This window comes from Oryctolagus cuniculus, chromosome 7 (assembly GCF_051225735.1).
Source record: "Oryctolagus cuniculus isolate XC-2025 breed Fujian yellow rabbit chromosome 7, ASM5122573v1, whole genome shotgun sequence".
NCBI lineage: Eukaryota > Metazoa > Chordata > Mammalia > Lagomorpha > Leporidae > Oryctolagus > Oryctolagus cuniculus.
Genome location: NC_142873.1, coordinates 55,562,943 through 55,706,327, shown reverse-complemented (window position 1 = coordinate 55,706,327; position 143,385 = coordinate 55,562,943). Strand labels below are relative to the sequence as shown.

The window sequence follows — 143,385 nt, the reverse complement described above, 5'->3', positions numbered from 1 at the left end:
TCCTGCTCTGCTTCCTGGCCATCATTCGCTGTCTTTTGCACACAGCCTCTCTTTGGGAGACCAACCTGCTCAGACCACCTGTTTGCTGCTTTGTGGATTTCATCATTGGACTCCTGCTTGGCAATGCTTTGAGCACCTGCTGAGATGCTGCGATCCTCCCAGGGACTTTGGCTCCTGTGCATCTCTTCATCCTCACGCAGTTCCTTGATAGAGTTAGCACCAGTGACCTGTCTCTCTCCAGCTCTCATCCGGTCACATCTGGGGACTGATGACTAGGTCATGGCCAAGCTCATGCTGCTGATCTGTGAGATTCCAAAATCTCTGAGCACAGCCTCCTATATCTTGAGTCTTGTCACTCAGCTGCCTTCATGAAGTGTTCTTTCCCTCTCGGATCTCCTTACTCGGTCCCCTGGCTGAGGACTTTCACCGCTGCCCCCCTGGGAGCTTGCTGCCCTGCTGTTCTTTGGGACAGAAGGACGCACTTCTGAAAGGCCGCTTAATGTCGACAAAACAACACATCAAGAGGATTTTTAAAACGACAGCCCAGGAAAGAATCTGAATTAAGAAAAACAGGGTGGATATTGTGGAAGAGTGGGTTAAGCCACCACTTCGGATGCTGGTTCGAGTCCCGGCTCCTCTGCTTCTGACCCAGTTTCCTGCTAATCCACGTGATATGAGGCAGCAGATGATGGCTCAAGTGCTTGGGTCCCTGTCACTCACGTGGTAGACTTAGATGGAGTTCTGGGCTCCTGGCTTTGGCATGGTCCAACTCTGGTTGTTGTAGGCATTTGGGGAGCAAAGCAGTGGATAGAAGATTTCTCTCTCTCTCTTTTTTTTTCTCTCTCTCTCTGCCTCATGAAAACAAGTAAACATTACACATTTTTAAAAATAAAACCTCTCTCGGATGCCTGGAAATTTGTCTCCATGATGTTTAGCATCTTGATTTTTAAAAACACGTTTTCCGGTTTTCGCCAGATGTTTAAAGTCACGAAGATGCACTCAGTACTGTGTAGTCACAGAGCTGCTCACCATCTAAGTGTCAGGAGGCAGACAATGGGAAGGTGGTCCAGCCTGGGAAAGTAGCCCACGGCAGATGAAGGCCATCATAGAGCCCTAAGGGCTTGGCCTTCAGGCTTTTGGTCTACGTGACCAGCCCTGAAGGAGAATGAAATGATGTGAATGTGGGAAGCAGAGAACCATGTGATGCTGTCCAGGAACTACCAAAGGAACGAACTCTTGCAAGGCAGACTGAACATCCTGACACAACACTCTCCAACCCAACTGCGCGGCATCTGTTAACACAGGAGGCAGGGCCATTTCCTGCAAAGGCTCTTGGTGTTTGCAAGGGTGAGACGCTCCTGGTGTTTTCACAACTTTAATTAAAGCACTGAGGGGTGGATTTTCATCCCTAGTGTTTCCAGGAGGAACACGCAGGTTGATTGTACAGAATGCTGTACATGAGATGAAAAGAGAAAAAATCAATTACCCAGATGCTTTTGAATTTTACATCGTTATAGCCGCAGGAAAGGATGATGATGATGCACTATTCTTTTGCAAAATAATGAAACAATGAAGAGGGTGTTATCTTTTTTTTAAAAAGAGATTGATTTATCTGAAAGGCAGACCTACAGAGAGAGAGAGAGAGAGAATCTCTCATCCATTGGGTGACTCCTCAAATGGCTGCAATGGCCAGGTCTGGGCCAGGAGCCAGGAGCTTTATCCGGGTCTCCCACCTGGATGCAGGGGGTCAACTTCCTCTGCTTTCCCAGGAACATCAGCAAGGAGCTGGGTCAGAAGTGGAGCAGCTGGGGCATGAACCGGCGCCCATATGAGATGCTGGTGTCACTGGTGGCAGCTTGACTCGCTATGCCACAATGGCAGCCCCAGGGGTGTTTTCTTAATGCCCTTTTATACTTTCTTTTCCTTATAAAGTTTACATCAAGCGAAACAGAACATGGAGACTGAGAACAGAAAACAGAAAGCAAAGGACATGACCCCCTACTCCAAACTTGGGGTGGGTGCTCCTGGCTGGGCAGAAACAGCCTTTTGGGGAGACAGAGCGGGAGAGCAGTGAACACAATACTTAGGTAGAGCCTGGATGCTCCAGGGTAGGTGAGCAGACACATAGCAAGGTGAATACTAAGAAGTATTAATGGCCTTGACCTTGAGAGTTTCTATTTTTTGAATAGTACTTTAATCTTTCTTTTTTGAAGTCTGAAATTTTACCATTAGAAATCTAGTCCTTGGACTAAAGGGAAAGGTTCCCAGAAGTTGGTGTGCACATGAATCGTTCTGTGTTGAATTGCAGGTTCTGGGCCCTTCTGTCAGAGATTCAGATTCCATAGGTCTGCGTGTGAGAAGTTGGGAATGTACACTATGAACTAATATCCCAATAGTGCTAGCATGTCTTCTCAGTGAACCAAGTAAGGCACTGCCTGCTCCAGCCATTCTCTTTCCAAAGGAGACAGACAAGGCATTTCATGGAGACAAGGTTCCAGAAAACTGGTTCCCCATCCTTCAGGCACTGTGATTCAGATCCAGACAATTAAACTTGTAAACCTCAGTTTCCTTATGCAGCAAGAAGAGAAGAGTTTGATACGATGGTCAGTTTTCCTGTTGGGATGCCTGGATCCCACTTTGGAGTGGCTTCAGTCTTGGCTCCTCTACTTCTTTTTTATTTTTTTATTTTATTTATTATTATTTTTTTGACAGGCAGATTGGACAGTGAGAGAGAGAGAAAGGTCTTCCTTTTCCATTGGTTCACCCCGTAATGGCCGCTGTGGTCAGCGAGCTGCAGCCGGCGCACTGCACTGATCCAAAGCCAGGAGCCAGGTGCTTCCTCCTGGTCTCTCATGCGGGTGCAGGGTCCAAGCACTTGGGCCATCCTCCACTGCACTCCCAGGCCACAGCAGAGAGCTGGACAGGAAGAAGAGCAACCAGGACAGAATCTCGTGCCCCTACCGGGACTAGAACCCGGGGTGCCGGCGCCGCAGGTGGAGGATTAGCCTATTAAGCTGCAGCGCCGACTTCTTTTTTTTTTTTTAAAAAGATTTATTTTTATTTATTTGAAAGACAGAGTTACAGAGAGAGGTAGAAACAGAGAGAGAGGTCTTCTATCTGCTGGTTCACTCCCCAGATGGCCGCAACGGCTGGAGCTGTCCTGATCCGAAGCCAGGAGCCAGGAATTTCTTCCAGGTCTCCCACATGGGTGCAGGGGCCCAAGGACTTGGGCCATCTTCTACTGCTATCCCAGGCCATAGCAGAGAGCTGGATCAGAAGTGGAGCAGCCAGGACTCGAACCCATGCCCATGTGGGATGCCGGTGCTTCAGGCCAGGGCGTTAACCCACTGCGCCACAGCGCCGGCCCCAAGCTCCTCTGCTTCTGATACAGCCTCTTGATGATATGAGTACCAGGGGCCCAGCCACCCCCTGAGAGACTTGAGTTGAATTCCAGGCTCCCGGCTTTTGCCTGGCTCAGTTCTGGCTGCTGAAGGCATCTGAAAAACTGAACCAGTGGAAGGAAGATCTCCTTCTTTCTCTCTGTCTTGGTCTTTCTGCCTTTCAAATGAAAATGAAAAGAAATAATTGAAAATTTTAAGAGACCAAAACATAGAGAAGGAAAATTTAGCATAGTTAATTAACCAATGGGACAATACAAATGCATAATTGAGTGAATTAATCCATGAAAAAGTCTTGACAACTGTCCAGAGTTTGGAAAGTATTATATTGGGCACGCGTAGACGTAGTTATTACCATTTCCCATGACCGTCCATCCACACACCTGTGCGAAGCAGTTTAGGAGATTGTTAAAGTAAGAGGTACATTTAGAGCTCCAAGGACAACTCAGGAAAGGGGTGGAGTGGTGCCACTGTGTCCTCCCCAAGACCGACAGGAAGGGGAGCAAGACAGGCAAAGAGGAGGGAGGGGATTGCGGTGGGGGAGGGGGCGAGTAGTGCTGCAGAAAATCTGCACTTACTTTGTTTTGCTTCAGGTTATTGGGCACTAATAATGTGTTTGGGGTGAGCTCTGTGTTCTTTTATCCTCAAGATATTTTAATAAGACTTGAGAGTCACAAACAGTAGAGTAAAGCAGGATAGCTTTTCATGGAAAAATAAATAAAGAGAAGAAACATTATGGAAATCGTATGGGAAAGGGATCAACTTCAACATAAAATATGTGTTCAAACCAGCCTCAGACATCCTCTCGCACCTTCTGGATAGTCTCACTCTCTTGGCGGACAACAAGAATGGTCAGCTATCTCCATATCCCCCCAGCTGGCTTCAAAATAGCTACTTCCTTTGGGAATTCGAACCAAGAAAGAGCCCTGCCTTCCAAGGAGAGGGGATGGGGCTGTGCGTGCACAGACCTGGGGGGCGAGCTCTTGTCTCCCTCGCTGTTGGTGATAGGCAAGTCTAGGAGCAGGGGACTGTGGGTTTCCCTTCCTTGGTGCAGAACACCAGGGCTGGGAAGATGCGATTCTCAAGGGAAGGGGAGGAAGCATCAGAGAGATGGGAGACAGGAGCGGCTGCACCAGGAGCCCCCAGCCTGAGCGGTCAGAGCGAGCTGGCACCTGGGCAGATGGCTCTGGGTCAGACAGACCCCAAAGCATCCAGCCAGTGCCATCAGTTGAGTGCACCCAACGGACCTCATGTAGCCACTTGGCACAGGTTGAAAAAGTCCCTGGCGAGGGTGAGACAGGAAATGCAGAGCACATCGCTCAGCGCAGATTTTGTGGAGAAGGAAAACAAAGTTGGGATTATCAACTTGGAATTTGGCCTGGAACAGCGGAGTCCGGAATGCTGAAGGGATGTGGTCCAACCTGCCTGTGGCAGGCCAGGGAGGCCTTCTGTGGTCAGGGGGAGACAGGCGTGGGGCTCTGCTTCCTGTGCGGGGTACCCAGTGAGATGCCTTTTGTGCATCCTGAACTTGGGAAAAAGAAGGCAATATGCGGCTGCAGAGCTGTTTTCCTGTCCCTAACATCCCCATATCTGTGCCACTGAAAGCTGGGTCCACTCTGTGAAATTCCGGCTGTTTCCCCCTCTCCTACCAGAACCCCATGGCTCAGTGGCAGGTCTGCTTCCTTAAGCAAGATGATTGTGTAGATGACGGAGGAGCAGGAAGGTGGATGATCCCCAGTCCTGGAAAAAGCCCCGAACCATGGGGAATTAGCTTTGCTATGCACGTATGCGTGGGTGCATGCCCGTGTGTGTGTGTGTGTGTGTGTGTGCAGAGAGGGTGGTGGTAGGGAGGGGAGGAGGTTTATGCATATAATGCTTGCTTTGACCAATATTAAAACGCATAAGCATTTCCTGTATCCTCAAGGACCAGTGATGGGTGCTGGGTGCCACCCTTCTGTGCGTGGGGGCATGGAAGGGTAAGGGGCCGTTCTCCCTGTGATGGTAAATTGGGTGGAAAATTTGTTAAATAATGAAGTCATACATGTGTAAGGCACTGTTTACTGCACTTGAGGATTCGTTTCAACTGAACATGATGTAAGCCCTTGGTTATGCTTCTATCTCTCTTCTTCCTTCTCTCAACCATCTGCGAGTGGGAAACCTTTCCCCCATATGCTCAGCAGGTTCTAAAGCTCTCTGCAGAGCAAGCCATGGCCTCCAAGGTGGCTGGTGACTCAGGCGCACCCAGGGGAGCTAAGGAACTTATGGTCATAGTCCTGGGGAGGAAACTGCCAGGCCCAAAACCTCAGATGCACTTCCAAAACTCACGGTTGACGTCCTGCGAGAAGCCTGTTTTATGACGCCCTACCAGAGGACCAGGCATCGATGTGCCCAGAGCTGCAGGCTTGCTATTGCTACCTACAAGAAGAAACCTTTTGAGTTGCTGCAATGTTTCTAGACTCCTAAGGGGGAAAACCCTCTTATGTCTACCTTTCTTCTGGTGTTAACTTAACCCTAATGGGTTGAGAGTGGGATTGAATTCTCTTATCTTAGAGCTTGTTTTCTTGGGCTACTTTTAAACACTGTTACATGTATCCACCTTATTTTTTTTAAGTTTTATTTTACTTATTTGGAAGGCAGAGTCAGACACACACACACACACACGCAGAGAGAGAGAGAGAGAGAGAGAGAGAGAGAGATCTGCTCCGTCTACTGGTTCATTCCCCCAAGTGGCTGCAATGGCCAGGGCTGGGACAGACCAAAGCCAGGAGCTTCTTCCGAGTCTCCCACATGGGTGCACGGACCTAAGGATCTGGACCATCTTTGGCCACCCTCCCAGGACATAATCAGAGAGCTAGATTGGAAGTGGGGCAGCCAGGACTTGAACCAGCACTCATATGGGATGCTGGGGTTGCAGGCAGCAGCCTCACCCTGTATGCCACAGCACCGGCCTCACCTTCTCATGTTTACACAGTTCTTTGGGAACTTCTGGAGAGGTAAGCTGGGGTCTTTGCTACATTTCCTGAAGCCCAGTCAATCAAGCAACCCATGAACCTGGGTGGGTGTCCCCTTCATGTTCTCTGGGGGGCACAGAAGACACAGAAGTATGACCGTGGGCTCTGCTCCCCCAAGGGATTTTAACCTCATTAAGAAGATGGTGTATTTAGTAGATGTAAAAAACAACTGATTTTTAAAATATGGCCATAATATGAGGGACTTCAAAATGTGAAAAATGAAAGTAAAAGATAAAAATAAAAATACAAAAAGTATTTCTCAACATAAGCTCCATCAAGTTCAAGACATCCTTCTAGGTGATGATGCCAACCATTGAACCCATCCTTGAAGAACCAAAGATTCTGAGAGTTTAACTGTGTCAGTGCAATCTTTCCTATATGATTGACTGAGGGAAAATGGATGCTCTTTTAAGATTTTTTTAAGATTAGGAAACAAAATGAGGTCAGAAAAGGTCAAGCCAGGACTGTGAATGGAATGCCTAATGATTTTCCACTGAAGCCTTTACAAAATTGCGCTTGTTTGATCAGAGGAATGAGCGGGGGCATTGCTCCGGTGGAAAAGGACTGTGGCTGCAGCTTTCCCAGGCCTTTTTCTGGTAAAGCTTTGACTTCTCCAAATTCTCTCCTAGAGGCTGGAGTTGTGGTACAGTGGGTTAAGCTGCACCACAGCTGCAATGCCAGCATGCTATCTATGTACCTGTTTGAGGCCCAGCTGCTCCACTTCTGATCCAGCTCACTGCTAATGTGCCTAGGAAGGCAGCAGAAGATGGTCAGAGTACATAGACCCCTGCCACCCACATGGGAGACCTGGATGGAATTCCAGGATCGTGGCTCTGTACTGCCCTAGCCCTGGCCATTGTAGCCATCTGAGGAGTAAACTAGTGGATGGAATATTTCTCTCTGTGTGTGTCTCTATCTCTCCCTCCGTGCCTTTCAAATAAATAATTTTTTTTTAGAAAATGTACAAGGAGCCTGAAAAAGCTCATGGAAATCATATTATGGAAAAAATAGGCATGAATTAAAAAAATTCTTCCAAGATAAACCCATACTAATTTGTTTTAAAGAGTGTTCTCCTAATAAGAAGATGTTATCATTGTTTAACCCTTCAGAAAGTCAACAAGAAACTTGCCCTGAGAATCCTCAAAAACTGTTATCATGGCCTTTCCTCTTGACTGGTTTATTTTTGCTTTGCCTGGACCACTTCCATCTCTTGATGGCTATCACTTAGACTGTGCTTTGTCTTCAGGATCATAGCAATAAAGCCTGCTCCATCTCTCACTACAGCTCTTTCACAAACGCTTTAGGATCTTGAACCCACCGTTTTCAAATAGCTTTTGAAACCTCTGCTCTTGCACGCCATTGATCTGGGTGCAAGAGTTTTGGCAGCCTTCGAGGACAAAGTTGCTCCACTTTATTTTTTCACTCAGAGTCAAATAAACTGAACCAGTTGAGATACCTATAGTTTTGCCTATTGCTTCTGCTGCTAATCACCAGTCCTGTTCAATTAGGACATGAAAATTGATGCAGATGGCCTGCTGCTGTGGGCTTCATCTTCCCCATTGTTTCATTCATTTCAATGACTGATCCACTTGTAAACTGCTGATTTCTTTGGGGCATTGTCCCCGTAAACTTTTTGTGAAGCATCAGTGATTTCGTCATTCTTCCACCCAAGCTTCCCCACAAATTTAACATTTATTCCTGCTTCAGTTTCAGCAGAGTTCCCGTTGCTCTAAGGGGCTTCATTTCAGATTGATGTCTTGTCCTTCTTAGTCCCACCAACTGGACCCTCTTCAGACATGTGATCACAGTCTGAATTTATTTTGGAGCAAAAGATACTTGAGTTGTATGCATAGTTTTTTTCATAATGCACGTTTTCCATGAACTTTTAAAGACCCCTTGCATGCTGTAGTCCGAGGTGGAAGGCTGGTAAGGTCTGGATTTCCACACTCACAGGAGACATTTTATGGAAGACTTTGATGCTGGTGTCGTATATTCTGGACGGCCCACAATCAACATCACACAGCTTTTGACTGACTTGCCCCAGGATCTCAGCCTTCTGAGTTGAGGATGCCTAAGGACATTTGGAAAGGTCATAAGATTTTCCAAGGGGTTCCCTGATGGAATTTTTTCTTCCTTAATTATGGAGAAGAAAGTGGCCCAGCATAGGCTTAAATCCCTGTTGCATACTTACTCATAGCTAAGTCATCCTAATCTTACTAATCTATAAAGTTAGGATAATATTACCTCCTTGCATGGTTGCTGCAAGGATTAAATTTAATGTATCCAACTGCTTAAACACATGAATGTTAGTAGAATCTCAATTGATAGCAACTTTTATCATTATTATTTGACCTTAAACTTTTGAGACAGACAATGTCTCTTCAGTTGATTACAGAATTCGATTAGCAAAGGGATCAGGGAATAGCCTCACTAGAAATAAATGAATGGTACCATTTTATCACATAAAATCTCTGGGACTGGGAAAATACAACCCACTCATCCATGTTGCCTACTTAGAGGTTTGTTGGAAGGATTGAAGTAGCAGCCATGAAAATGTAAAACCTCTAGGTAGGACTCCATGCCCATTGGGGCTGGTAGCAAAGTTCCTGTAGGGAAGAAGTTACAGGAATCTCAGGTGTGCCTTCGTAGTTCTTGAAGCAGTTCCTGGGTTAGGAAGGAAATGGTTGTTTGAAATTCTTATATAAATAGGGAAACAGATTTAGAAAAGTTGTGACAAGCCCAAGATTGTGACGAAGGCAAGTAGGAACTGGCAGTTTTTGTTGGACAACTTTGAAAGCAGGAGACAGACAGGTGTAAGTGAGGCCGCTGCCCACCCTTCCTGTTCCTTGTTTCCATGTGAGCCTCCCCTCATGCTCGCTCAGCAACAACATTGCTATGGCAAGAATTTGTCCAATGGCTGCCTGGTCTCGGTAAATGGAGTTCCAAGTAATTGCAGGCATTGATTTTAGTTTCATGTCCTGTAAAGAAAATGTGTTTAAGGCACTTCTAAAAATAAAGCTCCTCCAAGGATGTGTTTGGCCTGTGGCTAAAGTGTTTGGAAACATATATTTTTTTTTTTTGTAAAACTCAACCTCATTAATCTCCTTGCAATTCCAGAAAGACAGCTTTCACTGCACACATCAGGGCTTGTCCAAGATTTTCTCTGTTCACAGTGAGAGATGCAAGGGAATGAACCACAAGGTCAAGGTGCCTTGGCCTTGAGGTGCCTCCCAAGACAGTTCAGGAACTGAGGTTCTACATCTAATGCCTGGCCCGGTGGCAGCTCAGGATGCCACCAAAGAGCACCTACTTCCAGGGAGGTCACTTTTTTCTCCTTATCTAGGCCCTTCTGGGAGAAGGCTGTCACTGTCTCACAGATCAGAGTTCCCCCTCTCCCAGAGTGGCTGGTGTCTCCCCAGCTTTTCCGAGGCTCCTGCAGAATCAGCCTTGGAGGTTTCCAAAGTCAAAGCTTTCCTCGTCAAAGCTGCCAACTCCTGTGAAGCTCTTCTCCCTTCTTCTGGCTCACTCTGAAACTCAGCTTCAGTGAGTTTTGAAAGCACTGAAGAAAGGGAGAAATAGAAAGCATCGGTCTTAAATGACATTGTCCTTCACTGCTGTGTAACGGGCGAAAGGTCACCATTTAGTAAACGCCAAGCGGGTAGCTTTGCAAAAAGAACTCGAGGCCCAGGACTCAGGCACCCACGACCTCCCACGGCTCTTCCCTGTTTTGCAAGGAGGTTGCTGATCCAGGAAGACAGGGGTGTGGTGTTCACAGAGAGAAGTAAGCACTGCAGTTCTTCAGCAGAGTCTCACTTGTGTCCTTGGTGAACCCAGGCTTGAGTCTCACACTGGACAGACCGTGCCAGTCTTCGTAAACCTCGCTCCTGACACTTGCCTTCCACAGCACGCCTCCAATGGATGTAATTAATTCTTTTAGTAAAAGAGTTCAAGTCTGTCCTTCTCGACCCACACATCCAACATGCATATCCAGAGGACTGTCTTGGGAGCAAGAATTTTATATTGGGAAACTTGAGCATGGGCTGTGTGTTGGGGAAGCTTTATGAGGCATTCCACAAGGTCTAGGCTTTCATTTTGCTTTTATTTCAATGTGACAAGATGTGTTAGACTGAGATGCCTTGGGGCTGTAGGCCTGGAATTTACCAAGAGAGAATGCTGCAGGCCAGGGTGAGGCTAGAGGATGTCACCCACTCGTAGGCCTTCAGCATAGCGTGATCATTTAGAAGAGGAACATTGGAATAGCAAACACACACATACACACACACGCACATTCTGGCACATGTGGATGCATGTGCAAGACATACAGGAGATTCAAGTCAAATCCTGGACACGACTGCTACCCCTCCACGTTGGTCCTCATGCTGGGCCTTTTCTCTTAGTCTTGGGGGGTGGGTACCTCTCACATTCATACTCTCCTTTCTCTCCCTTTCTCTCTCATAAGAATCTATGGAGGAAAGTAGCAAGGAGCAAATTGTCTGGGCCTTTCTCAGCCATGTCTTTTTCTCCAGTTAGGACTGGAAATAATTCATCATGACCTCAATGCCCTCCTTTAATCTCTTATTTGATTCTTCCCCTGTGCTGCCTGGAAGGTGGCAGGTGGCAGGTTGGCTTGACCAGAAACAGATAGTTATCCCTGGCTGCCACCTGCCTCCCTGTTGGCACTTGCCCTATCTTGTTAGACTCTCTCTATGTCTAATTTATACTGCAAACTCTCTGGACAGAGGCTTGTGTCTAATGTTTAACTTTTCTACCCTTAGTCAACCTCAATCTTTAAAAAAAGCCAACAGAAAAATCTTTAAACGAGTAAGTTTTATTGCTATTAGACATGAAGAAAGGAAGGTAATTTGGGGCATGGGAAACCTTTGTGAGTCTTGACGGGGCCCAGGGAACAGTTGGTGATTATAGTGAGAAGAATGGAGTTAGCTGAGGAGAGTTCTCTGTTTCACTGAGCGTGGTGACCATCACAGACCTGGAACAGGATCTGAGTGCTTGGCCCAGAACAGAAAAGACTTTGTGGTTTGGACTCTGAGTTTGATCAGTTCAGTGGCCTATGGCCAGAGAAAGGTAGCTTTCTTGAATACTTAGCACCCTTATACCCATCCTAGGAAGTCAGCCCCAAGCTTGGTAGAAGTTAGTAACTATTTCTTTAGTCCATCCAGCCATCTACTCATCCATCCATCCATACATCCACCCATTTATCCACCCATCCACAACGATTAACCATAGGGGAGCATGAATTTTTAGAAGGCAAATGTCACAGGCAATATGCCCTCAGGTTTCATCTACCTACAAACAAGTAACTGCTGTTTCTGGAAATCTAGAAGCTTAAAGTGACAGGAGAAGGTCTATGAGCAAGGCTACCAGCCTTGGGAAACAGCCATGAAGACCCCCTTACTCCTGACAGAGCCCCCCACTGAAGTATCTGCATGAGGTTTCAACAGAATGAGTGTGTGACAGTAACAGACAATCCTAAAACCTGGCATTCAAGGAAATAACAACAACCAAAGCAAAGAGGTGAGGGGAAGTCCATTTAGGAAGGTTTCCTGGAGGAGGGCTTGAGGTAGTAGAGAAGGGATCAGGAGGAGATGGCAATGCCTTCCAGGTTGGGAGAAGGACCCACAGAATGCCTGAGGATGGGGCTGGGGGGACTGGTGAACACGTCCTGGGCCTGTTGTGGGCCATCCATAGGTAGGACGCCTGCCAACAAGAGTGGTGATGCCAACTGAGGGGGAGCTACCAGAATAGGTCAGGGCAGTGGGGTCCATCATGTGCCACTGAGAGTCCGAGAAGTCACGTGCTGTGGGCCTGTGAAGAGGTGGAACAAGCAGGGAAGTGGTGCTCAGGGCAAGCAAGGAGGAACATTCCGCATCCCGCTGCCCGCCCTTCAGCTGGGAGCCCACGCTGATGGCTCTGAGTCCGTGGTGGGGGTGGAAACGGTCTGGTTGAGATACTGACAGCGCATGATGTGTGCATGCCCACAGGGAGAGGGACTGCTCTTGGAGCACAATGGAGGTATTGAGAGTCCGTGGTCCTAGAGGTGCCCGTGGCCCTCACGAGATGCCAAGGCCTAGAGAAATGAGAGCTGAGAACTTGCCATGAAGGTGCAGAGAGCTGTGGCTCAACCCTTGGAAACAGCATCAAAAGGAGCTGTTCGGAGCAAAATGCATTCCATGTGTTGGCCCTGCCCATGTGTTTCTTGTCAACCAGGCTGGTCTTCCTGGGCTCACAAGGGTTTCTGTTTGAAATTTTATGAGCCTTGGCCGGGAAGCAGCACTTACCTCTGAGTTTGTGGGAGTTAATGGCCTTTTTTGGCGGCACAACGCTGGGGACCTTGGGGAGTTCCCAAATGCCAGGAAAGGCGAAACCCATAGCCTGTATTTCAACCAAAAATTGTGCTTTATTTCCAGGCAGCCGGAGACCAAGGACTCCCCAGAACACTTCTGCAGAAGCACCCCAGAATCTGATGTGCTGTGTCTGGGCTCACAGGACCTTCCTTCCAGCAGCCCTTACAGCTCACCAGCATTCTTGTGGAGAAGATGCTCAAGTTAAAGCCCTTCACTGCCCAGTGCCACCAAAGGGCACCAACTACACCCAGAACAGAAACTGTACTTGGTCTATATTTAGTCATCTGTTTTTAAGTTTAAATAGAGACTAGTCAACACTAGTCTTCAAAACACTGATGTCTACTTAATTTGCTCCAATCAATAGAGCATGGGAATTGAACATGATATTGGGTATCACAGTGATCACAAAGAGACAAAAATGGTCTTGGTTCAAGGTGGGCTCTTCCGTAATCCTCCAAGTTCTGCCACTGTGACAAATCATTTCCCTCCCCGGGCATCTGCCTCTTTATTCATAAAACTAGAAGCTTGGATCAACGAGTACGAATGGTGAAGAAAGTCAAAGTAAGGAAAAGACTCTTAAAGTATGCATCTTAAGAGGATGGTTGAAGGAGATCCATGGAATTTATGCAAATATTGGGGTTTCTTGCTGGTTCTGCTTAACCACTTATTGTCGATGGCAGATTATCCCCCTGGGATAGGCCGAGAAAGGCTCCTGCTGCGGCCTGGCATGGCCATTCTGGGACCCGCAGCCATTCTGCTTCTTCATGCTGGCTGGAATCTCACACCCTACAGATGATGGGCCCCCATTCCAGAGATTTTCTGTCTGGGCCCGACTGGGTCCCAGCTGCGCTTCCCCGTCTCCTACCCTTTGGACTTTCGGGATACTATTTGCTCTTTTTGGCTTGACTCTGGGGTTGGCCTCAAGGTCTTGGCTAGGACCCATCCGTGGACTAATTTCTTTTCAAATCCCTCAGAGAGGATTTGAGTGCCCCGTGTGATCCCCTGTGACTCAATCCCTGTTGCCACACAAGAAAGAACATCAAGGGAATTAAAAATGCTAACATTTCTAGCGGGGCAGCAGGGATTATTGCCAGCATTTTAGCCAAAAGGAATACGTATAAAAGAAACTGTGCAAGACACAGCTAAATTATGACTCACAGGGGATTCTCGCCATTGGTCTTAGTTTTATCCTGTGTATTCACACATGAACAAGTCCGGTTTCTTCCTCATATGATAGATGGCCACATATTTTATTGCATTGACCAAGCCCCTAATCTTTTGTGACCACCCCTGCTTTCAGCCAAGTCAGTTCTCCTCCAGGCAAAGTGTGTCGATTTCTCCAATATTCCTCAGATGTTACAATTTTGAAGACTTTTGCTAACCTGACCGGTCTTCTCAATCCTGTCTAGCAGATCTCCATTCCTCTCCCTGTGAGGCACAGAGAGCCACATGAGTCACTCTTGATGGGCGCTAATCAACTCAGGGAGCAGAATTCCTAAGCTTAAATGAGTGCTTCCCATAGTGTGTGTCATTCTCTGGGGGTCAGGGTTGGACATTCAATTGGTTTCATAGTCCAATATGTTTGGGAAATCCTGCAGACGAGCATCCTCCTTGGAGATGATACACTGAAGGATCTGAGAAGCCCCCTTTATCTCTACTGAATCTAGCGCTTCCCAAATGACTTGAGCACAGAGCTGTTGAAGTACCACTCACTAATCACCCCGGTGTGCCACACACTGGGTAGTACTCATTAGCTTCTGTTTGTATCACCTGAAGACATTATTTTTTCTCTATTCTCTCCCTTCCACTCTTTTTTTCTTCTCTCTTTTTTCTGTCGTTCTATTATGATGTATTGAGTTTAGTGTCAATCAAAACCCTTAGGTATTTTTCAGAGATGTACTGCTGATGAGTCATCAGTCAACCCTGCCACCCCTTTGCCCTTTATTTGGATGGTCCTTATTTGTTTTTCATCACTTGTATATTAAGCACATCCTATATTCCTCAATGTAAGCTGTTAATAAAAATGGAATTTAATAAATATTTATTCAATAATTCAAGTACAGGACCAAGGCCTATACTCTTTGGATATGGTCACTCAATCGGTTTTTTATTTACTGGTATGCCCTAATCATACTAGTACCGATCTCGTGTTTCTCTATGCTTTTCCATGAGGCTATCTTTAAGTGCCTTCGAAATGCAATCAGATTCACTACAAAATTGGATTTTCTACCCTAACCTAGTCTAGAATTATCTGGTCCACACAGAGGATGTGACATTGACATGGCCAGATTTGGTACCTCAGGATGATCCCATGCAGAAGTTTAGAAATAGAGGCAAGCTTTGCAGGGAGGGTAGAACATAAATAAGCAGAGGGCTGGGATAAGCATGATGAAAGGACAGTAGGCATGTGTGGACATGTTGGGAATGGTGAGGACAAATTCAACCAATATTTATCCAGAGTTAACCATTGTGAACCTCTGTGCAGGGAACCCACAGGAGGGAGGTTGAGTGAGATGGATAAGTAGCTAATGGTTTAGTTTATTTTTAAAAGAGTGGTTTACTTGTTTGAAAAGCAGAGTGATGAAGAAAAAGGGAGGAGGGAGGGAGAGCTGGAGGAGGTAGAGGGAGAGAGAGACAGACAGAGAGAGACAGAGAGACAGAGACATACAGAGACAGAGAGATAGGGAATTTTTCCATTCACTGTTTCATTACAGAAAGCTGTAACGGCTGGGGCTGGTCCAGGTGGAAACCAGGAGTTCAGACTCCTATCTGGGTCTCCCATGTGGATGGCAGGGACCCAAGCACTTGGGCCACCTTCCACTGCTTCCCCAGGCACATTAACAGGGGAATGGATCAGAAACAAAGCATCCAGGAATAAAGCAGCACTATGATATGGGATGCCAGCATTCTAAGCATCTACTTAACCCGATGAGCCACAATGCTGACCCCAATAATTTAGCCTGATAACTACCACTTGAATGATAAAATGTGGTGGGTGTTACCTGAAAGGAATGAGTAAAGCAAAAAAAAAAACCTTTAGTTCCTGTGGAGTCAGTGGAGGTTTCAAAACAGAGGTGGCCCCTAAGCTACAGAAAAAGACTGGGCAAGGTCTGCCAAGAAAGGGTTAGAGGGCATCAGAATTCAAACCTCTGGTGAGGGAACAGATCAAACAGTGACAAGTTCCAGGTGATGAAGGGACGCCAAGGCTTGGTAGGGACAGATATGACACGAGAAACCTGAGTTGAGGAAGCCTCATAAAATCACCTACGTGCAGATGGAGGGGAAAAATGCTTGGTAAGAGGGTAATAAAAGGGACTGAAGGCCTGGGCTTAGGTGACCACCATAGAGATGGAAAATAAAGCACAAATGTCAATGTTTTTCAAAAGAAGACATAGCAGGACATTGGTTATTGGAATTAGGAATAGTGGCCAGAAAAGACTCAACAATGCCAGCAAAGCTTCCAGATTAGGAGAGCACAAGAGACCACAATGGGGGTTGGTGCTGCTGGAGGGGGCAGGGCAATGGGTTCAGACACGAGGAGAGGGTTTCGGCTGGAAAATGCTCTTGCCACCCACGAGTGGGTGAAAATCTCGAGATTAAACAATCTGAGCCTTTAGAGTTGGTCTAGGGCCAGCTGCTATGAGTTTTAATTTTAGACATTTCTGGATGTGGTGAGATTAGCTCATGTCATTTTTATGAGCCAGTCTCACAGAACAAACACATTTTTGTGCTTGTTGGACATAGGGCGGTGCAGGAAGTCATTCTGGTATACATTACCCTGGAGCCCAGGGGCTCAACAGAATCTTTTCTTTGGGGGTTTTCCCATTGTGGGATTTTGTGTGTTCTGGGACTGGAGTGGGTCTTGGACAAGTCCACATAGAACCCCTAGACTGGCCCCACTGGCTGGCTCCCTTTTGTTTTCCCAACAGGCTTTGGTATTAACCTGTTGAAAAACTGACTGGCAGCCAGTCAGTTGGGGGGTGAACCAACGGAGGGAAGACCTTTGTCTCTCTCTCTCACTGTCCACTCTGTCTGTCAAAAAACAAACAAACAAACAAACAAACAAAAAAACAGAAAAAGTGATCAGAAGAATGGCAAGTGATGGATTTATTGCTCCTTTGGTTCATGGACATCCACTTGTTAGTTTCTTATTGGCTTTTGTGGCAAAGGCCCAGCTCCTGACTTCCTCCTGGAGTTTCTCTGCCCCCACCTCCCCCAGAGTCTCACACCCCGTCATTGGTCTGTCTTCTTACGTCACACCCTCCCCAACACAGGGCATTTGTTCATGTCCCCTAGACCCCTCGGCTGCCAGCAGTTGGTTGAAGAGTACCGGCTACAATTCTGGAAACTATGGGACTCCATGTCACTCATTTCTTTTACACAGCAGTACAGTTCCTTTCCAATATGCCCACCTTGCGGGCATACCTTTCTCTGTTGTAAATTGTAGGTGTCTCAAGATTTATTTAAGAAAATTGACATAAAGTTATCTGAATTTATCAAGCAAAATTTTATATAGGCTTTGTGTCAGGACTTGAACTTATGATCTCAAGAACAATAGTAGTTATACTCTAATATGTACTTGCTAAGTGGAAGGATCTTTAATTTAGTTTTTACAAAAACTCCATCTGACGAGTGACTAACCCCACTGTACAGGTCAGAACACTTAGGAAGAGGTTGAACCACCTCCTGAGGCCACACAGCCAGAGAGTGCAGTGGCCAGGATGGCAGTCGGGACTGTGGGGTCTCAGGTTGTACTTGAAGCTTCCACAGCATTGGACAACCCCTGTAAATCTACAACGTGATGCCCATCCTCCCAGAGACGTGTTCCTGGTGACTCCCTCCTTTCTCTCTCCCTTCCCCAAAGGCTGCTCTTGGTGCCAGAGTTAACACTGCCAGCTCGATTTGCCACAGTGATGTCTGAGAAGCTGGTGGAATGTTCCAATTAAAGTGTTAACAATGAGCTGTATGTGAAACTCCCTGGCACTTCTGACCCTTTACTCCTCCCAGTGAAGTTGAGACCCCAAGTTTTTGTGGTAGTTCAGGGCCACTTGGAGAACGCTAGAGACTATACTTGCTGTCTATGAGGGTATCCAGGCAGGTGTGGTTCTGGAGGAATCCCTTGGCTTTTTATGTGGCTGAGTAGGAAGGGTTGGGGATGGGGAATGGATGAGGGGAAGGGCTGTAGATACTTCTAGGCCAAATATCAATGCCTTTATTAACTCCAGAACACTTAAGGTATGGGGATTCCCTGTGCTTTAAGCTACGAACTGTTAATAACTAAATCTCAAAGGAAATAAATAGCAATTAACCAGGTTTAGTGTGACCTTGGGGACACTAGGAAATTCATCACTTTCCATTTGGGTGTTGTTGAATGCATGGCTTAGAGTAGAGGACATGGGCATTTGTCCCTGGTGGTGGGATGGTATGTTAGGGGTGGGCAGTGGGAAAAAGAAGAGAAGAGGCACACTTGTGTAGACAGAGTTAGGGAGCTGATGGGCTGGGACCAGGTGTTCCATGGCTGTGGGGTCCTCCGGGAGGGGATGATTTTCTCCCAGAGCACTAGGCCTGCAACCCCTGGATCAGACACTCCTGGGAGGCAGACCTGGTAGACCCTGACTGATCACTAAAGACACCGTCTTATTTTAAGATGAGGAATCTCGGGCTTCCAGAGGTAAGACACATGGCCCAAGGTTACCCTAACTAAGGGTGGAACAGCTCCTAGAGTTAGAATCCGACTTCCTAAACTTCCAGATTCATGAGCTCACTCTCCACTGCTAAGGTTTCAGAGTCACATGGCCTGAGTTTGATCAGTCACTGACAGGTGCTGTGACCCTGGGCTGTACCTCAATCTCACTTCCGCCATCTGTAAAATGAAGGAAGTGGCGTCAAAGCGGTGGTGGAGGCCGCGTAAATAATAGCAGTCAGTCTCCTACCTCCTGGCAGTGCTTGCTGAGCCTTCTTCCTCGCCTTGCTCCCATCCGTTCCCGAGGGATGAACCATCAGCACTCTGTTCTGTCGACACAAAGATCCAGCACCTAGCCTGCTTAAGTCTTTCCCTCCATTCGACTCTGATCAGTTCACTGGCATATTGAGTCCTTAATAGTGATTGGTGGGGCCAGTGCTGTGGCGTAGTGGGTAAAGCCACTGCCTGCAGTGCCGGCATCCCATATGGGTGCTGGTTCAAGTCCTGGCTGCTCCTCTTCTGATCCAGTTCTCTGCTATGGCCTGGGAAAGCAGTAGAAGATGGCCCAAGTCCTTGGGCCCCTGCACCTGTGTGGGAGACCTGGAAGAAGCTCCTGGCTTCGGATCGGCGCAGCTCTGGACGTTGCAGCCAACTGGGGAGTGAACCAGCAGATGGAAGACCTCTGTCTCTCTGCTTTTCCTTCTCTCTCTGTGTAACTCTGACTTTCAACTAAATTTTAAAAAAATAATAACTGGTAATCATCGTTATAGCAACAATGGCAACAGTTAATGGCAGTTCTTACAAGGTTCTCTCCTAAGTACCCACATGACCTCATTAAAACCTTACAGAAGCCAGCAGGACAAGGTAGGGATTAACAGAAGAGGAAACTGAGGCCTGGAGAAGTTGAGCAATCTGTCCACAACCTCACAGCCAGCTAGCGGCAGAGCTTGAACTTGAATTTAGATTTGGCTGGCTCCAGAACTCCCTCCCTTCATCACCGTGATCTGCGTGACATACTTGATACACAAGGTTCCGGGGAAAGTCCACCGTGAGCCTGACACCCTGAGGTTGGGCCCACATGGTCCACTGTCCCAGCCGCCCTGATCTCAGCTCTGAGGCAGGCTTGGTTGCCAAAAGCACTTGTCTTTGTCACTCCCATGGAGACTGTGACACATTAAGAGCACATAAAACCCGAAGAGAAGGCTCCCCAAAGCGCCCGGCCTCCTGATCACGCTGCTGTTTTCAATCTTTCAGCCACAGCATCAAGGTCATAAAATGGAAAGGCTGTAATTTCCTTTCCTCCACGCTGGCCACGGCAACATAAGGAACTGATGGAGGAAGGGGAGGCTGCTGCAGATTCGGATGCTGTGCACGGCAGGGCTGGGACGTGTCGCTGGCTGTGCGTTAGTCGGGACTGAAATGGTATTTCCATCTTTGGGTTCTGAAACTTGGCAACTAGCAGCCAACAGCAGTGCTTTGCAGAGTGTGTAATTCACAGAGCATTTGTGCTTTTATAGTTTGTACCTGGATCTCTCGACTGTTTCTCAGATTTTCTGAGCCAAAGTTTATGAGTCTTTTGGAAATCAAATGGTGAAGCTTTTAATTATGGTTGAGAGGGTTAATCCAGAAGGTCGCCAAGTTATTTTGGTTCTTGTGCCCTTGGAGGAGGCCTGGACGTGGATCAGGATTTGCTTGTGAGCATTAGTCTTCTTGCCTGGAAAAGCGGGATAACCTTGAACTTTCCTACAGCATGTGGATGTTGTGACTGTCAGACAAAATGCAATAGATAGGTACTGGAAGCACTAAGGTCCTAAACCCAGGTGAAATATAGAAGGTATTGGCTGTTACCTAAGTGCTTGCATGTGGTCACATTGTATCTGTGCTGTGAAAAGACTTCCCCATTCATCCCTGAAATCAAAAATCCTTTTTCTGATAACCTGTGGCCACTGTAATCTCGGACACTCCCTCACTGCTAGATCGTGTTTTGTTTCATGATGTCATGATGTTTCATGATGTCAGTTATTATCTTGAGCTCTTGTGATCATCTAGCATTTCATGTAATAATAATTGCTTATTTTCCAGTGTAAAGCCATCCTGGTGGAAACTGAGTCTTTAAAAGTTTTTATGTCCTGTCCAGTGTCACAGGCCGTGTGTCAAGGTTAGAAATTCCTTAAGGGTGGCAGATGTTCTGAGTCTCCCTTTCTCGGCCTCCAGCCTTCACAGCGACTGTCAGTCAGCAGAGTCCATTTCACATACTTCTTAACAGACATCCCCCGGGCTGTCTGATATTGAATTTCAATAAAGGACACAAGAAAATGAGTTAACAGAAGCTGAACCCATACCATAGAAAGAACTATGTAGAACTTATCATGTAGTTAGTCCAAGAACACGGTGAACATCTGGTGTGTGTGTGTGTGTGTGTGTGTGTCCCAAAATGATGCACACTCAATTCAATAAAAACCACAATAGAAAGATTTTGTTTTTGGTGTTTACTACAAAAAAAATAAATAAATAAAGCTCTGTAGTACTAATGTTCTGTGCCAGGAGTAATTAAAGAGCACTTTCTGATGAGTTCTAGCCATACATCTCAATCTCTGTCATCCTCTTTTGAGTGCCAAGTTGATTCAGAATATTACAAACACTCTCATTGACTACTTTCAGCGGTTTATCTCAGGAGAATGCTTGTTCTTTGCCTGTGTTTGGTTTAACGTGTTGAATTTCCATCGTCTTCATTACTGCTGGCTTGATCCGGATCCTGTCCTTATAGGGCACACATTCGTACAGTGTTGGACCTAGAGAAAGAAGGACTTCCCTCCTTGCTTTTTGCAGCCAATGATCCTCCTCTGGTGGGTTTATTCCTGAACCCATGCACGTTATAGCCGGTGGGAGTAGAAGAAGGCTTGTAAGTTTCCGTAAGGGGGAAGTGAACTCAGGACCGGATGGCGCCATCTTCATCTCCCCGCCCCCATCCCTGGGGATGACGCTCTGTGTACCCTCAGCCCCCTGCTCACCTGCTGGAGTAGGCTCAGCTCTTGTGATTTGGCAGTTTCACCTCCGCTGTTCACCTGGCACTCACATATTTTGCCCACGAGGCTCCTGTCTTGGTTTAAGGACTTCCGTTTTATTGTGTGTTCCACACAGGATCGACACTGGGAGAGCTAAGAAGAAAGGTAGCTTTGTCTTTGCGCACCCCCTGACGTGTTCTTGTCTTCCCAGGGTGAGGGACAAACAGCCAGGCGTCCTGCATTCTCCAAGAGAGAGGGCTTTTCTTGTAAAATCCACCCTCCACTAGCTGTCACAGAGAAGGGTGCTCCCCACCGCCGTGGGTCCTGAGTAAGCCAGGCCCTCTCAGGAGGAAAAGGCAAGGGGATCTGGGTACTGCACCACTGCATTGCAGCTTATTGGAAAAAATAAATGACCCCTGGACTCAGGATGGAATAAAGCAGGACAGAGGTCATCGGAAGGAAATGCTTTCTGAGAAAGGGTACAAAGGGGTACATGAGTACAAAGGAGCGCATGAGTGACAGGAAAACTGCACCATGGGAAAGCGGGGGGCGGGGCAGGGAGGAGCAGTGCCGTGGACATAGGAAGGTTCTTCAAAGTGCAGCTTAGGAAAAAATGCTGAGTGGATTTAATTTTTCTTTGCACCCAAATAATTGTCTCATCCCATGTTCCACAAACCTTTTGAAGTGTGCTTATCTACACAGTTGTCCCTCAGTGCATGTGGGGAGTTGGTTCTGGGCCCACCCCCACTGTCCCACCCTCTGCAGACGCTCAAGCCCCTCGTGTAGAACGATGCAGCGGTATTGGCTTCAAGCCCGTGCAGTCCTCCTGTATCCTTCACGGCCTCTCTGAGTTACTCGCAGTGCCCATGCAACGTAAGCCCTATGTAAATAGTTGCTATACTGTGTTGTTTAGGGAACAACGACAACAAAAACAATCTGCACATGTTTATCAAAGATTCCAACTTTGGGGCCTATTTTCTGTCTGCGGTTGGTTGGATCCAGGGCTGCTGAACACACAGATCCTAAGATATCCATATGGTGAGTGTCAAGGGTTTGCCCAAATGGTGAAACTGTCATGTCTGAAGAAGCAGAGTGTCTGATAAATGTTGGCAATACTTCACAAATCTCCCAGAAAGCCGAGGAGGAGCCAGCCTTGTGGGGTCGTGGGTTGAGCCGCTGTCTGTGACTCTGGCATCACTTATCAGAGCACTGGTTCAAAGCTCCAGTTCTGGCTGCTCCTCTTCTGATCCAGCTCCATAGTACTGGGCCTGGGGAAGCAGTGGTAGATGGCCAAGTGCTGGGACCCTGGTCACACACATGGGAGATTGAGATGGAGTTCCAGGCTTCTGGGTTTAGCTGGCCCAACTCTAGCCATTGCAGCCATTTGGGGAAGTGAACCAGCAGATGGGAGATCCTCTCTCTCTCTCTCTCTCACACTCACACACACACACACACACACCCCACTCTCTGTACTCTGTAACCCTGCCTTTCAAACAAATAAATACATCTTTTAAAAAGAAAGAAAACTGAAGGAGCTGTGAGGTGAACTACCTGAAAGCCAGGAGCCAGGAGCTTCCTCCTGGTCTCCCATGCAGGTGAAGGGGACAGGGACTTGGGCCATCTTCCATTGCTTTCCCAGGCCACAGCAGAGAGCTGGATCAGAAGTGGACTGCCAGGACTCGAACTGGTGCCAATATGGGACGTCAGCACTGCAGGTGGTGGCTTTACCTGCTACACAACAGTGCCAGCTCTAAATGTATTATTTTACATTGGAAACAAGAATGGAAAAATAATTGGCATAATCTAACAAAAATGAATGTATTATTAGCCCCCAGAATTAGCAAATGTTGAAGTTGGCATTGTGGTTTAGCTGGTCGAGCCACTGCCTGCAGTGATGGCATTCCTTATGAATGCCAGTTCAAGTCCTGGCTGCTCCACATCTGACTTAGCTCCCTGCTAATGGCCTGGGAGAAGCAGCGAAGATGGCCTAAAGTCTTATATCCAAGAAAGAAGCTCCTGGCCCCTCGATTGGCCTGGCCCAGTCCTAGCCATTGTGGTCATCTTGGGAGTGAACCTGCGAATGGAAGAGCTCTCTTTTTCTCTCTCTCTCTCTCTTCCCTTCCCTCCCCCCGCCCCGTAACTCTTTTAAGTAAATAAATCTTAAAAAAAAAAAAAGAATTAGCAAACGTTACTGCTTTGAGACATTTACTGAGGAAGTATAGCATGCAGGTGCAGTTAAAATTCCCTCGGCTCTGGGCAGGTTCCTCCCTCCCCGAGACTGCCGCTGTTTTGAATTTGGGAGTGGATCCTCCCGATCTGTAGACTTCCTACTTACCAGTAGGAAAGGCCTGAAACTGAGGATGAGAGAAACACCAGACTCTGGGAGAGACAGGCTTGGGGAGGGGTAGCCAATGGCACCTGCCTTGTATTAGGTGAAACGAGTGTCATGGACAATCAGGCATAGATCCAGGGCTCTCCGAAAGGAAAGCAGGTGTAAAAGCCTGGGAATGCCCAAGAATTCCGCTGGTAGCTATTGTCATCACAAATGGACCTTGTAAGCAAGAAAAGGGGGATAAGGAAGGCAAAGGGAAACTTCAGAAATAATATGGTGGCCTCAGGAGCGCTCTTGGCCAGCATATGAGACCTGGAGGGAAGCGACCTTCCAAGGTTAGCAGAGCTCTGTAGGCAGAGAATCAGAATTCCCAAATTCCAGAAGGAGACAAAGTTTTCAGGTAGTGCTGAGAACAAGAACAAAAAAGCTGTGTTTAGAACTAGGATCAGAGTGAGAGGAAGATCAAAGGCCCTCTTCATGGGACAGCTGGTGAAACGTTAATGGGCAACAGAGAAAAACCAGATCTACTCCATTTCTATCGTGGTATTCATTTCTCCTTTCTGGGGAACAGGTGGGTACCTCAAAACTTTTGTAGAAAGGCAAAATTAAAAGGTGTTTATTTTTGTTCAGAAATTTTTTGAAATCCTCACATAACAAGACTTTTCAGAGGGTTCATGAAAAAGATGTAGTAGGAAAAATTGGGAACCCATCCATAGTTTTTCATAATACGCATTGTCATGAACATGTTGAAGACCGCTAGTGTGCATGGACTTCCGAATCCTTTTTTCACCAAAACAAACACATTTCAATTCTATTTTCCATGGGGTTTTTGAAGCCCCCTGAATCTTCCATAAGGAAGAGGTATCTAATGGTCACAGCTGAAGAGGAGTGGGAGGCCTGAGGTGGCCAAGCCAGAAGGAACACGGATAGCAGCTTTCAACCAGTTGCAGCTCCCACTGCAAAGGAGTTATGTCCCAAGGGGTGGAAGAAAGCACAGAAGTGACTATGGGATCTTAAGTGCCTCAAAATTGGGGATGAGTAGATGTCTTGATTTTTCTTAAAAAAAGGGGGGTGGGGTGGGTGGGAATATGTGGCATAATAGAGTAAGCATCTCCTTGCAATACTGGCATCTCTTATGAGCATCAGGTCCAGTCCTGGCTGCTCCACTTCCAATCCAGCTCCCTGCTAATATGCCTGGGAAAGCAGTGGAAGATGGCCTGAGTGCTTGGGCCCCTGCACCCACATTGGAGACCCGGATGGAGTTCCTGGCTCCTGGCTTTGGCCTGGCCCAGCCTTAACTGTTGCAGCCATTTGGGGAATGAACCAGCAGTTGAAGATCTCTCTCTCTCTCTCTCTCTCTCTCTCTCTCTCTTTCTCTCTCTCTCTTTCAAATAAATAAATAAATAATAAAATTTTCAAAAAAAATTTGGGAAACATATGTTCAGGAATTTAGAAGCCAGAAGATTGGTTTTCATTCCAAAGCCTGACGTGGGGCTTCTGCCCGAGGCCCTCCCGTTCCTGGTAGCCAAGGGACTGGGGGGGGGGTGCGATCCTGAGCAGGCAGCCCCGCCTCCAGGGACAGAAGGACAGAGGACAGCGACCTTTCACACTGCTTTATACAAAGAGCTTTTCACACAGACCTTCTCTGCCTATCTGCGGGGAATCCCTCCCACCTCTGCACCTCTTTCTGGAACAGTCTTGACAGATCTCTTCAGTCTACAGACGCGGAAGCTCAGGTGCCCGGACCGGTTAGGTCCAGAGAGGAAAAGCACGCTGAGCAAGGTGCCCCAGCTGTTCAAGGCTGCGCTGGGGTGAGAGCCACCCGAGCTGAGTCACCACCTGGGGTTCTCCCACTCGTTCCCCGCTTGTTCCGCCTCACGTGGACTGTCAATTTGAGTGCACACATCTGTTATCTCCCCAATAAGCCTGCATCTATTTCACAGTGACTGACTGTTTAATGTGTTCCAGGCACTACAGTGGGTGCTCTGTGGGAGAAAGATGATTAAAATCTGGTCTTGGGTGTAATGAGTTTCTCCCGTCAGTGACCCGTTCAGGTGTGAGCTCCATGAGAACAGGCACAGTGACAGTGTCATGGGATCCTGGTGGAAGGGGCCACTGTGACCTGGAGGAGCCCCGGATGCTCTCCCGGGAGGCACAGGCTTCCTAACACAGGGAGAAGACGGTGTGCAACTTTGAACTCTGCCCAGAAGCCGGAAAATGGCACTGCCACAGGGACACACAACCACTGTAAGGCTTCGTGATTTCAGATTTAGTGAAGGAGCCCAACTTGTCCCAAGGAGGCCAGAGACCAAGACCAGTTCTTGCTTCCTCTTCTCTCCCTTTTTTCTCATGCCACTCAATTCTCCTGGGCTCCTCTTCAAAGATTTAATGAAGATTAGAAGTTTTTTTTTTTTTTGAGTCAGGATGTGTCACCTCTTCGGAAGCCAGAGGCCAGTGAATCACATCAGGAAGCCATGTCTGCCGCTTGCATGCACTCTGGGGCCAGCCTGCACCCCGGGCTGCCTGCAGGAGGGAGAGGAAGTGCGGGGTGCAAGCACTTCATCTTGATGCTTTCTCTCTGGGGCAGCATGGAAGCATCCACAGCCCGGTCAGGGAATTCAGAGAAAGAAACGGCATCCAGGACATGGATGTTAGCAGCACATTCTTTCCCACTGAGCCTGGCTCCCTGGGGTGCAGGCCTGTGGGGCGATTTGGAACAGAGACAGCTGCCTGGGTGTCTGGACTGGCAAGGACTGCGATTTGGCCTGGGGCCGCATCAGGCTGCAGAGTCCAATGGGGAGCATTGGGACACCAGGGCAGTCCGCTGTGGTCTCTGTCCCCAGGGCCAACAGCCAGGGAGCCGGCTGCAGCAGGAGCACAGACTAGATTAGGGGCAGGGAGGTAGAAAGGACAGAGTCATTGCGGGCATCAGGTATTAAAAGTGAACTTTGAATTCTCCCTTTATGAGGTTGACCTTTGGGCCAAGTGCACAAACCCAATTCTCAAAGGCTAAGGAAGACTTCACGGCTGACAGGTGGCTGGGCAGCTCTTTCCATCCCAGCCATGTGGAATTCCATGTGCTTCGAGAGAGCTCATTTATCCTCTCTTCTTTGTCACTACGTTGTCACCCTTGTGGACTAGCTGTGTGACCTTTAACTCTCACCTTCTCCAAGTGTCCTTCCGTCAACCTAGAAATGGGCATCACACTTTCTACTGCTCCAGCCTGTCTGGAGGACTAAACAAACCTGTATTTGCAAAGCGGAAAATTGGGAGCCGGCACCGCGGCTCACTAGGCTAATCCTCCACCTGCGATGCCGGCACACCGGGTTCTAGTCCTGGTTGGGGCGCCAGAGTCTGTCCCGGTTGCTCCTCTTCCAGTCCAGCTCTGCTGTGGCCCTGGAAGGCAGTGGAGGATGGCCCAGGTGCTTGGGCCCTGCACTCACATGGGAGACCAGGAGGAAGCACCTGGCTCCTGGCTTCGGATCAGCGTAACAACACTGAAGCTGCATTAGGAAGACCCTCTTACCCTACCTCAGATAAAAATGTTATCCCCCAAGCTTATCCCCCAAGCCCTGTGAGAATGCTTGTGACAACGTGGTTGTCATACAGCCTTGTTCTATACATGTTAGGCATTAAAATCTTGGTGTAAAATAACTTTCAAATCAGAGCTCCTCGATGTTGGAAGTCATTTTGTCTGATGCCTGCCCCCTAAAAAAGTTATTCTGATAACTCCCCTTAGAGTCATCCAGACTCCTCCTGAATGCTCCTCCAATACTGCAGAGCTCACTGCTTCTTGAGGCAGCCTGTTCCCCTGCGGAACAGCTGAAGTTGACTAGACGTTTGCTCTTTTTTAATTTGTAAAATTTAGTTGAGTGGGAGAAAGGTGGGGGGGGGGGAGCTCTTTCATCTTTTGCTTCACTCCCTAAATGCTTTAAGTAGCTGGGGCTGAGCCGGGTCAAAGCCAGGATCCGGGAACATAATCCAGGTCTCCCCCAGGAGAGGCAGGGAGCGAGTTCCTTGAGCTCCCACTGCTGCCTCTCAGGGTCTTCACCCGCAGGAGGCTGGCAACAGGAGACAGGCCGGGTGCTGAACACAGGCACGCCGATGCGGGATGTGAGTGTCTCAACCACCAGGCTAAATGCACGCTCCCCGGCCATTCTTTTTAAGTTGAAGTCAGTCAACCTTCTCAAAACTTCTTTTTATTGACGTCAGCTCTATGAAATAGAACAATGAGCTGAATTTGCTCCCTCATTCATGTGAAGGTATTTTAAATATTTGATGATGGGGGAACTCTTTTTCAGCCTTAATAACATGGCTCATTTGATGTTTTTCACATGAACAAGTTTCCAGATCATTCATGTCCTTTACAACGTCGGTTGTCAATCTATCTCCTATAAGTGGCCCCTCCCAGATTTGTGTCATCTGTAATTTGGAATAAGCAAGTCCAATGATAGAGTTCTTTAGCCCCAAACTAAAGACTTTCCTAAAACTGGCACATTCTATCACCCCGGAGTGAGCTTGCTGAACTGCAAAGATATTCAATAGTTCTCGCATCGAGGCTGCAATCTTGAGCACTCCCAAGCCTGGCTGTTTCCAGTCATCCAGTTAGTAAGTGAAAGTTCATTTTTAATGATCTGGGTGGAGTTCTTACAATGCATATGCTTGGCAGACAATGCTAATTGGGATGAGGTTTCTGGCTGCGTACGATGCCACCTACCCAGGTAGAGTGATGCATAAATTACTGTTCTGGCCCAGAAGCAAGCTACTCATTCACTGAGTATTATGAACATTGGGACATGCACACGTGAAGTTTTGGACTTGCCCTGATGTCTCAGAAGGTGGAGGAAGATCTGACAGCAACAGGATTTCGACGCATGTGGGGACCAGGGTATCCAATCTTTCAGGGTTTCTCTGTTTTCATGTTGTCTTACAGTCCAGGAACGATCGTCAGTTACATCAGTAGTTTCTGCTATTGTGAAAAAACTGCTGTGAAAATCAAGCACTTAGGAGCTGGTGCTGTGGCGCAGTAGGCTAAGCCTCCACCTGTGGTGCCAGTAGCCCATATGAGCACCAGTTTATGTCCTTGCTGCTCCTTTTCCGATCCAGCTGCCTGCTATGGCCCAAAAAAGCAATGGAAGATGGCCCAAGTGCTTGGGCTCCTATACCCATGTGGGAGACCCAGAGGAAGCTCCTGGCTCCTGGCTTTGTTGGATTGGCTTAGCTCTAGCCATTGTGGCCATTTGAGGATTGAACCAATGAATGGAAGATCTCTCCCTCACTGCCTCTGCCTCTCTCTCTCTCTCTCTCTCTCTCTCTGTCTGTCTATAACTCTACCTCTAAAATAAATAAATAAATAAATATCAAGAACTTGGTGACGGGGGAAGGAAAAAAATGTTGCCATTGGGAGGAAACTTACACCTTAGACAAACATAGTTGTGCACATCAGGCTCCATGTTGAGAGAAGTGGACCAGAGAGTGTGGCCTGGAATCAGTGAGAGACCAGAGGAGGAGCAAGTGGCGTGTGGGACAATTTTCCTGAGACAACAGACCATAGACAGCTGAGTTGATCCCCCCACCCCCATCAACTGGCAGGCATTTTTGTGGTTGATCATCATGGAGTAGTCATCGTGCTCAAGTTTGGTTCCAAATGTTTGGAATCCCTTGGTGTCCTGGGGAAGCCAGGTATGAACATTTTTTAACTTTTAAAGGATGTGAAAGATAGAAACTTGGGGTGAAAGTTTATTTTCATGTAATTTGCAAAGATCAAAGAAGAGACTTCTAGTTTAAAACTTGGCTCCTGATATGGCTGGTCAAAGATGCCAATATCATACATATCCCTGAAGGATGATAAAAATGGAAACCTGTACCACTAAAAGATAGAAATGATGGACAACCTAATTCTAGAATCTAAGAAGAACCTCTAAACTTGAGGGAGATTGAATTAAACAGGGGGAGAAAATCCTATGGAGGTTTCCCTTCTTGGCCCTGTGGTTTCATTTAACTCATGAAACCGAACACCTCGGGGGAAAGCCACTTCCTAATCCCTTGATGTCTGCTTCATTGATCAGAGGCTGAGGATTTGCACAAGGGAGAAAACGGGGGAACATTCCTTTAGGGCATGAACATGTTGAGGTTTCCTGAACACTGTTCTTCCTACACTCTGTCATCCTTATTCTTAGAAAGAACAATGTAGTCTTATCAGTTTTGAAAATGAGAATAGTGCATTCAGAAAAGCTACTGGATCCATGGAAAATAATCCCAATGGCAAAAATGATAGGAGCTGGGGAAGAGAAGGAGGGGAGAGTGAAGAGTGGAAGACACGGGTGGGAGAATATGGCTTTGTAATAGGCGTAGGTCTCACGAGCACAGGAGGTAGTCAGGGAGAGAACAACACTGATGACCGTGTATGTAGGAAAGCACAATGGATTTTCTTAAACTTTGTTCAAAGTATTAGAAACCCAAACAATGGCTTGATGGGAAATGCCACTGAAGCTAAACTAGATGAAAGCCAATCAGAAAAGAGAGCAACTTCTCTTCTGCATCTCAACCATCCCTTTCTCTGTAGAACTAGGCAGAGGAGTCACCCATTAGCCAAGGAGCTAGAGTAGAGCCAACCGTGACCATATTACAAACCTTATTGTTTGCAAGTGCTCAGAGAATATAGGAGAATGAATAAAGAAGAAAAGTCGTCCATGGAGAACACATGAAAAATCCCACAGAGCAAAGAAAAATTAACATCACTGTGAAAACTCAGAGAAAAGAGTTTCTATTTTTAAATGGCAAGGCAGAGACTGAAGAAACTCTCCAAGTTTAGAATACTTAAAGATGTTGAAAAATGTACTTAAATAGTTTGTATTTAAACACTTTACTGAGCTGACAGGAAAGTAAAAGAAGCCTTGAAAGCCTGAAATTATGATAAAAAGTTTTAGCTTGCATTTGCCATTGGGGCTTACCTGAAGTCCAAGTGACCTAGAGCTTAGGCATGAGACAAAGTCCGTGGAAGGTCAGAGGTCAGTCAGCTCTGACAGCCCTGTCTGAAGCTGGCTTCCCTGAAGGGTGACAGCCTCGGTGGGGAAGCAAGGGCACCCACGTCTCAGGCACAGATGGTGGAGAGCCTGGCCTATGCTGAATCTGACTCTGTGTGGAAACAACAAAGCAGTCTCCAGCAAGAATTCTCAACCCCAGGCACCAAGATTCATACCAACACTGAGACTAGAAAGCAACTTTCAAGCTATTTATTTTCAAGTTGTCCCAAAATTGGCAATCTACTCATGTCCCTAGAAGAATCAAATAAAACTCCTCTCTGTAGAAATAGTTTTAAAACATATAGATGCAGGCAGATGCACACAAACAGAAACCGGCCAGAAGCCCAATAAGCTTGAAAATCAGATGCACAACATATTACAAATATCAAAATACAATGTAAATAGGGCATTTAAAAATATTACAAAACTGAAGGACATTCTAAAGAGTGACTAAAATTAGATTTTGAAAGGAGACCAGAATTTGTTATTGAAATGAGAAGTTCCCTGTGTGGGCTAAAGAATGGTTTAGAATGACCTAACAAGAAAGATAGTGAATTGGAAGATAGAATGAAATATTGCCCAGAATACAGCACAAAAGGTACAAATCAGGCTGAAACACAGATGGATATTGGGACTCACAGAGCTGATCATGAGGACGTATGTCATTACCCGAATCAGATTCCCACAGGAATTATCAGAGATTGGTGGTGGTAATATTCAAAGAGATAATGGCTGATAATTTTCCATCATTGACAAATATACCAATTTTACATCAGGAAACCCTCACTGGACAAATAGAAGTCCAACACAGATGCATCACTACAAACTGCAGAATAACAAATAGAAGATCATAAAAGCAGCCAAAAGAGGAAAGATTTTTAACCTACAAAATGCCAGCTATATGTACAGTTGAGTTTTAAAGAGGAACAACGAAAATCAGAAGAATAATATCCTTACTTTTTAATATGTTATTTATTTGGGTATGAGACAGAGAGAGAGAGAGAGAGAGAGAGAGAGAGACCTTCCATCCACTGATTCACTTCCCAAATGCATGCAGCAGCCTGGATTAGGGCAGGCCGAAGCCAAGAGCCTGGAACTCCATCCAGGTCTCCCACATGAGTGGCAGGGACACAGGTACTCAGCCATCATCTGCTGCCTCCCAGGATACATGTTAGCAGGAAGCTGGATCAGAAGCAGAGCTGGGACTAAAACCCAGGGCATTGTGCTGTGTGCTTAAAGCCCAACATCTGACAAAATAATATAATTGTAAACCTAGAATTGCATATCTAACAACTATTTGGCAACAATGAGACTAACACAAAACTACTTCCACACAAATAACAACTGAGTTATTTTTATAAAAGGAAATTCTAAATTTTTCTTAAAGTAGACAGAAAACAGAAAAATAAGGATGAGATGCAAGAAAAAACAGTGAGCAAAGAAAATGATAGATATTGGGAAACAGAAAAGATCATCAGCTGAATAAAATAGTTGAAGTAGTGCCTAATTTTGAGAAAGAAAGCAGGATAAAACTAAAATCATGGAGAAAAATATATGTAAAAGTGGTGGGGCAGGGAGGTTATTGTGGTAGCAATAGCTTTGGGCTTTATGTAGAAGAAAATGGGTCAATGTTGGGTGCTTAACAGATTTTGTTAAGTTTTGTGGATGCATGTTAAAAATTCTAAGGTAACCAACAAAAGAATAAAAACTGTAAGAATTTTTTAAGTAGTTTATGATAAAAATAAGAAAACAAATACAAAATTCAGTTAATCTAAAAGGAGGTAAAAATTAAATGAGCATGTGAGAGACCAGAGTGCAGTTCCTAGCTCCTGGTTTCAGCCTGGCCCAGCCCCAGTGAACCAACAGATGGGAGATCTCTTTCTGTCTCTCCCTCTTTCTCTGTCCCTCTGCCTTTCAAATAAATAAAAATAAAATCTTAAAAATAAATGAGCATAGGAAATGTGGAACAAATGAAAGTGTAAAACATGAAATGTTAAATGACTAAGAATATATTGTAACTCATAATACAAGTAAATGGAGTAAATTCTCCCAGGGAAAAGTCAAAGGTTAGATTTCAGGAGATAATAAAGCAAAAATCTTCTAATATATTTTTTACAAGAACTATATCAGAGTTCAAGGGAGTGGATGGTAGCCTAGCAGTTAAGATGCTGGTTGAGGTGCCTGTGTCCTACATGGGAGTGCCTGCTTTTGATACCCAACTCCGGCTCTCGCCTCCTGATTCCTGCTGTTACAGACCATGGGAGGAAGCCAGGATGGCTCAAGTAACTGGGTTTCTGCTACCTACATGGGAGATTTGAATTGTATTCCTGGCTCCTACTTCAGCCTTGGCTGAGCTCTGGCCATTAATTGCAGGCAACTGGAGAATGAACCAGTGGATGAGAGCTCTCTCCTTCTCTCTGCTGTCTGTCTCTCTCTGTACATCTCTGTCACTCAAAAAGAAACCTAAGGACACAGAAAAGTTAAAAATAAAAGAGTGAAGAAACTATATAATGGGTAAATACCAAATAAAAGAAACAGAGTAATTATAATAGCACAGTTTTAAAGGAAGAAACATTGTTCAAGGTAAATATGGCTGCAGTAATATATAAAATGATTTTATTCTAAATTAACATTCATCTAGTAGCTATATATAACTTTCCTTTTCTTTATCTTTCTATCATAATGGAATAATTAATTAATTTATTTATTCAAGAGGTCAAGTTGGGGCAGAACGGGGAGCGAGGGAGAGACGGAGGGGGAATGCTGCCATCTCTGTCATCTGCTGACTCATACCCTACGTTTATGCAACAGCTGGGCTGGGCAAGTTGAAGCAGGGAGACAGTAGCCCAGTCTAAGTCTCCCATGTAGGTGTTCCAGACCCAACCACTTGAGGCACCACCTGCTACCTCCTAGAGTCTACACTGACAGGAGGCTGGAATCAGGAGCCGGAGCTGAGGATTGAACCCAGATCTATTCAGATGTGGGACATGGGTGCCTTAACCTACATCTTAACCGCTAGGCCAAATACCCTCCCTGATGGAAGAATATTTTAGTGCATATTCTTTCAGTTACTGTTAGTGAAGCCAATAAAAATAATCAAGAATATGGAGTATTTGAACAACACAATTAGCACTCAAGAAATGCATAATGTGTCTGTCGGGGGGAGTCTTCCAAAAGTTCAGAAAACATGAGTATTATGAAAAAAATCCATGAATTTCAAAAACTTTTTAAGCATTAACATTTTTCTGACATGAATCTTTTTTTTAAAAGATTTATTTTTTATTTATTTGAAAGGCAGAGTTACAAAGAGAGAGGGAATGACATAGAGAGAGAGGTCTTCCATCTACTGGTTCACTCCCCAAAAGCCACAATAGCTGGGTCTGGGCCAAGCAGAAGCCAGGAGCCAGGAGCCAGGAGCCAGGAGCTTCTTCTGGATCTCCCACGTGGGTCCAGGGGCTGAAGCACTGCGGTCAGCTTCGGCTGCTTTCCCTGGTGCGTTAGCAGGGAGCTGGATGGGAAATCGGAAGTTGAGCAGCTGGGAATCAAACTGGTGCCCATATGGGATGCTAGTGCTGCAGGCAGCAGCTTAACTCACTATACCACTGTGATGGCCCCAAATTCAAAAATGTTTTATTCAAAATCAACCTACCTTTAAACTTAAAATTTCTGGGGACTTTTTGAAGTATCCCTGAATATTCATTTTAAATATGTATAGACTATTTAAAAGCTTGATCACATATATCAGTTCCTAAATCAAGTCTTAGGAAAATTAAAAGGATTATTTTCTACAGAACATAATCTCTGACCTCAAAATTATTTAGAAATCAGTAACAAAAAGGCATTTTCCTTCATTTTGAAATTTAAAAGTAGACTCACAGAGAGAGAGAAAAAAAGCAGATGAAATTTATAGTTATTTAGAACTGATTAATAGTGAAATAACCTACCTGTGGGAAATGAAACTTGTGTGATAGAGGGAATTTGTGGGGAGAGAGTGGTGGTGTGGCAGCAGAGTTTTAGTATCTTCTTGAACATCCCCATAACCGATAAGAGAGACCAGAGAGTAAAACTAGACACTCACGGACAACAGCAGCAACCAGGCGAGATCATAAGCTCTCTTCTCGAGTCCTGAGTGCAATTGCCAATACAACCGGCACTGGTGGTAAGGTAGGCAAGGCCTCAGCAGCTGGCAAGTTCCGAAGTGGCTAGTGCAGAACTCTGAGCACGGGTCTTAGAGGACTTGGTTTCAAGACGTGTTCTCCTCTCGGTCTGAGAAGAAATTACTGGGAGTGTGATCAAAGCTGAGCTGGATGAAGATCTGAGAACAAATCAATAAAGTTTTTAGAACATGTGAAAATAATACAAGAGGAAGTTCTGTGAAGCTAAAATAATCTACCCTGAGTAACATCTCCTGAAACTGAGCAACGGAAATGGATTGAGGCTCAATTCTGTGAGGGATCTTTAAAACGTTCGGGGAGAACATGTACAATGAAAAACCATGCTTGGTTTTCAAAATTTTTTGCACCAAAATAAACTGATCTTTCAATTCCATTTATCTGTGAAATTTTTGAAATTCCCTTGTATCCCGTAAGAATGAGTAACAGGAAATGTATCAGCTCAAAATTCAATGAAAGTTATCATAGGAAAAAAATAAACATGGATGAGAATAAAACCCAGCGATATTTAATGCACATTAAGAAACTATTCCCATGAAAATAATACCTATTATTTCAAACTGAGCTAATGTAACAATATTCATTTCCAGATTATGATAGTTGTGTTACGGTTTTGTAGGAGAATAAAGGCATACAAATTAATGTGATCAACCACGATGGGATTATCAGGTTGCAACTTATTTCCAAATCATTCAGAAAAAAATGTTCTTTGTGCAGTATACACAGCTTCTCTGTAAGTTTGATATTGTTTAAGAATTAAAATCATTAAAAAGGAGGTCAAAGAATTTCTAATAAACTGACAAACATAAGGATACTTTAAAAAGTTTGTGAAATGTACTTAAATTTAATTTGGTCCACAAAAATTGAAATCCATTTATAGTTTTTTAATAAACACACATTTTCTCAGAGTTACACAGAGAAAGGAGAGGCAGAGAAAGAGAGAGAGAGAGGTCCTCCATCGGATGGTTCATTCCCCAATTGACCGCAATGGCCAGAGCTGCGCCGATCTGAAGCCAGGAGCTTCTTCCAGGTCTCCCAGGCAGGTGCAGGGGCCCAAGCACTTGGGCCATCTTCCACTGCTTTCCCAGGACATAACAGACAGCGGGATCAGAAGTGGAGCAGCCAGATCTTGAACCTGCGCCCATATGGGATGCCAGTGCTTCAGGCCAGGGCATTAACCCACTGCGCCACAGCACTGTCCCCCATGAACTTTTTCAAGATCCTTCACACTGAAGCTAGGCAAAGAAGATACAACAAATGAGTAACAGTAAACCCTCCCCCCAAAGAAGAAGCCCAAATCAAAGAAACAAACAAAAAAACCCTAAAAACTCTAAATTAATAAAACTTCCATGCAAAATATTAAAATACATGTAAGAAAAACATACCACACATTTGAGAACACTGACCTAACTTAACTAGCCCTAAGACATATACAAATACATATTATTAGATTTTAAGGAAAAAGATAAATTTTTTAGATAGACCCTGCTATTTATAAAGAAAACAAAATTAGAGTACTGTTAGACTTTTTGACGGCAAAGCTTTATACTAGAAGAAAACAAGAATATCGTTGTAGATAACTCTAGGAAGGAAAATATAAACAAAGTGTTTTATATCCAGGAAAAATGACTTCCAAACAAAAACAGCAAAAACTGTTATAAACATGTAAGAACTCAGGGAATATTGTTTTGATGAGTTCTTCCTGAGACATCTACTGGGGTGGAACCTAAATGAATAGAGAGATGGTAAGAGAGATGCTGCTACCTGCATCAGTTAGGCCAGAGTCCTGCTATCCTCCAGCGGTATCAGTGAGCTAGGTTATGAACAACCTCTTTGACCATCAGCCAGGGTCTGCAGCAGAGAGCCTCCACCAAGACCTGGAGGTATGCTGGTGCCTGTTTCACAAGTCCTATCCTCATGGCTTTGCAAAGAATGTGTCGATTATATTCATGTAGCATGTCTTCCAGTTGTGCATGGTGTGAACATATCCATTCCAGCATGTCAAATTCCTGGAGATGTTTAATTTCTCCATCAAGTATCTGTCTCACATTTCAGCTCTACTCAGCATGAGCCATTGTTTTCTCTCTGCATCTGTAGTCTCTACTAGTAGGGAGTTTGGACCACCTCCTGGGGGCCTTGCCAGTTTATTAAATCCTGTGTCTCAGGAGAATGCTTCCAAGTGAACAAACCCTTCTGTATCCAACTTTATCTTGTGGCTTCTGGATTGATCACTCTCAGAATCCAGTCCCAAGCAAATTTGGCTGGCTCTTCCTGTAATACGCAGGCTACATTCAAAAGTTCCTTTGGAATATAGATCCCTTCTCCCTTGGCAGGCAATGCACATGCTCTGCTGGGTTTTGCTGCAACTTGGCCCTAGTTACAGGGCTGGTGAGAGGCTAAGAGAGGAGGTGAAGTGGTTACTGAAAAGGATACATGTCACTGTCCAGAAAAAAGGACTCTGTGTCTTTCCAATAAGGGAGCAAGAGGGTGTAAATGAGACCAAGTTGGCTTTCAGTAAGGAGGGACGGGTACATATGCAAGCTCAGAAGCTTTAGACGGGTCTTGTTCACCAAAATCTTCAGGGTGCATATGTCCCTACCCCCTGACTCAAGGTCCCATATCTGTAAGCAAGGCCCTGATCTTGTCGTAACAGACCTACTGCATTGTGCCTTTAACTGTCATCAGTATCCAGCCACTCAACTATTAAGTGACAAGAAAAGGTGAAAACTTTAAGAGGCTTTCTGGTTTCACAGCAGTCATTCAATTGCACGTTACAGTATTCCTTGTCTTTCCGAGAGCATCAAGGATGCTCCCAAAAGCCACCGGTGCTGTGATCTTAAACATTGCATATATGTTCTCCATACATTTCAAACAACTGATCCATTATTCTCTTTATCCAGTGCATTTTTCCAACTCACCACTGTTGAAAATTTTGGTGTCTGCAATGCCATGTTAAATCGGGGACTGCTGGTACAATAGCCACCATCAGTGATGGGACCTTGTTGCTAGATTGGTATTGAGTGATCAGCTCCAACATGCCATCTTATGACGTGCTTTCTCAGATCATTTCTGGTACTCACTCTTGTAGGTTGCATTCCTCAGAAGTAGATATTGAGATGGTGCTGGTAACCAAAGAAGTCTCTTAGGGAATCAACCTATGAAGGAAAGGGAGAGAAAACAAGATGTGCAAAAGAAGTCTGAGTAGCACACAAGTCCAACAAAGGCTTGGCTGACTGGGCAGGGACCTCTGAGCAAGCTCTGACCAAAAGAGTATCTGCAACTTAAGCCAGAAGGCCACATCTTTATGATCTCACTTCAATTCACCACCAGGTGAAACCTGCACTAGGAAGGCATTATCTTAGGACAACAACTTCCGCAGTTCAGGTCCAATCTGAAGTAGTTCCAGCTATAGACTCTCTCTCTCTCTCTTTTTTTTTTTTTTTTTTTTTTTGACAGGCAGAGTGGACAGTGAGAGAGAGACAGAGAGAAAGGTCTTCCTTTTTGCCGTTGGTTCAACCTCCAATGGCCGCCGTGGCCGGCGCACTGCAGCCGGCGCACCGCACTGATCCAATGGCAGGAGCCAGGTACTTATCCTGACTCTCTACTGATTCAAGTCACTGACGCTGGGCAACAAGACCACCCTGGACAGGAGATCTCAGCCATGTGTCTCTGTAGCTGTACAAATCTGTATGCAGTGTTTGACAATAGGTTTTAGTGTGACCATAACAAATTGGGCTATGATAGGGAAAGTCTATATAAAGACATTTTTTTTTATTATTATTATTTTTTTTATTATTTTTTTTATTTTTTGACAGGCAGAGTGGACAGTGAGAGAGAGAGACAGAGAGAAAGGTCTTCCTTTGCCGTTGGTTCACCCTCCAATGGCCGCCGCGGCCGGCGCGCTGCAGCCGGCGCACCGCGCTGATCCGATGGCAGGAGCCAGGAGCCAGGTGCTTTTCCTGGTCTCCCATGGGGTGCAGGGCCCAAGCACCTGGGCCATCCTCCACTGCACTCCCTGGCCACAGCAGAGGGCTGGCCTGGAAGAGGGGCAACCGGGACAGAATCCGGCGCCCCGACCGGGACTAGAACCCGGTGTGCCGGCGCCGCTAGGCGGAGGATTAGCCTACTGAGCCGCGGCGCCGGCCTATATAAAGACATTTTAAAACCATAATTGGTGAAGGGTAAAAGATTGATATGATCTAGGCCGGCGCCGTGGCTCACTAGGCTAATCCTCCGCCTTGCGGCGCCGGCACACCGGGTTCTAGTCCCGGTCGGGGCGCCGGATTCTGTCCCGGTTGCCCCTCTTCCAGGCCAGCCCTCTGCTGTGGCCAGGGAGTGCAGTGGAGGATGGCCCAGGTGCTTGGGCCCTGCACCCCATGGGGAGACCAGGAAAAGCACCTGGCTCCTGGCTCCTGCCATCGGATCAGCGCGGTGCGCCGGCTGCAGCGCGCCGGCCGCGGCGGCCATTGGAGGGTGAACCAACGGCAAAAGGAAGACCTTTCTCTCTGTCTCTCTCTCTCTCTCACTATCCACTCTGCCTGTCAAAAAAAAAAAAAAAAAAAAAAAGATTGATATGATCTGAAGAGAAAACAGCTTACATTAGAAAGAGAAGTTAGATGCTAATTAGTTGATGAAGTTAGAAGGAAAAGTAAAACCAAGTTAAAGAAAGTAGAGTGAGAGAGAACTCATGAACAGAGGGACTGAAATTAATGCAATAAAAAAACTAAGATAGGAGGCCAATAAAGTCTAAATGAATTCATTGATACAAATTATAAAGTTGTGAAATCCCACAAGATTGATCAAGAAGAAAGTCGTATATAAATAACAACATAGCTACAGATACAGGAAATACTTAAAAGATAAGGAGATACAATAAAAGTCTTTATGTCAATAAAATTTGAAAACATAGATGCCAGGGAGATTTTTCTAGATTCAACTCTATAAAAAATTTTCACAGTTGACTCAAGGAAACACAAAAGTTTCTTTTTTTTTAAAGATTTATTTATTCATTTGAAAGGCAGAGTTATACAGAGAGAGAAGGAAAGGCAGAGAGAGAGAGAGAGAGAGATCTTCCTTCTGCTGGCTTACTCCCCAACTGGCTGCAATGGCCAGAGCTGTGCTGAATCGAAGCCAGGAGCCAGGAGCCTCTTCCGGGTCCCCAACGTGGGTGCAGAGGTCCAAGGACGTGGGCCATCTTCTACTGCTTTCCCAGACCATAGCAGAGAGCTGGATCAGAAGTGGAGCAGCCAGGACTGAAACTGGTGCCCATATGAGATGCCAGCACTGCAGGTGGTGGCTTTACCCGCTATGCCACAGTGCCAGCCACAACATATAAGTTTCTATACCACTTACAGAGCTAAGTATTTAAAGATCTTTAAAGGAAAACACCATATCCAGACTGTCTCATAGGCAAGTCTTCTAAGGATGCCGTCTACACCAAGTCTTTCCAACATTTTACCAGACGGACTACCTAGCAAACAACTCAAGATTTGTAAATGACACTATAAAGCTTGGAAAGAAAGAATTGAAATAAATGAAATATATTTGTAGATGATATGATTGCAGAAAGCTAACATAATACATAATCTAGTTAGAGTTATTAAAATTAAGAGTCATGAAGCTTGTCTGTATACATATTTTATAAAATCTATTTTGTATCTACAATATCTAGTCAGAAAATGTATTTATATTGAGGTGTGAGGATGCCTGATTAATAGTATCCACTCTTCCAGTGGGAGTTCTGAACCAGACAAAACAATAGTCAGATAGAAAAAAAAAAACAATTAAAAACAATAGGAAAAGGGGCCTGTCTAGACATTATTCCAACAAAGATGTGTGGCTGTGAAGAAAAGGAAATCCCTGTACACTATTGGAACAGGCACTGTGGAAAATTGTAAGCAGCCTTCTCACAGAATTAATCATGGAGCTACCTTGTGATCCAAAAGTCCCAGTTCTGGGTATATGTCCAAAGGAAACAAAATCACCATCTTGAAGAGCGACCTACACTCCCATGGTCTGTACAGCATTATTTACAATAGCCAGGATGTTGAAATAACCTAACTGTCCATAGAAAGATGGATGGATAAAGAAACCTCTCTCTCTCTCTCTCTCTCTCTCTCTCACACACACACACACACACACACACACTAATTATTCAGACTTAAAAAAGAAGGGAGCTTGAGGATATTATGCTGAGTGAGATAAGCTAGACACAGAAAGAAAACTGCTGTGTGGTCTCACTTAACCTGAGCAATCTAAGAAAAAAAAATTGAATTCATAGAAACAGAGCATAGAACAGTGGTTCCCAGGTGGTGAGAACAAGGGGGAGGGCTGATACTGGTTAAAGGGTAGAAAGTTGTAGTTGTAAGTAGAGTGGTCCTGGAGACCTAACAGACAGCGTGGCCACTAGAGTTATTGATAATGTCTGATACACTCGAGATTTGCTGAAAGGGTAGCACACAAGTGTTCTCGCCACACACATACACAATGGCAACCACATGAGGGGATGGATATGTTAATGAGCTTACTTTCAGTACCAACTCACAACATATAAATATATCAAAACATCATGTTGTGTATCCTAAAATATTTATAAAAGCTTTGTTTGTCAATATCGCCTAAATAAAATGGGGGAAAGAATGGGCAGGTAGGGAGTGCAACCTGTTTTATTAACAGGAGCATTGGTTTTGGAGAATGTGGCTTATATTTATGCATAAGAGAGATTCATAATCCTAAATTCCACAATCCGACAGCCTGCCCCAAAGAATCACTCGAAACATATGAACACCAAAGACCTCTGCTGTCAAGGAAGGGCCTTTTCTGTTAGGCGGCTTAGAGTAATCGAGACCACATGTTCTCACAGAGCTGCTCCCAAGAGCAAGGCAAGAGGAAGGAGCTGGGCATGAAAGCCAAGTATATCCTTACAAACCATTAATCAAATTAGGTCACTTCTCCCCCCGAGCCGGCCCGGACTGTTGCACAGGTACGGCTCCCTCCACGTGGAACCAAACAGGGAGGGGAGGAGATGCTTCCCCCACAGAATGTAGGCTGTCAACCTCTCCCCTCCCCCAAGAGCTGGCCAGCTCTAGGAACAGACTTTATTAAATAAATGCAAGATCTTTATGGAGAAAAGTATAAAAATATATTGAAAGATGCTAAAGAAGATCTAAGTAAATAAAGAGACATTCTGGTCCCAAACAGGAAGAAGGAACATTGTAAAGTTGTGAATTTTCCCAAGGTTAAGCCACAGCTTCAATGCATTTCTAATAAATTCTGTGAGGAACTTAATTAGCTATTTCTAAAATCTATATGGATGAGTAAAATGTCACAAATAACCACTACACTCCTAAAAAATGTCAGGCTAGAAAGACTTGCCTTGCTGACTCAATCTTGCTACAAACTCTTGTGATTAAGGGAGTGTGGTTTGGGCTCAGGGATAGGAACAAAGCCCACTGGAAAATAGCGAGCCCAGAGCATACTCCTAATTATCTGATAAAATATGAGCTCACAAAGAGCCGGTATTGAAGATCATAAGGAAAACAACAATGTGGGGCTGGCACTGTGGCATAGCCAGTAAAGCCACCAGTAGTGCCGGCATCCCATATGGGCACCAGTTTGAGTCTCAGCTGCTCCACTTCCAATCCAGCTCTCTGCTGTGGCCTGGGAAAGCAGTAGAAGATGGCCCAAGTCCTTGGGCTCCTGCACCCGCATGGGAGACCCAGAAGGAGCTCCTGGCTCCTGGCTTCAGATCTGTGCAGCTCCAGCCATTGTGGCCATCTGGGGAGTGAACCAATGGATGGAAGACTTCTCTTTCTCTGTCTCTGCCTCTTCCTCTGTAACTCTGCCTTTCAAATAAATAAACAAATCTTAAAAAAAAAAAACAAGAACGACATTGACACAACTGGTCACTTAGGTGGGAGGAAAATTGTCTTTCTTCATGGTGCACACAAATGTCTATTGAGGGCAGCACTTCAAGTGAAAAGGGAAAACTATAAAATATTTCAAGAACAATATAGAAGAAAAGTCTTTCAACTTTAGGAAAGGGGAAGAATATCTTAAACAACATTCCAAGGAGGAGGATCTTATAAAATTTAGGTTGCTAGATGTGACCACCTTCTAATTAAAAACTTCCTTCAAAAGACATCATAAGTAAAAAAAAAAATCAAGCCAGAAATCATTAGAAATGCATTAACCAGTGAGGAATCAGTAATCAGGTTATACAGCAAACTTCTCTGACTTAGAAAGAAAACTACAACCCATTAGTAAAAACACAGGCAGAAGACAGGAGCAAGCATCTCACAGAGAAGCAATGGGAGTGGCCAATAAACATGAAGAGATGTTCAACCTCCTGAGTAAGACTGCATCTGGGAAGCACTTTCATATCTGCCATGTTTGTAAACAGCACAAATCTTGCCAAGTACCATCAGGGGTGTGGGACACTCGAGACTCCAGCTGTCCCTACATGGCCGGTCAGGGACAAATGGGCAGAGACACACTGGAAACTGCTGGGCATTCCTTGGTGTGGCTGAAGACGTGAATATCCTGTGACCCAGGGATTTCACATCACAGCAGGGAAAAGACCTTCAAAACACTCATGGAATATGTGCATTACCTTCCAGCGCCATCTTGAAGCAAATTTTTGAAGCCCTCTTGTATTTCCTAGAGAGCCTGCACAGGTGCACCAGCAACCAGGCACAAAGCGATGACGATGGCCTTGTTTGTAATAGCACAGACTGTAAATAATGCAAAGTCTACCACTACTAGAATGGATAAATAAACTGTAGTACATGCATTTAATGAATATTCATCAAAGTAAAATTGAGTGAATTACAACTCTGTGCCCCAACAGGGATGAATCTTACTGTGAGTAAAAATCAAAAAGCCATACAAGAATATATATATGATTCAATTTTTTATTTTTTCTTTTTGACAGACAGAGTGGAAAGTGAGAGAGAGACAGAGAGAAAGGTCTTCCTTTACCGTTGGTTCACCCTCCAATGGCCGCCACGGCCAGCGTGCTGCGGCCGGCACACTGCGCTGATCTGAAGCCAGGAGCCAGGTACTTCTGCTGGTCTCCCATGCGGGTGCAGGGCCAAGCACTTGGGCCATCCTCCACTGTACTCCTGGGCCACAGCAGAGAGGTGGCCTGGAAGAGGGGCAACCGGGACAGAATCTAGCGCCCCGACCAGGACTAGAACCCGGTGTGCCAGCATCGTAGGCAGAGGATTAGCCTATTGAGCCACGGTGCCAGCCAGGATATGATTCAATTTACACAAATATAAAAAGGCAAATTTTTAAAGTCACTGTAGAGAATCCATTAGTATATGACAAACACGTAGGGGAAATCAAGGGTGTAATTAGGAGCAAATTCAGGTTACTTCGGGGTCAGGTACAGGGCCAAGGCTCCCATGGAGTTTCAGACACTGGTTGTTTTCTGAATGATGGTGTTCCTCCAAAATTGCTGTGTTAGAACCGAATCCCCAGCACCACAGTATTATGAAATAAGGTTTTTAGGAGGGGATTAGGATGAGAGCAGAACCCTCACAAATGGGATTAGTGCCAAATAAAAGAGACCCGAGGAGGCCTGTTGCCCTTTTGGCCATGCAAGGACACACAGAAACCACCATCTGTGTGCAATGGGCCCTCCCCAGACACCAAATCTGCTGGCACCTTGAGCCTCCAGAACTGTGAGTGAAATCCGGAAGTTACCCAGTCTAAGGTGTTCTGTTAGAGCATCATGATCACAAGAAGATACTAATTATGTTCTATCTTTAAAACCAAGTGATGGGGCCGGCGTTGCGGCGTAGTAGGCTAAGCCTCCACCTGCAGTGCCGGCATCCATGTGGGCACTGGTTTGTGTCCTGGCTACTCTACTTTCAATCCAGCTCTCTGCTATGGCCTGGGAAAGCAGTGGAAGATGGCCCAAGTTCTTCTGCCCCTGTACCCATATGGGTGGGAGACCTGGAAGAAGCTCCTGGCTCCTGGCTTCAGATTAACCCAGCTCCCCCTTTGTGGCCATTTGGGGGAGTGAACCAGCAGGCGGAAGACCTCTCTCTGTTTCTCCCTCTTTCTGTCTGTAATTCCATCTCTCAAATAAATAAATAAATAAATCTTTTGAAAACAAAGCAAAAAACTCAAGTGGTACAAGTATGCCTGTGTATTCTATAAATATTTACATAATAGCACAAATAAATTACACATATTAGCTTGTAAAGCAATTGTTTCATTTAAGGAATTAGTTAACTCTTGTCAGAAAATTATATGCTGAAGGATTCAGAATAGAACATCAGCATATTACTTGGCATTTTTGATGAATTGCAAGAAGACATGGTTTCTGTAGCATAGGAGCAGAGAGCTCAGGAGACAGCAGGGTGAGATACCAAGACCCCGGCACAGAACGAATCTGGAGGAAATTAGAAAGACTTTTTTTAAAAAAAATTGTGGAAAATTAATGTGCAACAGCTGAGTTACAATCCAGATCAGAAGCAATAAGGAAATAATTTTATAGCTTGGAAGATTCAATCAATAATGTGACGAACAAACAAGAAACTATTCTAATAAGCAGATAAAAGAGTTACAGAAATGAAACCGATGCAAGAAGATGACAGCTGTGGATGGATGAGGCTTCCTCTTTCAAACCCTCCAGGTCATCCTATCTCCAGACATGGGTCTGGTGCCTTTCCCTGGAGTCTACAGCAACCTGCACTCCCCTACTGAAACAGCTGTCATACTCCAGTGTGTCTGTTCTCCTCTCTCTCCTGTCTAGGAAGTTAGTTTCTGATATTTATGAACTTTAATTCATTCATGATGTACCGCCCAAGGCAATATAGGGTTTGCAGCACACTGTTTGCCCCAGCAAGGTGCAATCAATTGTGTCTAGTGGAAAGTCCTAGTCAAAAGAGCTTGCACCAGGGTCAGGACAGCATAGCTCACAGGCCAAGTGCGACCTGGTTTGTAAACAAAGTTTGCAAAGTGATGAATGTTCATATGCCTCCAGTTTTTCCTGTAGAAATCCTGACCCCCAAGGTGATGATACTTAGTAGGTGAAGCCTGTGGGAGGTGATAGGATCATGAGCGTCATCGTCGATAGGAGCAATGTCCTTCTAAAAGAGACCCCAGAGAGATCCCACGCCCCTTCTACCATGTAAGCCACAGCCAAGGAGAGCAGTCCAGGATTAGGAAGTAGGCATGCCTTTACCAAGTGCCTGGATCATGGATTCCCCAGCTTGTAGAACCAGGAAAAGGAAATACTGGTTGTGTCTAAGCCGCTCTGTAGATGGCGTTTTGTTGCACAGCCTGAGCAGATTGAGACGCTTTCCTGATGCCAGGCCACTCCCACAATGGATGGCTGTGGCTGCTCCATGCAATGGCAGGCTTGGTAGCTGCTGCAGAGAACATATGGTCATGGTTGACTTTCCTCCCCTTTCAGATGAATGCTGCCAAGCGCTGGCTGAGACAATAATGGTATTTGTTATTATTATACATATCACATAGTAATTCCAGAGGTAATATAGGTCCAGGATTGACGGAGTGGCCCAGCGGCATCACTAGGAACCCAGATTTCTCCTATCTTTTCTCTTTGTTATTGTTGGCATGTTGGCCGCATCCCCTGGTCACAAAATGGGTTGCTATTTTACCAGGCATGAGTTTCCAGAAATAAATAGGACTGGCTTTTTCTGTGTCTGCTTTAAGGAATTAACACACACGTTCTATAAGCCTTCTGCAGAAGACATCCTCTCCTGCTGGCCAAATCCAAGACTATAAAGCTACGCCTAAACTGCTCCGTAAACCAGTGAGTGATGATGTGTTTAGAGACACCATAACTGACCTTTACCAAACAGCACTTTTTTAAAAAAAAAGATTCATTAATTCATTAAATCATTTATTTGTAAAGCAGAGTTACCGAGAGAGAGGGAGAGATGAGAGAGAGAGAGAGAGAGAGAGATCTTTCATCTACTGGTTCACTCCCCAAATGGTTGCCATGGCCAGTGCTGGGCTGGGCCAAAGCCAGGATCCAGGAACTTCCTATAGGTCTCCCACATGGGTGGCAGGGGCCCAATCACTTGAACCATCTTCCACTGTTTTCCCAGGCACATTAGCAGGAAGCTGGATAGGAAATGGAGCAGCCAGGACATGAACCCATATGACAAGCCAGCACCCCAGGTGGCAGCTTAAACTTGCTGAGCCGCAATGCAGGCCCTCACCGAGTAGTGTTAACCTGAATCATTTTGGGGTAAGGATAGATGATAGAAAGAAAATTAGGGTTCTACGAACATTTAGGAAGAGGGAAACAGCTTTTGAGTAGGCAATCAATGGTGAATACTGAGACATTCACTGGATAGTTGCTGAATGAATTAGAAACAATGAAAGCTCTAACATTTGAATAATTCATGCTTCTGAAGAAACAAGGGAAAAAATGAGCTGAAGAAATAATTAAAGATGCAATAAAAAATAGAAGAACTTTTCCAGGAATGGTGTATGTAGCTTACAAAAGTTTCTTGTGTTCCAGGAGAAAAGAATAGCAAATGAAAAGAGATTCTTGGCTAGATTTTTGTGACCAAAACTTTGAAATACAGAATCCAAAAGAAAGAGGAATCTTCCATGGAACAATATGGAACAATAAATAAAATACTACAAATGACCAAGATGAAGCTGTTCTTGGAGCTCCATTCTTCAGCACTGATTGCCAGCACACAAGGTCTAAACGTGTAAATACCAAAAACCAGTGACTCGAGGCATTTTTTTTTCACCACGTTGTCTTCCATGTGTGAAAGTAAAAGAAAACTATTTTCTGACACACAAGGGCTCAGAAAATATGCCAACCTTTCTGTACCTCTGGAAAAATAATTTCTAGATATGTACTCTTACTGATGTAAAGGTGAAGCAAACTAAGCATTAAGTCATCTCGAAGACGTGGTAGAAAGTCTACCATTTGGCGTTTGTCAGATACTGTGTCAAGGAAGAAAATAAGACTGGAGTAGCATTAGTTTGGCACTGAAAGTGGAGTTGGGAGGCCATGCTAAATCAGGTTTCAGACACACATCCTTTGAAGTAGGCTGCCTGGACATCAACACCCTGAAGCCTGCTGACTTTTGGACTGGGCCAAACTGCAATCCATTAGGTTTTTTAACCATATGTAAAATCCCTGTCTTCCCTAAATTACCCAGAGTTTAAGATACATCTAATCCCTTTCTTACAAAACAGTTTAACTTATGGCAGTAACAATTATAATTCCCTGCAAGCAGAAGATGTAACCCACCTCCTTTGCAATTTAAAGCTTCAAATATGGCCACTGTTTTGTAAAATTTTGCAGCACATTTTTAAGGTTGCTTATATGTGTGTTTTCTAGGATTACAACCCCAATCTGTCCCAAATGAATGCAATATTCTCTATTCTCAACCAGGTTGACTTCATCCTTGGCTGACAGGTAGCAGGACTCAACCAGGGAGCAGGTCAAAGTACTTCAGAGCCTGAGCAGCTGTGCCCTGAATCCTTGCTCTCGAGTGTGCCATAGGGTGGCCTTGTAACCTAGAGCCTCCTAGTCTAGGGCAGTGCTCACGACCCTGGATCCACGGTGGGATCACCTGGGAGACTCTTCAGAAATGTCAATGCTTGGCCCTATCTTCAGAGAGATCTTTCCGAGTGGGATCCAGACATGGCTATTTTTTAAAGCTGAGATCTAATTTAGGTAAGAAAAAGTAAGAGAATGTAGTGTTACTTTTAGCAAATTTTCACTCAGATAAAATTCATTTTAGGGGGCTTACAATGCCTATGAGATTATTCTGTCTCAGATGAAGACATACAAATAATCTATTTACAACAACAACAACAACAACAAAACAAACATGAAAAGACAGATTCCAGTACTAACCGGTTAGATTTCTCTGTGACCTTGACAAAATTCTGAAACACATTAACCAATAGGTGATTTGTGAGCATTTAGACAAGGAACTACATGCCCCTATTATATAATATATTCTTGATATCCCTACATAGGTAGGGGTGTGTGTGTGTGTGTGTGTGTGTGAGAGAGAGAGAGAGAGAGAGAGAGAGAGATGGAGAGAGAAAGACCACAGAATCCGCAGTCAATCTGAAATTCTACACAAAATGTCAATTCTAATCAGTGATCCACAAAGCACATATTAAAGGCTCTGCCATGAATGAAATAGTTTTTGTTTGACCCAAGAACCACTTCTTAAAAAAAAAAACAAAGCCCATTATCTGGCAGAAGATATGTTCTACCAAATATACTTGCAGATGCATATGTGAGAAGAAAGGACCAAAGACAGGATTAGCATGTCAAGGACCTAGACTAGGCAGCAGAGGGTTTGCAGCAAGACTGGACTGGACTAGAGCAAACCAGAATAGCCCTCTGTGATCACCAGCAGCAGTTGGGGCTAAGTGGCTGGCTTAAAGGGCCAGAGGAGAGCTGGCAAGGACCCGGGCCAATACACAGTCTCGAAGAACAAACTGTCCCAAATTCCATCCCTCTTTCTCCGATGGGTTTATTGAACCTGCGGATTTGAGCAATGTGATAGACTTGAGGACAGTGTTTGGCAGAGTTCCTTTCACTATTCCTATGGAGGAGCTGCTTGAGTGGGGAAGAGGCTGACAATCCCCAAACATTTCAAAAATATGGCCTACTTAGACCAAAGAAGGGAAGACTCCCTTTATTATAGAAGGATTTCTTTACTTATTCGAGAGGCAGAGTTACAGACAGAGAGCGAGGTCTTCCATCTGCTGGTTCCCTTCCCAAATGGCTGCAACAACCAGAGCTGGGCGGCCAATCCGAAGCCAGGAGCTTCTTCCGGGTCTCTCACACGGGTGCAGGGGCCCAAGCAGGTGGGCCATCTTCCACTGCTTTCCCAGGCCATAAGCAGAGAGCTGGATCAGAAGAGCAGCAGCCGGGATGTGAACTGGCGCCCACACAGGATGTTGGTGCTGCAGGCTGAGGCTTTACCGTCTACGCCACAGCACTGGCTGCTGCAGACTCCCTTTTCAACATACTTGAATGTCTGCCATGGACAAAAGGGATTTGTCTGATGCTTTGAAACTTCACAGGGTAAAACTGATTTGAGTTACAAAGAATCAATTGTAGAGGTGAATATGGACAAGTGCTAATAAATGAGGCCTGGGCCCCCTGTCCCACAGGAGAGGTGGCCCCGACCTGGCGACAAGGAAGTTCCTGCATGGGGAGGGGTGCCCTGATTCGGGGAGGTCTGGAAGAATTTTCTTTGAAAAAAAAAAAAATATGGTTTTATGTATGGAGGGCATGTATGGGGATATCTGGGAGTTGGTCCAGTGATTTCTGGAAAGGCGGTGGTCAGAGAGGCCGCCACCCATCTTCACATCCTCGGCCATGCTCCTCCAGCCCTCTCTCCACACCATGGGGAATGCCATGGAAACAAAGCGATTGGTGGAGAAAATGGGCTGAGGTAGCGAAGCAAGCGCGCACGCTGTAGAAAGGCAGCACGGGCTGCAGAGTTTGCTTGATTGGCTCTTCCTGGTCTTCTCTGAGCAGCTTGGCAGCAGACCCACCAGCTTCTCCTCTCTGCAGCGTGTTTCTACGCACTAAGGCACAGCTGTTTTGGAAATCTAAACAGGCTGTCTGGAGCTGCTTTTTTAACCAACGAATTGTTTTCAACTCATGTGGCCATTCATTTCAATTAATTATTTTGTAAAGATTCTGTGTTTGTGTAAAGAACAGTTTTAACTTCTTCAGGGAGCTGATCGGATCTCCTGTGCAACTGGAGTTCAGGGCCACGGACAGCTGCTGAGTCTACAACGAAAGGGAAGAGCCTCGCAACCGTCCTTTGTATCCTGTCCACGTTGGGGGCCTTTCCTCCCACCCTCTCTCATCTCAGGGTGAATTGAATAAGGCTTCTGTGTAAGGTAACACAGGGACTCAGGAACACGGAGCCCAGGTCTTCAGGAGGTTGAAGTCCATTGGGAATGCTTTTATCCATAAAGGGACGTGGGATAGCTGTAGGTCAGTGAGTCTGGCCACGGCACAGATGGAGACCAGGCCTACTTACCACCTCGCACGCCAGAACACCATCTCTTCTTCTCTTTGCTTTTGTGTAGAAAGACTCGGATGATGGGAGTTTCTCAGGAAACACAGTCACAGAGCAGGGAGGTTGCATCGTCTGTGACATAAATCTCGGAGCGCCTTCGCTGAGCTGACTGCTCTCGCCGGCCTCTGGTCTTCAGGAGGCAACTTAGAAGGGAGCAGCGAGAAGGAACTTGGTATGAACTTGCTGGCCGCGGAACATGTGTGTCTTCCACTTGGCTTGGAGCCGGGAAGGAAGGCGGATCGTTCAGACGACCGCAGGCAGGAATCCTGCTCAGCTCCTGCTCAGCAGATGAATTGATAGCTGCCGCCATTTGATACCCATTTTCTGAGTTTCTGTCCTTTATGGGCTAATATCCGCTAAGCGTGTGGTAATTGATTGTAATAGAGCTCTTATTCTGACAGAAGAGACGGACTTGCTAGAGCAAAAAGAATTAGCCGGCGCTGTGGCTCACTAGGCTAATCCTCCGCCTTGCGGCGCCAGCACACCGGGTTCTAGTCCCAGTCGGGGCGCCTGATTCTGTCCCAGTTGCCCCTCTTCCAGGCCAGCTCTCTGCCGTGGCCCAGGAGTGCAGTGGAGGATGGCCCAAGTGCTTGGGCCCTGCACCCAATGGGAGACCAGGATAAGTACCTGGCTCCTGCCTTTGGATCAGCGTGGTGCGCCGGCTGTGCACCGGCCGCGGTGGCCATTGGAGCGTGAACCAATGGCAAAGGAAGACCTTTCTCTCTGTCTGTCTCTCTCACTGTCCACTCTGCCTGTCAAAAAAAAAAAAAAAATTAACCAAGGCCCCTTTGGTTTCCAGCGACAGCCCAAAAGGAATTCTCTGCAACGGCTTTGCTTACCAAATGTTCCCAAATGAACCTTCAAAGCATGTTCATTTTTTAACTTCTAGTAAGTACACTGACTTACAAAAAACAGACCTAAAAAGGAAAAAAAAGAAAACACAAACACTGACAGGAACTGATAAACAGTATGTTTCACTTGGGGCTGGGAGGATGAAGAATGTGTCTTCCTCTTCTGCTGGTCATTTTCCTTCTGAAGGGATTGTGTCATTATTTGTCCAATGCTCATGAACCTGGCTGAGGACAGTGCTCTCCACATGGAAACTGGATTTAGACTCGCCCTGTTGATCCTGAAGGCTTCCTGCTGTGTCCTTTGCTTAAAGATCTGGGGACACAAAAGGGATGTTGGGTTGTTAACCACCAGCACGGGTTATATTTTATTTAAGATTGCAACCTGATGCATGCCTGACCCTCTTCCGCCAAGATTTCTTCCCTCCTGAGTTCTACTTCTTTGGAGCATATTGTGACAACAGTTCTCAGGTTAGGCTGGACACATATCCTTTGCAAGACTGCTGGCCTGTCCTTACCGTACATGCAACAGTCTATTTGAAGGTTGAGCGTGCATTTGCTTCTCATGGGATCTTTCCCAGAGAACACACCCTATCTTGTTCCTTTCCCCAGAACTTCTGTCCCTTTACATTTATGAGTTATACCTGTTACCTCAATTTCTTTGTTCCCCACTGGCTGTCTTCACAATGTGGTTATCGGAGTGAAAAGAGGGGTTGGAGGGCGGGTAGGGATCCATATTGGAGACCCTGTGAGTCTTAGTTGTTTCATTTGTAAAACTGATTAAAATAGTTTATTGGATAAAGAGATAATTTAGAAATGGTAAAGAGCTCTTACAACACAAAGTATTACTACGAAGTGTACCTGTAAAACATGACACAGGCAAGAAGTTTCTTGCCAAATGAGTCATCCATGACTCCTGATTTCATTACCATCAAACCTGCCAGTCTCTGCAGACTCGCATGGGGCTACCTGCTGTTTTCTCCCTAGCATCACCACCCTGGTCCGGGTGCTCACTCCACCACCAGTCCTCCCAGCACTCTCCTCTTGCCCTGGACACACCACGGAGTGCAGCTGCTGCCCCACTGCTCAGAGGACTACCGCACTGCCCACCTCTGCTTCCTGGCCTCCCATGTGGCAACCCTCACCATTTCTTAGGCCTCCTTCTTCTCACCTCAGTCCTCCTAAATCATTAACATGCATTCCTTACCCCCAAAATAAGAGGGGGTTCAAAAAGTTCATGGAAAACAGAATTATAAGCTAAGAAGAAAAAATAAAAACTTTAGTTATGAACACAATCTCCATCAAGTTCAAGACACTTTCTTTTTTCTTTTCTTTCTTTTTTTTTTTTACAGGCAGAGTGGACAGTGAGAGAGAGAGACAGAGAGAAAGGTCTTCCTTTTGCCGTTGGTTCACCTTCCAATGGCCGCCGCGGCCGGCGCGCTGCGGCCCGCGCACCGTGCTGATCCAATGGCAGGAGCCAGGAGCCAGGTGCTTCTCCTGGTCTCCCATGGGGTGCAGGGCCCAAGCACTTGGGCCATCCTCCACTGCACTCCCTGGCCACAGCAGAGAGCTGGCCTGGAAGAGGGGCAACCAGGACAGAATCCGACGCCCTGACCGGGACTAGAACCCGGTGTGCCAGCGCCGCTAGGCGGAGGATTAGCCTAGTGAGCCGCGGCGCTGGCTTCAAGACACTTTCTTAAGTGATGGTGGCAGCATCTGGTCTATCTCTAAAGAACTGAGGGCTCTGGAAATTTAACTCTCAATGCAACTGTTTTATGCTATTAACAGAAGAGAAATTGGTAGCCTTTGAAGTATTTTTTTTTGAAGGGGGGGATCAGGAAACAAGAGAAAGTCAGAAGCAGCCAAATCAGGCTGTGAGTTGGACACCTAGTGATTTCTCATTGAAACTCTCACAAAATTGCCTTTGTTTAAGGAGAGGAATGAGCAGGAAACTTATCATGGCAGAGAGAAGACTTTGAGGAAGCCTTCCTGGGTGTGTTTCTCTAAAATTTGGCTAACACTCTTAAAACACTCTGCTAATGAACAGATGTTCTGGTTCTACAGCCCTCCAGGAAGTCAACAAGGAGGATGCCTGAGCATCCCAAAGAATGGTTGCTGTGCTTTGGGCCAGTTCCCTTTCGCCTTAACTGGACCACTTCCACCTCTTGGTAGCTGTTGATTTGATTGTGCTTTGTCTCCAGAATCATACTGAAAAAGCCCTCTTTCATATCTTGGTACAATTCTTCAAAGAAATGCTCTAAGATCTTGATCTCACTTGTTGAAACCTTGCATTGAAAACTCTGCTCACATCTGCAGCTAGTGTGGGTGTAACAATTTTGGCACCCATCAAGCACAAAGTTTATTTGACTTTAATTTTTCAATTGGAATTGTGTAAACTGAACCAATTGAGATGTTTATGATGTCAGCTATTGTTTCTGTTGTTAATTGTCAGTCTTCTCCAATGAGGACATAAACAAGATTAATGTCTTCCTTGCAAGTTGATGTGGATGATGTGCTGCTGTGGATATCATCATTAATCTTGTCCCTTCTTAATATGAGGTACCCATTTGTAAACTGCTTATTCTTTGAGGACTGTCTCCAGACATTTTTTGTAAAGCATCAGTGATTTCAACCATTCTTCTACCCAAGCTTTGCCATAAATCTGATGCTTGTTCTGACTTCAGTTTTAGCAGACTTCGTGCTGCTCTGTTAGGACTCTTTTGAAACCGATGTCTTATCCTAGTACCCCAAACTAGATCCCGTTAAGATGTGTTATAACAAGTTAGTATAGTTTGTTTTTGTACAAAAATTGTTTAAACCCATGCCTACATTTTTATGATTTGCATTTTCAAAAAACTCTTTGAATCCCTTGCACTTACTATACAGGACTCTGACTTCAGCTCTGCATTTTCATCCCATTACCCCTTTCAATAAGCATTGCTTGTTTTTCATTTTCTGTGCCAGGTATTGTACTCTGTACTGATGAATCGAAGCTCTGAATGACATAGTCTGTTTTCTCAATGCGGTGCTGTGGAGTATGAAAGATATGGGCTTGAATGATGGCTCTGACATGTATGAAGTGTGTGATCTTGGATAAGATGCCTAGTCCTTTAGAGCCTCAGGGTCCTTATCTGGTTTTGTTTTACAAATGAAAATAATGCACCTGACCCATGTCATTGCTCCTCTGTAAATGTCAGATGTTAGTATTATCATTGTTATTAATAATAAGCCAGGCCAAGTAACACCTGGAATCCAGCTAATGCAGAAAAAAAAAAAGTGGCTGGTGGGCCATTCCCGCTGTGGATAAGAAGAGTGTGTCTGAGACCACAGGAGAAACTCTCCTAAGTGATGTCATAAAATAATAGAGAAGAATTTGATGGGAAAAAACAGTTGATTCTTGTACTGGACCCTATTGTGCCCAGGGTGATTTGAGGGAGGCAAAGTTACACTTCAGAATTTGGTCATCCTGTTGTCTTCCTGAAAGAGCAGGGATAACTGTCTTTTTTCTTCACAGCTATCTATGCCTACATTTAGAGTGTGTTTCTCATCTTTATATTTTGCATTTCTCCTTTGCAATGAAAACAGCAGATTCTGCCTGTACGACAGTGCAGTTCTTCTATTTCGTAAGGCTTTGTAATCTCCTAGAAGGCAGGGAATGTTTCACTAACATTCATGCCTCCTGCAATGTTGTACTTGTAGTTGCTCCAAATGCATGCTATATGAGGACTCTTCAAGCAATTCATGGAGGGGGCCCAGCATTGTGGTATAGTAGGTAGTCACTGCATGGGACACTGGTATCCCATATGGGCACAAGTCCTGGCTGCTCCACTTCCTATCCAGCTCCCTGATAATGGCCTGGGAAAGCAGTGGAGGATGGTCCAAGTGCTTGGGCCCCTGCACCCGCATGGGAGACCCGGATGAAGTTTCTGGCTCCTGGCTTCCTCCTGGCTCCTGGCTTCCACCTGGCTAAGCCCAAAGCCATTGCAGCCACTTGGGAATTGAACCAGCAGATGGAAGATATCTCTCTCTCTTTCTCTCTCTCCCTTCTCCCCCCACAACTTGTTTGTTCTAAATTTATGCATATGTATATATGATCTTTAATTTTTAAGATTTTTAAGGTGAATAAATTTCATGTATTTCATATATACAGATTTAGGGGCATAGTAATACTTCCTACCCTCTCTTCCTCCCACCCAGACACTCACCCTCCCTCCTTCTTCTTTTCCTGTTCCTTCCTTTATTTTTTACAAGGATCTACTCTCAGTCTATTTTATACTCATAAGATTAACCCTGCATTAAGTAAATAATTCAACAAAGAGAAGAAAAAAAAAACACTGTTCCTCAACAGTAGAGACAAGGGCTGTACACAATAAACTCTCAAAGTGTCAATTTCACTCACATGCATTACTTATTTTTTTATACTATTAGTTACCACAGAAGAGAAAACACATGGCATTTGTATTTTTGGGACTGGCTTATTTCACTAAGTATAATGGCTTCTAGTTGCATCCATTTTGTTGCAAAAGATAGGATTTCATTCTTTTTATGCCTGTGAAGTATTCCATATTCTATAACTTTTTCAGATAAATGAAAAATAAATTCATGGAAAACAGAGTTAAATATTTTTTGGTGTGAAAAAATTTTGAAATCCATGCACAGTTTTTTCAAAATATGCATCACCCATGAACATTTTATAGTCCTCTTGTATATATGGATTTCAAAATTTTTTGCAAAAAATAAACTTATCTTTTAGTTTCATTTTTCCATGAACTTTGTGAAGTCCCCTCACACATACTTACTTTGGATGTCAGTGATTCTGCATTATCTTGCCAATTTCAAACTCAACCCCACATCCCAAATCTACCACCAGTTTAGAGAATCCAGTTTTCTCATGGTTCTTACTACTTTCTTGTGGTGGTGTAGAAAATTTCACATACTTTGGAGCCAAGATTCTACGTTCCAATGCCATCTCCGTATATGAAGTATGTATGTAGGTGAATAAGTACCAGGACTTCCCTTAGGGCCAGTGTTGTGGCACAGTAGGTTAAGCAGCCACCTATGATGCTGGATACCATACTGGAGTTCTGGTTTGAGTCCCAGCTGCTCCACTTCTGATCCAGCTTCGTCCTAACGCACTCGGGAAAGCAGCGTTGGATGACCCAACTACCTGCACCATGCGGGAAACCCAGAGAGAGTTCCTACCTCCTGGGTTCAGCCTGGGCCAACCCTGGCCATCGCAGCCACTGGGGGAGTGAACCAATGGATGGAAGATCTCTCTCTGTCTCTGTCTCTGTCACTCTACCTTTAAAATGAATAAAATAAATCTCTGAAAAACTTCCCTGAGACCCAATCCCATCTGTAAACTGGGATTCATAAAATGCAGTTCCTACAAAATATTTGGAATGTGATAAGTGATATATAAATTTCAGTTGCCGCTGCACTCTTGTCTGCTGGGAAGCCACTTCCCTCTCTGCCTCTCCCTCTTTTAACAGTGTATTCACATCTTAAGTCTCCCATTGTTATTCTATTCAGATGGAGTTCTCCATTCATTCATTCATTTAGCACTTTCATCATTGAGTCCTTGGTCACATGCTGTCCTATGCTGTCATTCAGTTGTCCATGGAGTTGTGATACGGTATCGCTAGCTGCTGCTTTTCAGTGTTTCTCGTTCTCTTCCTTCTGAGCTTTTCGTGCTTTTACCATGTGACTTGCCTTAGCCAATAAAGCATGAGCAAATTTGGCAAGCATCATCTGCAGACAGAAGCCTGATGAGTCCCTACATGACTGTCCCTCTTCCCTTCTAATCGTTGCAGTAACCTGTGGCACTCCACGAAGCTGCGCCTCTGTTAGCCTGAGTGTCTGAACAAGGAAGATGGGAGCAAAGCCTTGTTCCCTCTCTGACTTACGAAAGACAGGTAGCAGACACAGGAATTCAAACGCATACAGTTTCAAGTTTCTGCAAGCAGTTTAGCTAGATGATCCTAATCGACACAGGTAATTGATACAGGTTTCTTATCTCCGAAGAAAAGCTAAGTGCAGGGATTGCGTCTTCATCTGTCTATGTTTCACGGTGCCTCAAGGAATAGTGTGGGCATCAAGCTCGTAGTTCTTGTGAAGTGGACACACTTCAATCCAATCAGAGCACTTTGGGCTGGAAGGGGACAGCTACATTTATCTAATGTCACTCATTTTCCCTCATCTCTTCTGTAACTCTTATGCTTGATGTTTAGTCTGCTTAAACAATTCCAGTGACAGGGAACTCACTCCATTCTAAGTCCGATTGTCCATTATGAAGAAATTATGTCATAAAGTTCAGCCTTACGTAGATCAAAAATTGGTTTCCATGAGGCTTCCTCCTGTTGGTGTGCAGTGCCTCTCAGGCTGTAAGAAAAATGTTGGCCCCCAAGCCCTGGTACTCACTGCTCGGTGCAGAAGAGTCTCTCTCGCTTGGGAGAATTCATACCAGTGGATTCCATGAGCCTGGTGGAGTTCCCTTCCCCCACCAGCCTGTTTAAGAGAAGCCTCACAGGGCCGCATATCAACTGCAGATCTGTTTTTAAACATGGGCACAGCCAGAGGGTGAAGGCAGACCCCTCCTTTGGCCACCCAAGTTCAGTAGGGGTCTGCAGAAAGGGAGGAGCTCCCTGTGACTCTGAATTGTGAGGACAAATAGCTACCACGTACGAGTCCACTGATTTTCCCCCAAATGTGACAAAGCAGCCCCAGTTGTCAGCAGCAAAATCATGCAGGGACACTCACCTCCCCGGTCTAGAGCTTGGCTGTGCTGCATCCGGCCACAGTCCCTCCACGTCCCCAGGGAAAGACCCAGGATTAAAAGGCGCAGGAGGGTCCGCTCGCAGGGGCACTGTTGACGTCAATCTGGATCAGGCCCCTGGGGCCCGTGGTTCGTTTCTGTGAATGGCGTCTCGGCTTCTGCCGCTGGACCTCGTGGGAGCATGCGCAGCCCAGAGCCATGCCAGCCTCAGAGGAGTCCCGGAAGATGAACGCTCCTCTGAAGACGTAATATCTCAAATTAAATGGATTTGAACCATAACAAAATGAGTTTTCGTTGGAAGCTGTTTTGTTTCTTTAAACCAAAAACAAAACCTCTCAGACTACAGAAAAACTTGATCCAGAGACTCAGGCCATTGGGGGAACTTGATCGCTCCCCCCTCTCCCCTTCTAAACATTTGCTGAATCCAGGCGGCAGGGAGCAGGCAGGGGCTTAAGACCTGTGAGGAATGGCCGGCGCCGCGGCTCACTAGGCTAATCCTCCACCTAGCGGCCCTGGCACACCAGGTTCTAGTCCCGGTCAGGGCGCCGGATTCTGTCCCGGTTGTCTCTCTTCCAGGCCAGCTCTCTGCTGTGGCCCGGGAAGGCAGTGGAGGATGGCCCAAGTCCTTGGGCCCTGCACCCCATGGGAGACCAGGAGAAGCACCTGGCTCCTGCCATCGGATCAGTGCGGTGCGCTGGCCACAGCGCGCCGGCCGTGGCGGCCATTGGAGGGTGAATCAACGGCAAAAGGAAGACCTTTCTCTCTCTCTCTCTCTCTCACTATCCACTCTGCCTGTCAAAAATAAATAAATAAATAAAAATAAAAGACCTGTGAGGAATGACTTCTGGGACAACTGGGACTTGAGTCCAGGGAATATGTGACTTTCTCAGGCCAGCAGCCTGAGCTCTCTTCCGGATGATAGAAAGAAGAGACTAGAACATTGGATGGGTGTTAATTTCCCAGTGATTTAGTCCATTGACCTCCCAGGTCCTGGAGAGGTGAAGAACAGGACTCAGCTCCCATCTCTAAGGTGGGAGAAACATCCATTCAACAGATTGTCATGATCTATATGGATGAGATAGGTGGATGGATAGATAGATATGTATATATGAGTCTAGTATGTGTAAAGTAGCTTTTTTGAAAAAGATTTATTTATTTATTTGAAAGAGTTACACACAGAGAGAAGGAGAAACAGAGATAGAGAGAGAGAGAGAGAGAGAGAGAGAGAGGTCTTCCATCCGATGGTTCACTCCCCAGTTGGCCACAATGGCCAGAGCTGTGCCGATACGAAGCCAGGAGCCAGAAGCTTCTTCCAGGTCTCCCCCACAGGTGCAGAGGCCCAAGGACTTGGGCCATCTTCCACTGCTTTCTCATGCCATTGCTGAGAGCTGGGTTGGAAGAGAAGCCAGGACTTGAACTGGCATTCATGTGAGATGCCGGCAGATTGTGGCTTTACCCGTGACACCACAGCACCAGCCCATAAGCAGCTTTCTTAAGAGTAATTAACATTTGCTGAGTCACATGTGTCAAGAACTCAATTATTTCCCACTAAAACCCAAAGGGGATAGAGCTTCCCATTGTTACCATTTGTTTAGAGAGAAACTGAAGTATAAAATCAGAGAGCAACATGTCGCAGAGCATGCAAGAGGTAATTACCATGGCCATGGCCAAATCCACCTGCCTGTATCACCAGTGGACTTAACCATCATGTTACACATGTGCACACACTCTGACCACCTTCCCACTGGACCTGGAAGGTAGGAAGCAATGCAGTTTTACTAAAGAAATGGAGGCAGACTGAGTGATAACTTGCTCAGGGTCTCACATTCACTTCGGGGCAGAGCCACCGTAGGGTGTGCAGGACAACACCAGGCAGCTGGTCGCTATAGACCCACACTGTCCATCGGGCAGAGAAGGAGCTCTCGAAATCAGCTGCCAGCCTGGACGGTGCCTACCTCCTCTCAGGCTGCCTGGCTGGCATTTACCGCCTACAGTTTAATCTTCTACTTCTCCTTTCTCATCACAGGGGATGAGAAAGACCTGGAGAAGTCAGTGCCTTGCTTGAGCTTGCATTGCTAGTAAATACAACTACTTGAAAACCAGAGTATCAGAAGGCATTTGCACAAGTTATTACAAGTTATTGTAACCAGGGGAGACTAATGTTGAATATCTGCCTTCATTTAGATAGGCCAAATGATATTGGGAGTGTGGTTTATCTCTCTAGAAAAGCCAAATCTCAAGTGCTGAAAAGTTTAGAAAGCAAAGGCTTATTTCTCACGCATGCTTAAACTCTGGGTTGGTGGAGGACTCAGCTCAGTCTGGCCCCTCGGGCCAAGTAAACATCCATGAGGAAGTGACTGGGCTCTTCAAGGTGAGAGATGAGGAGGGCCTGCAACAGGGCAGTGGTTGCAGAGAGTGAGGGCTCAGATCTTTAAACCTGGCAGGACTCAATGCATCTGAGATCTATCTCAATGTTAAATTCTCCCCATTATGGTGGAGGTGCATAGGCTGAGAGCAGTAGTGAGACACCATGGCAAAGCTGTGAAAGAGAGGAGATTCTTGCAGGAGATAGGAGGAATAATGGCTTGGGAGCAGTGCTGGAAACTCAGTGTCATTCCTTCTCCACTCCCACCTTTGCTTAGCCTGGGATCAATGAGAAGTGGAAGGATGGGAGACCCTGGACAGGGTGGTGGAGGGCAGCAGTGGTCTGATGTATCCTTGTCTCAGCCCACCCCCCATCCATATGCTGAAACCTGATCTCCAATGAGGTCATGTTATGAGGTGGGGCCTTTGGGAGGAGATTAGGTCGTGAGCACGCCACCATCATGAACGGGATTAGTGTCCAAGAGGCTGGGGGGGGGGGGCTTTCTCACCCCTTCTACCATGTATGGACCCCATTAGAAGTGCCATCTCTGATGCACAGAACAGGCCCTAGCCAGACAACAGATTTGCAACTTGACCTTGGTTTCCCCAGCCCCCAGCATCACAGGCAGTACTTTTCTGCTGATTATAAATTACCCATTTTATTTTTTAATAATAAATTTTAATAATAATTTTTATAATAAATTTTTAATAATAGATTATCCATTTTATTTTCATTCAGGAGCTCCAGCTGACTGAGACAAGGAAGAAGCGACTCAGCAAGGGTCGATGGCTGCTGAGGCCGGAGGGAGAGATGGCAATGGAATGAGGCTTTCCTGAGGTTGCCAGTGGGCGAGAGGGGATCTATGCTGTTACAACCATGGTTGAGGAAACACAGTGTCTTCAATACCGGTCCAAGAGCTGATTTGGAGCCAATCACCTCTGCGGCTTCAGATCTCTAGGGGAGGCTGCAACCTGCAGGCCTGAGGTCCAAGCTGGCGAAGCCTTCATCTCTGGGTCTTCCAGTCTCTCTGTGAGGTCCCAGCATCATGCAAGGTCACACAGTTGGTGTCTGGCTGACTAATGTTTCTTCAGTTGGAAGGGAAACTCCCTTCAGGGGAGAGAGAGCACCTTACCAGTCTTCCTCCAGGCCAGACCTGAGATTGACCTGTTCCTAATGTTGGACGGGAGACATTAGGCAGCCAGTGACAACGCCACCTGAAGCTGGGCTTTGCATGCCTATGCATGAACACTGCTCTTTAGAGATTGAGCTCTAACTGTTGTCACTGTTTTTGTCTTTGGTCAGGAGAGGGGGTGCCCCTGAGCTGAGGGTTCCTTGGACAGCTCTCCTGAGGCAGAGGCAGACAGAGCTTCTGCGGATAAGACCTTGAGTGTGAACACCGCATTCCAGAATAGCCCTGCCCAGACCCACGGGGAGCAGCTCAGCTGAGTGTCAGCCTTGAGGGCACTGCAGACATGGCCTGGCCTTTCCACACATGTGGCTGGGTAACTGTCACCAGCTCTGCGGGTCATGAGCAGCCAGCAGCAGCTCTTGGTTCTCCTTGCAGCTGCTGGGTGCTCTGCAGGACTCCCTTCCCTGTGCCCAGGGGAGGGGCAACACCCCTAGAACCCCGTCAGTCACATGCCCAGGGGCTCCTACATTGCCATCCAAAGGAAGTACAGGTGTTTGGGGATCAACTGTGCCTTGGCCCGTCTACTCTGTGCAGAGTATAAAGGATCAAATTGCTCCCCTCACCCAGCACCCACTAAAACAACTATTGTGATGATATGTACCTAACATTTACCAGTTTAGCCACTCGTAAGTGTACAATTCAATGGTGTTGAGTTCATCATTGTGCAACAGAATCAACTTGCTTCACTTCAAGTGTTGAACACTGTGGATTCTATCATATTCCTACCAATGTCTCTAGGGGCCTCCCCCATCCTCCCTGTGTACAAACTCTGGAGAGATGGTACCATGGGAATCAGCTCAGGGGCACCCCCTCTCCTGACCAAAGACAAAAACAGTGACAACAGTTAGAGCTCAATCTCTAAAGAGCAGTGTTCATGCATAGGCATGCAAAGCCCAGCTTCAGGTGGCGTTGTCACTGGCTGCCTAATGTCCCCCATCCAACATGAGGAATAGGTCAATCTCAGGTCTGGCCTGGAGGAAGACTGGTAAGGCGCTCTCTCTCCCCTGAAGGGAGTTTCCCTCCCAACTGAAGAAACATTAGTCAGCCAGACACCAACTGTGTGACCTTGCGTGATGCTGGGACCACACAGAGAGGTCACATACATTTGCTATGCTCCGGAGCTGCTGGCATTGTGCCTGTGGGCCAGGTGAGTCCACTTCTTGGTCACACCATTCAAGATTTGAGCCCCTTCCTTCCCTTTATGAGAGAGGATAAGGATGCCCAAATTCTTCCATGATTATAAAAGCTGGAGAAAATAAATAAAAATAAGAAGTCATAATGTAACTTAAGATTCTCTTTAAAAAGTTGTAGATTGATACGCCTGTTTGTAGTATCACTAAACATCTCCCAAAGTCCCTGTTGAGAAGCTATCCTGCGGGCCTATGTTTCCCAATCCTGCAGCTTCCTAGTGTCCAGTTCTCTGTCGGAATGAGGTAGAGAAAGGAAGAGGAGAGGCTAGTAGGTCAGCATGTGTCTTAGCTCCCTTGGGCAGCTATCACCAAATACTGTCACCTGGGGGTTGACACTGGAGTTGACTTCTCACATTCAAGAGGATGGGAAGTCGCAGATCAAGCTCTGGTTTCTGGTGAAGGCCTGCCTCCACACAGATAGAGGTTTCTTGCTATGTCCTGATTCAAGTGGTGGAAGGGGCAAGGTAGCTCTCTCGGACCTATCTTGTAAGGACAATGATCCCATTCATGGGCTAATCTGTCCTTGTAACCTAAGCAACTCCCAGAGGTTCCGCCTCATAATACCATCAATCATGTTTGGGTTAGAATTTCAACATACGACTTGTGGGAGGACACAGACATTCAGTCCATATCAGCAGGTGTCACTTTTGGTGTTGACACTGGGAATCTGTTTTGCCAACTGGTGCCATTTCTCTATTAAGATTGGGCATTGATATCTCAAGGAGCATAAGTTTTTTACAACTTTCTGTTGGGATTAAAAAAAAAAACTCAGAGGGTCACTCTATAAAGAAACTCTGTGTCCAAATCAAAGTCCCTTTGGAATGTAAGGATCAGAATAGGTTGGTGACATGGAGGGAGGCTGAATTAGGAGCATTTATTCAGCCTTGTGTTCAGCAAATCTTAACTGAACACCTGCTATTATGCCAAGCCCTGTGTTAGATGCTCCAGTAACTATGATGAATCAAGTGATTCCTGCCCAGTAACTCATAGTCCAGGGAACAACCTTGTCTGCACGGATGCTGTGCCTCTATTGCACCAGCCAGCACCTCATAAGAAGACTGTCTGAGCTACCCTTCTTCCTTATAGAAGCAAGCCCAGATCTTCTTATTTCATTCCCATCTTGCTCCCAACTTCCTGCTCTGTGTCTGCATTAACTGGGACCTAATCTCCAGATCTGCTTTTCAGGTGGTCCAGGCCTATGGTCAGGTTCAGCGTCTTTCTCTTGATGCTCAAGCATGTGCCCATAGTCATTGCTTTACACTCCACTCATGGATCTTACTGCCTTCTCTACCCCTGGATCCTCCTCTTTTTGACTTATCTTGGCCACTGGAATTCCTTCTTATCTCGACCAATCTGGCTGGTACTGCCTGCCTGCCCAGCCTGGCCCCTTCTCTAGGGAGAGGCTTAGGTAGTACAGCCATTTCTCCAATTATAAATTAACGGTGACTTGCTGGCCAGCTTAAGTCAAAACTGCTATGAGCAGTTGTGTGTTCAGAGAATACCACTATCAGCTATGTTAGCCCTAGTCCAAGGAAAGCAATCACAGGAAGAGGAGTGGCTCTGTCAGTGTCTTAGCTGCCATCTCTGGGTCGTCTTTGAAGAAACATAAGGGCACTTGCATTGCTTTCTCTCCTTTGGGCTACCTGTAAGGCCACTCTACTCCCCAAAGGTAGTAAGTTAAAGTACGATTTCCTAGAATATAATTGGCAGAGACATCTCCTGTCACTTAGCACCTGTTAACATGCCATAGAACTAACATTCTGTGGAACACAATTAATGAAAGACTGAGCCAACTCTTAGCTGTCTTCCCAAAGATTCTGTGATTGTCATTAAGGTTTGGATTTTATGTCAAACAAATCAAAATAACACCAGGTGTACATGGCCACATGCATAGAGACCAACCAGTTGTTGGTGTCAAGATGAGTTAGAATCTCTTTGCTTCCTTATAATTATAAATTATCCTCCACATGGCTGCCTGGGTGATCTTTCTAAAATGTAAATTGGAGCTTCACAGGCTTATCATTTTATTTGGTATAAAAATCTAAATTTTAGAGAACAGTGTCCAAAGCTTTCATGAGTGATTTCTATGTGTTCTTCCAACCCCTTATTGCTCCTCATTCCAAAGGCTACTTTAGACTCTGTCCAAACAACCCACTCCCCCACGCCTTCTTTCATTCCCACACCTTTGCAAGTGCTCTCTCCTCGGCTTGGGACTTCCTCTTGCTTTGCTATGTGCTTCTACTCGTCCTCGGAACCACAGCTCAAATGTCACCCTTTAATTGTGTCATGTCTCGTCTTCCCAATTGTTTGTGAGCCCTTGGAGGGCAAATACTCTGCTTTCATAATATTTTTATCCTAGTGCCTAGTACATATTAGGGATTTAACATGCGTGTAATAAATGAATGAATGCCAGCACAGAGGATGCTACTGCTTGGCTACAGATCTGTCGTTGGTATTCAATAATCCTGGAGTGGAAGAAAGTCAGCTCCAAGTTGCATGGTCACCAGCTGAAATTTCTTAAAAACAAGAACAATATGAAGCAAATACAAGGTGTTGCTGAGTGCTGTGACCCATAAGGAATAAGTGAAAGCGTTTGGCAGAAGGCATTAGGGAGGCCCCTAGTGTCTCCTCATAGGAGACTTACTTTTTCAAACTACCGTAGCTCTTCTCTAGCGCCCCGAGTTTCTCCCTCTTTGACGCCTTCCCCATGCTTTTAAGCACACCCAGACAGTCGCTGTTAAACGAAGAAGAGCAAGCCAAAGCCCTACAATCACCTTCAAACGCACCGCTTCCAGCCTGCGATGGACTCGGGCTCTCTCGGCGTCATCCGGCACATGCACTTCATGCACTTTGATATCCTCCAGGCATTTGAAGGTGCAGCTCATGAAATCCTTGCAGACAAGATGCAAAAGGTGGATTAAGAGATACTCGATAGTCAGCCTCAAAGAGCATTGGTTGTGGATCAGAATTAATCCGGAGGCAGGCCTTGGAGACAAGCCAAGCGACTCTCTTCCTTTGCCTCATCGTCCTTCAGTTTCCTCTCTGCAGTCTGTTCCGGCCTCGCAGACATCTTTGCAGCTTCCAGTATTGCTGGGCTCCCTTTTCCACCGGGCCTTTTGCAGAAGGCCATTGTCTCTGCTTGGCGACTCCTTCACTTCCACCCTTACCTGGTTGATCATGTTTGTCTCTCACCTCACACCCACTTCCTCTTCCACACCTAGGTCAGAGCCCTCTTTTGTGGTGCCCAGGGCTCCATGCCTGTGTGTCTCTAGCACTTATTATGGTAACAGTTGAGTTTATTTGTGTCGTTCTTCTCCCTCACTAGACTCTAAACTTCATGCCTGATTTTTATCATTGGTGTATTCCCAGCTCTTACAGAGCCCTGGGCATGGATGGACAGTTGCAAATGCAAAGCCTTGGAGTCTGTGGGAGGCTGCCTGGGGTCCAAAGGCTGGCAAGAGCAAGCGAGTAAACAAGGGAAGGAGTCAGCGTAAAGACAAAATGAGTTTGCGGTGACATCCTTGGACCAAGGCTACATACCAGGGTGTTTCTTCTAAAAACTCCAGGTTGGCCTGATCCTTCCTCAAGTCATGGTTCTCTGAAAGTTGAGAAAATCAAGCAATATGTTGATTGAGAAAGAACACCAGGTCTGTGATCATTCAAGTTGCTGACCATCTCATCTCAATCCCACATTCTAACCTCTAGGGGGAGCCCAAGGACTCCCCCTCTTAGAATGACCAAAATAGAAGTGGTAGGGCTCTGACTGTGAAGAATAGCCAATTAAACATGGAACTGGACTAAGGAATCACCCTGTAATTCACTCCCTGTTTCAGTTTTCTTTTCTTTTTTTTTTTTTTCCTTTTTCTTCCATGCTGAGTTCGCCATCAAGTGTGTTTGTTATAATGAGTTGACAAAAGCTCTACAAAGATGTTGCTAAGGTGGGAGACATGATAAGGATTTGGGAGTTCGTCTTATAATCAGGAGTAAAGATTGAGCTTTCCCATGGCAAACTCTTGCCAAATGCATTTCTTAAGCACTCATCATTGGGTAGAACATACAGTTAACACATCAGCGGGCAGGCACTGTGCTAGACTCTGGAATATCATGATGAGTTAGTCAGAGTTCCTGCCCACAAGGATGTCGAGGCTCATCATTTAGCTGGCCAATCTTCTGTGTTGAAGAGAAATAATCACTGACAAAAATGCAAGGCAGAGGAGTCCTGGTTTAATAATAGTAAGAAAACAAAACAAAGAAACCAAGGGGTTATAATTTACGAGAAACTCAAAATGAAAATCTAGTGTGATGTGGCAACTGAAAAATTTGTGTGTAATTTTAGGCTCCATTAATAGAAAATACTGTGTGGATCAAAGGAGTTAATAGTTGCATTGTAATTAGGGCTGGTCTGCCCACATCAGGAATATCGTGTTTCCTTCCCTACACCACATTTTAAGAGGAATATGGACAAATTAGAGTGTGTCCAGAGAAGTCTGACCAGGATAGTAAGGGGTCTGGAAATCCCACCATACAGGGATGATTGAAGGGTGTGGAATGTTTAGCTTGGGAAATAAGTCTTAGGAAGGGGATATAATAACTATTCTCAAAGATTTGTTATATAGAAAAGAGCATGGGGCAACTGTATGTGTTGTTCTAAAGAACATTTCCTTGACCCAATCCGTGGGTAAATAGGTAGAAATGTTGAGGACAGATTTTTAGTTCAATATGAGAAGGAACATTATAGCATCTAGTTGGTCCCTCAGGTGATCTCTTTCTCTTAGTACTTCACTTTCCTATCTTCTCCTTGTCTTCCTCCCTCTTAGCGTAAGAACTGCTTTGTAGTTTCCCTTTTCTTTCAAGTCTCAGATCCTTCTTGGTCACCCTAACTGAGGAAAGCCGTAGTGGTTGCTTCCATGAGAGTGAAAGGTAACGTTGACAACCAATGCTATGTAGGGAACTTTCCAGAAGAGACACTGAATCCTTAATGCAGAGGATCCTGCCCATGTTACAGATGAAGAAACAAGACCCAGGTAACTTGCTGAAGGTTACATCATTATTAAGTAGGGGAGCCAGGAGTGAAATCCAGGAATTCTGCTTCCATATCCTGCTCTCCTAACCTCCCTGCTATATTTGCCTCTCCCTCACCAAAATATAAATTATCCCAAAAGTAAAAAATAAAACCAGGTGTAGAAGTATTGAGGGCCAATAAAAGTCAGTGCAGTAAGGGTTTTTTCCCCCAGTGAATGGAGGGCAGGAGAAGGCAGAGAGAAAGGTGTAGCTTGGGTGGGTGTGCTGCGGGCATGGTGCTCAGTGGCTCCCCGGGCTTGCTGCTACTTGCCACCTGACCATGCACAATGTCTCGGCTAAAAGAAAGCAGCACTCAGATCTGTCCCGTGGCCCAGATGGTCTGCATATGTTGCCAGGCTGAGCCCTCTTTCATTCTGCGGCAAGACCAGGATTCTGATTTAAATATCACCTTTGTTTTCTGACACTCTCCACTCATTCCAGTGGGTTCTGGACATTCCATTTTAATTGTGTCTTTATAGCTTTACGTAGGACAAAGCTTTTTTATAATGAATAAAACAACTGAAAAGCTTTTCCTCTTGAAAACCTCTGTGACTCACCAAATACAAACCACAACCCAATAAAGCCACGATTAAAGTCTATGTAGAATAAATCTCTCAATGAGTAGAGTTTTGCTTTCTGTTACCACAAGTCATCCAAGGCCTTTGATGTATGTTGGGCCTTCTTGCTCATAGACCTCTGTCCTATCATCACTTTCCCTCGTCATGAATCTTATACCCATGTGATAGCTCAGTGGAGAAGTCTTGTCTAATAGGAGGCAAAAGGAAGAGTTCCTGGAACATGTGTACAAAGATAGAGAGAATGACCCTAGTGAGAGGTAAGCCCAGAAGAAGAGAACCAGAGGCAAACTGAGAGCTTTCCCAGCCAGCATCTTCACCTGTGCCGAATCCCGAGGCTGCTGTACTGTGAAAAGTGGGTCCAACTGAGTTGGGGGAGATTTGCTCACTTTTTGGTCTTCTGGCTCTTGCTTTGTGGAGAATGATGTTGTTAAAAAAATAGTCTCTGAAACAAGATATTTTCCAGAATTAAATTTATATTTGTCACCTGATGCTGCAGGTACCTAGATATGAAGCAAAGAGAGTCACTAAGCTGCCTGGATGGACGGCTTCTGCTATGGACCAACAACCTGTATTTTATTTTATTGCATTGGGCAGCTATTAATTCAGAGAATTCACTGGCCATCTGTCTTGATAAACGTTCAGTGGTTGGAATTTTTGTAATATATTTCTCCAGCAAAGCCCCTCTTAGGGAAAACCTAAGCCTCATTTTTACTATGTTCATGATCTTTTACCCAAAATAGTGAAATTTTTAAGTAATGGATAAGAAAGATTGTGTTTACAGCAGCAACTGTTATGGAACAAGACAGGAGCCAACGAGACAGAGAGAGAGAGAGAGGAATAGAGCTGGTTATTTTTAAATGACATTCTTCAAATATGACAAACTGTAAATAAACTGTATATTGCCCTTTGAGGGTGAGAGTCTGTGGTGGAAACTCCACATATGGCCACCAAGAAGTCTGGTATGGGGTTTTCAAATGCTCCAAGTGACTCCTGACATGGTCTGGCTGTGGAATCCATCTCCTTAAAGCTGAAGGAAGGCAAACTCTTGGAGACGGATGGGAACTACTCGTTTTACACATCGTACTGTGACATTTTTCATTTTTACAACCGCTGCTGATGGCTGCGTCGAGTGTTCTGTAAACCATCCTGGGTGTGGTAAAAGAAGACCCTCTGGGGAGTTGTAGGCCAGTCCAAGATCTCTGACACGGAGGGTGCTGACTTTTCATCCCTCATCTTCAAGAGGGAGAAGCTTAGGGTCAAAGAAGGCCACGAGCTGGCTCTGAGTCACACATAGCTTCTACCCGCCCGCCTCTTCCCCCAGCTCGCCCTTGGGGTGTGCACTACCTCTCTGGGACTTGGTTGTCATCCCATTGTATTCTTCTCAGTGTGACACAAGTCAGATGGGCCCCTTTTTTGACATCTCTCCATCAAGGGAGGACACCAAGGTTGATGTGGGACACAGGCCCTGGAGTTGAAGGCAGAGTTCTGGCTGGAACTTATGCCAGGACTGATCTCCCCAAGTCCAGTTTGGACTCCAAGATGCAGAGATGAACCCCATCAAAAACTCCTAAGTGAGATGTGAGGAGGCCTGTGTGGTCCCCAGAAATGAAAATAACAGCCCCCACCCCTCACCTACGGAATCAGAGAGCCCCAGGCAAGGTCAGGGGCAGAGTCGGGGCCAGCTGAGAGTCTCAAACTCAGCAGGGGTGAGATGGGAGTGAGAGCAGGAGAGGAGAAGCAGAGGTTAAGGGGTGTGTGCACAGGGCGGGGGCAGGCAGTCACTGCCACAGCATGGCGTGTTGGAGGCTGCCTCCCGTGCTGGGATTGGGCGGTAGGTACAGAGGCAAGTCCACAAAGAAAGCTGAACAAAGACCCCAAGTCCTCTACTCAGCCTGTACTTGAGATGGGAGGACTTAGAGGCCGGGGGCCCATCTTACCCCCATGTCTACACCAGGCTGATCGCGGCCCCTCACCCATCCCGCCTGTGCAGTTGGTCTCTGCTGGGCTGAACAGGGCCCCTCGACCTGCCAGTCAATGGTCTGGGGATTGGAGAGGAACATGGCCATCAATTCCACATGTTCCTCAGGGGCCTCCTGGGGGAGATATTGACACAAAACCACACTGCTGGATCACCGAGAAGCCAGCGTCACGTCCCTTGAGAATCCAGGCAGTGGCCCTAAAGGCCCAGGCTCCTGTGGTGACCCATCAGCACGTCCTTTCTGAGGCTGGGCCTCCTGGGTCTCACTGTGACTGTTGGAAAGGCGGGTGCCCAGATGTCAAGGCCAGAGCCTTGCTGTAGGATGCCAGCCCTTGTCGAAGCTCGGCCGTGAGCTCTGCCTGCAGCCGGCTTCTCCCAACAAGAGTTAACGCTAAGGTGCAGCTGAAGGAATGTGAGGGCTGGGAAGCCAGCTCCGGGGATGGCGCTTGCAATCAGGAGACGGCCTGAGTCAGAGCTGCAGAGCCCTTTGAAGGGATGCCAGCTCAGACACATGCTTCCAATTATCATATGCAATCTCGAGACAGTGTGCAAGTTGCACTTTCATTATGTCAAAGTGAAAGGAATGGTGAGGGTGAGATAAAGGAGGAAAGGCCGCCAAGCAGGAGACCGCACGTAACTGTGGCACTGAGCATTAGTCAAGGCTCCAAGTGGGCCTCCGACCCGAGTGCAGCCCTGGAGCGAGGAGTGCAGGGCACCTACATAGCTTTCTCTTTGTTTTATATTTTGGCAATCTAGAAAACCAGCTGATAGCGCTGGAGGAGGGCTCGTCTTCAGGAAAATATTTGACCAGCTCTTTGGATTTGGGTCTGGACACAGACAAGATTTTGTGGAAAGCATAAGCGGGCTTTACCCGTGCCCAACCACAGGAGCTCCCTTGGTTTCTCTCTGGATTTCCCCAAGGCTGGCATGCGCAGGAGATGCTGCTTCCTCACCCCGGTGAAGTGAGACAACAGCGAGGCAGCCCTCTCACTCGTGCACCCGTGAATAAGTCCCAACGCAGCACAGCCATTCCACTCTACTTCTGCTTTTGCAAACAGTTCAAAAGTCGTTTCCTTAAGTCAGGTTGCCTGTGGGGGTAAATTATGAACTTCCTGGCTGCTTCTTGTCTCTCACAGGTTATTACACACACTTACACAATACACACTCACACACAATTGCACACACATGTGTGCACATACACACACTTGCACACACATGTAGACATCATTATGCACACACAAATGCATGCACGCGTGTGCACATACACACTTGCACACACACGCACACACCCTTATACACATGCACACACAAATGCACATGTGTGTGGGCACACAATGCGCACATATGTGCACACACTGTGTGCACACAACATAAATGCACACAAATGCACACATACATGCACATGCACACACTCTCACGCAACCTTTGTATCTCCCTATGTGTGTATATTTGTATACTGTGCCTATTTCCGTGCACGTATGTGTATGTAGCTGTGTGTCTATTTACCTCTTTGATTGCAATCATTCACTGCACTGGACTGAGCACCTTGCAATACAGCAAAGTGGATTCTATTGTTATCGTCCACATTTTACACAGAGGAGAAGAGAAGTGCAGAGGGCAGAGTGACTTGTCCACCCGCCACGCTAGTGGTGAGGCCAGGCTTTGGCCCACACAGTGTGACCACACTGTTGACCACCACACTCACCCCGAGAGTTACTCAGCGGCCTCAGGCAGCACCTCGTCTTCAACCAAGAGCAGGAACCCACTGACTGCTGATGTGCAGTAGCTGCAAGGGACAGGCAGCAAGGGTAGGAATGATGAGAGGGACACAAAGACAGGGCTGACCTCGGCATCCCTGCCCTGCTGCAGGCGATGTTGGATCCAGGTGCTGAAGGGGTACGGCTGTAACGCATCTTTGACTTAGAGGAGCAGCCTGTGTTGGAGGGAGATTCCTCAGGCTGCTGCTGTGGCATGGTCTGCCCAACCCACACCTGGCTCTGGGCCCCTGAGCCGTCTCCACACACCCAGGTGAGCATTGGGAAGGCGAGGGTTATTCAGCTGCAGATCCAAGTGAATCAGAGCAAAGCAGATCCCACATGCACGACTCGTGGAAACTCTCGGAGCCGATGGTTTACAGGCTGGCCAAGGAGGGCAGAAGCACATCCCAGAGATGCGTGCAGCCTGTAGCGGCTTTCTGGCGGGGCTGCGCACAAGGAGTCTTTCTGTCTACTATGGTAGCCTTGAGTTTTAGGACCCTGAGGCCCGCTCAGAACCACTGCCCGCTCAGCGCCCCGCCCCACATGCAGCGAGTGTCTAGGAAGTGCTAATGGCCACTCTGAGTGATGGCCGTGTTGCTTGCCACAGAACGCATCTGTGACAAGACCTGTCCAGGACGCTGCCTGTCCTGGGGAAAGCTGTTCGACCCCACTTCAACATCATTTTTAGGGTTTCTCCACCAATCTACTTTTCAGAATGAAAAATGCATTACACACTCCTTAAGTGCTAGGCACTTGTTTCTGTTTATGCATATTATCTCACTGAATTAGCTCTTGCCCTTTGAGGAAAGCACTGTAACTACTCCCGTTTCACAGATGAAGAGACTGAAACACAGCCTAAACAGAAGCGCCTTGCTTGTCTGACCCCAAAGCCATGCTCTAACCACTGCACTGGAGCTTCTAGAACCTATTGTAGCCTCTCTGAGCCCAGATTCAGGCCGCAGCTGAAGCTGCAGAGCTGCCATTCTTTCCCCTATGCTCCGAGCCTGGCTCTGCCGCATCCATATTGGATGCCCACGGGGGTTTCCCACCCAATCTACACATCTGCCAACAGACACACGCATAGCGAGCAGCACCGCGACCGCTGGGAATAAATTACCTTGCCTTCCTCTTGCGGGGGACTTGGCGCTCACAACTCTGTGATACGGGCATGGCGGTTTCATTTCACAGCTGCAGAGCTGTGACCTGCTGGAGTCTCACCGACAGGAACCAGGGAGCTGGGACCATCACACCTGGCTGCTTCCTCAGTATCTGCCCCAGCCAGTGACCTTGACACAGAGGCTGGGAGCCTCCCGCTGGTCGACCCGCTCAGGCCTGAGGGCTCAGACTCTGAGGCTGAAGCTAAGTCCAGGCCCCCAGGGGTCTACTTGGTTCTACTTCCCCAGCCTGTCTCTCTGTCCCAAGGAGCATAGCACACACAGCCCAGGCATGGAGGCCCCTTGCCCCTTTGTCCTCCTCCTGCCATGCAGACTACGCTAAGGAGAAAGCGGAGGGGAGACTGCTGGAACACACCCGGATGAAAATAGCAGACTGGGTGTTGCTGAAAATCTACCCTCCTGGTGGGTTTCCTGTTAGGACCTCTGGGCGAGGCAGGTGCTCCGGCTACAGCCACAGAGGTCAGAGCGACAGGTATGGCCCTGCTCGCATCTCCCAGGATCCGGGCTTTGCATCTACCTGAGGCCAGCAGGAACCCTGCTTGCAGGGCTGGGCTGCGCGGGGCTGAGGCTGAGCCAGCATGGGGGCTGCTCAGCAGACAGGGACCTATGCTCACCCCGGGGTAGGAAAATCCCAGTGAGGCCCCAGAAGGCAAGTTTGCAGGACGTGCAGATGTCCGGCCTCAGCAGGGCGCAGGAGGCCTTCAGAGCCACCATTCGGTGCATTTAGACAGACTGGGGCCCTGGCGGCCGCGGGCTGCCTCCTGGACTGGTCTGAAAGCCAGAGCCCTGCAGCCCCCATGGGAGCATGGGAGCAGGCGCCACACTAGCGGGGACCACCAGACACAGGGCTGTTTTTGGACCACGCTAGCTCCCTTCAGCCATCGTGTTGTGTGAAAACATGGGCTCCCATGCTGAGACTACATAGTTTTGGCCAAGGGCGAACTTGACCTTTGGGGAAGGCAGGTGGTGGTGTTCCTGGGATGAGGGGGCCTCCTCCTCTTACTGGAAGGGGCAGGAGAGCCACCCAGCTGGCAATGAAGAGCCACAGCCCCCTCTGTCCTCCCTCAGAGGCTCAGCCTCCCCCTTGGGCAGGCCAGGGGACCCCAAAGCATCTTTAAGGCCTCCTAGGTGTCCTGCTGGGCTGGGGCCGCTCTCTGGGGCTCTCGTCACTGGTGCGGCAGCTCACGAGCAACCTGCCAGCTGCGAGCTTCCTCACCGTCTCCCTCACCACCCCTCTCGCCCCACACCCAGGACCCAGAGGGCCTGTGGTGCCCTAAAAGTAAGGGCCCCCCGCGCCTGGAACCCAGCAAACAGCCACAGTCGCAGGTCAGTGGGAGGGCTCGCTGCCCAAAGCCTTTATCTGACCAAGCATCGCAGCATAGAATGTTCTGGTTGCTGTTTCCAGAACGTAAATCTCTATTGCAACTGCAGTAGCTCTGAGAGAAAAACAGAGCTGGTTCCCTCACACTCTATGCTGGGCAACGGCTCCCACGCCAGCGCTCCCTGCCTCACTGGCCCCACTCAGGACAGGGGCAGGGAGGGCTTGGAGAGTGAGGCCTATGGGGCAGCCAGTATGACCACTTGCTCTTTCTCTGATGCACAGTTTGGACCTGTTCTCTGGGAAAAGCCAGAACAGGCACTCCATCCTGGAGGGTGAAGAAGAGGAGAGACCGGGCTGTGTCTGCAGAGACACTGGTGGCTTGGGGGCAGGGGGGAGGCAGCAGCCAGGGGCTGGGGAGGGGGGCTCTGCCCCAGGCTGGATCCTGGAGTCTCTGTCTTGCTTTCCTCCTCCTGCCCCTCCCCACATCCCATGGGGGTCTTCTACCTCCCCTCCCCCTTCACGCCTGGCTCTGCAGGCCCCACCTGCCTGCCACATCTGCCCTGGTTTATCTCTACTGGTTCTCACTCCATTGATCTTTGTCTCTCTGCACTCCTCTCCACAGGCCCCATGACGCCTGCCACATTTGGTCACTTATGGAAATCACCCAGTGGAAAATGAACACGTTAGGGCAGGGGTTTGGCTCAGCAGATAAAATAGGGCTTGGGACGCCTGTATTGTATATTGGAGTGCCTGGGTCAAGTTCTAGCTCCACTCAGGAGTCCAGCTTCCTGCTAAGGCATGCTTTGGGAAGTTGATGGCTCAACTACTTGGGCCCCTGCGACCCATGTGAGAGCCCTGGAGTGAGTTCCTGGCTCCTGGCTTTGGCCTGGCCCTGCCCTTGCTGCTGTGGGCATTTGTGTGTGAATCAACAGATAAGATTCTCTCTCTCAGCCGGCACCGCGGCTCATTAGGCTAATCCTCCGCCTAGCGGCGCCGGCACACCAGGTTCTAGTCCCGGTCGGGGCGCCGGATTCTGTCCCGGTTGCCCCTCTTCCAGGCCAGCTCTCTGCTGTGGCCAGGGAGTGCAGTGGAGGATGGCCCAAGTGCTGGGGCCCTGCACCCCATGGGAGACCAGGAAAAGCACCTGGCTCCTGGCTCCTGCCATTGGATCAGCGCGGTGCGCCGGCCGCAGCGCGCCGGCCGCGGCGGCCATTGGAGGGTGAACCAACGGCAAAGGAAGACCTTTCTCTCTGTCTCTCTCTCTCACTGTCCACTCTGCCTGTCAAAAAAAAAAAAAAAAAAAAAAAGATTCTCTCTCTCAGCCTTCCAAATAACTAAATAAGAAATTAAAACAAGGGGCCAGTGTTGTGGCATAGAGGGTTAAGCTGCCACCTGCAATGCTGGCATCCTATATGAGCACCATTTCGAGCCCTGGCTGCTCCACTTCAGATCCAGCTCCTTGCTAATGCACCTGGGAAAGCAGTAGAAGTGCCTGGGCCCACACAACCAACATGGGAAACCTGAAAGAAGCTCCTGGCTCCTGGCTTCAGCTTGCCCCAGCCCTGGCCATTTCGACCATCTGGGGAGTGAAGCAGCAAGTGGAAGAACCTCCTCTCTCTCTTTCTCTCTCTCCTCTCTAACTCATTCAAATAAATAAATAAATAAATGTTTTTAAAAGATTAAAACAAGGTCTTTGAAAGCTCTTCCCCCCTCTGGGCCTTTGGCTTCCCAGCTCGTGGGCTGACCTGGGAGCCAGTGGGAGTGGCTGCTGGGGCTGCACGTGGGTGGCAAGGGGGTCGGAGGCCCCGGTGTTCTGGAGTAACCCAGTCTCCCTGCAGGAAGCCACCGGGGGATAAGTGGAGGAGCAGCCATGAGTGCCACAGCAATCTGAACATGAAACCAGATCGAGCGTGACGGGCCTCGGGAGCAGATTCTGTTACAGCTGTGCTGACGGCAAGTAGATCCCCCCCAGACGAGCAGCCTCACTGGCCTTTGCTGCGAGCCTCTTCCTGTCTACCTTTGCAGTCCCCAGGGGCCACACCTGGCCTCCCGGAGGCTGGGGGCAGCCCCGCCAGCGGCGACCTGCCTTCTGATGAGGCTCCTCGCTAACTCCCCCAAGCGTGGCAATCAAGACACACAGATCCTGGCTGCGGCGCACGTAATCCAAGGATTAAGCAGCTTGGGCTCTGGAATGTAGAACAAAGTGGCAACCAAGCCGACTTCCCTTCTTAATCATGCCTGGCTAAGGCTAATCGCTGAAACCAGTTCCCTTCCCCGAAGTCACGGACCCGACCGCTGCGGGGGGTGGGGGGGACCGTGGGCTCAGGCTGCAGGCGGGACCGCCCAGAGAGCTGGAGGATGTTGCTGCAAATGCCCCCCCCAGGCTCTTCTCCAGGCTGGCAGAGGAGACAAACGACCCAGGTGGCGGCCCACGGATGCTTCCAAAATTTAATAAATAATGATTCTTTTTTAAAACTGTATAAACTATAAATTACCATGCAGTCCTTATAATTTAAAATAATTTACAGGTTGAGGTAGGGAGGGGGCCCAGGAGAGTGTGGGGGGCGGGGGGAGGGGGCCGCGGGCAGCTCAGCCCCTCCGGGAAGCCTTCCTGCTGAGCACGCACACGCAGGCTGTGTCGATGCGGATGAAGCGCCAGGCGGCCTGCTTGTCGTCCGTGGTCAGCGCCTTGACGAACGTGTGAGTCGTGGTGCAGTACGAGTTCCAGTGCTTTGCGTCAATGCCGCGGCACCCGCTCTCCACGGGATTGGGGTCTCGGCACTTGGTCTCGAAAAAGTACTGTTTGAACACGCTGTTGTTAATGTTCACCTCCCCCAGTACCTTCACCTCATTGCCCTTGATGTCCGTGGCGGTGGTCTTGTCCCCAACCCACACGCTGACGCTGTCGCACACCGAGAACTCTCCCATGTGGAAGACGGGGTGGGGGGCCGAGCGCTTGCTCCTGTAAGTCCTGTTGGAGGGGGAGCCCACGTCCACCTCCAGGTCCAGCTCCTCAAAGTCCACAGCGGCCAGCGGGGGCTGCGTGCTGAACAGCACCCGGGGGGACCGCAGGCGTCGTTTCTTAAAAAGTCTGGGGTCCACGGTGATGTTGCGGGTCTGCCCGGCCACCCGTGCAGCTATGGCCACGGCAGGGGCTGCGCGGGCTCTGCGGAGGGCTGTGTCCAGGGAATGCTGCAGTTTAGTCCAGTGGGCTTGGGGCAGGGCGTGTCCTGCTGGGACATTGCTGTCTGCATGTGGTTCCGCCTGTATGCCAATCAGTAACGCTGTGATCAGAGTGTAGAACAACATGGACATTACGCTATGCACCTGGAATAAGAAAGAAACCAGGGTCATTCCACGGGGTACTGAGTGTTGTCAAAAGCTTGGTCCAAGAGCCCTCGGAGTTGACTTCCCAAGAGGATCACGGGAGGCTGCGCTTGGGGAGTCTATGGGTAAGGAACCCCTAGATGGCATCATTCAAGTAGAGTCGCTTGAGGCAGAGCAGGGGGCGGTGCCAGCCATAATTACACAGGGACCATAAGCGTGGACCCAAGTTGCCTCTGATAATCTTGTGAATGGTCATCTTATGGATGGGATGGGCTTGGGACAGAGCCCCTGCAATTCACCCAGGGAGCTTGGGGTGCACTGGCAATGTCAGATGGAATCCTCTGAGCTCCTTGGTTGCCAGAGGAGGCAGCTGAGGGAACGGGTGTGTGTGCACCAGGGAGGTGGGGCGGGTAGGGATGAGGCTGATGCCTCTTCCCAGCACTTGTGCCTAGGACATGGCTGTGCTGGTCTCCCCTGGGAAGTCTGAAGATCTGATGGCCCAGCACCCTTGTGCCAAAGCCACAGCACATCCTGAGTGCCAAAAGCCACGTGGCTCTAGGACCGTCTAATCCACGTGTCTGTTCAGCCTCCAGCCCACACATATGCACACACTACTGGCATGACGGGTTTTCCTGGTGTGAGGTTTTCATATTTTTCAAATGCACTTAACTTCTCATCAGTCTGTGACTTGGGTTGGGATTTGCCATCGTTTCAAAGCACATAAGGAAACTGATTCATGGGTAATAGTTAACTAACAGGCCTAAAGTCACCAATAAAAATGCACTAGAAGTAGCACGCAAAACGCCAGTGCCAGTCTGCCCTTCCACTCGCCCTCCCTTCTGCCCGCCCTCCCTTACGCTTCTATTCTTAAACAGGTCTTCTCTTTTATATTTTTCTTTCTTTTTTTTTTCAAGATTTTTATTTATTTATTTGACAGGTAGAGTTACAGACAGTGAGAGAGAGACAGAGAGAAAGGTCTTCCTTCCATTGATTCACTCCCCAAATGGCCGCCATGGCCGGAGCTATGCCGATCCGAAGCTAGGATCCAGGTGCTTCTTCCTGGTCTCCCACATGGGTGCAGGGACCCAAGCACTTGGGCCATCCTCCACTGCCTTCCCGGGCCACAGCAGAAAGATGGCCTGGAAGAGGAGCAACCAGGACTAGAACCTGGCACCCATATGGGATGCCAGCGCCGCAGGTGGAGGATTAACCAAGTGAGCCATGGCGCTTGCCCCTATTTTTCTTACATGATGATAGACCAAATGGCATGAACCTATCTGGCCCCAGGAGGGCTTCCCAGTGCACTGCAGGTACACCTTTCTGAGTCTTTCTGAGCCATCCTGACAGCTGCTCTGCTCCTGGGGACCCTTCAGCTTCTTCTGCTGGGCTCCTGTTCACAGCTGCAGGGCCAGAGCCAGTGTCACCTCCTCTGCGAAGCTCTCCTAGACCTCCTTGGTAGGATTAAATGCACAACCCTGTCCTTTCTTCCATCTCTCTGTCTCAACCTCATGGGTCCTTCTCTCCCAGTCTGGCACAGATGCCACCTATGCTCAGATCCCTCCAGTCGAAAGTGGCATCTTCCCATTCTGCCCTTCCGAACAGAACATGCGTGGGTGCTTTCTCTCCTACCAAGTCAGTAAGCAGAACTTTGCGTTGGGTCTGGGGTTAGCAAATCTTTGGGTACCTAACTTGACGGCTTGTTAGCAGAAGAAAGCCGCTTACCTCCTCGGAGCCCTGGCTCCCTCTTTGATAGAATGTGGGCAATCAATGCTGTTTCCCACGTGTTAGGACAAAGTAGATGCTCACAAAACCTGCGGATTTGGAGTCACTGCAGTCTCCCTGCGGATTTTGTCTTTGGTTCTATCGCTGCTTCTGTCCTGATCGAGCACCGTCACCCACATCTTTTCCTAGCTGAAGTTTCCCCTTTCTCCGCCCTCTTTCAAAGCTGTTATTGGAGCCTGTCTCCCTGCAGGCCTGGAGGGCCTGGAGGGCAGAGTCACGTCTCATGCCCCACCCTTACTGTCGCTGGTTGCTCCACCCCTCGGCGTGCACCTCATCGTCCAAGGCACTGTGTGAATCACCCCGCAGCCTCTCCTGTTGCTGGGGTTCACAGTCGCCTTAGAGTGTTTCAGGAGCCAGGTGCTTTGCAACTCAGTGTTTCTGGGGCCACGTGCAGTGTCTGTCAGGTACCAGGCCCTTGACAAATGTAAGGAGAATGAACCAAAGCATAAATGGGGCAGCCAGAGAAGCTCGCCTTCTGTCTTCGCTCCACCGTGGCGCAGACTTTGTGCACATGGCTACTTGCTTCTTTTCCCATGTGCAACACATTCTCCTCAATACTGTACTTTCATTCAGCTGGAAAAAGACAGCTCTTTGGTGAGATACCAAGGAGACCACCGAATTCTTTTCTTTTCAGTTACTCTGAAGCAAATTTCTTTTCTTCTTTCTTTTTTTTTTTTTTTTACAGATTTTATTTATTTATTTGAAAGGCAAAGTCACACAGAAGCACAGGCAGAGACACAGAGAGAGGTCTTCCATCCGCTGGTTCACTCCCCAAATGGCCACAACAGCCTGAGCTGCACTGATCTGAAGCCAGGAGCCAGGAGCTTCTTCTGGGTCTCCCACACAGGTGCGGGGGCCCTAGGACTTGGGCCATCTTCTCCTGCTTTCCCAGGTGCATGAGCAGGAAGCTGGGTTGGAAGTGGAGCAGCTGGGACTGGAACTGGCACCCAGACGGGATGGCAGCGGCTTAGCCTTCTGCGCCACAGCACCGCCCCGGAAGCGTATTTCTATTGGCTCCGACTTGCCAGCTCACCATGCAGAGGAGGCGGTAGCATAGCTGAGCTTCAAGCACCTCTGGTTCTGGTGACCAACGATCTTGCAAATTGGTGTCCAGCTGGTGGCTAACTGAAGCCTTCTCCTCTTTTCCTATTTCATTTCTGTCTTCTCAGTATACAATATCTCTCATCAGGTGAATTGAAGGAGAAGAGACAAAACCAAAATTCATCTCTTTTATCTAAAGGAGTAATAATGATTAGAATTTGGATAGGGAAATGAGGAGTTGCCTAACGCTTAGAGTTTTGGTAGAAATTAGGGACACGCTGCCCTGCACTCCACAGCCCCTCCCTCGGTGAGCTCATCCTCTTCTACGGAGCTGATTGAAACTCCTGGACCGGGAAGCCCACACCTGCGGCTCTCGGCCTCCAGCGGCCCGCGGGCACCTCTCCGTGGACGCTAGCGTTTCAGATGGAAGGCGTCCTGAACAAAAATCTGTACCCTCGGCGTCCGCATCAGCTCTCCTGCTTCCGCCTTCCACTCAACAGCAGCGCCTGGTTCTGGCCACTTGATGAGTTACAGAGCAGTTCCAGGACTACTCTCCATGCTGATGGTATCGCCCATCATCCTGGATGTGGTTTTCCACATGTCCCTTCTGTGGCTGGAACCGTGAGTCCTCCTCCAGCCGTTCTGAGCCTACCTCCCGCCCAGACTCTGCTCTTCCCTGCCTGGCCCCACTGCTGCTCCTCCCAGCCCTGGGGGTTTGCTGTAGCAGCGGCTCTGGAAACTGTAGTTTCCTTCCCATGCTGCTTGCTGTGTCTCTCCTGCAGGCCGGGGAACAGTCTTCCAGCCGATGCGCCGGCCTCTCTTCCTACCCTTGGTTGCTCCACATGGCCTCTCAAAGCCCTGCTCTGTTTCCAGCCCCTGCTCCAGGGAGCCTGTGGGGACTGCTCAGCCTGGCCGTCGGGCCCACCTCCTACTCCCCTCACATAGTTGTCATTCCAGACACAGGGAATTCCTCCAGGGCCCTGCCTGCTCCGTACCTCCCCACAGCTGCCCTCCCTTCAAACCCTCCTTAGGAGGCTTGCCCCCTTCCCTGCCCGCCACGGGCCTTTTCCGCTCTGCAGGTTGGAATCCCTCCTGCTGTCTGTCAACATCCAGCTTCCCTGCCACCTCCACTGGGGACCTGCCTCTGATTCCAAGGCACCAGACCCTCCCTTCTCCATCTCTTCAGGCATCTCCGTTCTATGGCGGCAGCATTCTCTTCTCGCCCTCCCTGCTGGAGGAGGGATTCGTGGCGCACAGACAAGCGTCCCACTCATCGTCATTGCCTCGTGACCCACGCTACAAGGTGGCCCCAGCTCTGAGAATCAGTGAGCATGGAGGCCAGCTCCCTTCCTGCCACGTTCCTGAATGTCTCCAGCTGAGCAATGACGTTGGGGACATCGTCCCAGTTCCGGCTTTCTGTGACTTCTAGCAGTTGTAAGGTTTGCTAGGCTGCCTAGCTCTGCTCGTCCTCCTTCACCCAGCCCACAAGGCTGCCTCTTCAAGGCCAGCATGACTTCTGAATTCACTGTCAAGCTACACAGGGCACTGTGTCACAGGGCACTCAGCCACAACAGAGGTTAGCATTACACAGTGGAATCACTCACGGAGACCTGAAAATGACTCAGCTCCATCTCCCATTCGGGTTTTAGAGGAAAAGGTATTTAAAAAAAATATTTGACTGATTTGTGATGGTGCACTCCTATATTCTTTCCAAACTTGCAAAGAGCTTCTTAGTAAAAGTCATCAGAAGATTGAGGAAGAAAGAACGAAACAGGTGTGTTTTCTATTCTAGTGAAACAAGGCAGTTTGGAAAAGAACGTTCTCCCCGTGATGAAAATGAACCAGCGATGGGGCGCGGGGGTGTGGGGTGAGCGGTTTTTTATTTATTCGAAGCCTTGCTCCTGAGTGGATGGCAGCTCTCTGCATGGCTTCACTGGGCAGAGCTGGAGAAGGGGCGTGTAGGGGGCTCATGTGAAGGGACACGTTCTGCGTCATGGGCAAACGTGCTGTATTCATGCTGCCTCTCCCCAGGAGGGAAGACGAATGACTAAGAACAGGACGCCCAGTCAGGATGGCTTTCAGTCCAGCTGCCGGGGGGCCACCCAGCGCTCCTTCCCCCTCCCAAGCAGCGGCACGGCCTGTGGATTTCCTGTGATGCACACACTTCGTTAGCAAGAGACCATTCCTGCACCGGCTGGGCGATCTTCACACAACTCTAGCTTTGTGTGACTAGGTGACGAAGCTGCTGGACAGAGCTAGGCTGGAATATTTGTGGCTAGGAGGGCTGATGCTACTGGGAGACTTGGCAACCGTGTCGGTGCAGGCACTTGTACAGGCAGTAAGGTAGTTTCGGCCTTAGAGAGAGAGACAAGTCAAGAGCTGTCCGTGACACTGGCTTCAGAGACTGCATCAATGAAGTGAGGTCACTGACTGTTGGTGAGAGGAAATTCTTGTGGCCAAGGCAATGCAGCTCCTCCTCCTCCATGGCACTGGCCACTTGCTGAAAGTGGGTCAAGGGTCATCCTTGCCTTACTCTCGGCCTCTGCCCGTGATGTAAACTGGCTGCTGTGTTCGGTTGTAAAGAATCAGACACTCCTGGCTGCTGGAGGCTGCACGCAGTGTGGTCAGACTTTGGTGGCTTCCCAGTTCCCCAGGGAGGTATCCCAGAGGTGTCCTGGGATGAGCAGAGAGACGTATTGAAGGGATAAAACCCAGGGTCTCTGCCAGCATTGCCTAGACGGGATTCCCGGGAGGACATGTTGCCTGCAAGGGATGCGAGGGATTAAAATCTAGAGGTCCTCTTGATGCTGGTGCTGTGGCATAGTAATCCTGCGCCTGCGTCACTGGCATCCCTTATACGCATTGGTTCTAGTGCTGGCTGCTCCTCTTCCGATCCAACTCTCAGTTATGGCCTGGGAAAGCAGTGGAAGATGGCCCAAGTCCTTGGGCCCCTGCATCCGTATGGGAGACCCGGAAGAAGCTCCAGGCTCCTGGCTTGGGATCAGCTCAGCTCCACTCAAACTGTTGCGGCCATCTGGGGAGTGAACCAGCAGATGGAAGTCCTCTCACTCTGTCTCTCCCTCTCTCTCTGTAACTCTACCTCTCAAATAAATAAATTTTTTAAAAAAAGGTCCAGAAGTTTTCAAACTTTAGGGCTTCAGAATCCCTTGGAGAGTCTGCCCAACTGCAGACTGCTGGGCTCCACCCCAGAATCTGTGTTCTGTAGGTCTGCTGGGGAGGGGAATGGGAATCCCCATTCCCAGGGGGTGGTGTTGCTGATGGTCTGGGGGCTGTAACTTTACAGAGGACAGACATGAGCCTTGCAGGACTACATGGCGGGGGTCATGCAGCTGGAGTCTGTCGGGGTCAACTGGACACTGCTACTTGTCTCCACCTCTTATAGAGGACAGTGGTCAGAGGCCATGCTTGGGCAGCTGATCAGACATGGTGTGTGTTGTCTCCACTCCCAAAACCAACTGAAATTGCTGTTCACCACACTGTGAGTTTTGCCTTCCTGAGCTCACACATCCAGATGCTAAGGAACATTTCCATGTTCACTGCTTTTACATCTAGTTCATCAGGTTGCTAGGTACCACATAGACATGAGCCCCAAGTACGGAAAATGTCCATGATGGAAATACGTGGCCACAGAGCACCAGCCACAGGAGAGGGGACCTGTGGGATTACTGGTCTCCCCCGGGCCAGGTGTGCATGACTGCATGAATGGGAACAGAAGCCACTGGTCCCAGTGTTTGAATCTTCAAATGAACGAGGGAAAAATGAGATCACTGGGAGGGTTTCCACAGGATTTGGTCCCAAACTCATGCAGATGTTTCATTCTCAAATTTACAGGGTGAGGATACTGAGAGGGTAGAACCTGCCCCAGTGATGGAACTGGGAGGTGGGCCCACTGAGAGGTCCTGAGGCCACTGGGGACATGCCTGAGGAGGACAGTTCTCTTAGGAGGGCTGGTGGTGAAACCCAGCTGGACCCCGCCCCCCCCCCCCGTTTCCTGGATGGCCACGTGGCCCTCCCTCTGCGTGCCCTTTGCCAATGTCCTCCTCCAAGCCTCACCAGTTGGCTAAATTAATGGAGCTTACTCAGTCTTGAACTGTGAGCCGGCACAACTGCAAACCAAAAGAAACCGTCTTCCTTCACAAGTACATTGTTTCGGGGATTTCATTTTAGTGACAATAAATGGACTGATATGATCTTTATTGCTTAGTGGACATAACTGTCCAGCTACTCATCACCACAAACCTGGGGCGTAGGCCACACTATTTCCATTTTACAGATGAGGAAACAGAGAAAAAGCACCTGGAACTCGGGCATATCCTTAGTAGAGGTGGAACTCAGAGCCTGGCCTGCCAGTGTCCAGCCTATAGCTCTTCTCCATGCCTCTGCACCGGTCAAGGGCATAAGTGTGACCACGGAGCTTCCATCTGACAAGGTCACCTGTTCAGGCAGCCAAGAGAACTGGGTGGAGGGCCTGACTGACGCTGTTTCTCTATTCGAGGCCCTAGGTCCTGGTGCTTTAAAGGTAGCACAGCTCAGGCTCTTGATATGAAGCTGTGGTGTCAGCCTGCAAACGTGAGCGACTTCCTCTCCCACGAAGCCCAGGAAGCCCACACTGGCACACCACTCAGTGCCACACCAGAGCCCTGCTGGTCAGCAGTGGGTCCGATCCCTTCCTCAGCTGGAAGCTCCTTTCCAGCTGTCCTCTCTCTTCGGGTCCCCAAAGAGACTGGCAGCCCCAGAGCTGGGAACCTTGGGGAAGCAGGTTGCCCCTTAGGTGCTTACCTCAGCGTGGCCAGGACAGAAAGCTGCTCCCTTGGAAAAGCCGTTATTGGGCCCGGACGCTGAGCTGAGCTTGGGTCCAGCATGCCATCCAGCCCCCTGGACTGCACGATCACAGGCCAGAACTCTGTGGAAGGGAGAGGTGGCATCAGATGGGTTCGTCTACCACATACCCCACCAGATGGTTACTACGTCCTAGGCAGCGGGGAGGGATGTACCAACACGACAGATCCTATTCCCCCGAGTTCTGGGATTTCATCAGCATCAGGGCCCAGGAAGGAACCAGAATCCAGTTAGTGACATTGTAAGGGTCTGACCTTACAAGGACTTCCAGTGGCACTTGACTCACCCTCTTGTGCCAAAGCTCTTGGTTTCAGCCCGGACACAGCCCATGGCTGATCCTATACCTGGTGTGGGTGCTTCCAGATCCACACCAAAGTCCTGTTCCAGCAGCACCCAACCTACCACCGAGGGGAAAATCATTCTGTACATTACACAAAAGCAGATGTGGCAGACCCAACTCTGGAGAAGCCCAACTAGGACCAGTCATACAGAAGAAAAAGCCCAGGCGATTCAGAACAAATTGGTGCTTTGGTGAAAATCTAGATGAGTGATGGGGGCAAAGAAGACAATCCGAGCACTGGGCACACAGCAGGCAGCTCTACAGAACCTGAATGTTACAGTACCGTGTTAGGAATCAAATGTTAGGAATTGAAAGCTTGGAGATGATGCAATGAGAAAAAAATCCTATTCAATTTTGGGTTGCAGTTTCTAGAAACAATGGAAGGTTTTTATTCTCTCACTTCTATACACCTGAGCACCTACTATGTGCCAAGCCCTGTTCTTGGAGCTGGGAACATAGCAGTGAATGAGAGCAATTCTCATGGAGCTTATAGACTTGTGTAAGTGAACTGTATTTTCGGACTCTTTATATGCCACAGAGAAAGTAAGCAGGGTGTGATGACCCAGGTGACAGCAGCGTGTACAGAGAAGCCACAGGTGACAGGATGGTCAGTGAGAGCTCCCTGGGGAAGCAACCTTCAAGCTGAGATCTGAGGGATGAGAAGGAATGGGAGAGAACATTCTAGAAAGCAAGAAAAGTCAGTGCAAAGGTGCTGAGATAGAAACAAGCCAAAGTTTCCGAGCATGAAGGGAAGAGACCTTGGAACACACAGGAGAAGTGGAAAGGACCACAGCTACAGGGACACAGCAGGGAGCTCTGGTTTCACCCTCCAGACAACAGGAAGGCAGTGAGGGCTGTATACAGATCGGTGAGCTGGTGTACTTTATGAATGAATGTACTATGTCTATTGTGGAATTTGTGGTAGAGTGGGGTATCCCGCCACCCCGTAACAGTTCTAGAATGGCATGCTTGTGCTTCCTGTCTCCTGGACCCCTCATCCCCATTGTGTCTGTTTCCAGTGTGGACGCCCAGCACGTGTCTTCCTCCAGCCTGCTCGCATCTTCTGCCACAGAAGCAAATGTGGGAGCAGCCCTGTGGCTCCCCAAACCTCCCATCACACAGAGCAGCTGCAGACCTGGGGCCGGTGCTGCGGGGGCCTCTGCAGTTACCTTCCTACACCAGAAGTTAGGAAACTAAGACCTGGGTGCTTGCACTCCTCTTCCCACTACTCGAAATACTCTCTTTGCCTCCAAAAGCGCCAGGAAAACCTTCCAGTACTCAACTGGAGTTCGGGCCGCAATGCAAACTTCCTCAAACACTCTTTACCAAGGTTCGAGTCTGCAGTAAAGAGCGCTGTCGTGTCCCCCAGCTAGGAGGTGGGTGTTGTTCGGCAGCTCATGGGGAAGAGGAGCTCATCTGTTTCACAGATCCTTCAGCTGGGTATGTGACAGATCACCGGCCCGGGCCCACAGACCTGCACTCTGCTCCTGTTCGCGCTGGCTCTTGGCAAAGCCACTCGGCACGCATGAGCACCTGTGCACGTGATCTTTCATAGGACAAGCAGCTGGCACAGAGGACAGCAAAGCTCCCCTCTGGCTCTGATCATCTGTGATTCTAGGGCAGTTAATGTTGTCCAGTCTGCACATTACTGGAAGCTCAAGTAATACTTTCTCCACCCAAACACTGGAATTCAGTTAGTTCACTAAGTAGATGCTTGGCAGGTCCTGGGTCAGTCACTTTGCCTGGTGCCAGGTACATAAAGAATAAGACTTAGTACTCCCTATAGCAAATAATAATGAAAGCAGGGCACAAGAACAAACCTGTAAAGTGTACTATGGTAAGTGTGATATATATATATAGGAATATAGTAGAGGAAGAAATTAAATTAGTTTTATCTGGGCAGACTAGTCAGAGACATAAGCTCCTAGAGGAAGTAAGATCTGAACAGGGTTTTAAGGATGGATAGGAGTTTGTTAGGGAATAAGGGGAGAAAAAGCATCAGATAGCCCCAGAGTTCAAGACTTGGCTCCAAGTAAAGCACAGCTTAGCAGGGGCTGCGGGGGAGGGGAAGGAGTACTCGCTGGACCATACACATCAGTAGGTGCTAATGAACTTGCAGATCTCACTGCTGTAGCCAGCCTGCTTAACTGCTTCCTACAGGACACAGACAGCGCCTGCTTTTAATCTATGGAAAAACCAGGGAAATAAGAATAACTTGTAGGGAAATATTTTGGCTATTCTACCACAAACCAGGATGGCTTCCAACTAGAAAATTAGAGTGAGAAGGCCAACGTACATGAGAAATTCCACAACTCCTAGGCGTCCCTGCTTTCTTGGGGGGACTGACTGTAGATCAACCATCATCAGTTCCCCGGCTTGGTATCTATACCTCGGGCCCAAGTCATCTTGGTCACACCAGGGTCCCCCGCCTGTGTCATCTGGACACCTGGTTGTTATATTTGAGACCCTGTCCAGCACCTCCTCTGCTTTGGCCTCCTCTGTTTCAGTGTTGTTATGGGTAGTTTGCTACCTGGCTGGAAAATGCCTTTACAGAACACTGAGACACTAAAAAATTCTCACAGATATTGTTAGTGTTTTCAGCCTCATGCTGGTGAAGATTAAAGCTCTAAAGTCAAATCCAGTTTATACATTATCAACTTCTAATGTCGATCTGTCATGCATATGTCTGTATTTAAAACCTGTGTGTTCTCCTGGGGGGATTCATTTAAGCAGAAATCAGATGGCTCCCACACTTTGGATGAATGCATAGAAGAAAACCCCAGCTCATTGCAAGACTAACTTCTGTTCCTCCTTATGGGTTCCAAAGGGATGCTATTCCAGTCTGGTGCACCTCTTCTCGACCCTGGCCTGGCCTCTGTCTCTTGCTTTAAATCAATGCTTCTCAAAGTAGTATTGAGTGTCATGGATCTTGCTAGAAATGCAAGTTCGCCTCCACAGACCTATTGCATCAGAAACACTGGGAGTGAAGTGAGATACTCTGTGGTTTAACAAGCCCAGCAGGTGATGCTGATGTATGCTGGAGTTCAAGAACCATGGCTTTAGGAGGTTCTACCCTGGCTGTCCTCCAGCTAAAACCTGCCTGGGAGGTGAGGGTTCCAAGGCACAGAGAGAGACCTGAGCTGGCTCAGTCGACAGCCGTGGACTGCTCACTTGACTGCACCTTTCCAGGGGGCAGCCCATCGCACGTTGAGGCTCCTCCCCACTTCTGGGCCATGCTGCCAGGACCCATCACTCCAGGAACCTGGTCCAACCAGCTGTGAGCCTGCTGGAGTTGGGAGAGAGAGGGCTCTTCTGAGCAGTCCTGAGGTTAAGTCTGTACGACTCTCCCCTGATGACTGCCGTAGCCTCCCCATCACATTCTTAAGTTCTTAATGATACTGTGGTCAACTCCAGTGAAGAAACTTAGATTACCGGCAAATTGTCCAACAGCTTTGCATCAGGTAGCTTAGAGGAGCTGTCTGTGCCTCTGCTGCTATTTGAACCTGCTGATGCTGCCAACCAGCATCCCACTAAGTGCCCCACGCCAGAATTTCATGAAGGATTCTATGCACCTCCCTGGGTACCACTTTCTGCTGTCCCCCAGTCATCTCCATCAGTGGCTCTCAACCTCAGCCACACACTGGAACCTCCTGGAGGTTTTACAATCTCCTCCACCTGTGTCCCATTCCAGCGATGCAGCCTTAATTGATCTAGAGTGTGCCTGGGCAACAGACCTTGTAACACTCTCAGAGTGATTCCAACATGCAGGAAGGGCTGAGAGCCACTGGGGTGCAGGAAGAACAGAGGCTTGGCACTGGCTTCAGTGAGCTGAAGACTGAGAGAAATCATCAAGAAATGGATATCTCAGCACATAGGAAGTCCAGGTGTGGTCACAGGAAAGGTGACAAGAAGGTCTGAAGATACAGCACGCAGGCATCAGGAAATGCTGCTCCTGATAAGCAGACATAATCAACATTGGCACATTGTTTGCCTTTTACTGCTTGCTTGCTACTTCAAATATTCCTTGGTGTTGGCGCTATAATTGGCTTAGTATAAATAAGCCTAGGGACTATTTGCTGGCATTTTGAATTCTAATGATCTGGGGATGCTCGACCCAAATCCTTGCACCACCCGGTACTGTGCTCTGGAGCAATGGTGAGCCCCAAGTGCAGCTCACGTGGTAGCAAGGGTGCCAGGGCAACTGAAGCCCCCCTCCTCCTGGTTTGCACCTGGAAGAGTTCTGTGCACGGGGAAAACTCACTGAGAATCGCAGGTGCTAAGAACACATTGGTGGAGGGGATAATAAGAATCGTTGGTGCCACTGCTGTTGGTTTTCATGGCTGTAACCACGCCCCCAATCCCCTCCTCTCCCCCTGTGTTCTTACTCTGAGCCTGTACACAAAGGGAAAAGGAATTTGAAGTCTTTCACGTTCAAGTCTGTCTTCCTAATTTCTAGCCTAATCAGAAGTTTTCTAGTATGGAATAAGACCGCAAGGATTGCTGACTAAGAGTTCTTTTTTTTCTTTTTTCTTTTTTCTTTTTTTTTTTTTTTTTGGAAAACAATTTCAATTTTGGCCATTTTGAGTTGATTTGATGTGCTTTAACTATTTAGTGGTTTTGGCATATCCAGTAGGAAAATAGTGCATCTGGCACCGAGGGTTGAGGAAGACACTGAGGTTCAGCAAAACTGCTCTTCTTTGCGACTGAACATTTCAGTGCTGACGGTTGCCACGTTTCCCTAAGACAGGAATGGTCCTGTGTCTCTTTGGGAGGCGCTGGGGTAAATTACAAGACCTTTCTTAGCATTTCCCCAGAGAGTCAGACAGCTCCAGGAAGAAAGCCTTGTGCTTGGCTGCCCTTGATCTTCAGAACAAAAATGTTCACTTCACGCATGTGAGTGGCCTTCCATGGTGTGTGGCTGGCCACGGTCTGCGCGGCATTTACCCAGTGGGAACAGTTCATGAGCTGTGCAGCGGCCAGCATCACCGAGAGATTTGCCAAATGTGGGCAATTACAAGTACGTCAACATGGTAGAAGGCACGCCGTCTAAACACACAACAGTGCTCCGTTACAGAGGCGAAGGCAGACTATTTTTTCAAGAATGTACTGGTTAAATTAACAGCCGTAGTAATGGAGCCCATCAACTTGGTAATACTAACGCTGTATCTACCATCTAGAGCTGAGTGCCAAAAACAATCCAATAGTGTTTCAAACTTTTCTGCGACCCTAAGAAAACATCCCCTTGGTTCCAACTGGCTGATCCTTAAACCACAAGAAGAAAGATCTATTTCAGCTATGCTTTGGGTCTTGCCACGCTCTGCTGTTCCCATACTGGAGACTAAGAGCAGTCAGCATTAGTGGGAACAAACGTGACCTTCAAGTTGTCGCAGTCACAGTTCATATTCAGTGATAGTGGTACCGACTGAGGTCTGCAGTCCACAGATCTTGGATGACCACCCTGGGATGGAGTACATGAATGAAAACGAGACAGTGCCAGGGAGTGTTAACTCAGGTCTAAATCCCCGCTTCTATATAGGCTCAGTAGGATTAAATGTCTTCAGCTTTTCTTCAGCTATGGCTGCTTCCCTCTCAGTGTGTGGTATGTTTTCCAAAGCAACAGGTCAAGAAACGTTACAACGCCTGAGTCCATAATGCAATTCAGATGGAAGTTCAGAAAGGAAGAGAAGCTACAGCCCTGAAAGAGACCAGGGAAATCCAGGCTTCACAGACAACCCAGGGTTCCAGGGCTTTTTAAAAGGCAGGCAGCCATCCTTCAACTAAGGAGGGCTAAGGGATGAGTCACGGGACCTGAGTTTAAGGATTCCAGTAAAATGCCACCCTTACTCGTTAGAGTGTCCACGAGACGAGGCCATTGCTGTGGGAGCGGCTGGACGTCAGATTCACTGCAAAAATCGCTGCACCTCAATCACCCTGCATCCAAGAAAAGACGGATCACAAGTCGCCAGCCAGCACCAAACACTGCGTGGGGGAAACCGAGTCCGGAGGCCCCACCAGATGCCTCCCCTGTGCACAGCACCCACACGACCGCTGCCGCCACATCTGGGGCCCCCTCACTCTCTGTGCTGGCATTTACTGGCTTGTCTGCTGACTTCACACCCAGAAAATCTGACTCAAGGCATGAAGGAGATAACAGCTGGCTCTGCCCGGACATGCAGCACATGCAAATCCTGGGCAACCTGAGGCTAAGGTAAGAGCTGGAAGTGGAGATTTATTGCCGTGTGTGTGTGTGTGTGTGTGTGTGTGTATATGCATGTGCATGCGCGTCCTTGTCGGGGGAGGGCCTTGTGCTGATTTACCTGCTTCCGCTGCCTGGCTTTGGCTGTCCCAGGCCCAGCGGGCTCCACACTGCAGCAGCGCAAAGGCCCAAGGCGGACCGTGAGAATGCCTGCAGACACTTAGGTCTCACGGGTGGCTATTGAGGGCATTTCTTTCTCTTTCTCTCTCTCTCCTTTATTTTATTTTATTTATTTGTTTGAGAGGCAGAGTTACAGACAGTGAGAGGGAGAGACAGAGAGGTCTTCCATCCACTGGTTCACTCCCCAGATGGCCACACGGCTGGAGCTGCACTGATCCGAAGCCAGGAGCCAGGAGCTTCTTCTGGGTCTCCCATGTTGGGGCAGGGGCCCAAGGCCTTGGACTATCTTCCACTGCTTTCCCAGGCCATAGCAGAGAGCTGGATCAGAAGTGGAGCAGCTGGGTCTTGAACTGGTGCCCATATGAGGTGTCGGTGCCACAGACGGAGGCTTAGCCCACTACATGCCATGGCTCCAGCACCTTGAGGGCGTTTCTGAGCTTAGGTGAAGGCGTTTGTTCTGGCTCTTCATGAGCTTGGAAGGAAACCCTGTGGTCTCTCTAAGGTCACTGGAGTCACATGCAGAAGTTTATATTTCAGAAGATTCCCAATCTTCTAGGGTTCCGCCTCTTAGGGTTTGTTTCACAGGGCCCAGGTGGACAAACGGAAAGATCTGCTCTGGCGGAATTCACCGCAGAGCTAACAGGAGACCCACGGAGTGCACCAGGTCCCAGGGAGCCGGAGCCTGTTGTGGGGTACTTAGAAATTCCAGAGACGAAGGCAGACAGTTTTCTCCCACTCAGTCAACCCACGTGTGTGCAGAGACAGAGAGGCGAGAGAGAGGGAGAGAGAGAGAAAGAGAGAGAGAGAGGTACAGTTTCCACGATTGACATTGAGAGTCACAGCCACTGTCCTCGAATCTGTATAAGCACGCTGGCTGACATAAGCACACTGTTCCAGCTGCCGAGGGCCTCTGGCTTCTGCACAGCCCAGCTGCTTCTCTTGACAGATTGGCCTGGGGCTGGTGGCATCTCGGTCCCTCTACTTACCAGCTGTGCGATCTTTAGCAAATGACTTAACCTCTCTGCGTCTCAGTGTTGCAGTGTTGCCTCTCAAAAGCTGGAAGAATTGTACCTTCCACATCAGGTGACTGAGAAGATTAAGTAGAATAAGCGTGGAACCCACTGCCCGGCACCCCGTTGATGCTAAATAAACAGCATCCATTCTTCTTCATAATCATTAAAGACAGTCAAAATCAGGCAGTTGGCTACCGGCAGATCTGAGTACAGAGGTCCATCCCCTGCCCCGACGTGGTCCTCTCCGACAGGAAAACTTACGGCTTTGGGTCCCAGTCGTGACCACGCCCATGCTCGGTGGAGCTGAGCAACTGCCACACTCAGGCTGCAGCTGTGGGCCGATTATCTGCAATCATTTGCCAGCGAAGATGCTGAGTAGCCAACGGAAATGTTCCTTTGCGAAACGGCCCATTTTCTTCAGTCCTGTTGCAGTCAGAGGCAGGAAGCTGCGCCAGCTAGGGCTGCGGCCAGGCTGAACACAGTGATGTTAGCGGCCACTAGCACGTCCCCAGCACTGCAAAGTTAAGAGCATCTTTGCTTAGGGTGATGTTGCCTATTGAGAAAGTGCACACAACACAGAGGGTACCCTCAAGGTCACATTTATGCTCAGTTATCCAGGGATGCGGGACAAATTTAGGCACTGTCAATTAATTGACTTTTATTGCCTTCTTGAGGTTCTAGGTGTATTTTTATCCATGGAGCTGGCCTAGAGAAGACACTTCATGTTTATTGAACAGAGCTGAAAAACTCTTCCCACAGCTGCACCAGTTTATTCAACCCATTGTCTTGGGAAATAACAAGTGGTCCCAGTTTGCATTCCTGGAGACCCGGGCAAGTCTCCTTTTCCCTCTGGTGAGATGAGGCTCCGTCTAAGGAGAGTGCCACATCGGTGGGCGGACAGGTGCACTGCTGAGGGACTACAGTGCAGGCTCCCATTCCGCCTTTGGTACCAGGGCTTGAAGTGTACACAGGTGTTGTGCACAACACACCCCTGCTTATTTCCAGCTTGCTCATTTTTGTCCCGAATTTCCTCGGAGAAGGCTGAGCTCCAACGCAGCCGCTGGTGATGTTGTGCAATCCAGTGGGATGGCAATCACCTCATTGTTTAGTTATAACTCCGAGAAGATGAGAAATAAAGAAAAAAGCACAGCGCACACATACAGAATGAGGGTGGAGACTGCATGATGATAATGAAAACCATTTGTTAGCATTGTACTCCTTTCTTTGTGAATCAGCCGAGTCCCTGGCACCAGGCCTCTGTCTGTGAAGGAGCTGCATGTCAAAAGCCTTCCAGGGACTTGTTCTGCCAGGTCTGGTCCGAAGCGTGTCACCCTTTGTCCCCAGGAAGGTGGGTTCTTGATGGACTCCCCCAGCTCCCTCTGGGCTTCGCCTCTAGGTCTGGCTCCAGCTCTCACCTCTTGTCCCAGGGCCACTTCTTCATGCTGTGGGACTCACTGATTTTTAATCTGTGCCTACAGCAGCCTTTGGTGCAGTCTGTAATAGAAGGGCTCTTTGCATGATGCTTTCATTCATCTGTGTCCAGGACTTCCAGCCTCTGCTCTCTTTTGAGCTATTTCTACCTTTCCTCCTTCCCACAGGGCTGATTTCCAAACTCCCCATGTGCTTATACTTCAGAAAGTACACGGAGGGACTGGCACTGTTGTGTAGCAGGCTAAGCTGCTGCTTGCAACGCTGCCGTCCCATAGCAGGGGGCTGGTTTGAGTCCCAGCTGCTCCTCTTCTGATTCAGCTCCCTGCTAATGCACCTGGGGAGGCAGTAGAAGATGGCCCAAGTGCTTTGGACCCTGCCACGCACGTGGGAGTTCAGGATGAAGTTCCTGGATTTTGCCTGGCTCTACCTTGGCCATTGTGGCCAATTGAGGAGTGAACCAATGGATCAAAGGTCTCTCTCTGTCTCTGTCTCTCTCTCTCTTCTCCTTCCCCTCTCTCTGTGTCTTCTCTTCTTTCTGTCATTTTGCCTTTCAAATTAGCAGATAAATCTTTTTTTTTAAAAAAAAGCCCATGAAAAGTGGAATTAAAAGATAAATTTAGTAGTAAGCATTTTTGAAATCCATGAATTTTTTAATAAGTATTAACTTTGTGAACTTGTTTAACATACAACTTCCTTTGTATGTTAAAAAACGTTTTGCACCAAAATAAGCTTATCTTAATTCCATTTTCCATGTACACTGGATGTGCTCTTGCATGCATTCAAATTTTGTTAGGATGAAAAGTAAAAACAAATACAAATATAAAAATAAAACAATCTCAAAAAAAAAAACCCAAACTTTACAACCAGTAGATAGTGTATAACTGCTTATGCATATTTGTTTTGCCTGCATTGTTCCCAAGAGAGGAATCATCTTAAAACATAAATTCTTGAGCAGAGCCAGTACCAAATGCTCTCTGTGTTCGTGTGTTCATTAAGTCCTGGGACTTAAACTGCTTCTTTTCTCTCTGCCTACTTCTGTAATCTATCACAGCAGTTACACAGGTCAAGTCTCTTATTCAGATTGATTTAGCAGAGCACAAACCATCACCACTGCTCCTACCACCTTTGCCAAGCTCTTCCACCTCCATCACCACCATCTCCTCCACCACCATCACCATGACCACCACCATCCTACCATCATCACCAACACTTCCTCACCACCACCATCCCTTATCACCATTAGGATTACCACTTCTACCATTTTCTCACCACTACTGCCACCTCCACCAGCATTACTACCATCACCATTATAACCATCACCATCTCCAAAAAATTCTGTAATTTTTTGGAGTCACGGAAGTCTGACCCATGTTTCCCCAGGCCTTCACTTAGACCGAGGGACTATATAAGGTCTGTGAAATCATTTGGTGTGGCTGTGCCAAGGCAACCACAAGCGGAACTTGACATTCAATAAATCTATAGCAGGCTCGTTTTTAAATTGATCATTTTGTGAGGCTCATAAATAATGTTACAAATATCCACATGGCCTTTGGCAGAAAAGAGTCCCCCCGCCCTTGGTATGCCATCAGTAGAGAGGCAGGCGAGAACCAGGACTTGAGGTGTTTTAGTCCCTTCCAAAGTAACTACATGACTGGATTAGGTCTACACGACTCCTGAGTGATGAGTAGAATTTGGTCCAGAAATTAGTATTCCTGGTTTCCCACATATTACATTGTGCTATTTTCCTGCATTCATTTGGGAAGCTGTTTTTTTTCCTATGAGATTTTTTTTGGCCATCTTTGTATTTGCAGTAATGTTGATGACAACATGTTTTAGTCTGAACCTTGATACATCTTTAGCATGATCTCAAAAGAGTAAATGTCACAAGGACACATACACACACACACACACACACATTTTAAAATGCAGAGAAGGAGTTATGTGCCTAGGTCCTCCAAAATCATCCAGGCACTCCCATTTGCCAGATGTCATCTATTAAAGATATGCGCACCATTTTTGCTGTCCATCTTGAAGACTCCCATTTCTTCACATCTAAAGACAAGTAGATTTTGTGCTTAGGCCTCTCTGGGCCTCCAGAAGCAAGTGTTCCTCTGCCCGGGCCACCTCCAAGACAGTGGCTGGTCTACTTGTAAGAGGGGAGTTCCCTGAGGATCAAAGGCTAGTACAGCTCAGTACAGCTCAATACAGAGGCAAGCTAACCCAGATGCGAGGAGGGGCCGCTGCCTGCTCCTGGAGGAGGCTGGGTTAGCTGCCTCTTCTGCTCAGACTACATGGGGAGCTCCTTCCTTTGGTTCAGCAGGGTCTGGCTTTTGGGGAGAAAGGGCAAGGATGGGATGGAAATCTCAAGAGGTGCCTCAGGCCTATAGCCTAGGCTGCATCAGAGGCGTCCGTAAGGACAGCGTTGCCTATACTTCAGATGTACAATTAATACATAATGTGATGTACAAAAGATGTTAGAAAATGGCAGAAACTATGGGTGAGGATTGAATACAACCACTACTGCAAGTAATAAATACCATGTTTTTTGTATTATGTGCCAGGCACTATGAAATTGGGGACTTTCTCTATACTGCCTCTCTAAACGCTCATCAGACACCTTCTGAGAACATCACTCTCCATTTTATAGCTGTGGGTACTGCACCTCAGTGCCAAAGTGGGAAGTACAAGGTTGCATTGCTTAGTGAATGGCAAGCTGGGTAAGAGCCCAGGCCTCTTGCTCTGTGGTGCTATCCCTTTTACCCTACTCTACACTGTTCACAGATCTGACCCTTCGAAGGAGCAATGCTTCTGCCCTCTGGTTTTAATATTCAAGGTCAATTTCTGCATTGTGATATGGATAATGTATGGGTGGACTCTGCATATTTTCTATTCTTGAGTTTACTTAACTGCTTATAAAACACCAGTGCTGATTCTCCAGTTTGTAGAATATCTCAACTTCTCCACTTACATGTCAGGAGACTCTCCCCGCTTAAGACCCTGAAGGAGGGCCGGCACCACGGCTCACTAGGCTAATCCTCCGCCTGCGGCGCCGGCACCCCAGGTTCTAGTCCCGGTCGGGGAGCTGGATTCTGTCCCGGTTGCTCCTCTTCCAGGCCAGCTCTCTGCTGTGGCCCGGGAAGGCAGTGGAGGATGGCCCAACTGCTTGGGCCCTGCACCCGCATGGGAGACCAGGAGGAAGCGCCTGCCTCCTGGCTTCGGATCGGTGCAGCGCCGGCCATAGCGGCCATTTGGTGGGTGAACCAACGGAAAAGGAAGTCCTTTGTCTCTGTCTCTCTCTCTCACTCTCTAACTCTGCCTGTCAAAAAAAAAAAAAGTCCCTGAAGGAGCCTACAGTCTGTACCCCCTCTTCACGGAGCACTCCAGCCACTGCGATCAGATTTTGGAAGGACCCACTATTCAGATGGAAACATAAGTCATGGGAGATAGATGCTGAGGAGTGTTTAGCTGCTCTTTGCTGCAATGTACAGAACTCAGAAGGTGGCTATTATTCTAAGACTCTCCCACAGTTTCTGGGTAAGATTTACTCTTATTGCAGATTCTGCACAGAGAAGCAAGACAGGAACTACTCACTCTGGGCTGGGGATGTGATTCTTTGTTGGTTGGCTTTTTGGGTGTGAAGACCAAGCCAGAGGCTGAGGAAGCCAAGTGGAGTCTGTTACTATTTCCATTCATGGACATGCAACAGCAAACCATCTCATACATTTACAGGAAAACATCAAATACAATATCTTTGTTGAGCTTAATCAGAACCAGAGTAAAATTCCAGGGGACAAGAATAGAAACTTACCCTAATGATTTCATTTTTAGTCCAAAACATACACTGTTTTCTTTGCTTGCTTTGTTTGTCACTTTCTAAAACAAGAAATTACCAAGCAGTGACTTGGGTTTGAGGGACGAGTGGAAAGCAATAAACACTGAACAGAAATGCAAAGAGATTGAATGTCAGAGGTCCTTGGTGGATGAACATCCAGAAGTGGATTCAATTTGTGAATTGTTGACTTTACTTCCCAGAATTCATGTGAGTTACTCAAGAAGGATTCAATTGTCCAGGCTTCCTGCTCTCTGCCATGAGCACTTGGTATAACAGAAGTAAATCATAAAGCAAATAGGAGGAGGTTGAGTTACTTATATCAGTGTGTGTGTGTGTGTGTGTGTGTGTGTGTGTTAGGCAGATACAGCTGTTTTCATTGTTAGCAGGTGAAATGGCGTTTTCATTAGGAGTATGAGGAACTCACATCATGAAAAACACACAGGCCACCCAGCCAGAAGAGAAGGTCAGCCCTTCTAATTGGTAACATTGAAATGAGTCGTTGGTTTAATATTAGGAATCACACTGCTATGTGTAAAACAGATCGGTGGTGGTCATTGCAAGCACTGGGGTGAAAATATGGAAGTTCTTCTAGTCTACCCATCCACTGCATCTAGGAACTCTCTTTAAGAGATGGGGCACTGTCTTTGCATCTAAGAACAGTGAGTGTGGGGCCGGCACTGTGGTGTAGCAGGTAAAGCTGCCGCCTGCAGTGCCGGCATCTCATATGAATGCCAGTTCGAATCCTGGCTTCTCTACCAACCCAGCTCTCGGCAATGGCATGAGAAAGCAGTGGAGGATGGCCCAAGTCCTTGGGTCCCTGTACCTGCGAGGGAGACCCGGAAGAAGCTCCTGGCTCCTGGCTTTGGATTGGCACAGGTCTGGCCATTGTGGCCAGTTGGGGAGTGAATCAGTGGATGGAAAACCTCTCTCTCTCTCTCTCTCTCTCTCTCTCTCTCCTCCTCTCTCTGCTTTTCCAGTCTCTGTGTGTAACTCTGACTTTCAAATAAATAAATAAATAAATCTTAAAAAAAAGAACAGTGAATGCGAAGATGAAACCACCTATGAGCAGCACTGTCACCTGTAGAGTGACACATCTGAAGGACACACACTGGGCACTAAGGATGTGGCTTGGCCCATCCCCTCCAGCCACCCTGGGGGATCTGACTAATGCTGGCAGTGATGATGGCCTTGGCCCTGTGGTAGATCTGCTGATTCTAGTCAGAGGCCAGAGAGAGAAATGCCTACCTCATTTCCCATCAGCTTGCTGTTTGGTGAGTGTTACAGTATGAATTACAGTCCTGAATGGAGACGCTAGACCCAGCCAATAGCAGCAGGCACTGGGAGGAACTAGGTGAGCTTGGATGTGCTCTGCCCTTAGACAAGCCGCTGACATCACAGAGGGAAACTGAAAAAGCAGAAAGGGTAAGACGGAGCCATAGCGAGAACACCGAGAGAAGACAGGACTGGGAGAAAGTGAGTGGAGACGGCAAACGAAGTGAGGGGCGGAGGCAAGAAAATGCCAAGGCGAATGAGCAAAGCCAACGGGCGGTGGAGAGGAGACCCAAAGGACAACAGCAGCAAGAGGGAGAGCAGTGTGGGAAGAGGACCAGGAAAAGGGCAGAGTGTGAGGAAGACCCAGACCGGGAAAAGCCTTTGAACACGGCCTCAACATCAACTCTGACGAGGAGGAAGAAACCGCTGCACTAATCACAAGCAGACCCGGTCCGCAGCCCGTACTGGAGACATGCAACTCCTGAACTTCCCTTGAGAAAAAAATCCAAGCACTGGGTAGTCATAACCATTTCTAATGCGCAACAACTCCACGAACAAGAGCGAAACTTCATTGAACCAGCTTCTGATGATACCGATGATGCTGCAGTGAGCGGTCTATTCACATGTGATTCGGAAAAGTTCCGACGCTGAACCCAAACCCAACGACTGCATGGCCCTGACAGATGAGGCAGTGATTTCATCCCATGGCTTAGCACACGGCCACATTCCAGGCACACAGCAGCTCTAACTCGGAAGTCCTTCATCGCAGGGCTGCCATGCTAGGCGAGCCAGACTAGCCCTTAACATGAATGACGTGGCATGATCTCACCAGTATCAGATTCGGGGAAGAAGCCATGGAAAAAAATTTTGAGTGGAAAGGACAATGAGGGGAATAGGGATTTCCCACTGATGCTTGGATCCAGCTGGAATCGGTTATAGTAAAAATTTCATTTAATCAAATCCACTATCATTAATAAAACACCAAACAAAATCCAAACAGAGATAGATGATGAGGTTCTTGGACTGTGCACTGGGTTTCCATCATGCGGCACCAGGTGCCGTCTGTAAGTCTGGGCTGCAGGCTGCTGGGGCGGCAGCTGCCGCTGGCCTGTCTCAGGGGTGTGCTTCCACCATTCCTCTGCTCAGCTGCTCGGAGAATGAGCTCAGCGAATCCAAGGCACTGCCCAAGACCCTCAGTCCCTCTCTTAGCGTGGTGAGTTTCAGAGGCCAACCAGGAAGACAAGGCATGGGAACACCATCGCATAACAAAAACCATTGGGATGAAGTAGGGGTGTTTCAAATTCAGGAAAACTCTCAGAGCTGCTCTCCATCATGCGGGGAGACAAACTGGGATGAGTGGCAGAAATGGAAGAGGCAGGTGCTACCTCAACCAAATAAAGACACTCAACAAAACGGATGGGTTGCCCGTTGTGCTAGGTTAGTCCTGGTTGGATAACTAGGATGGCTTCTTGCTCTAAGAGCATGAAGCTTCTGCAGACTCAATTGTGTGCAATCAGAATAAAAAGATGGCTAGAGCAAAGAAGAAAGGAAGGAGGCAAAGGAGGAGGGAGGGAGGAAGACAGGACGGAAGGAAGGGAAGTAGGAAAGAGGGAGCAAGGGAGAGAGAGAAAGAGAATGGACAACAGATTGAATGAATATTGAGGGCGATTCCTCTGTCATTCCACCAAATGAGTGCGTGAGGAAGAGACCTGCATGTACCATTCTCTGGGCACAGCTGCTCCCCACTGAACCCTCATTCTGGGGGACGCTGCTGTTAAAGCTGTGTATCATCTGGCGCCTTTGGAAGCCAACCACTTCATGTGGTGCTCCACTGGAGAGAGGGCAAGCCTCTTCCCCCCATGGAGAAACAAGGCCCCCAGCTGGATGTACTGAGAGGTACCACCTTGCTCGCCAGCGTGGGCTCTCTGAGAGGGGCAAACCTAGCTACACCTCCCACGCCTCTCATCCACTGACCAGAGCATCAGCCAGGCTCCACGGGACAGCAGCGAGAGAAGAGGGTCCCCTCAGTGGAGAGGGGCAGGTGGATGACCTTTAAGCAGAAGGCCACGGGGTGTACTGAAGCCATCCCTCCTTGCCACTCTAACAAGCTCCCCTTATTATGCTGGAAAGAATCGCTCCTCTGGCTGCCACAGGTCCGGCTGGAGCCCTCTCTAACTGCTCATTGAGGAAGCCAAGTCTGGATCATATCAGGGGATTGCAAAAACTTGGTGGAAAATGAAATGAAAAGATAAGATTATTTGGATGCCAAACAGTCGAAATCCACAGGTTTTTCATAATATGTATATTCCATGAATTCTCTGAAGATCTGTTGTATTGAAAAACAAACTCATCTTAAAGAGATGCATGTATGAAATACAGAGATGAGGGGAAAATATTGGATGGAAATAAACAATAAATCATAAATAATATCGGTAGTTTAAGGAGAGTACAGGGGAGTTTTTGTTTCTTTACCCTTTTCTGTATTTTCTAAGCATTTTGTAATGAGCCATGAATAGCTTTAATAATTGCAAAATGTATTTTAAAATAATTGGATAATTATTATCTGCAAAACTATCAAAGAAATGTCCATTTGAGTTACCAACAAACTCCTTTTGAAATTTTACCCTAAGAAAATTATTCTGAAAGGGAGGAAAAGCTATATTCATGACTTTTCCTCTCCACTAAATGACTTATAACTGCAAAATCAGAAGCCACCTTTTCTCCAATAAAGAGTTTATTTACAGAAACTCTTTTCCAAGAACTTCTATGCAGTCATTTGAAGACAGCAATGCTTGTGATCTGTGCAAAATGGAAAAGCAGGTTTGAAGAGACTACATGGGAATACCTTGCAGCCAAGAGAAATCACATGTGTGTAGGAGCCAGGCCTAGAAGTAAATATACAAAATGAAAACAGTTGAATTGAGTGAGAGAACCCTGGGTGATCTCTTTCCCCTCTCCAAATGGCTCATAATGTTGTCATAATGCCTTTTTAATGAAAACAGGGTCCATAACCCTTTCCGTATGTCCTCTCTGCAAATCCTTCAGGGTTGGAACTGCACTAAATACATTTTCAGGTTGGGCTCCCCCACCTCTTGGTGCCCAGCCTGAACATCTTCACTCTGCAGTGGCTCAGAGAGTGTTGCTGGGAAGTGACCAGGCCTATCGATGGCTTATGTGCAGGTGGAAGGCTCGGTCACCCTGTGAGAAGTCCCTTCATTTACTCAAGTTACGGTCTTATCACACTGAACATGGAACAAGAAACTGAGGAACAGCTCCAATGTGTGTGAGCACATTCCCTGCATTTGGAACCTCTTAGGCTTAAATGCAAAGGGTTGACAATGCAGATTCTCTTCTATCTACTGTTGATTTAGGCTATTCTGTTCTCCAAAGCTCACGTGAGGTTTGGAGACAATGTAAGTGCTTCATTATCCATGCTGTAGAAGTAAAAAGTTGGAAAGAAATCAGCAAGCTGTTTGTGGTGCATACGATTGGGTTGTATTCATCCCAGACGTTGGGGAGGGAGGTAGGGAGTGGGTAATGGGAGGAGGGGGAAGGAGAGGAAAAGAACCATGACCATTTAATACATATCTGCTCCTTGCCAGTTATTCTAGAAGCTTTTCAATGCATGGCTCCCTTATGCTTGTGACCATGTGTGGGGTACGTATTCCTCCTTTTGTACCAATAACGAAACTGACGCTCAGAGAGTCTGGATCACTTGCACCCAGCCACAAAGGCTAGAAAGAAAACAGATTTATCTGGTTCTAAAGCACAGTGGATATTGATTTCCATTCTCTGGAAACATAACTGATCATTGTCAAAACAAAAAATTCAGCTGCCATTATTCTGGAATGGACCTTAATCACCCTCCCCCACCCCGCCCCGCCCGGGGCACAGCTGGCAATGTGTGGAGACATTGCTGGTAGCTTATGGGCTCTGAGAGGTGCTACCGGTATCTGGGCAGAGGCTGAGGACCACCTCCCACAACAAGGAATTTGCGGCTGAAGATGTCAACAGGACACAAATTGAAAAACCCTGCCATGTTATAATGGAACCCAATGTAATTTATCCCCCACTACATACACTTCCTCTTTCCCTTATGAAATTAAGTTTCTATGACTCTGAAGAATTCTCAAGTCTATAAAGCAACAGAGGTGCTGTCTGTTGACTGATCATACAGTTAGGAACCACTCAGCATATGTAAATCAAACAAATGTGCATAAAATTCGTATGACAATGCCAAGTTTAAATCTGAAATTTATGAAGAAAGTTTACAGTGCAATTGCCAGAGAGAAATTAACAGCTTCCCAAGTGTTACCAATTGTGGCTAACCCTAATCTGTATTAAATTCTATAATGAACAGCTAAACATTTCCAGGATGCCCATATGCAAAATCAGAAACTTGGCTGTTCTCCATTTACAAGGTCAAATCAGGAAGGTTTATGTTCTAACACTTGAGCTGTGTCCATAGGCAAAGAGTGAATTGTTTCAGTTGGCTGTGGAAAGCATTAATTTTGTTACTTCTGTGGCACTAAGACAGCTTTTGGAAAACTAGAGCTAATGAATTGGGTAATACTTCTGTGGCTCACCTTAATTTTTTAGGTACAGGATTGCACCAATATTTGAAAAAGACTCTTAGAACCACAAAACTTAAGAGGATTCAAGGAATCACCTAGTTTAGTCTTTGAATCAATAGACCAATTTTCATTGGCTGACACTATGTGCCCAGTTCCATGCTAGATGCCATAAAGAATACTAGGCAGGTACAAGGCATGAGACTGGTCTTTAAGTTACAAGCAGTATAGTGGGGGAGGTTATAAAAACATATGGAAAATATTTAGTGAACAGCTTGAGTTCCAAATTGTGTTGCACAGCCAGTGAGGACGGGGTAAGGAAAAGCCTACATCACGTGACACATGAAAATGCCAGCTATCTGTGTACATGTTCACCTCTCCTGTTGCGTCAATAGCTACCTGGGTACAGGAATCTAGACATTTCTTTGTCTTTGCCTTGGTGTCTAGGCAGAGTCTGAGCTGCAGAAGCCAGAAATTGAAAGAATGATTTCAATAGGAAGTGAACCTTGATCTTGACCTTGAAATCACAGGGCTTCCCATCCTTGGACTATCAAAAAGAAGTCTGGTAAAACAAGGTTTGTATAGTCAACTGTATTTGGGAACTGTTGGGTTAAAAGCTTTCTTTGCTCAGAGCTTTCCACATGTCAGTATGCATTAAGAATCCCTAGGAAGGTTTCATTTATTGGCGGTCAAACTTGCTTCACAATGGAAATATGTTTTTGCTGAAGACTTGCTAACATATATTTGAATCAACATATCAAAAAAATTTACTTTGACAATAGTCTAAACTATCCAAGGAAAATGGCTTCTTGAATTGACCAATGCTTTAAAAACCAGTCCAGGAGCCAGCAGGTGTTGTGGTGCAGCCGGTTAAGCACCCCACGCCCACCCCCACCTGTGATACTAGCATCCCACACGAACGCTGGTTAAGGTTCCAGCTGCTCTACTTCCAGTCCAGCTCCCTGCTAGGAAAGCAGCAGAAGAGGGTTCAAGTACTCATGTGGGAGACCTATGGCTTTGCCCTGGCTATAGCAGCCATTTGTGGAGTGAACCAGCTGACAACAGATCTCTGTCTCTCCCTCTTTCTCTGTAACTCTGCCTTTCAAATAAATACAACTTAAAAAAAATACAAAGGGGCCTATAAAATTATGATTTGGGGATTTTTCCAGAAGCTCTTTCTAAGCCGGCGTGTGGAAGAAAGACCCAAATGTACTTAAGCAGCTTTTGGATACTCTGGGGGCTCTCTGTTGCTTTGGTGTAACCAGTACTACTTTGGCCTGTTGGTGTGGTTTGAGCCTTAGATGCGCATTTTCAAAAAAAAAAATTGGAAGAGCCTTTTCTTAACATTCTCAATGGGCTTGTACTTCTATAAGGACTTTTTCAGTGTTTCTGCCCCAAACAGCTCAATGGGGCTTGATGAATTATCAGTGGACTGCAGTTCCCAAAGCCCTAGATGGTCTGGAAGAGCTGCTACTTGTTTCTCTGTGACTCTCCACTTGCTTTGATTTGGGTGGGTTTCCTGGCATAGTTGTCAATGATAAAGATTACTTTGGGCACCAATCCACTAAAAAGTTAAAAGCAAAAATACCCACCAAGTTGAGATTCTTTACCTTAGGGAACATCATTATATTCTTAGAATTTATCTATGAGCTATATGGAATCTTTTGAAAACTAATTAAAATTTTTTAAAAATAAAAATCTTAAAAATAAATAAGTAAAAATGCACAGAAAGAAAACATAACTAATTTGGATGTGTAAAGACATATTAACTGTGATGACAACTAAAAAGCTAAGAAAAAGATACAAATAAAAGATGTCTATTAAAAAATAAAATGTGCACTTGCTTTGCTTTCCCTGATAAACTTTTGGAGCAAATTTTCCATATGCCAAAGTTTTTTTATTAAAAGACAAAGCAGTTTCAAACTAGCTGACGGTGACCTGGGGAATTGGATAGTGTTCTGTTGCCATCAGAAGATGTAAGCAGACAGCAACACGTTTTGTGAATTATTTCTACTTAAATATTTGAGCATGAGTTGAAGGTGGAATTACATCCATTTTTGCAAGTAGCTTTGATTTTAAGGTAAATTTGTAAAATGATCCCTAGCGTACTGTGGCAGGTCCTACCCCCCACTTCTAAGCCTGAATTTCGTTCAGTGCAGGCTATACCTGGATGCCTTCCAAAGGAGCCCTGATTGGAAATACCTCAGGATAGCTCAGCCTCTCCTAGACCAGTCCTGGGGGTCATGAGGCCCAAAGATGGCATTGCAGAAAGTCCACCACTCAGACAAGTGGGTGAAACTCCAAAGTCAGAGAACAAATTGACTGGTTCTGTAGAATACGGCAGAATCCGACAGAAGCACAAATCTTGGTGCGCCTGATTCATCATGGGTTGTCTATAGGACTATGTGGCAGACACATGGATGTACCTGCCCTCCAAGGCAGGCCCTGTGACCTTAGCAGCTCAGATCCAATCAACCATTTGCCGCTTTTGCTTCTGCTACTTTCCCCTGGAGCTTGCTTGTGCATGCTAAGGCCTGGCAGAAGGCTGTTACAGATAGCCTGGACTGTGACCATACCTCTCCGTTCTCTCCACTTGACAAAGCTCCATTTGGGCTGCTGTTGCACCCCTAGGGTTGCTGCCCAAGTTCTAATGAAACTGGGACCATCGGAAAAAGGAACAAACCCTTGGGGCACAGTGCTCCTTCCGGATGACCTGAACTGGACTGAAGTCACAAAGCTTGTGGCTAGTGCTTGACAATTGTTCAGTTTAATTCAGCACACACATAATGAGCACCTGGTCCATGCAGGTACACCACACTTAGAACTGTAGGAATTATAGAGGTGATTAAAACGGGGTCTAGCAGGGGGTAGTAGATAAGCACACAAACAACCTAAACTAAAATAGGAAAAGTAGTATACCGCTGACCCACTCAACTAGCAACTAGGTATTCAGTATCTAACATGCGCCACGGCACTGTTCTAAACACTGGAGATACGGTTGGTGATGGACGTGCCAGGAAAAAAATGCAGCATGGTGTTTTGGAAGGACAAGTCCTGAGGCAGGAGCACGCTTGGCTGAAAACTGGGGCAGAGTGGTAGGAGGTGAGATTTAAGAGGCAACCATGGTCAGCACTTGTAGAGCTTTATGGAACGCGGTGAGCGTGGATTTCACTCCAAAGGAGATAGAAAGCCATCAGATGGTTTTGACCAGGCAAATGATCTGACTTGCTATATCCGAAAGGAGCACTCTGGCTAAGCAAGCACAGTGGGGACCAAGAGAAAAAACCTAAAGACTAGGCATCTCCTGCAATGCACCAGGGGCGAGGCGATGGTGGCCTGGGCTGTGCTGGCAGCGTACGAGAGGTGAGAGGGCTCTGTTGAAGGAACAGGGCCATTTGTATTTCCTGATGGACTCACTCTGACGTGGAAAAGTGAGGGAAGAGCAGAATCAAGGGCGACGCCAAGGTTTCTGGCATCTCAGCAGGTGGAGGTAAGATTCACTGAGATGGAGAACCCTGGCGCAGGAGCAGGCTTGACGCACAGTCAAGAGCTTAGGTTTGGACATGTTAGATTTCAGATACCCATATATACTAAGATACCTGTATTTGAGATACCTTATAGTGGACACCTAAGTGGAGAGTTTGAGTAAGGTAATTGCATTAACCTAGAGTTAAAGGAAAAGTCAAAGTATATAAACATAAATTTGGGAGAGAAACATCCAGGTTTGGGGCTTGCCTGGAGTAGGAAGCCAGGAGAACCCGCTCATGGAAGTCTAGTACATGAGGTGATGTCTGGCCTTCAGTGTCCTGTAGATGAAATGAAATAAGTGTCCTCTCCTTGACACTGCCCCATCTACTACCATGCCTTCCCTGGCCAGGTTCTGGAAGCTTGCTGAATGCAGGGACTCTCCCATACACTGCTCAGCACACACCTGGCACACCAGAGAATGAGCAAACTGTTTGTCAAGAACCTGTCATCAACCCAGAATTGTACTCCACACTGTGTGACATCACATTGCAGTCAAAGGCACCAGAGGAGGTCAGTATCATTAAATGTCAGCCTGTCAACCAGCAGACAGAGAAACCCATCTGTCAGCGGGAAGGCACCAGGATGGGCAGCCAGGGCCTGAGGATCTAGGCTTTGCTTCTGTGTGACATTAGGTCACACCCTTCCAGGTTCAGTCCCATCACCTGGAAAGTGGCCTGGCCCTTACATCTGAGGTTCTTCCAGTCATAACTTCCCACAACGTCAAGGTAAGAATGACCTGTGGGAGCAGCAGGCAGGAGATCTTAGGGCTGGCGGAGCTTGGAGGACTTGTGCTGGGCCCTGGACACCTGCTTCACAAGCACATCTATCTCAGGAAATTCAGGAATAAGACATAGACGTCTGCCCACTGGGCCACTTGTTTTCTTGCAGATATCAGTGTCATCTTTAAAAGAACTAAAAGTGAAACAAACACACACACGTGGATATGTAAGGGGGTCTTCAGAAAGTTCATGGAAAATGCATACTATGAAAAAAGATGCATGGGTTTCAAATTTTTGTACCAAAATAATCTTTTAATTCCATTTTCAGTAACTTTTGAGGTGTCCATGTGTGAGAGAATGAATGACAGTTAAAATTTATAGAATATCTTGTATGTGTCAGATAGTATGGTAAATAAATGGATTACCTCACTTAATGTTCATAATAGCGCTATGAGTTATTTATTTTTGCACAGAGAAGTTAACTGAAGTTCCACAGATAGTCACTTATGTCGAAGTCAAATGTCAACCAAGCCATACACTCTACGTTTTTTATTCAGATTACATAATTTTGATCTAGAGAATTTCAAATTCAATATAATTTAGATTGGATTTTTTTAAGTTTAGAGTAGTTGAAATCATTTTTTACCTATTGACCATTTACAATACAATTTCCTTGAGGAATATTCTATATTTCCACATAACCTCAGGATTTATTTGTGGGAAATTGAGTGCCGATCTGGATTTGAGTGTAATTTCCTCAAACAAGTATGCACCACTCCAGATATGCCAGCTTGCTCTTTATGCCAATCCCACTTAATCAAGGGTGACTAACACTAGCATTTGGGACACATCTTTCCAGAATGTTCTATTGTATTCATATTTTTATACAGTGGTCTCCCCTTGTCCTCTGGATTTATTCCAAGACCCCTAGTGGAAGCCTGGGCTTGCATCAAACCCTGTTTTTTCCTATATATACAAGCCTATGGTAAAGTTTAACTTATAAATTAGGGACAGTAAGGGATTAACCACAGTAACTGGTAATCCAAATAGATTTTTATAGCCATATTCTATAATAAAAATGATAGGGCACAGGCATTTCATACAGCATGAAGTCACTACCTAGTATGCCCATACCCCAAATATGAGTGCCTGGTTTGAGCACGGCTACTCTACTTCTGATCCACTTTCCTGCTACTGCGTCCTTAGATCCCTGACACCCATGTGAGAGATCTGACTGATGGAGTTTCTGGATCCTGACTTTGGCCTGATCAAGTGCTGGCTGTCGTGGGCATTTGGGAGACTGAACCAGTGGATAGAAGATCTTTCTCTGTCTTTTTTTTTTTTTTTTTTTTTTTTTTACAGGCAGAGTGGACAGTGAGAGAGAGAGAGACAGAGAGAAAGGTCTTCCTTTTGCCATTGGTTCACCCTCCAATGGCCGCCGCGGCCGGCGCACTGCGGCCGGTGCATCGCGCTTATCTGAAGCCAGGAGCCAGATGCTTCTCCTGGTCTCCCGTGTGGGTGCAGGGCCCAAGCACTTGGGCCATCCTCCACTGCCTTTCCGGGCCGCAGCAGAGAGCTGGCCTGGAAGAGAGACAACCGGGACAGAATCCAGTGCCCCGACCAGGACTAGAACCCGGTGTGCCGGTGCTGCTAGGTGGAGGATTAGCCTAGTGAGCCGCGGCGCCGGCTGTCTCCCTGTCTTTCAAACAAAATGGAAATAAATTTAAAAAGAGTTTTTAAAAATTACATGAATGTGGTCTTTCTCTCAAAATGTCATATACCACCCCACTCACCTGACACAATGCCTACGTGTTGGGATAAAGTGAGGTGAGTGACACAGGCCTTGTGCTGGAGCATTAGGCTTTCATTCGAACACAAGCCCTGAATACCTTGGCAGTTGATCTGATAAGCAGATGGCTATGAAGTGACTAAGGGGTGGGTAACACACACAGCACGGATACACTGCAAGAGAGAAAATTCACGTCCTGGGCAATACTGAGTGGGACGGCATGAGATGTCATCATGCTAGGCAGAATGGTATCCTATGTTTAAAGGATATTTTTTACTTCTGGAGTTTTCCGGTTGATATTTTTGGTCCATATTTCACTGTGGATAAAGGAGAACGACTGAACTACTTTCGCTATCTGCAACTACTTTGTTTGACTTGGACCTGGCCCCTCAGTGTGTGTGAATGGGGAAGTCCTTTTCCAGGGCCCATTTGGCGAGGAGATGGGGGCGTGGCTCTTGTGATATTCCAATACCATGGCACTTATATGGAGCCACCATCTGTTTGCAGGGCAGCTCTGGGCCCTGCGCGTCTGATTCTAGTGAGCTGGGGGAGCGGCTCCATCCGGCAGCGTGTTAGCAGGCAGGCACATAGGCTCAGGCTCCACGCTCCAGAGCCAACCGGAAGTCAGTCTCCTAGAGCCCACAGTCCTGCTTGACAAGAGAAGATGTTGCTGTTGGAATCTCTTCAGATCCTACAGAGGTCAGCATTTGACCCAGAGCCTTTGCAGCTGAGAAACCAGGCTAGTTATTGTTCTTTAGCATTAGTTGTGTTGTCTCAATTAGGAAAAGAAAAAAAAAAACCTACGAAATCTGGATGCAGAATTCTCAAGTCTGGAATGCCTCCTACACATGGAAAACACGACTCAGTCAAGCCACAAGGCCACTGTGTTTGTCACCCACATAGGCTGGGATCTGACTACAGAGAATAGTTTGCTTTATCAGGGGCTCTGCACCTGCTGCTGAGAAGGAGACCCCAGGCAGGTGAATGCACCCAGCCCAGTAATTCTCCACGCTCGGTGCTCACTGTGTGGTTAGAAACGCAGCCGTGCCGCTGGCAGCAGTCCAGGTTTACTGTCCTGCTTGGATAATTAGCAGCTATAAGGCATTGTACTGAACAATATTTAGACCATGAGACTAATAACATAAGCAAGTTAATCGGTGTTGATCAGGAAAGCAGCCCTTCGTGTTCAGGCCCCAGCGCCTCGATGGAGGAAACCCAGGGCCCTGTGCTGGCTTCAGGTGGTGTGAGTGGGTAACACGGGCCTTGGCCTCTTCCCGCCCCAGGGGCTGCCCCTCCCTGAGACCCCCAACCTCCATTTCCTCTTCCCTGAGCTTCCCAGTCCTTCAGGGCCTCCCTTGCACGGCCTGCCTGCGGGGGCTGGCAGGGTTGGCCCTCAGCTGGGCCATTCAAAGCCCTTGTGTGAATTGCACGCTGTCCCTGCTTTGGGCAGATGCCGCTACAGGCCAGGGACGTGGTTCAGCGAGCACAGCTCCCCTCACCCAGGGCTAGATGCCCTACACAGGGCGCCATCTGCACAAACTGCCATGGCGTCTCTGCCCACAGTGCCTGCTGGTGACTGGACAAGCCCTTCCCTCCATTCCTTCTCATCGACTCCCAGGGTCTGGGCAGGACCCTCAAGCTCCTGTCCTTTGCCAGCAGGGTTGGTAGATGCCCTTGTGCCCAAGGTGGTGTCGGGAAGGCAGCAGCATGAGAGCTGCCAAAGGGTCACTAGTACAAAGGAGAGCCCCAGGGAGGGGACTAAGCTCCAGGGCAGGGGAGCTGAGGGCCATGTGCATGTCCCTTCTGTCTGTCTGTCTGTCACTCTGGGCCAGCCTTCTCCCCTGTAGCTCTGTGACATCCAGCCTCCTCTCTCCTTGGTGGTCTTTGCACTGTGCTGATCCGAAGCCAGGAGCCAGGTGCTTCTTCTTAGTCTCCTGTGCGGGTGCAGGGCCCAAGCACTTGGGCCATCCTCCACTGCACTCCCGGGCTACAGCAGAAAGCTGGACTGGAAGAGGGGCAACCGGGACAGAATCCGGCGCCCCAACTAGGACAAGAACCTGGGGTACTGGCGCCACAGGAGGAGGATTAGCCAAGTGAGCCGTGGTGCCAGCCAACTCGGTGTCTTCTCCACCGTGGGCCCAGGGTGACAGCCACTCATCCCTCCCAGGAGCTGAGAGAGGGGCGGAGCAAGGATTCCATCCCTGTGGATGCCAATTTGCTTCCCCCAATCAGAACAGAGCACTGGCCTTCTCCTTCCCCACTCTCCATCTGCAGCCCTGTCCAACCGCCTCATCCAGACCCTGCCCCACCCACACTGGGCACTGCTGCCCTTGGAGTTCTGTAGGAGCGGCAGAAATACACTCACACACGCACACAGGCATACACGCACCACACACATGGACATGCATGCACACACGTGTGCACTGCAAAACCCCCAACTCTGGGACAGCCACCCCTCCTTGCTTTCTGATAGTCATGGTAAGAACTCAAAACTCATTTTTTTCTTTTGGCAAAACTCTTCATTAAAATGGGGTGACGGGAGGGTGATCAGTGTACAGGGTGGGAGAATCAGTGGCTCTGCAAACTAGACCATACCACACGTGCTGTGGGCGCTAATCCCAGCTCACCGGTGTTTCCTGTGCCTAGAAACAAGCTGTGACACAAACAGTAGCGGTGCCATCTCCTAACCTCGTGCCCTCAACTGGGCTCTCAGCCCTGTTCTCGTGCCCCGAGCAGCCCGAGTTATATTAAGGAAGAACAATGCCAGCCTAGAGCCTCAGCCAGGCCCTGAATTCCTGAGGGGTCAAAGCCTGGCTTGGGATTTGCCTGGCCAAGCGTCTCCTACGGTGCTGGGCAGGCGGGGGCGGCTGGTAAATATCGTCGGATGGCAAGGGGGTGACGACGACCACGAGAACAGGCTCGCTCTTAGCGGCTGCGTATGAGCTTCCTGGGATGTCCTGCCCCCAGGAGAAGCCAGATGGCCCAGGGTCTGCAATAAACAGCCCCAGGGCCCAAGGCACTGTTCACTTCGCTGGGAACAGGCTCCTGGGCGGCTTTCTGCAGAGAGGGGATGAGGCATTCGACATGAGGGGCAGTGCTCCTGCTGCCCCCAGCCCGGAAGTGGGTGACGTATTGGAGAGCGCTGCCAAGGTTTGTGGAAACTGGAATGAAAAGATCAGTGTATCTGGGTGCAAAAATGCTTTGAAATCTCTACACTGGTGGATCTTCCAAAGGTTCATGGAAAACACTTATTACATAAAAACCGTGTGTGAATTTCAAAAGCCCTTTTGCACCGAAATAAACTTACCTTTTGATTCCATTTTCCATCAGCTTTCAGAAGCACCCCTCCAGGGTGGGGGTGGGGAAAGCCCTCACTCGTAGCACCTGCTCCTGGCTGTGGGGCACATTCTCCCACGGCGGCCAGCATGACCTCACTGGGTGCACAGTTGGGAAGGGCGGCCCTTGGAGGAGCAGGTGGCAGCCCCTGTGTGCAGCGCAGCGCGGTGCGGTGCAGCATGTTCCCGGATGGGCGAGGAGGCCTGCCATGTTGCTCTGGGACACCCCCACTCCTGCCACCTTCCTCAGACGGCAGTGAATCCTGTCCACCTCGGGGAAGCCTGCCCTGTCCCTAGGACACAGCTTCGACAGCATGGGGGTCTCTTGGATCACCGACTGTCACCCCAAAGAGTCTCTAAGTGTCAGGACAGAGGGAACTGTATGCAGTTTCTGTCCACCACTGTGTCACAGGTGCCTGTCACAGCTTCTGGCACGAAGCACGTACTTCAGAAATCATTGATGAAAGAATGAAAGGAAGAAGCGACCTGAGACTCGCGTGGGCTCTGCGACTCACTCCGTAATTCTAGGTCGGGCCCTCCACCCGCTGGCATTTTGGTTTTCTTCGCTTCCTTTCTTTGTCCATGAATTAAATAAAGGCCTGGGCACTTTCTCATGATTCCTTCAACTCAAGAATTCTATGGATTTTTTTAAATTTTAAAACATTTTTGAGATAATGTATGTTTAACTGATATGATAATCCAAAGCTTAATGCTCTGCTAAATAAAGAGTTCAACAGACAGAAAGCAAAAGGACCACAGCTCTGCGTGAACATGCGCAAGGGCCATGGCCAGCACTCAAATGAAAAGATATCAGCTTCACCCATGGACAGCAAGCCCCGAGACAGCCGCAGATCAAGAAAACTACAGTAGCGCATCACCCCCACCAGTTCGTAAATGGATCTTGAGCTCGGAAAGCTGTTGCAGTTCTTTAAGGTTTGCCGTGGTCTCAGCGACGTCTCCACTTTCACATGCTATGCGTGTGTGCGTGTGCAGCACAGGCACGGGCGGATGCCAAAGCCTGGGACAGGGAACAAGGCGGCTTCTAATGAAATGTTTTCATTTCCTTTTCATGTCCAAGGCCACAGGGTCATGGGCGATCTGTTTCACAGACAGCCCTGCGGTTTTCAATTCATCCCAGGGATTCTTTTCCTGTAACATTCAGGCTTAAAGCAAGCCACGCCAATCAGATGGCAAATCCCTTAAACTCTCACGGGCAGGTGTGAGCTGTACATGTCCAGAACTGCGTGTGCACATGGGGAGCACATTGCAATTCTTGCTCAACCATTACCTCGGGGATACCCATCACCCTTCAGTAAGAATTGATCCTAATCACCAATTTTAGTGGGACCAAAAAATTTCCTCCATTTTTGTATTTTCACCTAGGAACACAGACAGAAATATCCTTGCAATGTTGTCTACACCTGATAGCTTTGATCAGAAATGAGACAACCCTGCAATGTATTTCTCCCTGAGTCCAAGGGAGCTGGAGGCCCCTGGGTCTGGAATTTCTGTCCTGGTCTAGCACTTTCTGGCAGGGCCAGTGGCAAGAGCTAAGTGCTGGGCCCCTGCCCTTTGTTGGTTGCTGAAGTGAATTCTCTCTGTGGCCAGAGTGTGGGGTGGGGGCAGGAGAGTCCCACTCAGGCTGAGGTAGGGAAGGAAGGGGCTGTTCCCTGCGTATGCACAACTCTGCTTCTACAATGACAAAGACACGTGGGGACAATGAAGAGTGGGCCCCGTGGAAGCCCGTGCTGGTAACTTCCAGTGCCGTACACAGCCTGTGAAAGGAAGAGACTCTTGGTGAGGGCCACACTGTCCCAGTCTAAGTTCTAGAATGTGCCTGACTTGAGCGGAGCAGAGATGACAGAGGAGCTCGCCTAAGGAATACCAGCTGTGAGGACAGCAGCAAGGGAAGCTAAAACATTTTTGAGGCTTCCTGGCTACTCTATCAGCATTGTTTTCCCATTTGGCCATCACGGCAACATGATCGCCTCCATTTTACAGGCAGCATAACCGAGGCTCACCCCACAACTGAGCAGTACGTCACCTGGTGAGACCACAGCCTCCACCTTCCGCATTCCTGGTAAAGGGATTCCCTCTCCTCCCCGCTCACTTTACAAAGACCTCCAGCTCCCAAGTGCTTCCATGAGTCATGGATTGATATCTAAAACTTTACTTTCCAAGATCTGAATCAAATAACAAAGACACCTGCCATTTGCCCAACAGCTTTCATGGGTCGGGTACCGTGCTGAGTCCTTGGCGTGCCCCTCTGACTTCTCATACGCGACCACAGCTACAGGCTCACCCCTGGGCCCACTGCAGCCAGCAGTCCCCTTCTTGGTACGCCCCAGTGTGAGCTGTCAGATTTCTCCATTACCACGTGATCTTGGAATCTTCATCATACTGGGAAACACACAGCCTGGCCTAGAAAGACCCAGACCCATGCTGATCTGAACGGCAAATGCTTTTAGCAGCCACCAGACACTCTCAGTTGGAAGGTGACAAAGCACTCCCAGACAATGCAGCAAGCAGCACACTGGCTGTGGCCCTAACTCCGCAATGTTCAGTACACACGGTGGAAACTCCCTCTGACTCTGTTTCCTAAATCGCAGTCCTGGAAGAACTAGGATGCCTGGCGCACGAAGCAGTGATGGAAGCAAGGGACATAGAGAGAGGGAGCCAGGAAGGGACGGTCAGGTCTGGGCGGCTCACCGCAGCCAGCCTCCCCACCCTCGTCTTGCAAGGCATGCGGCTATGGGCCATGAGACTGTGTCGTGGGAAATCCACACTTCTATAGTCCGAGTCAGGCATCCATTAGACATCAGGGAAATTCAACACATGTGAATTTCATCACCACTGGATCACTCGTTAGGCCTTGTAAACGTTCCTAATACAATGCTTGGTAGGCTGGAGTAAGCTGTCTCCATCTGAGGTGTGCTACTTTAGACCCCCATTAGCAGACTACTAGAATGAGGTGTTGGTGGCTAATCTCCTGTAGTCATCTCCACAGAAGTATCTGGGTAGCAGAATGAGCCCGAGTGAAGACTGGGTGACCCAAGGTGGTCCCGAGAACCACACGGAGCCGTGGGCATGGCCAGAGCTGTGCACCTGCCACCAAGCATCCCTCTCCATGGCGGGCTCCGTGACCTGCAAACCCCAGAATCTGTGTGCCCTGGAATCCTGGAAATGTGATCCTGACCCGCCCCTCCCCCCGAGAACTGGACGTTGACATCATTACGGCATGTGCTAAATCCAGTCACCGCAGTGCTGTTGGTATGCCTTTGGCAAACAGAAGCCTAGGACCAATGCCTAGGAGGAGAACAACTATTTGGGGCCAACCCTCTCTAGAAACTGGGTCTTCCCGCATTATCTTTTTTTTTTTTTTTTTTTTTTTTTTTTTGACAGGCAGAGTGGACAGTGAGAGAGAGAGACAGAGAGAGAAAGGTCTTCCTTTGCCGCTGGTTCACCCTCCAATGGCCGCCGCTGCAGCCGGTGCACCGCGCTGATCCTGGCAGGAGCCAGGAGCCAGGTGCTTTTCCTGGTCTCCCATGGGGTGCAGGGCCCAAGCACCTGGGCCATCCTCCACTGCACTCCCTGGCCATAGCAGAGAGCTGGCCTGGAAGAGGGGCAACCGGGACAGAATCCGGCGCCCCAACCGGGACTAGAACCCGGTGTGCCGGCGCCGCAAGGTGGAGGATTAGCCTATTGAGCCACGGCGCCGGCTCTTCCCGCATTATCTTGTGTGGTACTAACCACCCCCTGCCCCAGGCAGTCTCGGCAGCACAGGACACAGCCCCTGCCTGGCTACATGAGAGCTTGGGTCTGGCTCCTCACCTGCCTTTCCAGCACCCCAAGTCCAGCTCATAGCCCCTGCAATCAGCTCCTGGCAAAGCGACGGCAGAGGCACCCTCTCCCCCAGGAATGCCCCCAAGAAGCACCTGCTCCACCTTCCTAGGACTCACCCCTCCCTCTAGCCCAGGCCCTGGGCTGACCTGAGTGTGGATTGCTCCCTCCTGTCTTGCTTCCCTTCCACTCTCTCTCTTTCCTGACTCCTCTCTCTGGGCGAACCTTGGGCACCCTGGGCCCCAAGCTCACTTCCCCATTCTCCAGTCCACAGCTGCCTCTCACCCACAGGAGGCTCCACCACGTAGACTACGTCCCCGGAGCCCCACTGTATTTTGGGGTCAGCTCATCTGGAGGGGCAGAGAACACCAGAAACTTGTGGTGTGGCCATGCCATGCCTCCTCCAGGAAGCCTTCCCCCAAACGTGGGGGGCAGTTGAGATTCTCCTTTTCCTAAGCCACGTCCACGCCATTCTTATCCACTGCGGTTGTATCACTCCATCAGCACATACTTATTGGGCTCCTATTTTGTGACACACTACCTGATAAACTGAAGTTCGTGGCCTCATTCTCCCACGCTTACGGGCAGAAAACAAATCATAAAAGCGTTATGAAATAAATAAAGCAGAGGGAGGGGGCAGAGTGGCAGGGTCTGCTGGCAGTGGGAGAGATCCTTTAGATGAAGGTGATTGACAGGGGGCGTCTGTCCCAAGCAGAGGCTATGGCAATGCAAGGCCCAGAGACAGTGACACAGGTAGAGCATGGAAGATGCCGGAAGAGGGTTCACGTGCCAGCCATGTGCCAGGAAATGGATGGAATCACACAGGGTGCTGGAGGTGGATTTTCCTCCGTCTCTGGCCAGTTGCCCCAGGGAGACAGATCATTCCTCTCAGCGGGGGACGGTCCTGCACAACGTCAGGTGTTTAGCAAGCCCCACCTTGTGAAAGCCAAACCTGTCTGCAGAAGAACCACAGAAACTAGAGTGTGGATCACTTGTGCCCTCCATGCAGTGACAAGCCACCTGAGATCTGAGAGCCGGGGAACACCACGGCGGGGTTCACAGTTCCCAAAGGCGCCCTGGCTACTGCTGCGGGAGCAAGTGTGGAGGCAGAGAGGTCCCAGCTGGGTGTGTTCCCAGTCGGTGGTTCGCACTTACTGGGGCAGTGGTGCACGATGCGAAAGGATTGGATTCAACACGTATTTTCAGGGTGAAGCCAACGAGATCTGCTGGTGATCGGATCGGAGAGGTGAGGGGGAAGGTAGATTCAAGGAGGATTTCTAGATTACTCTGTGGGAATAAGTATGTCCGTCTCTAAAATGAGGAAGGCAAAAGCATCTAGGAGAAGAGTAGTTCGGGAGAGGCCCTTGAGATACACAAGTGCACAGGACAGGACGGCAGACTGTAAGAGCAGGGACCAGGGCGTGCCCCACTTCATGACTACATGGTGTTCGATGCCTGGGGAAGAGAGTGATCTAGAAAATGAAAGAGAATTCTGGACTGGTCTCCAAAGGAGGAAGGGGGAGCAGGAGACTGGGGGCTCCCGAGGCACCCAGCGCTGTGGCTCCATCTGCCCTCACAGTCCCTGGCCAGGCCACCGAGCAGCGGGGAGCTTCTTGGGCACTGCTGGTGTCAGCACCCACGATGATGCTGTGCTGCCGGAATGCACTGCACACCCAGATGACTTAGCAGAAGCCGCCTTCTTTAATCTGCACACTAAGAAGCAGGTGCAGCTAGTCCCATGCGATAGCTGAGGAGACACACATCGCTGGGCTGCGGCCACGTGCCTCCTACTGCTGTGGCTGACAGCCAGGAGAGCCTGACTCCACACTCGGGCTGTCCGCAGGGCGCCCTTGGTCCCTGCCTCCCCCCACCGTTCCCCACTGCCAGCTCAGGGCCTGGTATGGGCCCCTGTCCCAGTCACAGCAGGGGAGCTCCTTTATCTCCAGGCATACATAGGCGCTTCCACATCTGCTCCTGCCTCTGGATACAGCTGCTCATCAAGGCAAGCAGCTGTCAGGGTCTCTCACCCAACGAAGACCTGCCCTGGAATCTCACACTGCTTGTCCAGGATTTCACATCTGACCTATTCTGTCTACAACCACGGTGTTTCCCCATCCATCAACAGTGTTCAGGGCAAAGCCCTGTCGTGCACACAGGGGAAATTCTACTTCTCTTCACGGAGTAAAAAGCAGGTGCAGAGAGGGTCTGTGATGTGCCTCAGTTTCACAGGGAGCAAGGGTCTGAGCCAGGAACAAATCCCCATCTCCTAAATCTAAGCTTTCTTGAACTGAAACAAATCATCTGTATCTGAATTGCTAGTTTTCTTTTCCATGTCGCAGCGTCTGCGAACCAAGAGAGAGCTAGGGGCAGGTTTGCGGAAGTTCCCCCAGCATCAGGGATGCCACTCAAAGTTCTGTAGCAGGTGCAGGATCACTGAGCCTGTCGAAATGACCAGAAGGTGCATAATCTGTGTGCTGTGGCAATTTAAAACTGCTTTTTTTTTTTTTTTTTTTGCTCAATCATAAGGATGTGATGTGTTGAAAAGAATCTTTGAAACACACTGGCTGTTTTATTTAGTTCTCTGATTTCTGATGTATTCTGCTCTTTTTTTGGAAAATTTCAAAAAACAACAGCACTTCAAACCCCACCCCCAAAGCATTTTCTTCCACTTGCAAGATGCAGAGATGCTAACACAGGAGCAGAAATCCGGAGTCCAGCTTTGGTGTCTGACCTCTTTAAAATAAAAAAGAAAATGAAAATGTTTTGCAGCGGTCACACTTTCCCTGTGAAAGCTCCATCACATCACTCTTGAACCTGGATGAAAAAAGAGGTACTTCTTGTCCAGTGTTAAGAAACATGCCTGGCCAGCGCCGCGGCTCAGTAGGCTAATCCTCCACCTTCGGCGCCGGCACACCAGGTTCTAGTTCCGGTCAGGGCGCCAGATTCTGTCCCGGTTGCCCCTCTTCCAGGCCAGCTCTCTGCTGTGGCCAGGGAGTGCAGTGGAGGATGGCCCAAGTGCTTGGGCCCTGCACCCGCATGGGAGACCAGGGGAAGCACCTGGCTCCTGGCTTCGGATCAGCACGCTACGCCAGCTGCAGTATGCTGGCTGCAGTGGCCATTGGGGGGTGAACGGCAAAGGAAGACCTTTCTCTCTGTCTCTCTCTCTCTCTGTCTCTCTCTCTCTCACTGTCCACGCTACCTGTCAAAAAAAAAATTTCTGGGACTTTCGGACAGGGTGGAAACCAAAAGTCCCCACAGAAAATGTGTAAGCCAGCATCGGCTTTCGCTTCAAATGCAGGTGTGGCAGCAATGAATTGAAACATGCCTTTGCTGACTTGCTCGTGTTCATCAGCTCCCTGGCGCTTGGTTCAGTGTCATCCACCTGCTTGGGGCTGGGGGCTGGGTAGGATGTGACCAAGGCCTTGCCTGTCCTGTAAATGTGATTTCAAATGTTCAACCAGCCTGGTGACACCAGGTTTACAGGGAACAGTGGAGTGGGTAGTGGCGAGGAGAGGAGGGTGCCCTACAGCCATGTACAGGCTTCCCAGCACCAGGCCCCGCTTCTCCCCTGCAGCCCCCACAAGGAATGCCTGAACTGTCTGGAAAGAGGCAATTTAGCCGCTAAGGAGATGTCACAAATAATCCTCTTTGAGTCTCCATGGGGGAAAGTGGAGTCCAACTGGGAGGTGGCATGGGTCCCGGGGGAGCAGGGTAACTAGGGAAGGGGGAGGCAGAGTTTGCCCGTGAACAAAGAGGCCGCCACTTTGTCTTTACTGAGCCATCCTCAGGGCCTGCATTAACCAGGCTCTCAAGAAAATTGCCATATGTCACCTTTGTGGCCCTGAAGCCAGCCTTGGTGTGGGTCACACTTTCCTGTGCCTCCCACTGGGAATTGGAGTGCTCAAGCCAATGACAGAGTGCCGGCTGGGATGAAGGCTGGGGTTAGCACCGGAGCTGGGGTTTAGCTAAAGGATTCAGCTTGAATGATGACACTAAGGGCCCTGGGGCTGTATGCACTCAGAGAGAAACTTACACCCCCCACACTGGGGCAGCCTGGCCCCTGGCTCATGAGAGAAGACTAGGTTTTCTGCTCTGGGCAGGAACTTTCTAGAATGTTGGCGCTATCAACATGTCAATGGTATCTTAGCCCCGCTGTCCTAGTAAAAATATAGTGAAAGGGAATTAAGTGATTTTGTGGGAACAGAAGCTCAGTCCCAAACCACTGCATCCCACTAGGACCAAAGTGTTTATGCCAAAAAATGCCATGGTGCCCCTCAGTGGTTTCTAGTGGCAGGGAGGAGGATGTGCCACAGCCCTTGGACCATCACTGTCATGGTCAGGTGTAGGGCATCACAGAAAGACAGTTCTGCAAGTGTGGGCTGGGAGAAAGATGGTGGAGAAGATGGGGCCAGAGACAAAATATGATGGCCATTGCTTCTGTGCGGCGTTCTCTGGAGAAAAAGCAAACCTCAGGGTAAGCATTTCAGGGAGTCGCCACTGATGAGGCTGAGTGGTCACAAGGAAGGAGGCAAGATAGAGAGAGGAACAGGAAGAGGGGAGAAGTAGAAGGAAGTAGAGGAAGGAAAAGAGGAAGAGGGCAGGAGGAAGAGGAGGAGGAGAGGCGACAGGAAGCAGGGAGGCAGATGACGGCTGTGGCTCTGATTTTTGGGGCCCTCCTTGCCTCTAGTGCCAAGCACTTTGCACACCGCTGCTGCTGTTGCTGTCGCTTAACCTACACGGCAGCTCTATGAGGGAGAAATCAGTTCCACCTGGGGCCGGCGCTGTGGCGCAGCGGGTTAATGCCCTGGCCTGAAGCACTGGCATCCCATCTGGGCACCAGTTCTAGTCCCAGCCACTCTTCTTCCAATCCAGCTCTCTGCTGTGGCCTGGGAAAGCAGCAGAAGATGGCCCAAGTGCTTGGGCCCCTGCACCCGCATAGGAGACACAGAAGAAGCTCCTGGCTCCTGGCTTCAGACGGGCACAGCTACGGCCGTTGCAGCCAGGTGGGGGAGTGAATCATCGGATGGAAGACCTCTCTCTCTCTCTCTCTCTCTCTCTGCCTCTCCTCTCTCTGTGTAACTCTGACTTTCAAATAATAAATCTTAAAAAAAAAAAAAAGAAATCAGTTCCACCTTACAGATGGGCACCCTGAAGCATATAGAACTAAAGTGGCCAAGAGCACACAAGTAGGGATGACAGAGCTGGGCGTGAGCCCCAAGTTTGTCTGGGTTCAGAGCTATGTCCTTTGCTGAGTCATGCCGTCATCCACATTAGTAACTCCCCAACTTTTCTGTGACTCCAGTAAAAAAAAAAAAAAAAAAAAAAAAAAACACACTTTCCATCAGGAGCCAGGTTGCACACCTGTGTGCACACATCTACACAACACAGAGTTTCACAATGACGTCTCGCCTGCTACGTGTGATGCAACGTATGCCACCCCTTGCTTGGTCCTCATAGATGCTGGGTGGCATCTTGCCTCCTAGGCATGCAAGGAATCGTGTCCACTGCACCATCCCTCCTGCGAGGGGACATCACTAATCACACATCGCAGAAATTACAAATATCGAACAGAGCCGTTTGCTTGGAAAAGAGTCAGTCCAGGAAACCATCCAGAAAGCCTGACCGCCGATCTCAGGCACCTATTGGCAACACTTGAAGCAGCTGGTGCACGCTTGCGCAGAAGTAACTATTTTCTCGTCCGCGCAGTGCGAAGTGCGCAGTCGCTGCCTCACAGTCAAGGCTAAAGGAAAACAAGGCCTCCACCTCCAGGACAGTGCTGATCTGCCCGGTTCCTGGTTAGCACAGAAAACGGAATCAGATCGCTTTTCCGGGGAGCGTGCGCGGCACCACCTCTGGTTTAGGGTTGGGGGCTGTGGCAGGGCTGGCAGGATCACAGTTAGGAGGGAGAGCGAAGTCCGGGTCAGGAGGCTGCGCGCGAGTCAGCCCGGCAGAGCTGCGGACTCGGTGACTTCACTCGCAGCAATGTGCGCGCTAATTGAGAAAACATGTGCACTGATGGCCTCATGCAGAAATCCAGATTTACGAATTTTTTTTTATTCCTAAGAATTCCTTGAATATTTGCTGTGCATGTCTCTGCAGCCTCCCAGAGCCCTTCTCCCTGCACGGGGCTGTGTTTCTCTCTGCAGTGGCCTGGGCCAGGCTTTTAAAGGGTGGGATTCTGACAGGGCCACTGGGCAAGCAGCCACAGGCCTGGCGCAGAAGAAGGAAGAGGGCAGGAGAGGAGAAAATGAGCCTGTGCCTCCCGTGCTGTTCCCAGGGGCGGATAAACAAGCGAGGCCCACGTCCACACAAAGCGACTGTCCCCAGGTCGCACGAGGGGACGTTCAAGCTGCCTTCTCGGCCCCGAGCTCAGGCCTCCTGGCCACTTGCTGCCTCCCACACTCTGCAGGAAGGGCTTTACAGCATTTCCTCCTCGCACCTTCACAGCTGCGCCCTCCGCTGTCCGCAGTATGCATCCCCTTTGCAGATGGAGAAACTGAGGCTCCCAGGGCTTAAGGAAGGTGGCCATGGTGGTAACAAGAGGCAGAACCTGGATCCAAAGCCAGCTCTGTCCGGGCTTCTCAGTTCTCCCCACCTGGACAACACCTCCTTCAGGAAGCCTCCGGGGAACCTGGCATTGTCAGTCAACTCTCTCTTCCTGGAGCCACCCAGTTAGTACTTCTGGAGCTAGTTCCGGTTTCCATAGGGCTCTCAACTGCTCCAAGTGTGTTCACTTAGATAAGGAGATAAAAGGCCTGAAGACAGGTTTCGTGTGGTGTGTTCCGATGTTTTGAAAGGGAAGAAGTTACACATGCAAAGTTTAGGTTCATCTAGAAGGGCTGGGAGATCTCTGGGTTTTTTGGTCATGCACACAAACAGGCAGGTGGCCTGACTCCCTTCCGCCGGGCAACACGTCAGGTTCTCACTAGTCCCCACCAGCCTGGGGCCACCTTGCCTTTGTACTATGGTAGGAGCCTCTGCCACCAGTGTAGTTTGAACTCCCAAGCCCACCCTTGACTATCTGGCTACCTGCCAGGGCCCAGGGTCTAGGGTCCCTGGTAGTCTACATTCAAAAAAATGCTCAAGAAGAGAAAGAAATGAGTCCCGATGGACCATCCTCTCCTGTGGGTGGGGTCTGCCTCCCCCTGTACCCACAGGTTCCAGTTCCGGGGTAGCTGCGCCCCCCCCCCCCCGCCCCCTGTCTCCCACTGGCACACCAGGTCTGGGGTCTGGGGGAGCTGAGACACCCCGCTGCCTGTTATAGCAACTTGCCGGCCTGCCCCCTCGCCGTGTAACTTGGTATAAGATATTTACAATCCTGAAGACACAGGGGGGTTGTTATGTGGGCTAAAGAACCAACACACTCTCAAAACACTTGCAGTAAAAATGGCCTCTCTCAAAAGAAATGCCGGCTTCCCGGAGCATTGCATAATATTTCGGAGCTAAAAATCTGAAGCAAAGTTTACCTCCAACAGAAAATTATAGAATGCCCTCGAGTCTCCTTTTACCCGGATATTATGAGGCAAAGAGGATTCCGAAAATGAAACGTTTGGTTGAAATGCTATCAAAGTGAGAATGTTCATTACGGAAGGTCAAAATATAGGTGAGGAAATTCCTAGAAAAGCCTTCAACGCTGCCAAAAAGGTTTCTTCTCCCAGTGTAGCAAAGCGTTACGTGCACAGACAGGAAGGACTGCCATGATGGTGATGTCCTCCCGGAAGTGCAGAGGCAGGAAGGGAGGGCGCCCCTACCCCCATCCAGGGAGCAACATGAGGGAAGAAGACTCCCTTGTTGGGTGCCTACCTCATCCCTGGCCCTTGCTGGTGGCCTACTTCTGGCACCCCACTTAATGTGCCCAATGGTCACAGGAGCTACTAGCGCTGTCTTTGAAGTACAGATGAGGGTGCAGGCACAGGAGATGCCCTCCCGTGTCCCCGCCATCCTCAGGCACTATCTGCTCCCTACCTATCTACCTATCTGTCAGTCATTTGGCATCCAATAGGACTTCTGTGTTGGAAATTGCAATCCACAATCCAAAGACAGCCATCCCTCCTGGCATGTCCCACAGATAAGGTGCTGACCTATGAACCAGGCCTGCTCAGACCTGGAAAATGGGCTGCTATTTCACCACGCTGAGCTGGTGAGAAACACAAAGTCATCTTATGAGTAATGAGCGTTGTCACCCACAGTGATGAAGGACTCCAGACAGGGGACCCCCTCCCACACCCCCTCACCCCCGCCAGTCTGGCCAAGGCGTCTCCCAGCTGCAACAGTCCTCCCCGGGGCCCCCATAAGGTACAGCATGCACAGGAGAGGTGACACACTCCACCAACCCTCGCCACTGATGGAGCAGCCGAAGCAAGAGGCAAGCCCGCCCGCCCGCGGTTCTGCACAGGAAGCGCTCTGCGGCTGTTGGGATGGGAACAGCCAGCCCGGGAGTTGGCTCGTGTGCAGAACTCAGACTGCTCATTTGCCCTGCCGTCCCAGCCAGATTCCTCCATGTGCAGGGCTCCCCACCTGCAGGAGCCACCCCGGGGCAGTGCCAGAGCCGTCACTGTGCTCAGCTCAGTGGTGAATTCTCAGGGAAATCCAGACTGACTCTGACTAATACTACTGCTAATAAAAAGACTTCCCGCACGTGGAAGAGGTTGGCTGGCCTCTTGGGCAATGCGCACAGCCCTGGTGCCGGTCCCACCTCAAAATTTCATCATCAGACCAACTTCATCCGGGGATCTCCTTTAGTCTCTCACATGCAGTCTTTGGAGGGAAGGCCTCATTAGGCATCGGGTCCAAACTCTGGCAGCCCTGTCCCTACATTCAGTTTCTCCCTGGTTTGTAATGACTTGTGAGTGAGTAGCCAGTATGTGTTCCTACAATACCCTCCAAAGATATTACTCATTTTATCCTTTGCACTATAAATAAACAAATGGTTCTATTTTTTGTCCCCCAGTGAGACCTTGGGACAGAGGTGAGGATAAGGTAGAACGCTTGCCTTGCGAACAGACCAGTGCCACAAGCACTGTCCCTTCAGCCTAGCGCTGCCAGCCGGCTTTTTCCTATCACATGCCACAGTATCGATTCTCATTTAGCCTCGCAGCTTGGGCACAGTTGTATTAATTGGATGTCCACTCGGGTTGGAGTTGTATCAGGTGCTGTCCGTGCTGGGGCGGGTGCTGCAGGGAAGGGACCTGCTGGGGTCAGATGTGGTCCACTTGGTAAGGCAGAGAAGGGTTTCCTCCCGGCACCGCGGCCCCCCAGGCAGCCGGTCTGCCTGAGTTTCCATAGCAGATGGCAGATTCTGATACCACCTGGCCCTTCCCCCACCCTCCTGCGGGTCATGTGCAGTCCCACTCTACTCACAAAGGCAAAGGATGACACCCAGCAGGAACACTGAGGCCTGATACACTGGCTCGCAGAGGACGAGCCCTGGACTGCGCTTCCGAATCCCAACTCAGCGACTAAGTCAGGGAGGCCCCAACAGTGGGACCGGAACTCCTTTCAAGGGTGTCCTCGATCGGGTGCAGCCTTGCCTTTCAATGCAAGCATCTAGCCCTGCAGGAGGGCTGTTGGGGGCTGTCACCGTGACTCCCGACACTTAGGAGGGGAGGCAGGAATACTAAACCTCCTGCACTGTGCAGATCCGTCACACTTACCCGAGACGTGCTAATAGGCCTGCTGAGAAACCGCGCTCATCCACTGCATTTGCCTTCTAGTTTGGGAAAGTGACGCCCTAGCTGTTGAGTCACTTGCTCAGGGTCGCAAAGCTACTTTCCTTCCTTTGCCACAACTGAGAAAACCACCGCTGGCCGTTTTCCCGAAAAACAGGAGAAAAACATCAAGAGATCGTCCCTGCTTCTCAATCCGATTCCTACTGCTACCATAGGCGGAAGCCAACAGCCTACAGAAACTCCTCCGAAGCCTGCAAAGGAGTCTGCAGAAGAGTGAGGCAAACATCCCAAACCACAAGAAACTCATTGCGATCGTATGTTTTCATTTTTCTGGTCTTGACTAAACTCTGTGGCTAACAGTCTATTCTTGGCTCAAATAGCAACACTTCCACACTTGTGCACACCCAACTGAAAGGCCAGGCCCACAGCCTCAGTTTCTCCAGCTGCTTCAGCAGCCTCAAGGGCATCCTGGTCTTGCTGCTGTTTGCAGCCGGTGTCTTAACTGTCTTCCCACTGTCAGCAAGTGAGGGGTCTTGGGAATGGGGTGGGCAAGGGTCCTTTGTCCTCATTTATCTGACTGATGCCACCATATGCTGTTCTGTGAAACTGGCCCGCCACGGAGCAGGCTTCTGCAGCACGTCTCAGCCCCGAGGGCGGATGGTTTGCAAGCTCCAAGGTGCCAGGCAAAGAAGGAGACACCTTCTGGGAACATGGCCTGTTTGCTCACAGATATCCAGAGATGCATGCAGTACATGCCCTCTGCAAACCTTCCACAGCCTCTTGGGAGCAGAGCGAGTACATGCTGCCAGCAAAGGTCTCCAAAGCCTGCTCCGGACCTGAAGTCCCTCCAAGTTCTTACTGGGAGAAGTAAACGGCCAGGCCTCTGGTCTCAAGTCTGGCATGAACGTCTGCTCGGGGGTCTGTGCCTCGGCCCCACTCCATGCCCGGTACAGAAGAACAGTGACCGGCTCTGTCTGTGGTTCCCTCTGAAGCTCCGATGCGGTGTGTTCCAGCTGAGCACCCTCGAGTGAGCAGCAGCGGCACCCAGCACTCACCAGAAAGTAACGTTGTGTGATTTTCTCATCATTTGAATCTCAGCAATGATGAGAAACTCCCCTCGGGCTCCAGCCCTGCCCTGCCATGCCCTACCCTCCCTACCGATGTCGGCAGCTGGGGCCCCCTTCCTGGCCAAGGCACAGCTTTCTCCCGGAAAGGGAATGGGAGGGTGAAGCCTCCTCCCGGGTTCCCACTGGTCCTTGGGGTGGGAGGCGCAGCAGAAGGCGAGAGCCTCATTCCTTGCTAAGGAGTAAGTGTAGGGAAAGAGCCACAGCCACTAGGGTGACCACCCCCAGCAGGCCCAGTTCGCTAGGGGGCCTGGAGTAAGACGGCTGCCCAGGGAAGGCAGCAGTACCTGTGGCTGCTTATCAAGTCCTCCGAGGTACTTGTCCGGTTCTATCCAGACGTGTGTTTCCAGGCCCAACGACCCGGCCTTCCTGTCTGTGGTGCCTCCTAACTGGCTGCTCTTCCAGGTGTCCCTTTTCTTACCTGCCTACAGATGTTAGGATGCAGATGAGGGAGGAGTTTGGCCGCACGTGGCACGAACCCCTCCCCTTCCCCCTCCCCAACAAGAGGGACACTCACTGCTCCTGAGAATCCATGCCAGATGCACCGGTCCTCAGCCCCCAGACCACTCTCACCCCGGGGGCCACCAGTGCTCCCTGGACCCCTGGGAATACTGCCATCCTGAGTTGGCACCAGGTGCCCACCTTGGCTATGACTTCCTCAACAGCAGAGGCTTGACGGCCAAAGGCAGCCTCTCCGCGTGCCTCTGCACAGGGAGCAAGAGTTCAGGCCAACCGGGGGACTTCACCGTCAGCTTCAGGAGGCTCAAGACCCCCGAGGGCAGCCCCTGGAGGGCCCTCCATCCCCGTTTCTGAATGTGCAGAATGCAGCTGGCCATGCCTGTGGTGGGGGGAGGGGCCTGGCAGGGCAGTGGGTGTGCCCAGCGGATGGAGCCAGGACAATTCATCAAGTGCCTTTTCTCCAGGATTTCCACTGGCCTCAGATGCCAGAGGGGGCAGAGACACCCAGGAGAGCACTATTTTGGTTTCCAGCTGGGAACGTGCACTGAGTTTTCCTTAATACCCACAGCACCCAAAAGGCTTTGCTGTAATACACGTTAACGCACAAAACACCCATAAATTATCCTTCAAACTGTTACAACTTCCAACCTGGAACAACTTGGAAAAACCAGCCTAGCAAGCAGGCTCTTTTTTAATCTCTCAAGTCATGAGAGAAGAGAAAGTTCAAGCAGAAAACACCTTCCACGAGATTCTCAGAGATCGGGGGGGGGGGGGGGGAGAAGAGCATAAGCAAGCAGAGCTAAGTTGCTTGTTTATGTTGGCTCAAAGTTGTAGCTCCCTGACCCCTGAGTCCTCTCTCTCCCGCCCCTCCAGCCTCGCTGCCTGAACCCACGGCGCTGCCCACCCCAGCCTGCCGTTGCCAGCTCTCCCACACCTGGCAACAGACAGCTAGAGGTGAGGCATGTGACCCAGGGGCAGGGCTGAGCCTTGGCGACCTCCCGAGGATGTGCAGCGCAGATGCTGAACCCCGGCACTTGGCGCGCAGGCTGCCAGTGTCAACCCGTGGAGGACCCCAGGCCGGACCCCCAAGGCCTTCTACGACGCGCGGGCAAGCCCTGAGACCCTCGCCCTATTCCTTGCACCAGCTCCAGCGCTCCCTGGCCCGCTCGTCCTGATACCTGCGGGCAGTGAAGCACTTTAGCCACTCCGGCGCCCGGAGCCCTCCGCGGCGCGGGCCACCACTCGCCAACCCCGGCGCGCTTGCTGCCCGCGCATCCCTCTCGCCACGCGCATTCGCTCTCCCTCACTTGCGCGCTGTCCCCTTCCGGCCCTCGAGCTGCTCCCAGGCATGGCCGTGCGGCTTCTGCAGGAGCCAGGTGGCCTCTCGCACTTCTGGCCATCCCGGGACCGTGCCCCAGGACCAGAGGGAGCGCTGCGCCCTTCCACCCGCCCGCCCGCCAGCCAAGGGTCTCGCGCCCTCTCGGGACACTCCTCTCGGGGGTGCCCGGAGAGCTCGCCCGACCGGGCTCCAAGCACAGTCTCCCGGGGAGCCCCGCCGCCCCGGCCCGCCAGCGCCCGCGCTGCACCCCTCTCGGGCTCGGCTCGGGGCAGCCTGACTCACCGCTGCGCTCCCCTCGGGCTCCCAGCGCTCTCTGCTGAGCCGGAGCGCCGAGCTGCTCCAGCACAGGCTTCTTGAATTCTTAGCCCCTCCTCCCGGACTCCTGAGTCACACCCGCTCTTAATTCTGCACCCCCACCCCACCCCTCCCCACCCCCAGCCCCGCACCTGCTGTGGCCACGCCAAGATGCCCGGCTGTAGGGGGTCCTGAGGACGAGCGATCGCTCTCTCCCGGGAGGGCTGGCAGGGCCAAGCCGGGGGAAGGATTCAGACCTCCAGAGGTCAACGAACCTCCGGGGGTCGAAGGGAAAGGCGCCGGGGTGGGAGCTGGCGCGCGGCCGAAGCCGGGCTGGGGCTTTTCTGGCGCTCCGGGCAGGGGTGCCAGCCCCCGACGCCCCTGAGCCGGGGCGGGGCGGGGCGGAGTTGCGCAGCGCTGCCCTCGCCGTCCTGCCCTGCCCCCGCGCGCTGCCGGCCGCCCGCGCCTCCCTGGTCTGCGCCACTTGGCCCTCGGTGCCCCAGGCGTTGGCTGCTCCCGCGCCCTGTGGAGGGGCTAAGCGAGCACCCGGGGGAGCCGCGCGGGGTGCAGGATGCCCTTGGCTCCTTTGCCACCAGGGCGGGCAGCAGCTGCCAGAGCCGGTGCTAGGCTCTGGGGGCGGGAGCGAGGTCGGCGTGGAGTTAGGGTCAGGGGACCTTAGGCGTCAGAATGTAGACCCTGGGCCTTAATTAAAGACTGTCCAGGGTCCCCAACCCTCCTGTAATCACAGGTGGGCTTGCAGTGTGTGCCGGATGCCTGCGTTTTTCTGGGTCGAAGATCCGCAGCTTTTGTTGGTTTTGCAAGGAGTCTTTGACCTCAAACTGATGTAGATGGCGACCCTGCCCACAAGCCCCCTTTATGCACACCTGAGGTGAGGCGGCCTTTCCAAGACTTTGGGGTTCACGGCCTGACGGGGCTTTTGTCCATCGAGAGCCGGCTTGCCCTTCAGCTCAGGCCATTTCCAGCCCAGCCCCAGGCTAGCCAGGGAGAAATACCCCTCAAACCAGAGTTCTCACCAGTGGGCATCATTAAACAGAATAACACGCTCCGGAACTACAAGTCTTTGCAAAGCTGCATCCCTGCCCCTCCCTCCCTGCCGTGAGCTTGCCGGATGCGTTCGCTTACCGGCTTCGGCAGAGGCATGCCGAGTCCCTACCCTGTGTGGATGCTGCAGGGGAGGAATGGAAGCGGGGAGAGTGCTAGAGAGGGAGGAGGAGGGCTTGCATCTCCCTGAGTTACTGGTGACTTCACACCTCACACCGGGCAGCACAAGCCAGAGGCAGTGCAGCCCAGGGCGCGGAGATCTTGGCGAGGCCCCGGGCTCCTGGCGGAAGTGCAGGGTGGCCGGTCCCCTTCAGCCTTGCCTGGGCATTGCCGATGCTCTTGGCTTAACTTGGCCTGAGGTCTCTGCTCCTTTCTCTCCCACCTTTGCGCGCCCCCTCCCCCTCCTAAATTCAGGCCCTTTATTCCTTCGGGGAGAAGAATGAGGAAGGAAGGAAACCTGAGAATTGGAACTGAGCGTGAGCTTTGGGGTGTCCTCAGCAGTCCCCAGCAAAGGCTTGTCCGGGGCTGAGCTGTTCACATGCAGGCTGCTGGATGCGCGCAGGTTGGGAGCGGGGGGCCGGGGCAAGAGGCCAGGGACCACCGTAAACGGCGCTTTTTGCCACAGGAGCATCACAGCCAGGGTGGTCCATTAGGCAATTTATCATCATCGATTAAACAAAGGGATTTCTAGACAATAGGATACGCCGGCCCATCAATCATGTCGTATACAAACTTGCTTTGAAAGCACCAGCCCCTAGCTCTATGGAAAGGCTCCCTGAGAATTTGGGATGAAGACTAAAAATTCTAGAGTACCAGGGAGCTTGCTTGTTGCATGCGGAGCTTTGCCATGTGTCCTTGTGGTGTCACCCAGAAGGACAAAAGGATTTGGGGCACTTGTGGTCCTTTTTCATGTGGTATGTTAAGAGGGAAATTGAAAACGATGCGAACAGAATCTGAGCTGGCCGCCCCAGCCCCCAAAGGGCTGAGCAGATTCTTATGGTACATGCTGGTTTAATAAGGGCCCCTCTCCTCCCTCCCTCTCCAGATTTGCTCCCGTCCCTGAACTTTGAGAATTTAGTCAGTCAGAACCTGAAAACAACAAACATGCAAGCACCCCAAAGGTTTATTGTGAGCCTACTATGTGCTGGTCTCTGTGTGATGGTCCTGGTCACTGCTCTCAGAGAGCCTGTGTTCTAGGGTGGGCTTGGCTATTAGGCTCGGTCCGTGTGGATTTCTGTCTCCCCAGGTCTAGCATGGGGCCTGGTGCATAGTAGGTGGGCAGCAAGTGCTTGTTGAAGCCCACAATGGTCAGAGTCGTTTGTGACTGTTACACCACCCACCCATGCTGGATTGGTTTCCAGCAGGTTCCAGATCAGGTGGGCCTTGGCATGCAGACCACAGAGAGGTGCCTTGCAAGGTGGCTTGAAAAGCTAGACTGGAAATGTCCTTCTCTAGGGTCACCGAGAGGGACCTTGCCGGTTGACCAGCTGCATTCACAGCAATGGAAAACAGCTGAGTGCGAAGGCCCGAAGGAATGGTGCAGACAAGCAGAGGATAAGAATGTTTTCTGCACTAGATTTTCTCGAAAGAGCTTTTTATCCAGGGTATCAAAATAACTAGCAGCTGATGCATTTGCTGACTTGGAGGACAGATTGTGGCGTGTACAGTAATTGTTGTTATTTCTGAGGATTCAGAAGCCAGCAGCCATGGAGTGCCTCATCAACAGCAACACTCAGCTGAGCGCAAACGGCCTGCCTCTCCCTTGCTTCATTCCAGAAGGCCAGGACAGAGTGCGAGGCTATTTAAAACAGCAGCAGGCTCGGAAGCGGTCTGCCAGTCAGGAAGGAACGGCTGGATCTGCTCGCTCTACTCCGAGATGCGGAAGTCCTGGCCCAATGGCTGGAGGAAGTGGTAGCCATGGCTCAAAGGCTCTCTTCCCCCTTATTGCTAATCAGAGCGAAGGGAAACTCCGGGGGAGGACATGTTTTAGTATGCTCAGGGACACGGCATGGTCAGATCCTTCCAGTCCCCTCCTCTATGGATGAGGAGACAAGGGCTTGGGACCAGTGACCAGTATCAGTGTCAGACCTTGATTTCATGACTTCAGGGCAAGTCTTTCTAGTACATTTCCCGAAAGAGGCTGAGAGCAAGACCTGCAAAGCCCAGCCCCCAGGACAAGGCTGGTTAGGGCGCAGGGGAAGTCTGGGGGCACCCCCTTCTCCTCTGGGCCCCACCCCTGCCGACTCCTGGGACCTGTGCCTGGATTTCACCCTCTGTGTGTGTGATCTCATCAATTTCCTCATCTCCACAGTTCCCTCCCTTTTGCTTGTGGACATTCCCTTGCTTTTCCTCTCTTAAAGACACCACTCAGCCAACCACTGGTTTTCCCAGCTTCGTTCACTACCAAATTCCTCCACAAGGTGATTCCCACCCACTGCTTCCTTGGCTCCCTTTAACTCCAGCAATCTGGTTCCCATCCTCCTCCCCGCCCCTTCCTGGCCCCTACTGAACCAGGATCTTCTTAAAGGTTACCAGCTGCAATAACATCACCACCACCACCAAACTAAAGTGCCTGTAAGTTTCAAATCTTGAGTTGGGCAGAACCTGTAGACAGCAAACACCTGTGCAGGTGCTGGCTGGTACTGTGTCTATCTCCCCTGTGCCCCTCAGCCCTCACACCAAAGTCCCTGCTCTTAACTCAGTAGGGAGGCGCTGCCCAGGCTTCATCAGAGAGCCTAGGACAATTCTGCTTTTGTCCTGCGGGGGCACCGCAGCCCAGCCCAGCCAGTAGCTTCACTTTGGCAAGGCTTAGCCCGTGCATCTCACCTGTTAGCTAAGTGGCTGTGACCTTGGGAGAAGGATCTATCCTCTTTGAGCCGTAATCATTGTAATTACTTATAATTATGTTGATTAAATGTATTAAGTAAATAGTTTCTGAGCACCTGCGATGTGCCATGCGCATTCTAGGTGCTGGGGCTTCAGCATGACTTGTGGAATTTAGAGCTTAGGAATTTCTCTCACCTCCTCTGTGCATGCTATGCCAGGCCTGTGGCAAGAACGCTGGGAGTGTGGGGAGCCTGACGTGGATGGAGGGCGGGACCCCGGAATGGAGTCTTGTCCTCGTCCTCCTGACCCGAACAGCTGCAAGCCTCCACCTTCTCCTATTGCTCCGACTCTGTCCCCAGAGAGGCCGCTGTGAGTGACGTCATGGCCACCACGCAGACAGCCAGATCAGGCCTTCACAGGTGCTGCCGTCAGGGGCCTCTGACGCTCTCTCAGTCTGCTTCCCCTTGGGCAAGCGCTCAGTGCCCCTCGTGAGCCCACAGACAAGGCGAGCGCACCTTTATCCAGATCCTCCCTGCACAGCCCCTCCCAGCCCTGGAGATGGCACGGGCAGTCCTGCTGGGGCGCCCTCAGAGAAGCCTCTGGGAACGGAATCTTCAGAGGATCAAACTCCGCCGGCAGGGCATCGCAGCTGCTCCTTCCTGGCCCGTGGCACAGTGTTGGCAGTTAAGGGTCTGTACTGCAGAGGCAGGCAGGGGCCTCGCGTCGTGGCCATCTCCTAGGATGGGTGGGCTTTGCCATGTCGCGGGTGGCTCTCTGTCACCTCAGTGATCCAGCTCTGCATGTATTACAGTCCTGTCCTAAGGTGGGAAACAAGGATCAGGAGAAACTGTTTCCTGCCGCGTGGGGATGCAGACACATCAACCAGTGTAGAGATCTGTAGAGGACAGTAGGGAAGCGCAGGGGACAGAGGATGTGGCCACCTTGGAGCTTCAGGGCCACTTTGTGGTTGTCCCATTGTACTTTGTGTAATTCTTTTTTTTAAAGATTTTATTTATTTATTTGAGAGGTGGAGTTATAGAGAGTGAGAGGCAGAGACAGAGAGAGAGGTCTTCCATCCGCTGGTTCACTCCCCAAATGGCCGCAACAGCTGGAGCTACATCAACCCGAAGTCAGGAGCCAGGAGCTTCTTCTGGGTCTCCAATGCAAGTGCAGGGTCCCAAGGACTTGGGCCATCTTCTGCTGCTTTCCCGGGCCATAGCAGAGAGCTGGATCGGAAGAGGAACAGCTGGGACTCGAACCAGCACCCACATGGGATGCCAGAGTCACAGGCGGAGGATTAACCTACTGTGCCACAGTGCCGGCCCCTTGTGTAATTCTGTATTTTCAAAAGGGACAAGTGAGGCCCTGTGCCATCTGGTTTCACACCCGCTCCGCCCTTCTCTTTTATTCTGTCATTGTCTTTGCCCTAACCCCAGCACTGTGTATGTGTCTCAGTTCATTTTTTAAGTGGTGCTGGCCCTGCGGGGCCCTACATAGTGTTTCCATGGCCTCAGAACTTACTGACCCCAACCCTCCAGCTCCTTCCTCCAGCCCCTTTCTCTTCCTTTCAGACACTTCTCCCAGAATCTCCATTGTCCTTTCTCGTGGGCGTTCTGCATGTTCCCTCGGGGCAAGACTGGGTGCCCATTCTAGATGCTTCTGTAGGACTGTGTAGTGCTCAGAGCACATGCTGAATACATTTTGAAATGAGATATTGCCTGAGCTGAGCTTTGAATCGTGAATAAGTGGAGAAAAATCTTGGGCAGGGCATCATTTGAGACAGAGAAGAGTTTGGACTAAGACAGGCAAGTGTGAAACTGTGGTACATGCAGGAAGCTGAGCCAGTTCAGAGCTGCTGGGGCACAAAGTGGCGGGAGAAGAAGCTGGGGCAGGCACAGAAGAGACCGAGAGAGACCTGGGTTGTGGGGAGGGCAGGGTCAAGTGCAGGGAGATCACCTGGGCTTGTTGTCATGGGCCAGGTGAACAAGGATGACAGCAACCCGGGCCAGGCACTGGGAGCTAAACCTGCACAGGAGATGCCTTCGAAATAAATGAAGGGGCACATACATCAGGTGATAGGGAATGGTTGGAACGGGGTGGAGGGCAGGAGCTGTGGAGAGGAAGAAATGTCCTGGGTGCCAGGTATGCCTGACCAGGTGAATGGTGGCACCAGCAGTGGAATTGGGGCGGGGCCTGTGAGGTGGGCTGGGAAGCAGATGTCTTCAGTTGAGGATTCCGTGGGCCTGTGGAACATCCAAGGACGTGTGTTGGGAGGTCAGGAACGATACCAAGGCCCTCAGGGTCTGCACCCTGCACACAGGCCATAGGGAACGAGTGGCGCTATCTCCACAGAGGGTGCATTTACCTTCCGGTCCAACTCATTCTCAGCCTCTCCACCAAGCCAGCCGCCGGGCCTCTCCCGGAGGCCTGCGCCCAGGGAAGCAGACCTGCACTGTGCTCCAGGCCCCTCCTCCCTGTTCATTTCTATGGCGCTCACCCCGCACCCTGGGGTGCAGGCTGAAGGGTGAGAGAAAGCCAAGACCGCCTTGCCCAGCCCATCTGTCCCCTTCCTATTCTCCCCGGGGCTTACAGAGGGCCTGGTCCTCCTCCTCTTCCCCCTACAAACTCTTCAGCCACACCCTGAGCACCCTGTGCCCTAGGTAAGAGTGAAACTGTGACCAAGTCCTCCAGACCTGGCTCCTGGTGTTTTATGGGAGCATAAGGAATTTCAAAAATCTTTTTTTTTCTTTTCCTTGAGAATGCCTGGCTTTCAAAATGGCTGTCTTGCTAGGGACCCAGAAATACCTTCTGGCTGTGGGAAGCCGAGTGTGGCCTCTGCATCCCTGCTGCAGGAGCCCCAGAGGAAGCTTCTGGAAACCACCTGCAGCATGGGGCAGTTCACACACCAGGAAACACGAACCCGAATGTGTGTGCACACGTCTCCCGAGGGCGTTCGGACGTGGGCCATGGGCTGCTCTCTCTGCTCCACGTGAAATCCTTGAGAGCTTTAGACTCCTGGGAACCACCAGCACAACGGCAGTATCACAGGTCCTCAATCCATCGCTCAGGTGAGCGGCCTGATTGGATTCCTGATTGAATTCCTCCACGGCCTTGGCTTCCTGCCTCCTCACTCCGTCCAGGGTTTAGCACCCAGCAGTTTGGGACCAGTAGGGAGTTCCTGGGACTGTGTTCAGGGGCTGGAGGAGCACCTCCTGGGAGTGGAAGTGTCAGCTGAGCTGCCCCTGCCAGCTGGGAGACGCCCATCGCCCTGCAGAGTGTGCGCGTTGGACGAGTGGTTTGGTTCAAGCAGAATGGCTCTTTCCACCAAACTTTGAGTCTGGCAGAAACTCACGCCTGTCTTGGGGGAACCTCAGGTCATCCTCGGGTCCCCATTCTCAGGAAATGGATTGGGACCACGAATGCTGGCTTTGAGAGGACACTGATGGAAGTCCATTGGCTCATGGGCTATTTGCTGGTCAGTGGATGACAGAGCCACCTTCAAAGATGGAAGAGTTCACTTGCAAGTTGGACGAGGTAAATATTTGTGAGAACGCCGGGTCAGCGGGCAAGCCCCTGAAATCGCTTACTTTTCAAGGCTGCTCATAGACAAACTGTTGACTTCCATGGATTGCATTCTCTCTCGCCCCTGGGCCTTTGCACAGGCTCCTTCCTCTTCCCAGGATGTTTTTTTCTGTACTGCGACCTGTGTACTAAGCTGAGCCCACCTCATCTGTGAGGCCTCAGTGCGGATGAGATTGGTGAGGGCAGCCTGATTCTCCAATGGCGGATCTGGTTTCCTGCTCTCCAGCCCCACAGCCCCTCCGATAGGGCCTCTGCAGTGCTCCACACTGGCTGCAGAAGCCTTGCTTGTCCCCTTCTCTCCTGAGCCCCCTGTGCTGAAAAACGACTTTCCGAATGAGAGGGGCCAAGGAAATCCCTGCACCCAACAGCGGGCCTGGGTACACAGACTTCCATTTTTATTGTTGCTTACTGCGTGCTAACATGCATGATCATTTTTTTAAAGATTTATTTTATTCATTTGAAAGACAGAGTTACAGAGAGAGGTAGAGACAGAGAGAGAGGTCTTCCATCTGCTGGTTCACTCCCCAGATGGCCAAAATGGCTGGAGCTGCACCGATCCAAAGCCAGGAGCCAGGATCCTCCTCCGGGTCTCCCACATGGGTGCAGGGGCCCAAGGACTTGGGCCATCTTCCACTGCTTTCCCAGGCTGCAGCAGAGAGCTGGATTGGAAGAGGAGCCACCGGGACACGAACCAGGGCCCATATGGGATGCCGGCGCTTCAGGCCAGGGCTTTAACCCGCTGCGCCACAGCACCGGCCCCCATGCATGATCTTTGATTCTTTATTCAGCTTTCTCTGGGAGGAAGTAGAACATTCAAGATTATTAGCAAATGCTTTCCTCCAAGAGAAGCAGCAGGCCCAGATTTCAGAACCAGGAAGATCTAGGCCCCTAATTCCAGCTCTTTTACTTACTGATCCCCGCGCCTGTAAGTAAGGCGCCTGAGAGGGTCTGCTTAGTGGGTGCTCAACACCCACTAGTCGGTGTGTCCCCTGCTGTGCTGCACCCCTGGCACACATGCTCGGGAATCCATGGCACACGCCTGCTCCCCATCACGCACACGTGTACACATGCCCTGGCCTGGGCTGAGCCGGACAGGATCGCACTAGTACCTGGGTGGACGGAGGGCGGCTTGAGTGACCATCGCAAGGCTAGGAGAGAAGGGGTGCCAGGTGCTTGGCAGCCGCAGCCGGCTGCAAGGATTCCAGCCAGGACCTGCTGTGGGGTGTCCTCGGGCTGTGTTTCCTCCCTCATTCCGCGAGCCGATAGGGCTTTTTCACCCCCAGAATGAAGACTTATTTATCATCATTCTAATTTTAAAAGTTCTCCATGTGCGGAGATGACTTTGATCTTCAGCAGTTTATTTCTCCCTATTAGCATCACATTATACAACCTCTGACAGATTAATCACAGCTATTGTTGTACTGTTTATTCTACACACTGTATAATTTTACTTTCAAAATGTTATTTTAATTAAGAAGGAAGTGCATTAGGGGAAGGCATTTTCCTGACAGACAGGCTTCTGCGGCCCCAGGAGCAGGTGTGCGCCTGTGCTGTTTGCCGCGGCAGCGTCTCCAGCAAGGAGCTCGAGTCCCGGAGCCTGGGAGGAAGTGAACCCTGGGGCTTTGTGCTGTGAATAACTTGGTCGAAGCGGAGTTATATAATTTTCCAACAAGTTTTATTCTTTGGTTCTTAAAAAAAAAAAAAAGGCTGGCATTGGCTGGTGTGGCTGGAGGGGGACAGAAGGCTGCTAAGGGACAGAGGTGGGTCCTGTGGCCTTCAACGTTCCACTGCCCTAGGGCTGAGTCCAGCCTGCCTGGGGCACTTACTTCCTTTGTGACCTTGAGTGGGTTGTGAGCAGCAGATCTCTTGGGAGGGGCAGCTCCCAGCTGGGGTGCCCGTGGAAATGCCAGAAGGCTTAAGCAACACAATGAGGCCCTTGCTATGTTTCTTTTCTTCTTCTTTCTTATTTGAAAGAGTGAGTGAGAGAGAGAGAGAGAGAGGAGAGAGAGATGCACAGAGAGAGGTCTTCCATCTGCTGGCTCACTCCCCAAATGACCACAACGGCAGGGCCTGGCCGAAGTCAGGACCAAGGAGCTTCTTCCAGGTCTCCCACGTGGGTGCAGGGGCCCAAGCACTTGTGCTGTTTTCCACTGCTTTCCCAGGCGCGGTAGCAGGGAGCTGGATCGGGAGTGGAGTAGCTGAGGCTAGAACCGGCGCCCATATGGGATGCCAGCATTGCAGGTGGTGGCTTATCTTGCCATGCCACAACCCACAATGCCAGCCCCAACTTGGCATGTTTCTTGGCATATGGGCAGTAAGTGCTCAGTCAAGGGGTTCCTATTTGTCTCACAGACCCATTCCCTTCAGTTCCAATCAAGCTTGGGACGACAAGAGAACGGCCCGCAAGTAGAAGCAGCAGACGTGGGCAACCTGACAGAGGTCTTGCTCAGGGCCCTCTCTGTTCTGGAAAGGCTAACCTCTCCGAAACCACAGAATCCAGAAACACATCTCAGCTCCATCGTTGACTCTCAAGTTCTGGACCCAGAGCCAGATACCAAGTCGGTTGGAGCAACAAGTTCATTTTTTAAAACAGAAAAACATTTTGTGGTGAGGGAAAGAATGCTTGCACAAGAGGCCCAAGGAGAAAAGCTTCCACGTGTGACGTCGTTCTTGCAGACGGAGATTAAATAAAGAGCGCCTTCGCTACCAAGCCCGGGAGGGGCAAGGACTCGGCTTGGTCCTCCAGCTGGGGGTGCTCTTTCAGCTGTGGGCTCTCCATGTCAGATCCCACTGGCAGCTTCCAGGCACAGGGAGGCCTCCTTAGTCCCCTTGGCAAGAATTCCATGTGGCCACAGAGGTCTACGTGCTGGACATGCTGGCGGAACTGGGGAGCCACAAGGCCCCTGAAAGAAAGCTCCAGAGGGCCTGTGGCATTGTAGGTGAAGCCTCTGCCTGCAGCACCGGCATCCCATATGGGCTCCGATTCGAGTCCTGGCTGCTCTTCTTCCCATCCAGCTCTCTGCTAATGGTCTGGGAAAGCAGTGGAAGATGGCCCAAGTGCTTGGGACCCTGCACCCAAATGGGAGACCCAGAAGAAGCTCCTGGCTCCTGGCTTCGGATCAGCCCAGCTTTGGTCAATGCGGCCATTTGGGAAGAGAGCCAGTGGATGGAAGACTTCTCTCTTTGTCTCTTCCACTCTCTCTGTAACTCTAGCTCTCAAATAAATAAATAAATATTTAAAAAAAAGGAAGAAAGAAAGCTCTAGAAATAGAGTAAGGAAAAAAAATAATAGCCCAAGATGCCTATAGGATAAAACCGCCCTCCTCATCTGGAATCCTATAGTAGGTCCCAGGAGAACAAAGTTCCAGAGATAACCACAGTTTCTTTTGTTGTGCTGGAATTCTGTCATGTCAAATACGGAGCCCTCTCATTTTGGGCATTCAGCTTTTTCATCTCTGCCTCAGCACAACTGAGTACAGTACTTGAGAGACTTTGTCTTCAAAAATAGTCCTTAAATGGAATCGAGTACAATTATTCCAAGAACTGGGCCAGTGTTCGGGACATTTGTTACAGAGAAATCTTTGCTGTAAGGGGACTTAAACCATGTTCTTTAATAACAGCTGGGATCTGTTGGGGTGGGATAAAGGTAGAAATGGGGGTGAGATCTGCAGACAGCACATCTGGCGTTGCCATTAATGGCATTTTGAATGTAGTTAATATGTGAAATAGGAACAGTGCACAATGTCACATTGTTCCAAGTGTGGCTTTAGTGATCTTTCCGCACTCCTTGCATATGTGCAGGGAAAGACAAAATTGGTTTGCTTTGGAAGAGAGAGAGGCTTACCCAGCACAACAAGTGCGGTATTTGCAGATCTCCCGGCACAGGAATGAGGCACACACCATGCCTTTTTATGGGGACATTTCTTTTCCAACGAAAGCAAATTCATTGGAAACACCCTGTCTTAGTTAACGTATTTATAGACTTTGATATACCTTTTGGCACTTTTATGCAATGCACATATTCGTTGAAACTTCAGAAAGAAAAGTTAACACCATTTCAGTTTATTCTACACATTTTTCAAATACTGAGGCCCTGATAAACATTACAAGCTGTCCCTTGGGCTGCTGATGGCTCTGGGCATTGCTCTGCAGCCTCTATGGCTGTGAGTCCCTTTTGCAGTGTTGTTCTCTTCAAGTTATTCTTTGCCTCCTTCTTAGAAGAAGATATCCCAGCCTAAGACCCCTTGTTGCCTCTCACCACCCTTCCACCCATCCCTGAGAAATTTCCAATCACTTAACTACCTAAAAAGGTGATTTGGCTTTGCTAGACCCCAGAGCAAAGTCTGTGACAAAGCCACTAAAAAATGAGCATTTGTCTACGGTTTGCAAAACATCAGACAAGGGTTCCGATGTTAATGGTTTCAAATAGCAGGTCTTTAAAAGGTACAACTAATAATAAAAATCCAATAAAAATTATCCTTGGGCACTTTGTGAATTTAAAGTATGACATAAAAATGCATAATACAAACGATTCTAGTTGATGTGCTAGGATACAGTGTGCTAGGATACGGAGCAGCGCAGTGGCACTGTCTGTTTTTAGCTGTGCCTGACCCATGGGGAGCAGCTCAAAGAATGCTTTGCCAGAAGAATGGCACGGAGTTGGCCGGGCAGGAAAAT

At 48.9% G+C, this 143,385-nt stretch overlaps 1 protein-coding gene across 3 annotated transcripts; it reads right to left on the bottom strand.

Moving 5' to 3' along the window:
- Positions 1 to 77,732: 77,732 nt before the first annotated feature.
- NGF (nerve growth factor) lies at positions 77,733 to 131,689 on the bottom strand. 3 transcript variants are annotated; one of them, XM_051856131.3, is made up of 3 exons: positions 131,391 to 131,689; positions 86,249 to 86,372; positions 77,733 to 78,625 (listed from the first exon to the last, which is right to left on the bottom strand). In XM_051856131.3, the coding sequence occupies exon 3, from the start codon at positions 78,611 to 78,613 to the stop codon at positions 77,888 to 77,890; it is 726 nt and encodes a 241-aa protein (XP_051712091.1). In that variant the 5' UTR covers positions 78,614 to 78,625; positions 86,249 to 86,372; positions 131,391 to 131,689; the 3' UTR covers positions 77,733 to 77,887. The 3 variants fall into 3 exon arrangements, with proteins under 3 accessions (XP_051712091.1, XP_051712092.1, XP_069932999.1); XM_051856132.2 differs by lacking the exon at positions 131,391 to 131,689 and adding an exon at positions 131,227 to 131,323; XM_070076898.2 differs by lacking the exon at positions 131,391 to 131,689 and adding an exon at positions 92,493 to 92,580.
- Positions 131,690 to 143,385: the final 11,696 nt, after the last annotated feature.

Coding starts and splice junctions, on each gene's coding strand:
- NGF (XM_070076898.2), bottom strand. CDS start 92,521: ATGGCCTCGTCTCGTGGACACTCTAACGA. Junction 86,373..92,492: donor TCTCGTGGACACTCTAACGA/GTAAGGGTGGCA, acceptor TCCCTTCCACAG/AGTTCTGGCCTGTGATCGTG. Junction 78,626..86,248: donor TCTGTCCTGGCCACGCTGAG/GTAAGCACCTAA, acceptor TTCTTATTCCAG/GTGCATAGCGTAATGTCCAT.